At 46.0% G+C, this 137,632-nt stretch overlaps 7 protein-coding genes and 1 pseudogene across 15 annotated transcripts; 5 read left to right on the top strand and 3 right to left on the bottom strand.

Annotated features, from left to right (window-relative positions):
- Positions 1–4,530: 4,530 nt before the first annotated feature.
- Positions 4,531–9,453, bottom strand: CLDN19 (claudin 19). The gene is made up of 5 exons (XM_006068322.4): positions 8,966–9,453; positions 7,538–7,702; positions 7,345–7,429; positions 5,383–5,535; positions 4,531–4,668 (listed from the first exon to the last, which is right to left on the bottom strand). The coding sequence occupies exons 1-5, from the start codon at positions 9,186–9,188 to the stop codon at positions 4,620–4,622; spliced, it is 675 nt and encodes a 224-aa protein (XP_006068384.1). The 5' UTR covers positions 9,189–9,453; the 3' UTR covers positions 4,531–4,619.
- Positions 9,454–16,402: 6,949 nt separating this feature from the next.
- P3H1 (prolyl 3-hydroxylase 1) lies at positions 16,403–36,121 on the bottom strand. The gene is made up of 15 exons (XM_006068321.3): positions 35,602–36,121; positions 31,532–31,684; positions 29,323–29,512; positions 28,991–29,122; positions 27,785–27,924; positions 22,733–22,822; positions 22,411–22,463; positions 22,115–22,236; positions 20,086–20,213; positions 19,829–19,924; positions 19,017–19,167; positions 18,141–18,258; positions 17,672–17,747; positions 17,280–17,420; positions 16,403–16,876 (listed from the first exon to the last, which is right to left on the bottom strand). The coding sequence occupies exons 1-15, from the start codon at positions 36,064–36,066 to the stop codon at positions 16,721–16,723; spliced, it is 2,211 nt and encodes a 736-aa protein (XP_006068383.3). The 5' UTR covers positions 36,067–36,121; the 3' UTR covers positions 16,403–16,720.
- Positions 36,122–36,289: 168 nt separating this feature from the next.
- Positions 36,290–43,985, top strand: C6H1orf50 (chromosome 6 C1orf50 homolog). 3 transcript variants are annotated; one of them, XM_025288951.2, is made up of 5 exons: positions 36,290–36,495; positions 36,595–36,710; positions 42,311–42,397; positions 42,946–43,077; positions 43,461–43,985. In XM_025288951.2, the coding sequence occupies exons 1-5, from the start codon at positions 36,402–36,404 to the stop codon at positions 43,659–43,661; spliced, it is 630 nt and encodes a 209-aa protein (XP_025144736.2). In that variant the 5' UTR covers positions 36,290–36,401; the 3' UTR covers positions 43,662–43,985. The 3 variants fall into 3 exon arrangements, with proteins under 3 accessions (XP_025144736.2, XP_006068381.2, XP_006068382.2); XM_006068319.3 differs by having other exon boundaries at positions 36,291–36,480; XM_006068320.3 differs by having other exon boundaries at positions 36,292–36,471.
- A 2,157-nt stretch (positions 43,986–46,142) lies between these two features.
- Positions 46,143–75,292, top strand: TMEM269 (transmembrane protein 269). 3 transcript variants are annotated; one of them, XM_044945153.2, is made up of 7 exons: positions 46,143–49,274; positions 50,585–50,693; positions 53,781–53,919; positions 58,720–58,817; positions 59,507–59,650; positions 60,293–60,493; positions 74,206–75,292. In XM_044945153.2, the coding sequence occupies exons 1-7, from the start codon at positions 49,260–49,262 to the stop codon at positions 74,340–74,342; spliced, it is 843 nt and encodes a 280-aa protein (XP_044801088.1). In that variant the 5' UTR covers positions 46,143–49,259; the 3' UTR covers positions 74,343–75,292. The 3 variants fall into 3 exon arrangements, with proteins under 3 accessions (XP_044801088.1, XP_025144735.1, XP_044801089.1); XM_025288950.3 differs by lacking the exon at positions 74,206–75,292 and adding an exon at positions 66,720–66,934; XM_044945154.2 differs by lacking the exon at positions 50,585–50,693.
- Positions 71,045–77,841, bottom strand: LOC102394501 (small vasohibin binding protein). 3 transcript variants are annotated; one of them, XM_006068316.3, is made up of 3 exons: positions 77,726–77,841; positions 76,907–77,056; positions 71,045–71,474 (listed from the first exon to the last, which is right to left on the bottom strand). In XM_006068316.3, exons 2-3 carry the CDS (start codon positions 77,018–77,020, stop codon positions 71,388–71,390), a joined length of 201 nt encoding a protein of 66 aa, XP_006068378.1. In that variant the 5' UTR covers positions 77,021–77,056; positions 77,726–77,841; the 3' UTR covers positions 71,045–71,387. The 3 variants fall into 3 exon arrangements, with proteins under 3 accessions (XP_006068378.1, XP_006068380.1, XP_006068379.1); XM_006068318.3 differs by having other exon boundaries at positions 77,716–77,827; XM_006068317.3 differs by lacking the exon at positions 77,726–77,841 and adding an exon at positions 77,360–77,692.
- Positions 77,842–94,358: 16,517 nt separating this feature from the next.
- LOC102393329 lies at positions 94,359–99,024 on the top strand (annotated as a pseudogene).
- Positions 99,025–99,483: 459 nt separating this feature from the next.
- On the top strand, positions 99,484–112,968 carry LOC102393654 (erythroblast membrane associated protein (Scianna blood group)). 2 transcript variants are annotated; one of them, XM_025288948.2, is made up of 9 exons: positions 99,484–100,560; positions 103,140–103,256; positions 103,916–103,948; positions 106,297–106,329; positions 108,414–108,434; positions 109,199–109,219; positions 109,315–109,341; positions 109,467–109,493; positions 111,073–112,968. In XM_025288948.2, the coding sequence occupies exons 1-9, from the start codon at positions 100,476–100,478 to the stop codon at positions 111,795–111,797; spliced, it is 1,089 nt and encodes a 362-aa protein (XP_025144733.1). In that variant the 5' UTR covers positions 99,484–100,475; the 3' UTR covers positions 111,798–112,968. The 2 variants fall into 2 exon arrangements, with proteins under 2 accessions (XP_025144733.1, XP_044801087.1); XM_044945152.1 differs by lacking the exon at positions 99,484–100,560 and adding an exon at positions 101,578–102,265.
- A 2,088-nt stretch (positions 112,969–115,056) lies between these two features.
- On the top strand, positions 115,057–120,513 carry ZNF691 (zinc finger protein 691). 2 transcript variants are annotated; one of them, XM_044945151.1, is made up of 2 exons: positions 115,057–115,181; positions 119,065–120,513. In XM_044945151.1, exon 2 carries the CDS (start codon positions 119,074–119,076, stop codon positions 119,920–119,922), a length of 849 nt encoding a protein of 282 aa, XP_044801086.1. In that variant the 5' UTR covers positions 115,057–115,181; positions 119,065–119,073; the 3' UTR covers positions 119,923–120,513. The 2 variants fall into 2 exon arrangements, with proteins under 2 accessions (XP_044801086.1, XP_025144732.2); XM_025288947.2 differs by having other exon boundaries at positions 115,066–115,181; positions 118,965–120,513.
- The last annotated feature ends 17,119 nt before the right edge of the window (positions 120,514–137,632 follow it).

Genomic DNA, 137,632 nt, shown 5'->3' with positions numbered 1-137,632 from the left:
CCTTGGGGTCATTGCTTCTTGGCCTGTCTAGGGGATGTACAGTCAGCCCTCAGTTCTCACGGGAGATTGGTTCCAGAACCACACCCGTCCACCCCCTCCCCTGCTGACCACAATCATACCAAAATCCCTGAACGCTCAAGTCCTTTATATAAATACTGTAGTACAGTGGGCTCTCCATATTTCCAGTTCCATGTCCGTGGTTACAGAAGGCTCTGTGTACGTATATTACACATATGTATGTATACAACTGTACCTATTTCTACATTTATCTACATATATCAAAAGCTGTATGTTCATCCGCATACCTCCAACTCCGATCCAACACCTCAAGAGTTATTCTAGTCTTCCCCCTTTCCAACTCTGTAAATCCATTCTCTGACAGTGAGAAGACTGGCTCCAATTACCTCCCGTGTATATACTTATTTGGGCTTCCCAGGTGATTCAGTGGTAAAGAATCCTCCTGCAATGCAGGGGATGAAGGTTTTGTCCCTGGGTCAGGAAGATCCCCTGGAGAAGGAAATGGCAACCCACTCCACTATTTTTGCCCTGGAAATCCCAGGGACAGAGGAGCCTGGCGGGCTACAGGCCGTAGGGTCACAAGTCAGAGATGAATGAACGACTGCTGCTGCTGCTGCTGCTGCTAAGCCACTTCAGTCGTGTCCGACTCTGTGCGACCCCATAGACGGCAGCCCACTAGGCTCCTCTGTGCCCGGGATTCTCCAGGCAAGAATACTGGAGTGGGTAAACAATGACAAATTTACTTATTTGTCCAATCCCCTTATATGTAACCAATCTCCAGACCCGCCAACCAAGGAGTCTTCAGCTTTGTGGCAACCACAGGGGCCACCAACACAGAAAGGGAGTGGCAGGGCTTCAGGTTTGACTCTGTGACTCCATAGCATTGTGTCTGTCCTCTGATGCTCTCAAGAATTGTTTACCCTTTCCTTAATAAATTTTTTCTTTTTAAAAAAATTTTACTGAAGTACAGTTGATTTATAGTTGATGTACAGTACCCTGGAGAAGGAACTAATAATACCCACTCCTGTATTCCAGCCTGGAGAATTCCATGGACGGTATAGTCAATGGGGTCTCAAAGAGTCGGACATGACTGAGCAACTTTCACTCACTCTCGGTTGATTTACAACGTAATGTTAATTTCTGCTGTTCCGCAAAGTGATTGTTTCCTCCACGTTTCTAGTTGTTTTTGACAAGAATATATAGTATCCAGAATAAAATTGCCTGCAATATTCTCATAAATTGAACTAAATATTAGTTTTGTGTGCTCTCTGAGGAGAGGTGGTCAGGAAGCACTTCTTGGGTGTTGTCCATTCTTCATGTCCAGTTTGGCCAGGATCAGGTTTAGTTGTGCTCCCCACAATCTTCCCAACTCTGGACAAAACCTTAAATTGAACCACTTTCATTATATCCAGTTATTCAATGGTAGCTCAGTTGAAATTCTCATCCAGAAAAGGAGAAGCCACACACAGCTCTCACTAGCCTACACCTGCCTTTCTGAAATGCTCCAGAATCACCCAGAGAGCTCCTGAAAACGCTGAATCTGTTTCTCCTAGTCTGGAGTGGAGCCTGAAATTCTGCACTTCTAACAAGGTTTTGGGTAATGTGATGCTTGTGGCCGGAAGACTCTGCTTTGAGTGACAAGAGTCTTCATCACCTTTATTCCAATGGAAAGTATATAAAATTACAAACCAGCAAAACTTAGATGTATTTTTAACCTTTTGATTTTTTTTTTCATTTTCAAATGCACAGAGAAGAACAGAGTAAACCCCTAAGTACCACTGGCATTTAACAATCTTATTTTATAAATTTTCCCTGCTCTGACTTTTCTATTCCTAGAGTATTTTTAAAGAAAATCCAACCATTACATTGTTTGAGTGTGCACGTCTGACAGACAAGGCTTTAAAATGATAACCAGTGTCATTATCACATAAAATGAATAATATATAACACAAAGTTAACCATAATTCCTTGGCATCATCTAATACTCAGTTCCTATCTATACTCTCAGATGCAGGCAATAGATGAGGTCTGGTCAGATACTCCAGCACCTGGTTCACACCCCTTAGCTGAACATCTGTTACCATGGTACTCAGGATTTCCTTCGAGGCTGAGGGCACAGATATATCCCTCCCCAAACCATCTTTTATGGCCTGCCAATTTCATTCTTAGCTTCTCTGATGGCTCAGATGGTCAAGAATCTGCCTGCAATGCAGGAGACCTGGGTTTGATCCCTGAGTCAGGAAGATCCCCTGGAAAAGGGAATGGCAACCCACTCCAGTAATTCTTGGCTGGAGAATTCTATGGACGGAAGAGCCTGGAGGGCTTCAGTCCATGGGGTTGCAAAGAGTCAGACACAACTGAGCAACTAACACTTAATTTCATCCTTGAAAGAACTCCGCTAGTAAAATAATAACAGCAACCTACCTGGGTCTCCTCTCAGTCCTATAGCCTTGCAGCTGGGATAGGAAACAGGAGGCCTGGACAGTGGACCCTGTCACAGGTTGGCAGACAAGGTGACTGTGATGTAAACATTTGAAAGAGAAGAGGCCTGGGGGGATCAGGCTTCCCAAACTCTTCTAGCTGCAAACTCTGAACTCTTCCCAGGCATCCACCCATTGCCAGGACCCATTGGGTTGTGAGCGGTCGTCTGACTCTCCACCTGTCCAGTCTTCGGCTATGGGCACAAAAGACTTCCCTTCACAAAGGATCACACTGAATTTTGCTCCTGCCCGGCTGTAGGGCCACCCGCTGGCCTGGTGCTTGTCTCCCTCACAGCCCATCCCTGAAGCAGCCAGCACACTCTATCCCAACATTTTCCTACCAAGTCCCAAGCCTCTGGTGGTCCCTGAACCACAAGAGATAACACATGGCTGTGTGTGACAGAAGTCACACTCAAAACCATTTCAGTGGAAAGGGTTTTATTTATTTACTGGGAGGGTGTGGTGTTCTCACGGAACAGCCTGGTCTCAGCAACGGCAGAGGGAGAGGGGCTTCCTTTCGTCTTTCTCGCCTCTTGTTTTACCTGCCTTTCGAGACTGCCTCAGAGGGGCAAGAAATGTGGCTGTCACAGCCCCGAGCTTCACAGAAACTCTGAGGCCTCACAGAAGTGCCCTCAGTGTGCTGACCTTTGGTGCCCAGGTCCGCCACATGGCCACCTCAAGTCCATTAGGTTGGGATGCCTGGAGGCGGCGGGGAGGGCTGGACATCAGCTCCCCAGGTGACTTGAATGTGCGAGCAGAGCCAAGAACCTCTACGTTACAGTGTCAGGCACCCAGAGAGACTCTGCCATAGCTCTCGTTCACCTCTCACCTCGTTCGAGAGGCAGGGCTCTAGTGAACCCATTTAGGCGCAGCCACCCACCCCTTCTAGCCCCTCAGGCGCACCCCTGTACGCGCAGCTGCTGCCAGGCCAGGCCGCCTGTGGACGATCCCACAGCAGCTCTGCCGTCTGCTTCTCCCCTCCCTTCTGCTGGAGCCGGATGGTCATCTCGTCTGACTTCACCTCTCAGAGGCATGTCAGGGGGAGATGGTTGAGCTGTGTCCTTGGGATCTTGACTGGGTAGCATATGTCACTGGACAGGTGGTGGAGGAAGCCAGAAGAGAACTGGCTAAGGAGGGCAGGAGAAGGCAAGGGACAGTTCTTTCCGAGAACTGTGGTCAGCTCCTTCTGGTTGGGAGAGACAGAGGGCAGAGGCCAGAGAGAGACCCAGGGTCCCCAGAGGACGTCTGGGATGGGCAACACCTGAGCATGAGGGCAAGGGATCATTTTCCCTACATTCCTTTAAGGACGTCTCTTGCTTCTATTGGAAAAGAAAATGGCAACCCACTCCAGTGTTCCTGCCTGAAAAATCCTATGACAGAGGAGCCTGGCGGCCTACAGTCCAAGGGGTACCAAAGAGTGGGACACGACTGAGCGACTAAGCCGCGCACACACTTGCTTCTGTACTAAGGAGGTGATAACTACTTCCAAGACCCAAGGCCCTTCCAGCTCTGCCTACAGCCCTGTGTGAGGCCACAGCTCCAGCCACTGCCTCAAGCAGCCTCAGGCGGCCCCTCCCTACTCTGGTTCCAGGGCAGGAACAGTGGGGTCTCAGCAGACTGGAGAGGAAGAGGGGTGTGGGTGTGGGAGAGGTGGTAGCACTGGGCTGGGAGCAGAGTTTCCGCCGCTCCTGCAAGGCCCTACCGTCCTTCCCTCAGGCACTTCTCCAGGCAGCCAACTCTTGGAGGGCTCTCGGTGGGCTCTCACCCGGCTCTGACCCTCAGCTCCAAGTGAGAGGGCCTCCCTGGGATCACCCCCTTTCCCAGGAGGGCTCCAGGACAGCCAGAGCAGCAGGGCTGCGTCTCTGACCAAGGAGGTGCTGGTGCCAACCTAAGGACGGTCAGGGAGGATCCTGCTCAGCTCGCATGTGCTGTGTAACCCTTACTGGACCTGTCTCCCCGTCCTTGTGTCCAAGGAGCCCAGGGTCCAGCTCTGCCGTACCAGAGACGGATCAAATGACACCACACTCGGAACTGGATGTTCACCTTTCTTTCCAAAAAAAATATCAAGCACATAGTCTAGGTGTGGCAAGGCGGGGCAGAGCCAGGCTGGGGACCTGGACATTACACACCCAGGGGGCCCTTGGTGGAGGCGGACAATTTAACAACTGGTCTGAAAGTCAAAAGAGAGGGGAGCTAGTTAGTGGGGTGAGCAGAGGGCAGCGGGGCTGGGGCAGGGGCTGTGGGGTTCAGGCCCAGACCCAGGGACTGGCAAGTGCAATTCACAGCAGCCCTGCGGCGGGAGCCCATTTCTGGGGCAGGGGTGACATGGCCTGGCTCAGCCATCTGTGTGAGTGTCCACGCAGCTCCAGGCATACTGGAAGACCTGAATTCAGAGGCAGCAGGGCCACGCCTCCTGGTCTCTCTGAACCCACTTCCTTGTGTGTGTAATCGGGGACAAGTGTCATCCTGACGTTACTTCCTTCCTGGGGTTGTGAGAAGCCCCGTGGGCCAGGGGGACAATGGGCTCTGGCCACCCCCAGGGCGTCTTTATTGCTGCGTCCTCCAGGCCCAGCACAGAGTAGTCACTCACTCAACCAGCGGATGAGTAAATAAGTGGCCATGAAAGGAACTGCAGCTGGCTGGGGTGTGGACAGGTCCCTGCTTGTACCTGGCCCTGGCCCTGGCCCCAGCGGCACAGGAGGGCTGAGGCCTGCCTCCTGCCTCTCTCTGAATGTCTGGGTCTAAGTCTCAGAACGCAGACTGGGTGCCTAGGTTGGGGACAAGCTGCTCAGAGCCCTAACCGACCTGGGGGACCCCCTGAGCCCTCCTGGCCCCACCCGGGGTGCTGCACAGGCCGGCGGGTGCTGGGCAGGCTCAGACGTACTCTCGGGCAGCCGTGGAGGGGCCTGGCCGGTAGGGCTGCGGGCTGTTGTTGGCTCGTTCCGGCTCCGGACACGTGCAGCAGAGGAAGGAGCCGCCCAGCAGGGCCAGGCCGGCAGCCGCCCAGCCCACAAACAGGGCTGGGCCGAACTCGTACCTGCGAGGGGTGGAGGACACCATCAGGTGTGACTGTGCCGATCCCCGCCCCACCCCGACCTCCCCCAGGGGCCTCCCAGCCTCTGCCTCGCAGAGCGGAGGGTGGGCAGGGCGTGGGGAGCGGAGGCTGGGCCTCACAAGCCTCCTTGGGCTCTCTGGGGAAACGGGTGAACCCACATCTGGGGAAGTTGGGATGAACGCACATCCTTTCTTCAGCCCCTGTCCCACCACATCAACAACCACCGACCCAGAGCAACCCAGGTTCAGGCTGGTCTGCTCTGTGCAACCTCGGGCCTCCTTCCTCCTCTGGCCAGTGCAAGGGGGTGTGTGGGGGGGAGCCCCGCCAGGCCGTCAGGGAAAGGAGGAACGGGGCAGTCCAGCCACCTCTCTTGGTCATGGTCTGGCCCACGGAACTCACCACTGGGCTCTCACTGCCCTCTGGGGAAGGCCAGACTCCTCCGCCTGCTCCATCTGGCACTCCAGCCTCTCCACCCCTAGGCTAGGCGGGACAGCCCGGCGTCCCCTCTGCAGCGCCCAGGTCTCCCCAGCTTTGGGTCCGAGGCGCCCCCTGCTGGAGTGTCCCGCTATCTGTGTCCCCTCCGCCTCCAGGACCCAGTGCAGATACCACCTCCTCCGGCGGCAGCTTTTCCCTGACCCCTTTGCTCGCCACCTGGCACTGACTCTCACATGGTGGCTGATCGGTTCCTTGCTTATCTGGCTCCCCGGGGAGCACCTTGAGGGCAGACAGCAGCGGCTTCGTCCATGTCCCCAGGGCCCAGCACACAGCCTGCAATTCGGGCAACCTTGAGGAGTGCTGAGGGAACAGGCTGAGTGTCAGCCTGGCGTCTCTGAGCTGTGCTACCTCTTGCTTCGCAGGTTTTCGTGGTTACAGCTGCCAGCCTCGGGGATTGAACCTCGCTCCTGAAGTCTCCTTTTCCTCCCCTCTCCATATTGCTGCCTCCTCCAGGGAGCCTTCCAGGCTGCAACGACCCAGCCATCTCTCCTCATCCTCCACCCCAGGCCTCAAAGTCTGTTGGGATATCTGGGGTTGAGACTGTCCCATTCTCTGCTCCTGGCAGAGCTGAGAGGTAAGGGGAGGGGCCAGTCCCTTCACAGAGCCCCTTATTTGGCCCCCACACCTTGACCTTACAAGTCCTGACCATTTTAGCCTCTAAGTATCTCTGCCCCTCAGCCCTAAGCCCTCTGCTCCAGACCTCTACAACAGGACCTTACTGGCCTTGCCCACTCCCCATCATTCTCACACCACAGCCAGAGGGATTGTCCTGCCTTCCACCCCAAGAGGGGGAAAAGAAAGCTTCCTACGGCTGCAAGGGCCTCTGCCATCTGCCCTTAAGACTTTTCCAACCTCATCTCTTTGGCTCAAAGTCATTGTGCCTCCTACAGAAGTAACAACCCAGGCACTGTGCTAGGTCCTTTACCTGCACCATCTCACAGAACCCTCACAACCACACTGAGCTGTGTCCTTGGTCCTAGCTGCATGTTCCAGGGCAGGAAATCAGACACGGAAAGATTAAGGAACTTGCCAGTCAGACAGACAGCCTGTGTGGAGCTGGGATTTAAATCAAGAGCCAGGGAATTACCCCTTGGGGTGGCTTCCATAGGCCTCCCACCCCGTTGGAGGGCCCAGCCACATGCTGTCTGCTCCCCACACCAAAGAACTTCTCAGCGACAGCTCCTGGGGCCTGTCCCTTGTTTCCCCTCCAGGCGCCCTGCTGGACGAAGGCCAGTGGCCTCAGAGAAGGTGGAGGGAGAGGCCCAGCCATGGCTCAAGCCATGCCCTGGAACTCACCTGGCGTTGACAGGTGTGCTGGGGTTGAAGAACTCCTGGGTCACCAGGGTGGCATACCATGAGACGGCCGTCAAAGTGCAGAGGCCTAAGGACAGGGGAGGGAGGTCTCAGCTCTGCTCCGGCCCCCAGATGGCGACCCAGCATGGGGCTGCTTGCTACAGTCACGATGGTGGGGGAGGAGCTGGGCACTTACCCGCCAGGATGAAGAGGGCACCCCCAGCGATGGCGACACGGTCCTTGGCGATGGGGTTGCTGTCTCCGACCCGGGTGCACTTCATGCCGACGACACTGAGGACCATGGCCACGAAGCCCAGGAGCACAGCCGCCACCATCAGGGCTCGTGCTGACTGGATGTGACCTGGGTGGAGCGGGAGGGACTGAGCCGGGGGTGGGAGAAGTAGGTGGGTGGGAGGAGCCCAAGATGGGGGTGCCTGGAGCTGAAGTTGGAGGTGCTACTTGCGTAGGTGTGAGGGGATGGGGAGGGTGTGAGAGCAGGGTGTGGAGCTGAGCCACACCAGTGAACTCCACCACTCACTCTCGCTTGTGGGGTCCTTTGGATAGTGTGTGGTGACGGGGGGCATGAGTTCTCCCATCTGCTGCTTTCTGACCAGGCGACCCCTTGGGGCCTGGCACAGCTCTCGCAGGCAGTGGGGTTGGGAGGCAGCTTCTCCTGGGGCCTTTCAGATCCGGCAGAAGGAGGAGCTGAGGGATCTGACTCTGGTCACCTTTCCCTCTGCCCCTTGAGTCACCCATGGTAGCTGGATGCCTGCTGCTGGGGTCAGTCCCGGGCCCAGGGGCAGCTCAGGGGATCTGGGTCCCTTATGGAGGCCAGATGACCTGTCTGGTCCGCAGTGGCGGGGGCCATGTGACAGTAGCCTGGCTCAGGCCTGTGGGGCCCTGGGCAGAGGGCGGTGGGTGGGCTCCCAGCCAGGGTAGAGCTATAGTGGTGTCTGTTTATGAGCCAACTTGTCAGACTCAGCCCCACACCTCAGGAGGAGGAGAACTGCCTGCCTACTCAGGTGCCTGTGTGTGGATGTGCATGTACATGCACATGCTTGTGTGTGTGTGTGTGAGTCATGTCTGACTCTGAGACCCCATGGACTGCAGCATGCAGGCTTCCCTGTCCCTCACCATCTCCTGGAGTTTGCTCAAGTTCATGTCCCTTGAATCGGGGTGTGTGTGTGTGTGGGTGCACCCGAGTGCCCGCACACTTGTCTACGTGGCAGGACTGACAAGTAGGTATGTGTGCACAGTGTGTCTGCACAGAGTGTGGGGAGAAACAGAGGGAAGGGTCTTGACCAAGCCCCTCTGAGTGCCGGCGGTATCTCCTCCGACCCTCCCAGAGTCCTGCCAGAGACCTAGTCCTCCCCTTTCCAGATGAGGACATGGAGGGTCAGGGACTCATTCAAGGCTGCAGTGGCAGCCGGCATGTGGACCCACAGTTGCCAGAACCTAGAGCCCCTGTTCCTGGACAGGGGACAGGCTGACCTGGCTCTTCACAAGTGCACAGGGGCAGGGGCTGGCGAGTGCAGCCCAGGGCAGATGGCAGACTGTGGGAAAGTCTGCTCCGGGCCCCCCACCCCCACTTCCCGCCTCCCATCCCAGCGGGCATGAGGCCTACCTTCCAGGGCGAGCAGCGAGTCATAAAGCTTGCACTGCACCTGACCAGTGCTCTGGGAGGCGCAGGACATCCAGAGCCCTTCGTAGAGGCCCACGGCGGTGATGATAGCGTCACCTGCGTAGGAGGACTGCTTCCACTGCGGCAGGGCTGTGCTGGCGATGATGCCCACCCAGCCACCCATAGCCAGGAAGTAGCCCAGGAGCTGAAGGCCGGAGTTGGCCATGGCCAAGGGAGGCGACTGGGGGTTCCAGGGCTCAGGGCTGGGCCAGGATCCCTGGGGGGGCCGAGGTCATGGCCAGGTGACAGGAGCAGTGGGGTGGGAGGGTGGGGTGCAGCAAGTGGTCAGAGGCTGAAGAGGAGAGGCGGCAGCCCTGCAGTGGCAGCAGCAAAGGCAGCCGATCCAGGCTCTAGAATGCAGGGGGAGGCCCAAGCTGCAAAGGCCAGGGGCCCGCCCACAGTAGCCGCCTAAGCCAGGGCAAGGTCCCCAGCAAAGCTCCTCCTGCCCAGCCCCCTGGGGTGGGGGTGGGGTGGGGCGTGGCCAAGGTGGGTTCTCCTCCCCAGGGACAGAGAAAGGAGGGGCTGGGAGGAGTGACCCGGGCTGGCTCTCAGGGCCTTTCCCCTAGGGGAACCCCTTTAGAAGCTGATACAAGTGCCCTAAATTTCTCATTCCTACCCCAAGCATCAGCCCTGAGATGATGGATGTTGCCATCACACAGTTGATCTGACCCTTGGGGTTTTCTGTCCCCTGCCTGTAGGACGGAAAGAGAATGGAATTCCAATTTACAGGAGGTAAGACTAGGGTTAGACATCAAGGAGAACTTTTTGGAGTGGGTTCTGAGGTCAGCTATGGAGAGACTGGGCTGGGGAGGGGATGTTGGGGAGAGAGGTCCTGGGTCCCTGGGACCATGGGTATCAAAACAGGGGAGGGCCAGACTCACTCAAACAGGGGGTCTGTTTGAGATCTGAGGTTGGGGGCAGAAGAGAGACCTCATGAAGGCTGGGACAGAGCTGGCTGCCAGCCAGCCAGGAGCCTGGCAGGGAGGTGGGAGATATCACCAACCTTTGGCATCAGCCTGAAGGAGGGCAGACTGCTCAGGCTGCTAATCCCTTTGCTGGCTGGCTTAACACTCCTGCTGGGGCCTGAGGCACCAGGCCCTGACCCCTAGCTCCAGAACAGCCTGGTGGAGAGCAGTGGCCTCTGCACATTCCTGGGGTTCAGGTTGCCCCCGCCGAGAGGCCCCCCTCCCCTCCTTTCTCCAGTCCCAGCTCAGCCCTCTGGAGCAAGGGAATGTTTAACTCTCGTCGACCTCATTAGCAATCCCCTCACGTTCAGTTCGGCTCGCCAGGCGTGGGTGCCGGGGAATGTCACAATCCTGTTCCTGCTCCCGCCAGCCCCCAACCCCGCACCCGCACCCGCTCCTACCCAAGCGTCCCACCCGCCTCGCCTTTCCCCATGCTGCGCTGAGGGAAGGCAGGGTCCTGCCGCCGACCCTGGGCTCCAGGCACCCTCCACCCAGAACCCCTCCGCAGGGGCAGCCCCGCCCACTCCCTCGCATTTTTCACGTGGCTATGCAAACGAGAGGGTGCCAGGCGCTGCAGACAATACTGCCCTGTGAGCCCGCCGGGGCGTGGGCCCTGTTATGGCCCGCGGCCCCGCGGCTGCCAGCTGGGGGAGGGGCCTGCCCTCAAGGGAGCGGTGGGAGATGCTGGGCCTGTGGTTCCCGATACTGTTCCCCCCACCCCCTCACCTCCCACCGCGGTCCTCGGATCTGGAAAGTCCCGAGCCACGTGGATCTGGCTGTCCTGGGGCCGCCTGTGAGTCCCCCAAAGCTAGCCGGGCCTAGAGCCATGGTACAGTCAGTCCCTAATTCTGATCCCTCCACCACGGACAGCGAGAGAGTCGGATCTAGAGGAGCAGGGGACTTCCGGCGCCCAGAGTGGAGACTCCGGGCAAGGGTTTCTAGGCCTTATCCCTCTAATCGTAGACAACCCCTCACGATGGGCTCCCCTTCATGGATAAGGAACCGAGACTGAGAGAGGTGACCTACCCCAAGCTAGGAAGCCGGGGTCAGGGTGCTTTCCTATCAGATCTGTCTAGTCCACACCCTACCTTTCTTGCAGCACCAGGAGGAACCGGCCTGAGCTGGCTGGCTGTGGAGCCTGTGTCCCACCTCTAAATCATGGAATTAGATTCATGAAATCTAATTAGCTTCATGGAATCACCCAGAGAGCTGCCCAGTGTTTGACAGAGTGAGGACTGCCTGCATGGGGCTGCCACTCAGCAGTTATTCATTCCCGAAGGACTGACTGCCCTCTCCCGGCTGGGCTTGGCTTCTCCCAGCCTTTGTTGTTGTTAAGTTGCTAAGCCATGGCCAGCTCTTTGTGACCCTATGGATTGTAGTCCTCCAAGCTTCTCTGTCCATGGGATTTTCCAGGCAAGAATACTGGAGTGGGTTGACATTTCCTCTCCTGGGGAATCTTCCAGACCCAGGGATGGAACCTGTGTCTACTGTGTCTGCTGCAAGGCAGGTGGATTCTTCATGGCTGAGTCACCAGGGAAGCCCCCTCTCCCAGCCTGATGCAGGGCTTCCTCTGTAAGGAGGATCCAGGAGTCATTCTGATCCCGAGTAGCACCTGAGTCAGGTCTCTGAGCCTTAGGATCCTCAAGGCCACACAGTCCGGGAGACTAGGGACTACAAGGCTCTCCACTGACAAATGAAAAGCTGAGAATCAGAGACAGGAAGCGAGATGCTTAGGGTCACCCAGCTGCACTCGGGAACTGCTCGCTCCTCCTGGCTGGGGCCCCCACCCCGAGCCCTCCCCACACTGGACCAGACCCACTTTATGATCCACAATGATGCTCACATCTCCCTTGGAAACTCTTATGCCTTCTGTTACTTGTGGTCTTGAGTCTGTTCTACCAAAACATTCTCTCCTACCCCAAAGGTCTTCCCTCACCCATGTTCCAAAGCCCTTTGGAATCCAGATCCTGCTTCTGGAGTTGAGTTCCCTAACCAGGTGCAGCTTCTCCACCCAGGGCTTCTGCCACCCCCCATGGCCCCCTGCAGTCCAGCAACTCCCAGGCATGTGGGGAGAGCAACAAGGCTCAGGAACCCACCCCAGCCTCCATTAAGAGCTAACTAGAAACTTCCCTGGGGTATCACACTTCACTGTTTAAAAAGTGCTTTCACTTACATTACAAGAAACTTAGGGGTACTAGCTTTATCTCTGCCACTGAAAAGCTGTGTGATGCTAGGCAAGTCCCTTAGCTTCTCTGGTCCTGGTCCTCAAACTGAAGAATAGAGACAATAGCATTCATCTGTCTGGGTCATGAGGGAGTTTAGAAGGATCAAAATGGGTGAGAAGTGCTTCTGGAAAACATAATACGCCTGAAGAATTGTGGCTAATGAGGGCTCTGCCCCCTCCCGGGCGATCTCCCTCTCGTGCCCTCTCACCCTGGGTGCAGGTCAGCTGCCTTCTCACCCTGCATGGCTGAAGACCCACTGCCCCTTCCTGCCTGGCAGTACCTGGCGGGGCGGGTGCTTAGTAGGTAGATCTGTGCTGACCACTGACTGATGGGTGTGGAGATGACATTTCTGCCTCCCTCCCAGTGGAACACAGGAGCACCTCCTCCGGTCCTTTCCCCCTGCCAGTTAAGAGGGTCTGACTCAGTTGGTTGCCGTCCAGCACATTCTCTGCAGCCACCATCTGAAACGCTGGCGGCTCAGGTGGTGGTGCTGGCCAAACTCCCCCCAGCTTGGAGTCTGACTTTCCCGTGGAATCCCAGGCTCAAAATGGAGAGGACTTGCCCTAGGCAGCACAGCTAGAAAGCAGTGCCCCTAGCAGCGTGGCCACCGCAGTGTCTCACCCACTCCGGCAGGGTCAGGTGCTCTGATCTGGGATCCTTCATGTTCTTTGCATATTTCCTTTCACAGCACTTGGCTCATCGTTCCTTTGCCTCCTTCCCAAGGACTAAGAGATCTGCTGGCCCTACCACCAACCTCATTTCTGTGTCCCACAACTAACTCAGGGCAAATAGATGGGGGAAAAGTGGAAACAGTGACAGAGTTTATTTTCCTGGGCTCCAAAATCACTGTGGACAGTAACTGCAGCCACAAAATTAAAAAGATGCTTTCTCCTTGAGAGAAAAGCTATGACAAACCTAGGCAGTGTATTAAAAAGCAGAGACAACACTTTGCCGAGAAAGGTCCATCTAGTCAAAGCTATAGCTTTTCCAGTAGTCATGTGTGGGTGTGAGAGTTGGACCATGAAGAAGGCTTGAGCACTGAAGAACTGATGCTTTTAAACTGTGGTGCTGGGGAAGACTCCTGAGAGTCCCTTGGACAGCAAGGAGATCAAACCAGTCAATCCTAAAAGAAATCAACCCTGAATATTCATTGGAAGAACTGATACTGAAGCTCCAATCCTTTGGCCACCTGATGGGAAGAATTGACTCACTGAAAAGACCTTGATTCTGGGAAAGACCGAAGGCAGGAGGAGAAGGGGGTGACAGAGGATGAGATGATTGGATGGCATCGCTGACTCAATGAACATGAGTTTGAGCGAGCTCCAGGAAATAGTGAAGGACAGGGGAGCCTGGCGTGCTGCCGTCCATGGGGTTGCAAAGAGTCGGACATGACTTAGTGACTGAACAACAACTAAACCAGGGTGAGGGTGTCTGGCAGTGCCCTCTTCTCCTCCCCAAACAGTCCTGAGCACTGGCTGTCTTTGGCACCCCTGCTGAGAGCTCTGCCAGCTGCCCAGAGTGCCGAGACAGACGTCTTCCATGTCCAGATCTTCCCTGAGTTTGCTGAGTTGCCTCCATCCCCTCTTGTGCTCCCGTGGCTGCTCTCCCTTTACTTCAGGCAGCCTTCCCCAGTGCTGATCCGCTTGTGTGCATGTGTCACACACACAGGCCAAGCAATCTCAGCTTGGACCCTGTCATCACCTCCTGCTGCTGGCAGGACTCACCCACCGTAACCATATGCACTTATCCCAGTTCTGTTGCCGCTAAAAACATCTGGCCTTTCATGAGCTACACTGAGACAGTCTGCTGTCTCTATGGTTTAGCATACTTTGAAATTGTGAAGTTCATCTGCCTCGAGGTGAAAACTCCTGGAAGACCACAATCAGGCTGATTAGTCTTCTGTAATGTTGAGTATCTCCTGTGTGTCAAGCGTTATGCCAGGCTCTCTATGAATATTCCCTCATTGATACTCTCAGCCATCCCAGGAGGTAAGGGCTATAATCTCATGTTATAGGCCTTGAGTGTGTGAGGAAACACACTCAAGAGATCACACAGCCGGAAGTGGTGGGAAGTGAAAGTCTTGTCCAGCTCAGCATGTGGGTGAAGTTGGAGTTCTTTCCATTAACGTGGTCTTTTCCTCATTAGGCAAGTGGGTCATCCAAACAGGACACAGACCACCAATGACTAAAGGAATAGGGACTGTCCCTATAGGATGGTTCCCATGAGCAGACTGTCTCCCAACTTGAAAAACAACTGTTCTTTCATATCTCCCTCCAGCTCCTCCTGCCCCCGAGTAGAGCTAAATTCCTGAGAAGAGTGGTCTGCACCCGCCAGCACCACTCATTCTCTTCCCCTTCTCACTTGAAAGACGACTGAACATCTCTTGCTAAAGTTCTCACTGATCTCCACGCCCATCCCCAAATTAAAAAGCCGGTTTCCGGTTCTTAGCTTGTTCAACCTATCAGCAGCTTTAGACACCGCTGCTCACCCCCCTCCTTCCTGAAATACTCTCCTTGGCTTCCAGGACCAGACGTCTTGGCTCCCTGCTCATGGCTGGTCCTCATGTCCTCTGTTGGACCCCACTGCCCTCCAGCTGCCTGCAGCCCCGCCCAGTCTTCTGACTCCTCTTCTGTCTACACTGACCTCAGTTTCCTGGCTTTGAACACCCACCATGTGCTGATGGCAACCTCCAAAATGTCAACTCCTACCTCCACCTCTCCCTGAACTCCAGATTCAAGAATCTTATGCTTAACAGGCTCTTCAAACTTGAGCAAAACACACAAAACACATTTCAATCCCATAACCCTCTTGTCTGCAGTCTGCCCAAAAGGTGGCCCCACTTCCGCAACTGCTCAGGCTAAATCCTTGTTGCTCCTTCTTATGCCAGCCAGCCCATCAGTGACTCCTGTTGGCTCTACTTTAAAAAATTTTAAGAATATTTATCTACTTGGCTGTGCCAGGTTTTAGCTGTGGCACGTGGGATCTTAGTTCCCTGTTCAGGGATCAAACTCGGGTCCCCTACAAAGTTGGGAATGCGGGGTCTTAGCCACTAGACCACTAGGGAAGTCTCTTTTGGTTCTACTTTGAAGAGATCCAGAACCTGACCTTTTACCCTGCCAACGCCCGATCCACACCGCCTCCATCTCTCCCCAGGGTAAATGCAGCAGCCTTTGCTATGCTCTCCTTGTCTCCATACTTGCTCTTGGAGCCCATTTTCCACGTACATTCTTCACTGAGGCCTTTAAAATTTAAGTCAGATGCCCCCAACCCCTGCTCAAAATCCTCCAAGGGCTCCTGTCCCACTGAGTCAAAACCCAGGTGCTCCCTATGGCCCCCGGGCCCCGACCTCACTGGCTGCTCTCCTTGCCCACTCTGTGCCGCCAGGTTGGCCTCCTTGTTGCTGCTCCCCACTTAGGGCCTAACCTGCTTTCTTATCTACCTCAAAGGATCTCACACACACACACACACACACACACACACACACACATTTATGTGTTTGTTACCTGTCTCCCTTACTAAAGTATAAGCTCTACAAGGGCAGGGACTTGTTTTGTTTGGTTCCATGTTCCCAGCACCAGACACATAGCTGGTGCTCAATAAATAAACATGGGTTAAATGAATAAATGGGCCCTCAGACTGCAGGTTCCCAACTCACGACCCCCCTGCCTCTCAAGCCCAGGATGGGAGATGAGCTTGAGGCCAGAGGAGCTGAAGCTGTAGGTCTGTCACTCTGTCTCCTAGAGGTGTGCGTTGTCCTGCAATGGAGACCCTGAGGTCTGAGGACCCAGAGGCCAGACAGCAGAGCAGGATGCATGTGGCCGATACGGGGGCACCACGCCAGGGCACTGCTGACCGATGCTGGCTGCCAGAGAAGGATTAAAGATAATCCTTGCCATCCACCCAGAGCGTTCCAGTTTACAAAATGCTGTCACATCCGATACCGCCTCTGGGCCACACAACTGCCCGGGAGGTGGGCAGACCAGGGATTATGGTCCCCCTCGTACATATGACAACCCCGAGGTCCCCAAGGTTAAGTGTCTGGCCTGAGGCTGCACAGGAAGTGGCCAAGCCAGGGGTGGCACCAGGCCTCCTCACAGCAGGCCTGCCACTGTGTCCTGCCCAGAACAATTTTCATCAAGTGAGACCTCTGGGGCCAATGGGCATATTTCCACTCTGAACAAACCACCAGGTAAAAAAAACCACGAATCATTTATTCTTTGGTTGTCTACACAGGCACTTAAATACTGTATTACTGTCACGTGGCTGCCTGTGCGGGCCCCCAGAGTGGCTCTGGGCCTGCGTCCTGAGCCCTCAGTCAGGCCCAGAGAGGAGAGGGCCATCTCGCCATGTCCACTCCAAGAGCAGCAGCACCATGCGGATAGCCGTGAGCAGAGCCCCCTCAGCTGGGCGGCAGGCCTGGGTTCCCACTGGTCCTCGCCCGGGGCTGGCCAGTCCAGGCTGCAGGACAGAGTCCCTCGTGTGGGTCTGATCACCATCCACGGGAGCTGTCAGAGCTCATCCTTGGGCCCTGACTCACTGCTGGAGACGGGCTCCTGTAGGGGCTTGGGGGTCCCCTCCTGGGCTTCTTGGGGCTGCTCGTGGGGGAGGTCCATCTCTTCTGGGCTAAAGAGCATCTTTACCAGGTCGTCCGCCTGCACTCGGTCCTGCAAGGACAAACCCCTGGCTGTTCAGGGAGGGCTCTGGACCAGGTACTCACCATCGCCCAGGTGCTACTTCCTGGAGAATAAGAAGGTTCTTCCTCTGCGGCCTCCGAGCTCATCCTCTTCCTAACAGGTCGTGGGCAGAGGTAGCAGAGGTGGTACCCAGTGAGGGACCAAGAACCAGGGTCACTCCCCCATCCTGTCCCCCCGGTCCCCCACCTGGAGCCCTACTGACAAGGAAGGAAGGGCCAGGGACCATGGTGACAGTGCCAGAGCGAAGAGTCTCTCTGGACTCCCAAGCCCAGCGTTTCTTTCCCGTCTAAGCATCGGCAGTGGGACTGGGGAAGGAGGACGCAGAACAGGGGTCCTGCCGGGAACAGGTCACGGCAGCACCAGCTGCTCTCACCCTCTCGCTGTGTCGAGCATCCAAAGTGAACCAGAGGGCGATGGCACAGCGCTGCCCTCTGGTGACGGCCTTTACTCCATGAGGGTTTTCCGTGCCCGAAGAGAAGCCCACGGCCCTTCCGCACTGGGGCTGCACCTCTGCCTAAAGGGGACAGCGAGGCGGGTGCGCAGGTCAGAGACTGAAACCTGCCTGCAGAAGGGACATGGGGTCATTCAGGTCGGGCTGGGGGGATGGCTCCTCTGCCTGGCTGCCCAAAGCCCAGAGCTAAAGAGAAAAGGTGACGGGTCGGAGGCCTCCTGGTTTGGGGAGGGGAGTGCTGGCTACCAGGAAGGCCAGCCGGCCATTCTGCCCACTGCACCTTGAGGGTTTCTGTCTCCCAAGGGTGCACTCACCGTCACGGTCTTGGCATCTAGTTCAGTGAAATAAAAGTTTCCTCCATCGAAGTCTCCGTTCAGATAAAGAATGGCGCTGGGAAAGGCAGAGAGCATCTCGACACCAACTTCCTCCTCCCGACCCGAGAAAACCCGCAGCTCCAGAGCTGTCACCCCCAAGTGCTCCCAGCCAGCAGCTGGAGGGGGGCCTTTCATAGGAAGAAAGCTTTCCAGAACCTTCTCTGAAGCCTCATGAACAGGACTCCTGACCTTCCCCTTCCCGCCTCCCCACCCTCAGCCCTGAGCACGCACCATGCCCTTCTCTGGGCTGTTTCTGCACCACATCCTCCTCTCTCCATTCTGTTCTCCCACTACACTATAACCATTCCCATACTGTCTGATTTCCAACCCAGAGGGTCCTGGACTCTGGGAAAAGCTGGTCCCAAACGAGCAAGGCACGGGGCCTTGGGGACCTGAGGACCACTGGCACCTGAAGTCCCGGAAGGTGTAGGCAGGGGGCTCCTTGATGCACACGAGGGCCTCGGCGTTCAGGATGCAGTTGTCCACGTGGACGGGGTGGCTACCGTCCTTCCTCTCAGCCTGTGCCTCTGCAGCCAAGGGGACACACATTAGCACTGGGGCTCTCAGGGGACGGCCGTGCAGCTTTCCTGCTGGCCTGGGGGGTGCGTTTGGGTCACTGCCGACCAGCTTCCTTTGCTCTGGTTTGATCCACACCTTCGAGTCTTTTGACACAGCAGCAAGGCCAACCTTAAATCCTCAACATTGGTGGAATAAAGACAAGGCCTCATCCAGCCCTCCCCTGCATGACCACTGGCTTCCTGCTGGCCAGGCCCCAGGGCACCCCCACCTGGAGACCATGACACAGTTGCAAGCCTGGCATATTCCTTTGGTGTGCCCAGATTATGGTAGGATTCCAGACATTCTGAGGGACAGTAAAGCCCTAACCTCTGCCACCATCAGCGGAACGTCAGCACCGGGGCCACTGAAGGCTCTGGCAGGACAGACACGGCTGTGGGTCATATGTGAGTCCTGGACACTGGCTGTACCTCACCCCTCCACAGGGACACAAAAGGGAATGTTGACAGAGGGAGAGTGAATGATGAGTGACCTCCAGTCTGCCCTAACTTATTAAATAAGGAGTTCTCTCACAAATTTGGTATTTAAAATTAGTGACAGAGAACTTAAAACACAGCTCATGATTCATCTAGACACCTGTATGCCCAACCCTGATGCCGAGAACCACCGACTTAGAGGATAAAAGGGCCTGTGCCTCCTCTTCTCCTCATCCAGTGCCTGGGGCGGGGTCTGCTGGGCGGGCGGGGTCTGTGGGGTGAGGGAGGCCCACCTTCGATGGCGGTGCGGCACACCAGGTGGGAGTAGGAGAAGTAGAGCGGGGTGTCCAGGCGGAAGTATGACTCCATGACGCGGCGAACCTTCTCCGTCACGTTGTAGTACAGGTGGGCACTCTGCAGAGGAACCTTCCCTTCTTGCCCCAGCTGCCGAGGAGAGCAGGGTCAGCCTGGGTCAGGGGCCCTGGGCGCCCCTCCTTCTGGAGGCCGACAGAGACCAGTGAGGCACCTGGCCCCACTTCTCGGTGCTCGTGAAGGCGCAGCCCCTCTGCTTCCCGCACGCGATGCTCTGCCGTCGCCCGCTCCCCTACCATTCACACTTCTCTTTATAAATAACTCATGCATCCTGCTCAGAAGTAGAGCCATTCTGGGACTTCCCTGGTGGTCCAGTGGCTAAGACTCTGTGCTCCCAATGCAGGGAGCCCAGGTTTGATCTCTGGTCAGGGAACTAGATCCCACATGCTGCAACTAAGGGCTCACGTACCACAGCTACAGATCCCGCGTACTGCAACTAAGGCCCAGTGCCACCAAAGAAATGAAAGTAAATATTTTTTAAAAAGTGTAGCTGTTCTTCAGAAAGCACGCTCAAGCTTGGGGTATTAGTCTTACTTGCTTGCCTCAGTTTTATTACACTAAGAGCCATGGTTCAAAAGTCAGCCTCACCCAGCGTGGTTCATCCTGCCTCCGTGGCAGCTGGAATGCTGACAGGCAGATACTTTTCCCCTTCCCGCCACCATCTCCAACTCCCCCTCAGAGCCTGGGCACCCCCTCCCTCCTCTCCACACCCAGAACAGAGTACTGACCCTACCTTGAGGGCCTTGAAGACGGTGACACCATAGAACTTCTCGCTGGGGGTGTGTGGGGAGGTCTGACCCCGGTAGCCATCTCCTGAAGTTGCTGCTGCCTACGAGGCCCCCAGAACAGGTAGTTAGCCAGGTAGCTGAGAGCCCGGGAAGAGGTGGTCGACTGCCCAGAGTAAGGGGCAGGCAACCGTCCAGACCTAAGAGGCACCTAGTCGGGGGATGCTGGGCCCTTAGGGAGGCAGTGGTCACCAGGCTCCCTCACATTGGTCAGTCTCTGCAGCTCCTGGCACTCCTCGTCGGAGATGACGCCATCCATCACCACCCGCTGGGAGCCATTCAGGACTTTGGAGTTCATGGTGAGTCTGATGCCGTCATACAGCAGGGGGCCACCTGCAAAGCAGTGACAAGACTAGCTAAATCCAGCAGCGGTTCAGACACTCTCCATCAGATACTATCCTCCTGTAAGGAACAGAAATTCCAGTTGATTCCTGTTTACCAGAGAAACCTTCCATTTGGTCACTTCCAAAGGTGGGCTGAACCAGAGGACAGAACTTAGGACAGGAGGTCCAAGCACTGGTCGGCAGCTGCTGGCTCCTGGGCCTTCACACATGGTTGGGGAAACATCACAGACATTCCTATAACGTGAGCTCAAGACCAGAAAGAACTGGGTTTGACTCCTGGATCCTCCACTTACTAGCTGTCTGACCTTGGCAAGTTACTTAACCTCCCTGAGCCTTATCTCATCTGCAAAATAATAACTTAAAGGCCAGTCCTTCTCTCTTCAATTTCTCCTGGTATATCATAAGCTTAATATAAAGAATAATAAGACAACTTAAGAAGTTTAGCACAATACTTGGCTTGGAGTAAATGCTTAAAAGTTTACCCATCACCAGCGCCACACTGTAAAGTGATTATCCTCCAATTAGAAAAAAAAAAAGTTTAGCCACCATCATATCATCATCTATTTAAAAATGAGGATCTTACAATCTGCCCAAACCCACCTCTCAGGCAATTATGAGAATCAAGACAAATAACAGAGTAGAGTGAAAGCTCTCTGAAAATAAACAAATGACGGACAAATTCCTTAATGTGCTAATCTTTTTAAATTAACCACTGTTAATTGAAGCAACCATAAAGGCCAGTCTTTTCTCTCTTCAGTTTCTCCTGGTATCTCTTTGTGCTGGGGACATCCCAGAGACCAAATCAACTCTATTTACTCCAGCCTCAGAATGCGCCAGGCACTGTGCTAGAGGAGGTGAGGGATTAACACCTGAAGACAGAACCTGTTTCAATAATTACACAATAAGCCGCACAAAGCAGGCCTTGTGAAAGCACAGAGTGCCTTGAAAATTCAACAGAAAGAGGGAGGGGAGGGAATTCCCTGGTGGTCCAGTGACTGAGACTCTGTGCTCCTAATGCAGGGGGGCCTGGGTTCGATCCCTGGTCAGGGAACTAGGTCCCACATGTTGCAACTAAAGATCCTGCATGCCGCAACCAAGACCCAGCGCAAACAGATAAATAATAGGCAGGGGCTCCTGCCTGGCCTGGAGTTTAAGAAAGACTCTGTGGGGGTGTATCTGAGACGCCACATGGGCAGGGATGGTAGCAAGTGTGCAGGAGGACAGATAGACCTGAACAAGGACTTGTGGGCAGAGAGAGGCTCAAGGATGAGGAAAAGGTGTAAACAAGGCAAGAGTGGAGCCTATGGTTAAAGGGGAGATAAGGAGGATGGTGTCAGAGTCCTGGTGTTTGGAGACTGCTCTTGCCCCCCAGTGGGAAGGGGCAAGGACAGACTGGAAGAGGAAAGAAGGGTGCAGATGGGGGGGCTGGGAGCCTGTCACTGGCCTGAGGCAGTAGGACATGAAAAGGGGGGAGATAGAAAGAGAGCGGAGTCCCACTCGGTAGGCCTCGCCAGTGGACTGGAGGCGACAGGCGAGGGGGGACCAAAGGACACCTCAAGACTCTGAGGCTTGGTTACAGAACGATTGATGGCAGTTGAGAGGAAATGGTTTGGGGGCAAGGACACGCGTTTTCTCCTCTAAATACTTACCGAAGTGAACTAAACTAGTGTCCCCGTGACACAGGCATCTTATTTCTTAACCAAAGGCCAATTCTCAGTTATCTTTGCAGGCAGAAGTCCCGTGGGTGAGTAAGGAAGAGTGTCCCTGACTGTGACCCGTGCCGGCTCAGCTCCCGAGGCTGCCCTCTCATGGGAGCTGTCCAGCTGACATGGGGACCCTGGCCCTTCTGCCCCCACGATGGCCAAAGTGGCCCCGAACCCATCCTCTCACCTTCCCGGGTCAGCCTGCTCACGTCCAGTGACTCCTTGGTCTTCTCCTCCACAAGGGTCTCGATCTCCTTCATAAGGTTCCCAATCTCCTGGGAGATGCGGGCGGCTGTTTCCCGTTCTGACCTGTGAGCACAGCTGCTCTGAGCGCTGCATACCGGGGCGCACCCAGGCTCCCACCCTGGCTCCCCAGACTGGACCTGCCCACCCCTTGCCAGGAGTTCACATCTGCCTGGGCTCGGGAAGCCTCAAGTGCTTCATCACACCGATCCACTCATGCAGTTTCTTCAAGGGCCTCACTTCTGTTTCTCTTGCAGTCTCTTAGGAATCACCTCCACTGGAGTCCATGAATCCTAAAAGCAGAGCAGGAGGAAATGAACAGTGCCAGAGGGCCTGGTGAATCCTCTAGGTCTTGATGAGCGGACCAGGGCCTACAGGAAGTCCACCTCCTCACCAGACCCCTTCCAGGAGACAAAGGGAGATGTCTTTGGGACCAAGTCACCTATAACTAGCTAGCCAGAATTCCCCCTTGTCTCCTGTCCACCAGTCTTCTCCCCGGAGTCACCTGGTGTACAGCTCACCCCACCCCTTGCCCACCCCTCACCCCTGCACCCTGGCTCACCGGATCAACAAAGGGAATTCCAAAAACGTCATAGGCGAAGAAGAGCAGTTCCTTCTCCAGCAGGCTCCGCTGGCGGTACTCCTGGGCACTCTGAGGGCACACAGCAGGAGGAACGCTCTGGAACTCAGCCCTGCCACTAGCTCTCGGCCCCCCACCCCTCTGCCCTCCACCCCGCATCTACACTTCTGCTCCCAGTGTGACCCGAGGCTTCCTCTCCCAACACCACTCGTGTGTCTGTCCCCCAGTTTGGGACAAAAGCCTCACTTTTGTGCTCGAAGGTTCCTCTTGCCTGGCACAAGCAGCACGTCTGAGGTGGCAGAGCCAGGCTTCCCTTGAAGGGAAAACGCCCCCTTCCTTCCTCTGCCATTACTCTCTGAGACAGAAAACCTGAGGATTCTCAGGAACAATTAGTCTTCAAAGAAGGAAAACTCCTCAACTTTTACAGGAGTTTGGTACTCAGGGAAAAACAAACAAACAACTTAAAAACTAGGTGTTAGGTGACTCCTGTGTTATTCATTCAATCTTTACGGCCACCTTGAGGGTGATCCGACTATCCCCATTTTACAGATGGGGACACTGAGGTACAGAGGGACAATGTTATGTCCTATTGTGGCGTGACACAATAGGAAACAGCAGAGCAGGGACCCATGTCCAAGGCTGGGTCTCTCTAATCCTAAAGTCTGTGTGCTTTATCCCGTGTCACGTGTCTCCCCTCAGACTTGGAGCAGACGGTGTCCCTCCCCGGAGCCAGGCAGCTGCAGAAAGAGCAACGGGGCCCAGCACCCGGCCCTTCCCACTGGTGGGCTTACCCGGGGTAGGGAAACTAAGTACCTTCCGGATCCCATCTTTCCCTAGGTGCCCTGCTAGTCTCCTAGCAGCAGAAGAAGGAAGGAAAAGAAAAAGAAGACGGTGTCAGTTGAAACAAAAGATGAGGGCAATAAGGAAAACTTTAAAGGCGTCAATGAGGCCTACCTATATCACCTGTTATATTTACTCAAGAGGAAGATGGAAATTTTCAAGGGAGTTCATTTTTAAAAATTTTTTAAGGGATAAAATTATTTTTTTAAATATTTATTTATGTGGATCTTAGTGTCGGGTCTTAGTGGTGACATCGGGATCTTCGCTGTGCATGCGAGATCTTTTTATTTTTTTAATGGAAGATTTTTAGTTGCAGCATGTGAACTCTTAGTCATGGCATGTGGGATCTAGTTTCCTGAGCAGGGATGGAACCCGGGCCCCCTGCATTATGTGGAGTCTTAACCACTGAATCACCAGCAAAGTCCTTCCTGAGGAGTTGAAATGATTGGCCCCCCTCACCAAGTGTGGACACAAAGCTAGATATGTGTTAACTCCCTTAAGCCTCTGCAGCAGCCCTATGAGGCTGCAAGCCCCACTTCTACCACTTACTCTTTCAACACTGATTTTCCAAGTGGCAGCTTTGTGTCAGAACTATGCTGGCACTGGGATAAAGCAGGGGAGCAGAGATTCTCGTCACCATAGGCAGTGACAGGCCACCGTGCAGGTTAACTCATTTCTTGGAGCCTAAATGTCCTCATCTCTAAAAAAGAGAGAACAGCACCCACCTCACAGGGCACCTGTGATGACAGAATGAGACGATGGGTGTGAACACCCAGCTCAACGAGATGATGGGTGTAAAGATCCAGCTCAGTTCTTGGCCTGGGATGGGGCTCAACAGATGTGAGTTACCTTCTTACCAGAAGGGTGGTTCTAGTTAGAAATGGTAGGCTGACCACTCATTTTCTCTTTCTGCCCAAGACTCACTAATATGGCCATTAAGGGTAAGGGTGAGGGGGATCTTAACTGAGCAAAGAGGCCAGGAGAAGTGCCATCTCAAAGCCAGGTGGTCACCATCTAGCAGCCAAAGAGAACAATGACAAGGGTAAACAGTCTCCACATGGGAGGGGATGGCAAGAGGAGGACTCCTTCTATTGGAGATGCTCAGGACGCCAGATCTAGGAAGGAAGAACCTTGGTTTTTAACTTCAGGGTAGGTTGGTGATGCCACCTCACTGGGCTATTATGAGAATCAAGTGAAAGAAAAGCTACGAAAGATTTTTGTAAACTATAAAATGCCACACACATTTAAAGGGTGCTTATTTTCAACAGGAAAATGCCACAACAACCAGAATGGGAAGTGTGTTACTACCGCATCATCTCCCTGCTTCTCCCAGGGAACAGAGGAAAAGTTAGCTACCCTGAGCTGGAGTGCAGGCAGGAAGGGAAGCTGTGAGTCCCTTCCACCCTGCCACCTGTACACTCTGGAGCCCTGTGGCCAGCAACACACACAGGTCTCCCAGACTGGGAATTTTGGGTGTGTGCTCTATTGCTCAGTCTGTAAGTCATGTCCTACTCTCTGCAACCCCAAAGATTTTAGCCTGCCAGGCTCCTCTGCCCATGGAATTTTCCAGGCAAGAATACTGGAGTGGGTCCCAGACTGGAACAGGGTACCTAATTAGACATGGAGAGAAGGGAGGAGTGAAAACCACACCCTCAACCCAGGCTGCCAGTTCCACCTCCCTCCTCCACCTGGTTGGCTCCCCTGCCTCGCTCAGGGCTTGGCAGCTCTCTCGGTGCCACATGGCCCCCAGCACGTCCCATTCTGAACCCTGCACCATAATAGCTCATCAGGCTGCTTCAAACCCTTCCAGGACTCACCACTCCCTGCCGCATAGAGTCCAAGGTCCTGGAGAGGCACTCAAGAACCTTCAGAATCTGATCCTCCCAGGCCCCATTGCCTGCAGCTCCCTGGCACCATCCTCCATTTGCATGGGATAGTTGGATAGGTGGTGTACATGCTGCTCTCCACCTAAACGGCCCTTCCCTGTCTCATTCACCTACTGTAGGCTTTCAAAACCAAATGTCACCACCACTGCCTCTTGCAAAGCCCTCCCTGACTCTCCAGGCACTCCCTTCTCTCCCATGCGTCCACTCTAGCTTGCTGGCACCTCTTTTATTATATTCACTGCAGTATCCTACAAATGTCATATTGTATACCTTTCCAAGGTGGTTTCAGATGGCACTCAAAAAGACATGAAGGTAAAACATACACAGCTAAACCCACAGAGAGCTGATAGACATAAATAGAAACGTTCAGGTCTTCCCTCCAACCCCTGACCTACAGGCCCATGCCTGGGGGTTGAGGTTGGGGGAATAATCTCCATGGACAGTTATGTTAAATTTTTTTCTTTACCTAAAATCATTATCGTGGAGACAATATCATATTGGTGCATAGTAATCTACTCATACAATTTACAAGTTATCTTGTATGTCACTGAATGAATGTACCAAGACTGATTCAACGAGTCTCCAAATTGATGGCATTGAGCTTGTTTCTAGTTATTTTGCTTTCAGCAGCAGTGTTCTGATGCACAGCTGTGCACACTACCTTTGCACAAATGTGCAGCACAGCTGCGGGGTGAATCCCGGGCCGCTGAATCATTGGTTAAACAGCCCAGGGGTGGACCTGTTTTCTCATCCCTTTCATTTGTCCAAGAGATGTGATGCGTTAACAACTGAGGGGCTTCTAGAACAATCGTAGCCATTTATCTTTGTTGTTGTTGCTGACAAAGTGAAAAGTTCGTCCAAAGTTATAGCCAATTTTGCAGGCTGGGGTTTGGGTGAGGCCAGCAGAACACAAGTGATCGAGGGCCACAGTGATAAGCCCCCTGGTTTCAGGAGGTAACTGAGGTTAGAGGTGAGAAAACCCTCCAACTGCTACTCATGTACCATCGTCCAGACCCCTGTGATGCTACCTGTCCACACAACATGTTGTACAGTGCCTGTTGGCTTACTCTCTCTCTTTTTTTTGACTGCACCTCGAGGCTTGTGGGATCTTGGTTCCCTGACCAGGGATTGAACCCTGGCCTACAGCAGTGAAAGCACTGAGTCTTAACCACTGGATCATCAGGGAAGTCCCAGCTCACTATCTCATTTGACCTTCATACTCATCCTGTGTTGAAGACAGAGCAAGAACCACAGTCCTATTTTATAGCAGAAGAGACAGACTCAGAAGGGCAAAGCAGCATGACTCAGATCCCACACAATGTGCCAAAAATCACATGGCTAGTAAGTGGAAGAGTCAGGACTTGAGCCTAGATTAGTGACTTCAAATCCACCTCATTGTTCTGGGCTCAAGAAGGAGAGGATCTAGGGCCTGTGCATGGCATATGCACAAATAAGAAGGTTCACAGTGCCAAACTTCATTAAGTTAAAACAGAGAACTTTCCATGTATGTGTGTTGTTTATTTTTTTAGGCTATTTTATTATTTACTTTTTGGTGATGCCCTGAGGCATGTGATCTTAGTTCCCTGACCAGGGATCGAACCTGCATCTGCTTCAGAGGAAGTGTGGAGTCTTAACCACTGGACATCTAGGAAAATCCTCTCTTTTCATGTTTTTAATACAAAAATAATACTCATTCAGTGCAGGGAATTTAGAAAATACAAATGAGCAAAATAAAAAAAAAAATCACCTGTAATTCCTGAAATAGCCACTGTTAAATGAACAGCACAATGTACAGTCCTCCCAACAGTGCAGGGATGGGGGGTGCTTTCACTTCAGTACTTTTCATTTTAGTCTGTGTATCACATAGATTTTCCTTCCAGTTTTGGAAGGATATGGGATTAATGCTGAAACAGGGACAGATCAGACAATGGCAGAAAGAAGAGGGGACAGGAAGGAAAATGGAGGCAGAAAAGTGGTGAGTGAAAAAAAAAAAAAGTTAGCATGAAGTAGAAAATGATTAATCTTGGCCAAACAGTATCAAGTCTTAAAGTAGGGATGCTAAAAAAGGCAAAGAACGTGGCTGTTCTGCAGTTCTGCTTTTCTTTGCCAACTCAGAGAACAGACTTCTGGGCCCAGATTGTGCTAATGAAGGCTCCGGCTTATTCCCTACGCTTCCCATGCATTCACGCCTGCCTGGGAACCCTGCCTCCCCCTGCCCAAGCAGCAGCTGGCTCCCCCTTCTCTATCCCACTCTGCTCTCTGGTCTGGGTTCAGCTGGCAGCTGCCCTAAGTAACGCAAGTCTCTCACCTCACGGGGGCCAATGGATCTGGCTTGCTCTTCTCCAAGCATGGCTGTATAGTAGGCCAGATTCTGGCTCATCACCTCATCATTGGGGAAGAAGAGGAGATAGGTCTTGGCACATTCAATGGCCTGTGTGTAATTCCCAACTGCAAAAGGGAAAAAATGGCTGAAAAGAAAGCATCTCATTTTGGGTACCACGAACCACCTACAGTTCAGTCTCAGCACAGCCCAAGGTGATAATGACACGGCCAGGAGGCACCAGCTACATAACACAACTGCCTGACCAGGGGAGAGAAATGACAGAATCCACATAGAATATGTATTTGATTTTAAGGTGCTCAGTGTCCTCAGGTAATTCAAACATTGGCCTTAATAGTCCCACTCATTAGACCAACATCAGGAATATTCCCACCTTTCTATCTTTTTTCCCCTATGGACTTTCAGAAGAGAAGGGAAGATTATAATAGCCGATTACCTCTTTTATTGATATGTGTTGGTTTCCTCAACTATAAAAGCATATATTCTTGAATATGCTATAAGGCTTACTTTAGCACACAGTAGGAACTCGGTAAAGACCCGCTGACTTGTTTTTCTGGATGCTGATATGCCCCTCTCACTACTCCAGAGCATCAGTGCTGTTATGAAGGAGAAGGGCTGGGAAATGTCCCGTGAGCTGGTTTAAATGGAAATACATCCTTGCCTTTACTATAACTTAAAGTGAAAAAAGTGAAAGCGTTAGTCACTCAGTTACGTTCAACTATTTTCAACCCCATGGACTGTAACCCACCAGGCTCCTTTGTCCATGGAATTCCCCAGGTAAGAATACTGGAGTGGGTAGCCATCCCTTCTCCAGGGAATATTCCCAACCAAGGGATTGAACCTGGGTCTCCTGCATTGCAGGCAGATTCTTTACCATCTGAGCCACCAGGGAAGCCCTTGCTATAACTTGACTCAAGTGCAAAATCAGATTATAAATGTTATAGAGGAGACCAGTGAGGTCCTAGAGTCTCCCTCTCCCAGCTTCTCGGGCTGCTGATACTGGCTTCCCAGGAGGTGGCCTGTAACAAGGCACCCAGGGATCACCTGGCACAGTGCCTCCCAGAGCCACAGAGAGAAGCCAAACAGGCCAAAGAAGCACAGTGGCCACGATCCCTGCCTTCCTTGCTTTAGGCTTAGTTAAAAGCAGCTGAGAAAGAGGGAAGTAGACCTTACTGTTATAGTAGGCAAACTGCAGATAATTATAATGAGATGGCAGGAAGTCTTCAAAGGGCTTCTCTCGACTTGGGTGGGAAGCAAGCTCGGTGACACAGTTCTGCTTACAGCTGAGGACCTGGATGTAATGATCTGAAAGGAATCGAAGAGAGGGAGAACCGTAAGGTCAACTTCAGGATTCCAATTCTGCTTAAGATGAACAAATCAAGAGGAAGCAGTTTTCAGTCGGATTCCCAGCTCTAGGAGATTCAGGAATGAGGCCTAAGATGCCCTGTCACGTTGCCGCCCTGAGAGCCCAGCGGGCCCGATCGGGAGCGGGGTTCCGGCCGTACCTGTGATGGCCTGGAAGAGGTCGGCATTGTACTCCAGGTAGTTGTAGCCGTCGTAGTCATAGGGCCCTTCGCAGAGCGCGCGGCACTCCTCGTCCGCCACGAAGTATTCCCGCAGCGCCGCCTCCAGGTGGGGCACGGCTTCCTGCGGCTGCTCCTCGGAGTAGAGGCGCACTCCCAACCGAAATTTGTGCTACTGGGAGGAAGGGGTACTCAGATGCCGGGCAGGCGGCAGACGGCTCTCCCTTCTATCCTGCGGCCACCTCGGCGGGCGTCCCCCTAGCCCTAGCAGATTACCGACAGAAAGGGTGGCTGCTGTATAATGAAGGCCTCCTAGAAACGGTCTTTCCTTGTTTCTTTTGAAATTTAGAAGCATTTGCTTCCCTGGTGGCTCAGGCGATAAAGCGTCTGCCTGTAATGCGGGAGAGCCAGGTTCGATCCCTGGGTCGGGAAGATCCCCTGGAGAAGGAAATGGCAATCCACTCCAGTATTCCTGCCTGGAGAATTCCGTGGATTGAGGAGCCTGGTAGGCTACAGTCCACAGGGTCGCAAAGAGTTGGACATGACTGAGCAAATTCACTTCACTTCAACTCAATCTAGATGAAAGCTATATGGGAATTCATTGTCATTTTCTTAAAAATTTTTTATTTATTTGGCTGTGCGGGGGCCTTAGTTGCCGCACGTGGGATCTTTAAGTTGCAGCAGGCAAACTCTTAGCTGCAGCGTGTGGGATCTAGTTCCCTGACCAGGGATCACACCTGGGGCCCCTGCATTGGGAGCTCAGAGTCATAGTCACTGGACCACCAGGGAAGTCCCTCATTGTCATCTTCCTGCTCTTTTTCTTGGTAGGGCTGAAAGTTTTCAAAATAAAATTTAATTTAAAAAATTGAACTCTTAGAGGTTAGAATGTGGTTTGAGGTGATGAAAGCAATCTTTCTGGCAGTAAGGACTGCTGATTACAGACTCTGCTTCTGCTCTCTGTGGGACACAGCTCCCTTCTTGTGGACAGTAACCATTTTCATTTGTTACAGAATCACTAAAAACAAACACAAAACCTAAACAGTGTAGAGTTGTATAAAGTACTATATGTACACATTTTACCTTTAAAAGCTATTTTGATATTGTCTCTAATATGCCTATTTCTATTAATAAACTAGAACATAAGCCCTTTATAAAAATACTATGCCATTGGACAGTAGCCTGCAAGGCTCCTTGGTCCATGGAATTCTTCAGGCCAGAATACTGGAGTGGGTAGCCGTTCCCTTCTTTAGGGGATCTTCCCAACCTAGGGATCAAACCCAGGACTGGGTTCTACATTATATGAGGATTCTCTACTGTCTGAGCCACCAGCTGCTAAAGAGGTAAGAACCCTGAGGACTATGGTACCACCCACTGTTGTGAAAAGCAAAAATCTATACAACCAAAAATATTCAATAAGTAAATGAATACAATTGATGAATAAGATGGATTACCATGCAGCTATTAAAAATTGTTTTCAAAGAAAATTTGAAGACATGAGAAAAAGTACATGATAAAATGTTAATTCAAAAGGATGATTAAAAGTACATACACAATATGACACCAAATTAGGTTTAAAAATTAGATTTGTTGCTGTTGTTTAGTCACCAAGTTTTCTCCAACTCTTTTGCTACCCTATGGACTGTAGACCACCAGGCTTCTCTGTCCATGAGATTTCCCAGGCAAGAATACTGGAGTGGGTCGCCATTTCCTTCTCCAGGAATTTTCCTGACCCAGTGATCGAACCCTTTGTCTCCTGCATTGGTAGTTGGATTCTTTACCACTAAGCACATCAGGGAAGCCCATAAAAATTAGGTACTGAAGACTTTAAAAACAGACCAAAATATCAACCACTGGTTTTCTGAATGTAGCACTGTTAGAGATAATTAATTCCTGTTTTTTTATGTATTTGCGTTTTTCTAATGTTGTACAATGAACATACATTACTTTTGTAATCTGCAAACAACCCTAGTGAATGTCACTATAATAAAGAGTGAGATGGGGAGGGAGGTGAGAGGGAGGGTCAGGATGGGGAACACATGTACACCCATGGCTGATTCATGTGAATGTATGGCAAAACCAACACAATATTGTAAAGTAATTAGCCTTCAGTTAAAATAAAAAAAAATAAAATTCAAAAAAAAAAAAAAAGAGTGAGAGAAGAGGATAACGTTTTTTGGTTTTTTTTTTTCACCATATGGGGTTTGGCCTCAAGATCCTTGAAGTCAGCCTCCTTCACCCCAGACATGGTCTGGTAATAGTCCAGGTTCTGTCGCATCTCCATGTGCTCAGGGTTGCCCACGAAGAAGGTATGGGCTGCTGCTACGGCTTTCTCCAACTTGTTTATCTAAGGATGAAGAATAAAAAGATAATTGTCACATGCAAACCCTGAAGTCTGGTGTCCAAATATGCAGTTCACAGTAAACAGGAAATCCCTGCCTTCCTGAGCCTTCCACTCAGTGTGCCCGAGCCCCTCCCGAGCCCAGAAAACACACCTATTGCGAGAAACTACATACCAGAGATTAGAAGCACAGGGCCCTGAACAGATTTCCAGCTATTTCTCAAATCAGGATTAGGGATTCCTCAAATTACAGGAGGTCGTGCTTCAAAAGTATAAACATTCTATTCTAAAACAAAGGTGTTATTGTAGGGGGAATGCTATGGAAGACTGACTGCCTGAGATAATACAGTCTCGAGATTCAGATGTAGGGACTGAGCTGAAAAAGTCCAAGAACTCAAGGATTTAGGGGTAGGGGAGAAAGCGCAGTTAACAATTAGACCATGCCTAAGAATTTGCCTAGAAAAAAAAAAAAAAGCTTTTTTTTTTTGCCTTTGTGCTTTTGACTCATTCAAGGAAAAGGTGGGTGGTGAAAAGTCTTAAGGTCCTATACAAAATCCAGATATGACATCTTCTGACTTCTCAAAGCCCAGGGCTCATGAGGTTAAAATGAGTGACTTTACAGAAATATGAGAGGGGAAGAAATGTGCTACAGACCACAGTAACGCGTAGAGCAATGGACTCCAGCATACCAAAATTATACAGCTTCATATATAGAATCCAGAAGAAATCGCTGATGATATAATGATTAACAACATGGGTTGTGGTATCAGACTGGTAACAATGGTAGGTTTAATTATTCTCTTGCTGGGGCTTTAGACAAGTTAAAGTTTATTCTCTAAACTCATTCCCTGGACTCTGCTAGTGGTCCAGTGGTTAAGAATCTGCCTGGCAATGCAGGGGACAGGGGTTCAATCCCTGGTCTGGGAAGATTCCACATGCTGCAGGTAATTAAACTTGCGCACCACAACTACTGAAGCCTGCGTGCCCTAGAGCCTGTGCTCTGCAACAAAAGTGAGAAGCCCGAGCACCACAACTAGAGAGTAGCCCCCCACTCATTGTAACTAGAGAAAAGCCCCCGAACAGCAATGAAGACCCAGCACAGCCAAAAATGAATAAATATATAAATACATCCCCTAATCTCACAGGATTGCAGGGAAAGTTAAATGAGAGGATATATAGTCAGCTTTTAACACATGGCACTGGGCACATATTAAATGCTTAATAAATGTCAGCTCAATGAATGTAAATTCCTCAGAAACCAGAAGGGAAAGAGACACGTGTACCCCAATGTTCATCGCAGCACTGTTTATAATAGCCAGGACATGGACGCAACCTAGATGTCCATCAGCAGATGAATGGATAAGAAAGCTGTGGTACATATACACAATGGAGTATTACTCAGCCATTAAAAAGAATACATTTGAATCAGTTCTAATGAGGTGGATGAAACTGGAGCCTATTATACAGAGTGAAGTAAGCCAGAAAGAAAAACACCAATACAGTATACTAACACATATATATGGAATTTAGAAAGATGGTAACAATAACCCAGTGTACGAGACAGCAAAAGAGACACTGATGTATAGAACAGTCTTATGGACTCTGTGGGAGAGGGAGAGGGTGGGAAGATTTGGGAGAATGGCATTGAAACATGTAAAATACCATGTATGAAACGAGTTGCCAGTCCAGGTTCGATGCACAATACTGGATGCTTGGGGCTAGTGCACTGGGACAACCCAGAGGGATGGTATGGGGAGGGAGGAGGGACGGGGTTCAGGATGGGGAACACATGCATACCTGTGGCGGATTCATTTTGATATTTGGCAAAACTAATACAATTTTGTAAAGTATAAAAAAAAAAAAAAAGAATGTAAATCCTCAGTTCAGTTCAGTCGCTCAGTCATGTCCAACTCTTTGTGACCCCATGGACTCCAGCACACCAGGCTTCCCTGTCCGTCACCAACTCCTGGAGCTTGCTCATATTTATGTCCATTGAATCGGTGATGCCTTCTAACCATCTCATCCTCTGTTATCCCCTTCTCCTCCTGCCTTCAACCTTTCCCAGCATCACGGTCTTTTCCACTGCGTCAGTTCTTCCCAGCACATGACTAATATGCCAAGAAAAATTTTTTTCTTTTCAGACTTTAGTACTAGTAAATGCACACTAGACAAGGAGTCAGCCCTGGCTGTGACCCCCAAATAGCTAGGTGACCCAAGGTCAACAATCCCCATCTCTGTCCCTCAGTATCCCTAACTGTAAAATCAGAAATTCTCTCAAAGTGAAAGTGAAGTCGCTCAGTCATGTCCAACTCTTTGTGACCTCATGGACTATAGCCTGCACCAGGATTCTCCATCTATGCGATTATCCAGGCAAGAGTACTGGAGTGGGTTGCCATTTCCTTCTCCAGAAATTCTCTCAAGTCTGTCCCTTTTATGGACTGACCGTCTTTTATCTTTCAGCACTACTCTTGCCTTTCTCCATTCTCCTCCATCTCTACACTCTTCACTCCACCTCCAGCTCTTTTTTACCCTCTGAGCGCAAAGCACTTGATTTCTCCCTCTCGTGTGGACAACTGCAGTCATCTCCTAATGGTTCACTCTGCCACCACTTTCTCCTTCTCCCAGGGCTTATCCCACATGGTTTCCAGAATCAGCATCCTACAACCCAGTTCTGATGATGGGTCCATGAAGTCTGCAGAATTCTCTTCCCACTCTGGCCCTACTCTGTCAGAAATGGCTATCCTTCCTCTCCTCCGGCAATAGTTGGGATCAGCTTCAAATGTCACCTCTTCTTTTAAGTCCAACTTCTCTGACACACAGTTAGATTCTTCCTCTGTTGTGTTTCCACAGCAGGATATAGATACTCTTTAAGTAGCCCTTACTACTAAAATGACTCTTAAACTGCAAAGCGAGATAAAACAAAAACATACAAAGTCAAGCACATTACCTGTGCAAAAACTGGAATGTAATAAGTGTTTAGTAAATGTTTGTCAAAGAATTTTTTAAAGTGTTGTTAAGTGACATAACCAAAGACACAGCCCAATTATTTTGGGGTCAAATCCGATACTCCTCTGGGAAACTAGGAGGAATGGAGCAGAACTGTGTAAGCAGAATGCTTGTGCAGAGGTGGAAATCTGAGGTCCCCAAGGCTTTGTAAGTCTCTAAGTCGAACTGAAGGTCTGTTAAACTATGGATATAATAGACAAGGCCACACAGCTCCTCCTTCCATTTTCCCCCAATAAAATGGGGCTAGTAATAGCATCTACTTTACAGGATATTGCCAGGATCTGGGTAAATGAACTAACAAACACAGTATTTAATAATGCCTGGAAGTCTGTTTTGGCTATCATTATCATAAATCAGCAACGCTCCAAATCTGGGTGTACACTTGGACTTAAGGCACTCTGGAATTCCTAAAAATACTCATTTTCTTTGGAAATCTGACACACTAACCAGAGGGTCCCTCACAGGGAGGGGCCAGACAGCCCCTACTGGCGACGTGGCAACCTCACGTCCTGAAAAAAGGCTGCTGCACTCAGGCGGCAGGAAGAGCATCACTGAAAAGCAAACCGGAAGGAAGATATTGTAGAAAGGTCTTAGCTTCCAACTGGGTAACTTACAATGAAATCAGGATTTACAGCTGGCGCTGTAGTTCTCTATAAGCGGCTTCCTGAGTAACACAAGACCAAGTTTTGCTTGGCATGTGCCTTAACCCCAGGCTGGACTTTTGGGGTCACCATCTGCCTATGCGAACCCGGAGAGGCTGGTCTCCTGGCAGGGTCCCTGCTCTCCCTGGATCCAGGAAAAGTTTCTCGTCCAAGAGGCCACTTTCCCTCTCCGCGGACACGTCCCTCGCCCCTCTTCCCCGAACCAACCACGCCCAGAAGGACCCCCAGCCGCCCGGGGCTCGGGCAGGTCTGCACCTTGAAGTAGGCGACCTGCAGGTAGTTGTAGGGGCTCCGCTTGCGGAACTCCAACTCCAGCTCCTCGCTGAGCGAGTGGGCGGTCGACGGCCCGAGGCAGCGGCGCAGGCAAGCGGCGCGGCGCAGCAAGCCTCCGAAGAACCGCAGGTCGTGCAGGGCGGAGGCACCTGAAGCCTGCGCCAAGCTTGGGGGCGAGTCTGGGTCCACTTCCCATGGGAGGTCGGCGGCACACCGAGTGCGGCAGCGCAGGCGGAGGGCGCGCAGGGCGGCCCGCGAGCGCAGCGCCCGCTCCATGCTCAGAACCACACCGGCCCAGTCCCCGCGAGCATAGGCCGCCGTCCCCTCCGCGAACAGCAGATCAGGCGCCGTCAGGTCCCATCCCGCCTCGGACTCGGCCTCAGCCTGGGAGGCAGTGGCGGCGACGGCCAGCAATGTGGTCAGCAGCCTTAAAGCGAGTGCCGCCATGGCCGCTCAGACCTAACGGGACCCTTGGTCACCGGCCAGGGAGATTGGAGTCCCACCTCCGCGAAGCCCCGCCCCGGAGGGAAGCCCCGCCCTAGACGAAGCCCCGCCTCCCAAGCCCTGCGGCGTCTCCCAGGAGGCACCATCTCTTCTGCCTTCCCCCAGCCTTGACTCCGCCCCTCAGCGGAACCCTGAGCGTCAGCAGGAGCCCCGCCTTCGGACTCCCGGCAGTTCCGACGCCTAGTGGTCAGAAGACGCGGAAGCTCGGCCCACGGGCTTTTTTGCGCATGTTCTGCAGTCTCGTGCCGCCTGGGTAGTGAGGAGAACAAAGTCCTGTCATGGAAGATACAGCAACGCCCGGGGGGACCCAGGGAGTCACAGAAAACCAAGGAGTTCTGTCGGCAGCAGGTCGGGGAGGTAGGCGGGAGTCAGGTGGGGAAAAGAAGCCCTTCCGGAGCAGCTAGTCTGCCGGGCTCCACGGGAGGCCGAGGGCGGGCGCTCACGGCCTCTGTTCCTGGGTGTGTGTCGCAGGAGCCCTGGTGGAGCTCACCCCGAATCCCGGCGGCTTGGCCCTGGTGAGCCCCTACCACACCCACCGGGCCGGGGACCCTTTAGACCTCGTGGCGCTCGCAGAGCAGGTGCAGAAGGTGAGGAGGCGGGGCTGGGATAGTGAATGACTATCTTCTTGCATATTTGGTCCTCCCAGCCACTTAGTGTGGAGTAGTGTTTTTTCTTGACTCCATTTTACACTCGGGGAATACATGTTCATGGCCAGTTGGTGGCCTGACTCCAGCTGATCTTCTGAGACCAAACACCCCTTCAGCTGCAGCTTGAGTGCCCATAATCTCTGAGAAATGGAATATTTCATGCTGTATGAGTAAATAAGGATGTCACAGTCAGTCAGTTCAGTCGCTCAGTCGTGTCCGACTCTGCGTCCCCATGAATCGCAGCACGCCAGGCCTCCCTGTCCATCACCAACTCCCGGAGTTCACTCAGACTCACGTCCATCAAGTCAGTGATGCCATCCAGCCATCTCATCCTGTCGTCCCCTTCTCCTCCTGCCCCCAACCCCCCCAGCATCAGAGTCTTTTCCAATGAATCAACTCTTCGCATGAGGTGGCCAAAGTACTGGAGTATCAGCTTTAGCATCAGTCCTTCCAAAGAAGTCCCAGGGCTGATCTTCAGAATGGACTGGTTGGATCTCCTTGCAGTCCAAGGGACTTGCAAGAGTCTTCTCCAACACCACAGTTCAAAAGCATCAATTCCTCAGCGCTCAGCTTTCTTCACAGTCCAAGTCTCACATCCATACATGACCACAGGAAAAACCATAGCCTTGACTAGACAGTCCTTAGCAATTACTGCCTTCACAGGTAGTGAGCCCTGAGGGAACTCAGGAAGGAGAGAATATCTCCCATCTAGCAGTCATCTGTCAGACTGTAGCCACTGCTTATAGTGAGCACTGAGGAAGCTTAGGATGAAAACAGGATGCTGCCTCAGATAGCTGAGGTGCATATCAAAGGAATGATTTCAGTGAGTCCAGACTCTTGTATCTTCACATATATAGAAAAGTGCTTAATTCTTTAGTTTGAATTACCTGGTTTTCTTTAATTAGTAATAGTCTTTTGATGTTCAGACTACCTGCCCTTTGTTGCAAAACTTATGTATAACCTGGCTCCTCCCCTTACTTCCTAGAAACAGTTCTCCCAGGGTCACTGGGAATTTGAACACATGAATTTTTAATCCCAGTTTTGATATTAACTTGCACTGTGACTTGAGGTAAATTACTTTTCTCTGGACCTCAGCTTCTTTATCTGTAAAATGCAGGATGTGAACTAGGAGAACTGTTAAGTCTGAAATTCTTGAAAATCCAGGTTTCCTCTAATCTTTCTTCCCAAGACTTCCAGTTGTAGAACCCTCTTTGAGATGTACAGATACAGGGCATTGCTACTTTAAAATTTATGATATCCCCTCATCCTGGTGTATATGATCACATTTGGCCTTGGTTATATTCAAAGGCCTTTATTTTGCTCAAAAAAATTTAATAATGTGCTCAAATTCCATTACATGTATATCTTGGTACCTCAGTTTTGTTTTCAAATGCTTAGGAAATCTCCTTTGATATATTGTGTGCTTTTTTTTTTCCTAGATAGGTGAAAAGTAAAATCTGACTTTTATGGATTATGAAAACATTATGTGGGCTTCCCTGATAGCTCAGTTGGTAAAGAATCTGCCTGCAATGCAGGAGACTCTGGTTCGCTTCCTGGGTCGGGAAGATCCCCTGGAGAAGGGAAAGGCTACCCACTGCAGTATTCCAGCCTTGAGAATTCCATGGACTGTATAGTCCATGGGGTCGCAAAGAGTTGGACAGGACTGAGTGACTTTCACCTTCACTTTATGTGTCTGTTGAATCAAATCACTTATTGGCAGGGAGGCTCCCAGAGTCACATCTTAGGCAAATATTTTTGGTGGGTTACTGAGTGACATGTTTATTACAATGATGTGGAAAAGAAAGAAGGAAGACGGTTTTTGTCCTTCAGTCGGTAATCTAGTGAAATACAGAGTATGCATTATTGTGCTGCCTCCATTTTTCCATTTTCTTTGAGAAACTGAAGAAAAAGCACTCTGAAGATAAACGGAATCAAGAGTATTTCAGTTTGTGAACTGAAATGTACTTTGTAGCAGGACTGACGTCTTACATGCAATTTAGGTATTCATGTGTGTTGGAAAGTGCAAGAAGCCTAGTATTAAGGCACGAAATTGAGAATCAGACTGATCTGTGTTGCGATTTTTGGATGTGTGTGTGGGTGTTCAGTTGTTTTTGTGACCCTTTGGATTGTAGCCTGCCAGGCTCCTCTCCCTGAGATTATCCTGGCAAGAATAGTGTCGTATTTGGCCATTTCCTTCTCCAGGACATCTTCCCAACCTAGGGAGCCTCTCCTCCATCTCCTGCATTGGCAGGCGGATTCTATACCGCTGAGCCATCAGGGAAGCCTTGAAACCTTGGACAGGCTACTTCACCTGTCTGAGTCTAATCCTAAAATGAGAAAGTGAACGTATCATCTCCAACTTCATAAGGTATTATGAGAATTAAATGAGATAATATGCAAAGGGCCTCAGAGTGATTAGGGCCAGAGTTTGTGCTTAGTCGTTAGAGGTAGTCTTTCTCTTATTTCTGTTTTAATTAGGTTCTTTTGTGTACAAAGAACAGATTTGTTGCCACCTTAAGAAAAAAGATTTATTTCAAGGCCACTCCTAACAAGAACTATCCTAGCTCAGGAACCACCTACTCTCTGCTTGGCCACGAGGTGCCTCACTGTCCCTGGAACAAAGTGCAAGTTCTTGTATCAGGGGTCATAAAGCCTTATGTGATCTGATGCCTGCACCCTTTTTTACATCTCCCCTCACTAACTACTCAAACTGCACTGGCCTCAGAAATGCCTGGAAGCTGCTTCTCTGATTTTTTTGCATGGCTAGCCCTTTCCTTCAGACCCAAGTCAAATGTCACAACCTCAGTGAGACTTTCTTATCTATTAGTGTAGTTGATAAACTATTTTAAATTTTAATGTGATCTCAAAAAAAAAAGTTTTAATGTGATCTTAATTAATTTAAATTTTAAAACCTGGTAATTGAATTAATGACTGGAAACAAGTATATTTGGAACAATTTGAGTATGTGAATTGACTCTTCCAACTATAAATTTTATGAAGTCTCAATACAGATCAAGTTTTTCCAATGAAAACATAGCATCCAAATTGATAGGTGCTGTGAATATAAAATATACACTTAATATGAAATATAAAATATCTCTTAACAGTTTTTATTTGATTACATGTTGAAATGATAAATTTTCTGATCAGTCACTCAGTCATGTCAGACTCTTTGCGACCGATGGACTGCAGCATGCCAGGCTTCCCTGTCCATCACCAACTCCCGGAGCTTGTTCAAACTCATGTCCATCGAGTTGGTGATGCCATCCAACCATCTCATCCTCTGTCATCCCCTTCTCTTCCTGCCTTCAGTCTTTCCCAGCATCAGAGTCTTTGTTCCAGTGAGTCAGTTCTTTGCATCAAGTGGCCAAAGTATTGGAGTTTCAGCTTTAGCATCAGTCCTTTCAATGAATATTCAGGACTGATTTCCTTTAGGATTGACTGGTTTGATCTTCTTGCAGTCCAAGGGACTCTCAAGAGTCTTCTCCAACACCACAGTTCAAAAGCATCAATTCTTCAGTGCTCAATTTTTTGATATATTGGGTTAAATAAACTATATTAGTAGTTTTTTGGTTGTTTTTGGCTGTGCCATGTGGCTTATGGAATCTTAGTTCCCCAACCAGGGATTGAACCCAGGCCACCACAATGAAAGTGCCAAGTCCTAACCACTGGACTGCCAGGTAATTCACTATATTATTACAATTAATTTTACTTATTTATTTTTACTTTTAACACAGCTACTAGAAAATTTACAATTTCATATGTGACTTGTTTCTATCCTCAAGGATAGTTGCATTAGACTGTAGTCTTAACGAAGGCCGTGGCCTCTTTCTCTTTTTGCCAGTGTGTCCAGCGCAGTGCCTAGTGTGGTGTCTGACCCATGGTAGTTGCTCAGTGTGTGTCTGTGAAACAGATAAAGGCTTGACTCAGCCTACTCAGTTGTTTTCTCTTCACTCAGAACACGACTTAAACCTGACCTTGATCATAAGCTTCCTCAACTAACCAGCAAATTCTCTTAATATTTCTTAGTTCAAGTTTAACCTCTTACTTTCTTTTCCTTAACAGTTGTATATCACTAAAAGTTAATCAGTGTTTTGTTTTTTTGTTTTTTTTTTGAAACTCTTCTGGTGGTCCAGTGGTTAGGACTTGGTGCTTTCATTGCTGGGGCCTTGATTCAGTCTCTGGTTGGACAGAGCCAAAAAAAAAAAAAAGTTAATCAGCTTTTTGTGAAAAGAAATCTGGAAGTTTTTTGACAAATTTCTGATGTGTGGATGATAATCCTTTCCAGTACTTGAATTGGTTACATATGTGTCTCCTAGCTTTGAAAGTAATTTTTTTTAAAGCAATTTCCAGTGCCTTCAGTTGAATTTCCTAGGACATGACAATCTTCTGTGCATATGATAATTGTTCCAGGTCTACATCATAGTGGTGGTGGTTTAGTCGCTAAGTCATGTCCGACCCTTGCGACCCCATGGACTGTAGCCCACCAGGCTCCTGTGTCCATGGGATTCTCCAGGCGAGAATACTGGAGTGGGTTGCCATTTCCTTCTCCAGGGGATCTTTCTGACCCAGGAATCGAATCCGGGTCTCTTGCCTTTCAGGCAGATTCTTTACCCACTGAGCTTACAGTCTTTTAAAAATGCATTTTAAGTGACAGGAATGCAAATATAAGTTAAATATAATTAAGTATGATGTAAATAACTCAACTGAATAACGGTCAGTTTAACAGATACCTTCTAATAGCATTGAAACATGTATATTATCATATGTGAAACAGATCGCCAGTTCAGGTTCATTGCATGAGACAGGGTGCTCAGGGCTGGTGCGCTGGGATGATCGTGAGGGATGGGATGAGGAGGGAGGTGGGAGGGGGGTTCAGGATGGGGAACACATGTACACCCATGGCTGATTCATGTCAATGTATGGCAAAAACCACTACAATATTGTAAAATATTTAGCCTCCAATTAAAATAAATTAAAAAAAAAAGATACCTTCTGTATATAGTCAGGTTTCTATATCGCAGGCCATAAGAGACATAGCACAAGTGTCTTCGGGTTTTCATTGTAAGATCCATCCCTGATTTCAGAAATGTTTAAATGTGAGAAAACAGATGGAGATCTGAGGAATAAGTGGGGTTAGTCAGGCAAAAGAGCAAGAGGGGAAATGTATTGGATGGAGGAGAGGCCATATGCAAAATTACTTGGAAGCAAAAGAGATTGGGGCATGTTGGAAGACTGAAAATTTTGAGTGTGACCAGAATCTAGAGTGAACAAAAGATAGATAGTTTGGGAGATAGAAAAAGAGCACTTATTTCCATGTTATGGGGTCATGGGGTCATGGCAGCGTTGACTTCTCCTGGGCAGTGCCTTCTGAGCTAGGCCTTGGGGTGAGTGGGTGTTCACGGGGGAATGGTGAAAATGGGAAGGGTATGAAAGGCATAAGCCAACATATTGACATAATTTCACATTGGGCTCTAAATAGGAGCATTGTAAAGTCTTACCGTTTTCTGACCCACAGTTCAGTTTTTTCTCACCCTTAGGCTAATGAATTCATCAGAGCAAATGCCACCAACAAACTGACAGTCATAGCTGAGCAAATCGAACATTTGCAAGAACAAGCCAGGAAGGTAAGTAGTAGCTTTTTGGTAAGCTTTCATTTTCTTCATTTAGTTCACAGGAGCCACTGGCTGGCTTAGCAACTTGCTAAGGGCTTGCTATGAACTTGCTCATAATCAGTGTAACTTAACTTGTTTCAGTACCTCCTAGAAATATAGAAGTGTTGAGCAAAATAGGATAAGCCCAAGAGGTTAAGTATAAGGTTTTTCACTGGGCGAAAGCTCAGTGAGGTAAAGCATCTAAAGGGGAAATTTTGTTTTCAGTTATAAAAGAAATGTACTTACCACTGAAAAATTGGGAAGAAATTTAAAAACCACCCAAAGCCAGTAGTACTTGACATTTTGAAATATAAGTTTTCCAAAGGCGTTTTTATAGCATAGTCGCATAATGTAGTCTAATTTTTCTCTTCAGTGTCATCTGGATCTCAGTCATGATTCACTGATGTGAGGGAGCAAGACCCTCAGCATGGAACAGGTTCCAGCTTTCGGGTGGGATGCTCATTGAGTATGAGTGGGCATTTCCTCTCATACCCGATTGGCTCCGTCTCTGTGGATTTCAGGTTTTGGAAGATGCTCGCAGGGATGCTGACTTGCACCATGTGGCTTGTAATATGGTGAAAAAGCCGGGCAGCATCTACTACCTTTATAAACGGGAGAGTGGCCAGCAGTATTTCTCCATTATTTCTCCAGAGGTAAGAACATTTAATTGTTGCTACAGAAACCTACTCCTGTCTTTAAGAAATTCTTGGTGTAGTGTGTGTGTGTGTGTGTGTGTGTGCGCGTGTATGTGTTATGTGTGAGAAAATGTAGGCATAGGGGTTGGTAAGTGATTTTCTAGAAAACTAGAGGTGGCATGAGCCCATAGGTGACTGAAAAATATATGCACTTAAATTATTTCACAATCATTATCTCTGTTCAGGGGAGGTACCTGATGTGTAATGCAGTGCTTGTCAAGGATGATTCTGACTGGTCTGAAGTGAAAAGCCAAAAAAAGAAAATTGTGGTATAATTAGGAAATGGACTCAACTTCTTTACCTCCCGCCCTGATCAGAACGACCTCCTTTGCCTTCTCTAGGAATGGGGGACGAGTCGTCCACATGACTTCCTTGGTGCCTACAAGCTGCAGCACGACCTGTCCTGGACTCCGTATGAGGACATTGAGAAGCAGGATGCTAAAATGGGTGTCATGAGCAAGTTGCTAAGCCAGCCAGTGGCTCTGCCTCCAAGCACTGAATCCAACTTCCAGGGGTTCAGGTCCACTGAGTGTGGACTCTGACAAAGGCTGTCAGGACATGGACCTCTCACCTCCTTGTTGCCCCAACCTCTGCCCTGGTGGGAGGTAGCAAGAGAGACGAAAGCATGTGGGTGAATCATGAACTTCTTTGAAGGCAATCCTGTGTGAATGGAAACACTGTTGTTATTACTTTTATGTGGGATGATAGAATCATATCAGTCTATCCTGGGATCCTCTCTGGGTCACATGTACCCAACCAGTCAGTTTCAGAGGACCAGCCAGTGTACTTTGCTTCTCCTTTATCTCCATCTATTCTCTCATGAGTTAGAGCATTAAAGAAGGAAAGTTTCTTCTTCCTGCAAAAAAGGCTGGCGAGTCATTTTCCAGAAACACTGTTAACAGTCTTTTGTAACTAGAAGTGTTTAAGTTTGGGCTTGAGGCTATTTAATAGTTTGTGTAACTCTAGCTTCAAATTCATCTGGGAAGCAGAGTATTAGGTACTGGAGGATGATAAACAGCCTGGCTTGGCTAGCAATAGTGTGTAATTCCGGTGTGTGTGTATGTATGTGCACTAAGTTGCAACAGTCGTGTCTGACTCTGCCGCCCTATGGACTGTTGCTGCTGCTGCTGCTAAGTCGCTTCAGTCGTGTCCGACTCTGTGCGACCCCGTAGACGGAAGCCTACCAGGCTCCCCCGTCCCTGGGATTCTCCAGGCAAGAACACTGGAGTCGGTTGCCATTTCCTTCTCCAATGCTTGAAAGTGAAAAGTAAAAGTGAAGCAATTGATAAGATCTGGCTTACTTCACTCTACTCCCTACATTGACCACTAGGTGGTGCCATTGTGATTTCCTGGTTAAGCTGGTTACCAAGTTCAGAGAAAGGAGCATTGTGAAGTTATTTTGGAGGTAGCATCTCCTAGAGGGACTAATACCCAGTGATTATATACAGTAACCATTTTTCATTTACCCATCCATCCACCCATCCATACGTAAATAATACTTAGTTACTAAGTATTAAGTGCCTTCTAGCTTCAAGATTCTGGAGAATGACACAGCTGAGTAAGACAGGCCCCTGTTTCCAGGAAGCTCACAGTCTAGTTGGGGAGAAAGTAACTCAGCCATCACAACATAGTATAAAAAGGGCTATGATGGAAGTACACATGGAATGTCAGGGAGCACCAAGGAGAGCTACCTAACTCAGCTTAGAGAACTTAAGAAGACTTGGAGGAGCTGACACCTGCTTGGGAACTGAGAAACAAGAGTTAGAGCTTATCTGGAGGGTACCAACTGTCCTCTCTATGGAAAGGCTGTCTTTCGGGGTAGGGGGAGGGTTCATTTTTGGATAGAATTTATTTGTGAATGAACAAAGGAATATCCACTTAACAAGCCACATCAACCAAAATAATCCTGCCAATCACGGGTGGACTGAGACATCTCCTGACCAGAACAGTCTTACTTCTAACAGCTAGGAGATAGGAAGATGAATAGGATGATAAACAATTCTAGATAAAAAAAATTGCACGTGAGGGACGTTGACAAGAAGTAATATAACATTTGGGGAATTGGAGCTAGTTTAAAGTGAAGAGTATTGGCCGAGGGGTATGAGAAAACAGCTAATTGAAGGATTGGGGATAGGGAGTTGATAAAATTGACCTTTTTAGAAATCTCATTTTGATAACAGAGGATGAGTGGAGGCAAAACCTCTATGAGCCTTCATCCCAGTCCAGGCAAGAGATGTTGGAGGTCTGATTTAAGATGGTGATGGAATGAAAAGTGCTGTATTTTATCGATCGTAAGATGTACTTTTCTTCCTCCACATTTAATCTCTTGAGACCTGGATGCTTCTAGAAGTCAGTGGTAGGTCATTGTTTAAGTAGCAGCATTTTTTTTCTTTCTTACAGCTACATGAAATAATCGTGTGTCTTAACAATGGATGCCATCTTAGGCTTGATGAAGTGTGGCATTTAAAAAGTACAGTAGATCACCGTCTTGTTAACTGGTACCATGTGGCAAAAAGAATGGAAGGAAAGAATCTTAGATAATGCTTGCATTTCTAGCTTGAGTGTGTGGATGGTAGGAATCCACTCCCTGATAATTTTCCAAAATAATTAGCAATCTATATTTGCCTCAATAATCCACCCAGCTGGCCCTGCTTAGGTTCACCAAGTATGAGTAACAACTGACTGTGCCTCCCATTCTCCTGTAAGGGCTCTAGAAGGAGGGAAAGGAGGCCTGATTGTGTCCTTGGCTTCTAAGTTATCAGTCCACAAGCACTGAGATCACTGGTGGTATAGATTCAGAGATGATAAATACTGTTTAGTGAGCTCTTTTTCTGCCAGGCATAGCCATTGTCTGATTTAATCTTTATATAATCACCATCTATAAGGTATTATATGACTTCCCTGGTGGCTCAGAGGTTAAAGCGTCTGTCTGCAATGCGGGAAACCCTGGGTTCAATCCCTGGGTCGGGAAGATCCCCTGGAGAAGGAAATGGCAACCCACTCCAGTATTCCTGCCTGGAGAATCCAATGGACGGAGGAGCCTGGTGGGCTACAGTCCATGGGGTCGCAGAGTCGGACACGACTGAGCGACTTCACTCACTCATAAGGTATTATATAGTATTCCTATTTTACAGAGCTAGAGTGTCTCAGAGATTAAGCACCTGACCTGTGATTATACAGGTACAAAGTGCTAGAGGTCAGGTTCTAACATTGCTGTTTAGTTCATATCCATAAGCTGTTCTGGCTGATTAAGACAGTCCTAGAAGATCTCTTCATAGAAGTGTGAAGAAATAAATACAGAAGTGACAGTAACGTGTGTAGGGGATACTATGGAAGTAGTTCACTTGAGTAGTGATGAACATGCAGAGGGTGTATATCAAAGTCTGAGGAAATTAAGTAACTTAGCTAAGGTCACACAACTTAAGAATAATTGAGCCCACACTTCTAGTATGAAAGCCCATATGCAGAACCCCCACACACAAGATGAGGTGCATCTTCCCTAAAGAACCTGGAGCTTGGGAGGAAGGAGACTGAGTGCTTGGAATAACTGGTCTTCTATAGTCCAAGCAGCATTCGATTCGTGGACTACTCCCTTTTTAAAAGCTTTGTTCTTCATTTTGATTTGGAACATCTTCCACTTTACCGCCTGCATCTTTCTTGTCTCATGACACTAATAGTTTGGACTGCTCTGAGGCTGAGTCCTTGGTCCTCTTTTCTTTCTCTGCTAGGTGATCTAATCATTTCCCTTGGCTTTAAACGCCACCCACATGCTGCTGACTCACATGTGTGTCTCCTATCCTGATCTCTCCCTGAGTTTCATGCAGACTTAATTTATCCAGCAGTCTCACTTGATGTCATTACAAACCTAACGTGTCCAAAATGGAAGTCTTGAGTTACACCCCAAGGCTGTTTTGTCACCGGTCCTTCTGTTTCCATCAGCACCTGTGTCACACTGCTGTTGAGACCCAAAACCCAAGTCATCCTGTTCTTCCCACACCAATCAGCAAGTCTCAGCTCTGTCTTCAAAATATATCCCACTCTGACTGCTGCTCAGCGCCTCCACCCCTACCCTCTTGGTGCAAGCCGCCAGCATCTCTGGCCTGGATGGATGCAGTAACCTCCTCAAGTGCCTTCTGCCTCTGTTCTCACCCTCCTTCAGTCCATTTCCACAGAGGCTGTTGTCATCATCCTTTAAAAGCATATCAGGTTATAATACTTCTATAAAAAACGACCTCCAAGTTTCTCTTTACACTTAGAATAAAGTCCAGACTCTTGCCGCCTCAGTTTGGACTAGCCAGAAGCACATGTTCCCCTATTCCTGTTCTCTACTTCTGTGAGATCCAGAATGAGAGGAAGGGAGAAACTTCTGCCAGTTCGAGAGGAGGGTTTTTATTAGATCTCCCTACTTCCTCTCCCCCTTCTGAAGGAAGCCTTGGGGATGTCCGGGGTAACAGATGCATGATCATGTCCTTAGAATAATGATGATGATGGTTGAGCTTCTGTCCTGTGCTGAGCATTATTTAATATATTTATTATTTGTATTTTTATTTAATATAAATTATAAGCTTATTGTCACAGCAATCCCATTTTACAGATTAGGAAATAGGTTCAGGAAACCAAAGTAACTTGTTCAGATGTACACCTCTGTTAATGCTAGAGCTGGGATGTAAATCTGGTTAAAAGTCAAGGCCAGTATTATGATCATTATGTGACAGTTTTTATTTTGCCACTTTAATGGTTCATGTTGCCTGGGAAAATGAAGAGAAATACAATTTCGAGTATTTCATACTAGAAATACAAATGACAGAAATACAAATGACAGAAAGCTGACCTGACACTTGGGCTTAGACTTGTAGCACAGCTTTACTTGCCTCCATCCTGGATCTCCAGTTTAGTTTCTCAAATACCTTAGGTGTGACTTTAGTGTCAAACTGTTCAGTTCTTAGAACCACTAACTAGTAATGGTAAAATTGACTAATGCCCATTTCCTCTTCTGGAGAATGGGAATGCTAATACTAACATTAGAGGCATTTGAAAAAACCCAGTAAGATGACTATAATGTCTGTAAAGCATTGAGCACAGTGCCCAGTGGCTAGCAGCCACTCAGGACAGGCTAGATCCTATTCTTTTCTTCCCTCTCCAGGCTGCCAGGTGAGGCAAGGGGTCACCTGACCTGACTCCACCCCTTCTCTCGCATATTCTGTGCGGCCCTGGAAGCTCTTGCTGCAGTGACTTAGCAACAGGGTAGGTCAGAGAATGTGGGGCAGTATTAGAAGTGGTGCTTGGGATCCTCCGGAATACTAACAGGTGTCTGTGGCACATACTCGTCCAGTTACGGAACCTGGATACCTCAGAGGGGCTCTTTCCTCCTCCCTCTCACTCTTCTGCTGTCTTGGCATTCCCTCTCACAGGGGCTCCTGGTCAGGCTACTTCTTGGTCCTGTCTGCTGCTGTCTAACAAGATGTCTTTGCTCCAGCACCACAGCCCCAGCTCACGCGGTGTTTAAGAGAGCCTTCCTCCACAATGGCTGCCAGGATAATCTTTCTAAATCAACTTGACCTTGTCATTTCCCTACTTAAAATGTACAGTTTTTCAGGACTGAGTGTAGATTACTCAGCTTGTCATTGATCCAACAAATACTGAGGCTGGGGACGGGAGGGTACTGTATGAGCATTCATACAGGCTCAAAGATACAGCAGGGATCCAAGCAGAGCTGAAGCCCTGCCCACGAGGAGGGGCTTTATATTCCAGGGGCCCTTCACAGGCTGGACCCCCAGCGTCTCTTTACAGCTTTACCTCCCCCCAGCTCCCCGCCTACCTCCCATGCACCGTGCACACGCTGGTCTCTTCACCTGCTGAGCCTTTGCACATTCGTCGTGTTACACTAGTCCACTCCTCCCAGATCCCTCCATTCCACCACCCCCCTACCCGTGCTGCCGCTTCAAGACCTGGGGCTCCCCTGCAAAATGAGGCCCCTCTTCCTGCCAACTAAAGCCCTGTTGCCCCTCCCCTGCCTCTTGGGGATTGTGAGCTAAGAGCCAGGGGTGAGAGGCTTAGGTCGGCAGCTCCCGCTTGGCTTGGCTGGCCCCTCCACCGCACAGGAAGCGGGGGACGAGTGTGGGCCCCCACCCCACGTAAGAATGTCTGGTCCCCCGGTAAGCATCCGCAGCAGCACGTGCCTCCTCCACGTGCTGTCAGTGATCAAGGCAGCGGTGGGGCCGGGGGCGGGGGCGGGGTCAGGGGCGGCGGGAGTGGGGAAAGAGCTGTCCCGAGGTGCTGGCGCCCAGCCCCGGCTTGGTCTCTTCCGTGTTTTCACCTGGGCATCTTCGCCGTTGCTGCCATCCTGCAGGGCGCGAGGAATAGCGGAGAGGGAGGGACGAGGAGGAGCACGCTGATGTCTTCAGCTTGGACGGACCAGCGTCAGGAGGAGGCCGGTTCTCTGTTGGGCTGTTGGCCTCTAGGGTAGCAGGTGGAGTGGGGTGGTCGCGGGGAGGCAGGTTGTGTCTCACACAAGTGGCTGTGCCCGTGGCTCACTGCCTGCCCGCGGGGAAGTGTCACCCGGAGCGTTCTCTCACCAATGCTGCCGGATTCCTGGGCACGGAACCCACACCGCCGTCCTTGCCTTTCCCTAGAAAGCCCCGAGTCATACGCAAACCTCCCTACTCCTTTCAGGAGCAGCCCCAGCGTCTGCCGTTCCGGCTCGCTCACCTCGTTCTCCTCACCAGTTTCATGGCTGATTTCCTTTTCTTCAGCCTCTCCCCTTGAGACCACCCTCCACTCGCAACCCACATCTGAGCAAGACACCCTCCTACACCCTCTTACTAAATAAACATTACTGCCTAGTCACAGCGGCAATGCAAGATCACACCAGCTATCACAATGGTGTCCTCCCTGCCGGCTCTGCCTCCAGGCGCCCCTCTCCGTGGGATCCAGCCTCCTCGTTGTGCTTTCCTTCTTGCAATTTCCTTTGCCAAGAAGCTGCCCTCGCCACCGCCCCGCCCTCCCCGCTACCACCCACCCTTTTTGTTTATGCTTATAGAGTCGTAAATATCCTGTTGGTGGAGCCTTCCCCTGTCCCCCTCACAGACTTAGTCTTCCCTGAACACACTCAGCAACCGGACAAACCTTTGTCCAACAACACTCGTCACACCGCCATCACTGTCCCTGCACACATCTGCCTCCCCCACCGGATTCCCAGCCTCCTGAGGGTGCTCTGTGTGCCCAGAACATGCAGGCTGGGCTCAGGGCAAGCATCAGCAAACACATTTTTTAAAGTGAATAATGGAAGATCATAAGCATCAGGTAGATGCTTGGGTGTGTTGAAGAGGCTGGATTGTTCGTTTGAGAAGGCTTCTCATGGGACAGACTAGACAGGCTTTGAGGGACTGAGTGCAAGGAGAGGATCTCAGGCAAGCACCAGAGTGCTCTATTAATTTAACAATCACCGAACAACTTCTATTGTCAGGCCTCATGCTGGGCACCGGGGATCTCAGTCGGCACTCAAGTTTCTTACCCCGTACTAGAGAAGGAAGACGACATAGGCGGTGCCAATACAGAGTGCCAACTGTCACACGGTGAGCAAGGAGATGTGGCAGTGCAGAGGAGGAGCACCTCAAGACTTGAGGGCGCCCCAGGCTTCCCGAAGAGGACTACCACCCAACCCGAGACCAGAAGGGGGCAGAGAAGGGCTCAAGGGGCGATGCAGAAAGGACTTGCATACCAGATGAAGGAGTTGAGCTCCATCCTGAGGGTGCTGGGAGCCACTGATGACCTCCAAGCAGCTGGGGAGTGACACAAGCTAGTCCTGCCAGCCACTGCTGGGCAAGGCCTCGGCTCTGATCCCTCCTCTGAGCCCCCTGACAGGCAGGACCCCTCCTCTATGCTCCCTTAGCAGCCTTGTGACCGCTTCCTTTCTGTGCAGGGTTGAAGCCTCTGCCAGACCAGGTTTTTGAGAGACAAGACCAGGTTTTAATCTTTTTTGTCCCAAGACAAAATGTTTGCTGAATGAATGGACTGTTCTTTTTTTCTCTAAGTTTCACCAGCCCTTACTCTCAGGTCCATATCCTTTCATACCTGGAGCCTATGCATTATGCTGCAGATGGCTTTTAATTGGGAAAAAGGAGGCCCAATTCCAATCCTGGCTCCGCCATTTACTGGGACAAATTGTTTAACTGTCCTGAAACCTCAGTTTCTCCACCTGTAAGATGAGTTATCACCATGAACAGTCTGTAAGTCTCCACATGCATGCATGAGTCTTCTTTTCTTGAATAGACTGTAAGTTCTATGGTCCAGGCAGGTACCAAGGACTTTCCTTAGCACCTTGCTTGATCTGAGCTTACAACAAATACAAAATGATCAGTCCTGTTGGTTGGTAGACAGCAGAGTACACAGGAAAGAACCCTTAAGGTGAAGTTGGAAATCTTGTTCTGCCAGTTCTAGTGTGACCTTGAACGAGGTTCTTCCCCTCTTTGAGTCTTTGCTTTACCTGGCAGACCTCACAGGGCCATTGGAAACCGCAGAGATGAACATGCTTTGTGAATGAACAAGATAATCTGGTAGACAATTAATTGAACATTAATTAAACGGTGAAGCAGTATAGATGAGGTATGTCTCGTAACTGTTGGACATACCCCAGGTATCTCTGCAGAGAGGCAGAGATGCTAGGATGCTGCTTTTCCAGGCAACAGTAGGCTAGACTGGAATAGAGGTGTTTGGTCTTGCCAGCTGAGCCCTGAGACTCAGGACAGACGAGGAGGGAAGGGTTGACAGGGAGGGAACATAACTCTAGTCATTTGCTCCCCTTCCCATCCCAGATTTGCCTGGCTAGCATTGCTTCCTGTCTTACGTTTTGAGGGAATCTGACATGACAAGGTCTCAGGAGTCCCAGTGGCTTTGGGATTATTATAGCTACTGATACCCCTTGGTGAATAAAGCTGGCCTATGGGAGCAGTTAGCTCTGCTGTGCTGCCTGATAAACTTTTAGCTCTAAACTCCAAATCTGGCCCCCTCTCACCCTATGCATCTTGGCAGTGGTATTTATGGGAAAGGACCATGACTTGTCTTAGCTCTTGCCAAGACCAGGAACGCCTGGGGCTGTACAGAGGGGCTATATGGAAGCAGAGTCTCAGCTTCCTCACCTCGAAAATGAGTGGGGATTAAATGAGAAAACAGATGTGGAAACAGCTTGGAACTTGTATATTTTACTCAAGTGCAGGATTCTGTATGTGGGCAGTGTGTTTACAACCGGTGGGGCCTCCCTGTTTCAGAGAGCACTGGGGTTCTTTCTCTAAAAGCAAGGTTCACAATGCAGTTTATGTGTAAGGAGTGCACGTATTTGGTCTCAGAGTGAACACAGACACAGCAGGACTGTGAAAATGGCCAGGGCCAGCTGACCCCTGCTGCCAAAGGAGGCTGGGGGAGAGAGGAGGACAGGCAGGGGCTACTTCTGCGTGGAAAGGCTATAGCTGCCCCGCTGGGAGGAGCTCCCTCATCACCCCCTGCCCCAAAGACCTCCTCCTGCTGAGATCACACCCCTAGTAAGAAGCACCAGATTTAGAATCAAATAGGTGGGATTGATTCTACTCACCTAATATGTGACTGTGAGCAAGTATGTCCATTTCTCAGGACCTCAGTTTCCTCAGCCGTGAAATGGGGAAAATTATAGTAGCATCTCCCCAGGTTGTCAGGATCAGGAGAGAGAATGCGGTAAGTGTCCTGTGAACTATCCAGCGCTGTCTGTCTTCATTTTGTGTTTCTCATCTCTTCCGCTGTTGGTACCCGGCCTGCTGCTGGGGGCTGTCTGAACTAGGACCCTGAGGCACCTCAGCCACACCCTCTCCTTCTGAGGGAGGGAGTGTGGCTGGAGGGGCAAAGGAGCCTGGATCTGCAGCAGGCCCTTTGTGCTTCCCTCCCATCAGGCAGTCTCTTGCCTCCTGTGCCACTCCTGGAGGTGAGGGGGTTACTTCTTGCCAGTGTTTTGATTCCTGTGGGCTCACTCTAGAGTATTAAAAGTAGCTTTGTCTTCCCTTGTAGCTCAGTTGGTAAAGAATCTGCCTGCAGTGCAGGAGACCCAGGTTTGATCCCTGGGTTGGGAAGATCCCCTGGAGAAGGAAATGGCAACTCACTCCAGTATCCTTGCCTGGAAAATGGGCTGCGGTCTATGGGGTTGCAAAGAGTCGGGCACAACTGAGCGACTAACACTTAACACTTAACTTACTTTGTAATGTAAAAATAAAGGAGGCTCATTTATGATAAAGGTCTTTATGACAAGGGGCTCATCTCTCAGATTGGGGAATGGCCCATACCCCTTGGACCCTGGGCCATGGGGATGCCAGAAGGGTTACTGTATGGGCTGGAGAGAGGTCTGTGCTGTAGGGCAAGAGGTGTCAGAGACGGGTGGAGGCTGTGGTCATGATTCATAGCTATGGTTCATTCATTTTGCTATTGAACGTTCACAGGCATTCATCTTCAGCACCTTTGTCTCACCTTCTGGGTCTCCTCCATTAACCTGTAGTCTCCTTCATTCCAGCCAGTGAAATGATGTTGGGAGGGTGCAGTTCTGGGGTGAGGTCTAGGGGAGCAGGAGGTATCTGGTCACTGGGAAGCTTCTTTTGGGACTCTTTGACCTTGGCAACCCCATGACCCTCTCTCCTGGGCCCCAGGTGAGTGCAGCAGTTTCTTCCTGACCAAAGAGCAGAGCCATCCCCAGATGAATGAATTTACCTGGAAGGATGTTGTCAATGCCTTGTCCCTGGCCAACATGTCCCTGGGGCTCTTCTCCATCTTCTGCAGCTTCTGCAAGTATGTTTGGGAGCCCAGCAAGCTCTTTGACAAAAGCTGGAGTCAATGGCATGAGGGAGGGAGGGATTTATCTAGAGAACAAAGCACTGAGACATACAGATTGACTCGGGGCAGGAGAAAGTGCAGTGGGTTAGGAATCAAGGGGCAAAGATCCTAGCCTCAGTTCTAACCACCAGCCTGATATGTGACCTTGGCTAGGTCATATCTTGAACCTCAGTTTCTCCCATCTTTTTTTTTTTTTTTTTTTTGCAGTATGCAGGGTCTTAGTTCTCCAACCAAGGAGGAAGCCCACGTCCCTTGCATTGGGAGCACATAGTCTTAACCACTGGACTGCCATGGAAGTCCCTCTCCATCTGTAAAACAAGGAACTATGATCTCTATAGATCTTTCCAGATATGGCAATCTAGAATGGTTTCTATAAGAAAATCAAGAGATTCCATTCCTGTAGCCTTTGCACAATCCTTGGGTAGGCAGGTACCATTAATATTTTTTTGATTCTTAAATTACAGCATATGACCTGGCAGAATAGTTAAAGCTAACCCTGTTCTGGAAAGTCTGAGACATGAGTATGGGTCCCCTCAAAAATTGTAAGCAAATTATATTTCTATGAATTGAATTGTATTTCAATGCCTTTGTGAAATCAGTGCTTTAAAGATAATCTCTTCATGGAGACTTCCCTGGTGGTCCAGTGGCTAAGACTCCGAGTTCCCAATGCAGGGGGTCTGGGTTCGATCCCTGATCAGGGAACTAGATCCTGCATGCTGCAACTGAAGATCCCACATAAATATCCCACATGCCATAACTAAGACCCAGCACAGTCAAATAAATAAATATTTTAAAAAAGATAAGTTCTTTATCGGCTTCCCAGGTGGCTCAGTGGTAAAGAATCCACCTAACAATGCAGGAGATGCAGGAAATGTGGGTTCAATCCTTGAGTCAGGAAAATTCCTTCCTGGAGAAGGAAATGGCAACCCACTCAAGTATTCTTGCCTGGAAAATCCTATGGACAAAGGATCCTGGTGGGCTATAGTCAATGGGGGTTGCAGAGAGTCAGACACAACTGAACAACTGAGTGCACACACACATACACAAACAAGTCCTTTATAATATAAGCAACATCCTCTTAATCTGTTTGATTCTTTATAACCATTAGCAAGTAACTTCTCTGGATCTGTTTCTCATCCATAAAATAAGATGGTTTTATCTAAGGATGTTTAAGTTCCCTTCCAGTTTGAAAATTCTCTAAATCTAGGTTTGGGGGTCTCATAGATTGGGACATACCTGCAGCAGAAAATCTCTGTCTTCTTAGTTGAACCTAATCTTCTGGGAATGTAGTATTTAAGGCCCTGATGGTGGGCCCAATTCCCTTTAGACACATAGTGAAGTGAAAGTCGCTCAGTCGTATCTGACTCTTTGTGACCCCATGGACTGTTTACCCCATGGAATTCTCCAGGCCTGAATACTGGAGTGGGTAGCCTTTTCCTTCTTTAGGGGATCTTCCCAACCCCAGAATCGAACCCAGGTCTCCCACATTACAGGGGGATTCTTTACCTGCTCAGCCACCAGGGAAGCCCCTCTAGACACATAAATATGGGTCTAAAGAAAGGAAATCCTAAGGTTGTTTAGGGACAGCTGAGGTCTAGGGTCAGGCTCTCTGTTTGCTTTTGCTGGGCCACCCAAGCATTGCAGTCAGTGCTTCAACTTGGGTGTGGCCTCCTAGGGCAAGTTGGCCTGAGATTGTTATAGCTGCTTTCATAGGGGGTCTGGGAGCATGTGCTGGAGAGAAACTCAGAATCCCTGAAGGTGGGATTTCCCTGGTGGTCCAGTGGTTAAGAATCCACCTTCCAATGCAAGGGATGTGGGTTTGATCCCTGGTCTGGGAACTAAGATCCCCCATGCCGTGGGGCAACTAGGCTCATGTGCTGCGACTAGAGAAGTCAGCTCCCCACAGCTACTGAGCCTGCGTGTCACTGTGTGCCACGACTAGAGAAAGCCCGCACTGCAGCGGACATCCAGCACAGCCAAAGAGAAGGAATCCCTGGAGGTAGGGTGTGAAAGATATCTTGGAAATCATTTGGAGTGTCAAAAATACATGAGATGAAAACTGATAGAACTACCAGCAGAATTTTATGGATCTGTTACCATAACTGGGTATTTAGCAGGCAGAAAATCAGAAGGATAGAGTTGACTAGTACCCTTGACCCACTGGATCTAATTGATATTTTATATAATATTTGATCCAACAATAGCAGAACATATGTTATTATCAAGCTCACCCAGATAGACCACATTCTGGTCTGTAAGACATACTTTAACAAATTTGAAAGAATATAAATCATACGAAGTATGCTCTTAGACCATATGGAGTTAAACTATAAATAAGAGAAAGATAACTAGAAAATTCCAAAATACATGGAGGTTAAACAACTCATTTCTAAATGATACATAGACGAAAAAAGTCTCAAGAGAAATTAAAAAATATTTTGAACTAAGTGAAAGTGAAAATACAACGTATCAAAATGTGTGAGATGCAGTGAATGCAGTACTTAGAGGGAAATTTATACATTGTATGCATATATTAGAAAAGAAATCTGCTCTGCCAAAGTCTATGTCAAGAGAACTAGAAAACAAGCCACAAACTGGGAGAAAATATTTACAGAGGATACATCTGATAAAGAATTATAGTCCAAAATATACAAAGCTTAAAATTCATCAATAAGAAAATAATTCAATTTGAAAAGGGCCCAAGAATTTAACAGACACCTCACCAAAGAAGATATACGGATGGCATTTAAGCACATGAAAAGATACTCATCAAATGTCATCATGGAAATGCAAATTAAATAATAATGAGATATCACTACACACATATTAAAATGACTAGAATCCAGAACACTGACAATAACAAATGCTTCTGAAGATGTGGAGCAACAGGAGCACTTACTCATTGCTGATGGGAACGCAAAATGGTACAGCCCCTCTGGAAGACAGTTTGGTGGCTTCTTACAAAACTAAGCATACTCCTAGCATGAGTCAGTGTGTCAGTGTTAGCTGCTCAGTCATGTCCAACTTGTTGCAACCCCATGGACTGTAGCCCGCCAGGCTCCTCTGTCCACGGAATTCTCCAGGCAAGAATACTGGAGTGGGTAGCCGTTCCCTTTTTCAGGAGATTTCCTGACCCAGGGATTGAATCCAGGTCTCCTGCATTCCAGGCAGATTCTTTACCCTCTGAGCCACCAGGGAAGCCCAACTCCTACCGTACAATCAAGCAAATGAATTGACAACTATGTTCAAAACCTGTACGTAGATGATTATGATATTTTATTCATAATTGCCAAAACTTGAAAGTAACAAAGATATCCTTTAGTAGATGAATGAAGAAATAAATTGTGGTACATCCAGACAGTGGAATATCACTCTCCGTGTTAAAAACAAATGAGCTATTAAGCCCTAAGAAGACATGGAGGAACATTAAATGCATATAATCAACTGAAAGAGGCCAATCTAAAAAGGCTACATATTATATGACCTCTACTACATGACATTCTGGAAAAGGAAATATGGAGGAAATATGTCTCCAAAAATATGGAGACAATAAAAAGATCATAGTTGTCAGGAGGGTTGGGGAGGACATAAATAGGTAGAGCACAAAGGACTTTTAGGACAGTGAAAATATTCTGCATGATGTTATAATGATGGATATATGCCATTATACTTTTGCCCAAAACTGTAGAATGTAACACCAAGAAAGAACCCTAAGGTAAATTATGGACTTTGAGTAATTGCAATGTGTCAGTGTAGGGTCACTTTTGGTATATACCAAGGCCAGAATGTATCATTATGTTGAATGATACTGATAATAGGAGAGGCTATGCATATGTGAGAACAAGGGTAATGGATCTCTGCATTACTCTCAATTTTGTTGTAAACCTAAAATTTCCCAAAAAAAGTCTTTGAAAAAACTGAAAAGAAGGAGGATCTAAAATCAATTACGTAGGCTTCCATCTTAGGAAACTAGGGGAAAAAAAGAGCAAATTAAATCCATAGTAAGCAGAGGGAAAGAAATAATAAAAATTAGAATAGAAATCAATGAAATTGAAAACAAGAAGTCAATAAAGAAAATCAATGAAACCTTAAAATCTAGTTCTTTGAAAAGATCAATATAATTGATAAACCTCTAGCCAGGCTATCCAAGAAAAAGAGAAGATACAAATTATGAATATCAGAAATGAAAAATGAGGAATCATTACATGGACATTAAAAGTATAATAAAGGAATATTGTGAACAACTCTATGTCCACAGACTTGATAGCCTAAGATGAAACAGATCAACTCCTTCAAAGATACAAAACTCACATTGGAGAAATAGATAATCTAAATAGGCTTGTATCTGTTAAAGAAATAATTTGATACAAACCTTTCATTTTACAGATGGAGGAACAGAGGCCACAGTGAGATGGTTGTGTAGGCTGGGCTAGGACCTAGGATCTCCCTTGCCATAGAATATGCCTGGAATTTAGAATTGGAAGGGACCTTATTTCTTAATGATTACCTATAGAGGGCAGCCCTTTAAGAACGTGGGTTGAGAATACGAGTATGAAAGGGATGTAAGTCTGTGTGTGTGTGGTGTGTAAGACAGCACAGATCAGAAAGGATGTGAGTTAGGGAGCATGTAGGAGTGTGTATATGTGTGCTGGCTAGCATAGGAAGCATATTGGTTTAGCTGGGGGTGGGTAGGGGTGGAGTCTCTTTGATACTGCGGGAGAGCTGACCTGTTTGGCCTGCGGGCCTGCACTTTAGGAAATGCTCCTGTGCCTCCTGGATGGTTTTGGTCAGCTTTTTATTAGACATGGCTATCGGGTCAGTGACCAGACATCTGAACATCTGCTCCAGATCCGGTGAGTCCAGGCCTCAGATTCAACATTCCTGACCCCAGGAGCACCCATTCCAGTCAGCTCCCCTGTCCTGTGATATCCAGCAGGCTTCCAGCAGTCACCACCCCTGTTCAGTCCCTCTGAGTGTAACAGAAGCAGCCCTAGAACAGGAGTCTGTGAGCCCTGCAGCCTAGATCTAGCTACTCTGCTGGTTCACTTGTGGGTCTCTGGCTGTCCTTCTCCTGGCCTTCACTTGGCTTATCTGCCCTGTTTCCCTCTCAGGGCAGATCTGGGAGTGGGAGCTGTGGTTGTGGTAATGGAGGTGTGGAGAAATGAAAAATACCCCAAGCAGAGAAACTCACTTAAAATATAATAAAATATTCCCAAGTAAGATTTTGCTTGAAAAAAAAAAAGGGTTCCATATCATTAATTTGTTTCCAATTGTGGTCCAACCCTTGCATGTTGAAGGACAGGAAAACTAAGACCTAGACAGAGAAAGACTTGCCTAAGGCCACATGGTCAGTTTGGGGCAGAGCCAGAAGGAGACCCCATTCTTTGATCAGCAGACCACCGCAGGAAGCAGCATTGCCTTCCGGCCCCTCAGGGACCTGACAGCAGGATCCTGCTTGTCACCACTCCAGCTCCCCCAGCAGAGGGGACTAAGATACAGACATGTGAGCGGAAGTTCTTCTAACTTTGGCCTTCTGGAGCAGGAACTGAACTGAATGACTTCGCGGTCTTCACCACCTTTGGCCTGGCCTCAGCCCTGCTTCTAGGCGTGGATGGACCTCTGAATGGGTTACTGGCCATCATGTATGTGTTAGCTGTTTCATTCCGCCTCTGTTTTTATTCGACAGGTGAGTGGAAACCAGACTTATGGCTGAGGGTAGGAAACTGGAGGGGAGAAGCTGTTGGATGTCAGAAACCCAGGAGCAGTAATTGACTCCTCTCCTTCCCTCTATGGAGACCCTCTTCCTTCCTTCTCTCCTGCTGCAGGCCCACTGGAGGTTTCAGGTTGCCTTGCCTGAGCCCTGGTCTAGGGGGCGGGGACCCTTGGTTCTTGAACCAGCTGTGCTTTTTTCTTGTTGTGTGACCTTTGGATGGAGCACATGGCTTCACAGACCCTAAAACTAGAGGTCATACTCCAGTTTCCCAAAACAGATGGGTAAACTGAACTCCAGGGAGGGTAATTGTCTTGCCTAAGGTAACAATGCAAGGGATTGCAGAGGCAGACAGAAAGATCTCAAAGGCCTCTTCTACAGAGGCCTCCTAGGGGCCAGGGCACAGGCCTGGTCCTAGCTGCCTGCTTTACCTTGGGGATCCAGTGCAAAACCCACACGTCATCTCTGAATAACTAAGTTCTTTACAGCTGGCCGCTGCCCTGAGAGTGAAGGAATTTGGAATACAGGGTAGGGAAGACCCAAAGAGAGAAGGGCTTCCTCCTGTGGACGCTTTGGAGCAGTGGGAAGCAGCTAACCCCATCCTTTCTTTCCCTGCAGGCATTCCTTTCACATACAAGGGTCTACCCTGCCCCTATGCTTCCTGTATTTTGGCTTCCACCTCCCTCCTGACCAAAGGCAACACGTTCATTCTCTCTTGCATGGCCTCACTCATGATTCTGTTCATGATGGACCAGAGCTACTACCCACATGACGAAATCCTGGAGTCTGAGAGCTGGAAAAAAATGGTCTATCTGGGAGGTAAGTGAAATATATTGCTCTTAATGTCACTAGTGATCATTTATTATCATTGCTGCTCATTGCCACCCTGTTTCTCACCCCACATTCCCTCTCTCTCTCTCACCCTGCTCTATTTTTCTCCATAGAACTTGTAATACCATCCCCTGAAGTGTATTTACGTGTTTGTTGTCTATATACACCAAACCTGCCCCCCTCCACTCATAGAGGCCTTTTTTTATTTGTGCCGTAATCCCTAGTACTTAGGATTGTGCCAGTCACATAGTAGATACTCAAGTAAATATTTGTTGGATGTTCTTAAGTTCAATAGGAATTTAGGAACACCTACCATAAACCAGATACTAAGAATCAAATTGGTAAACCATACAGATACTTCCTTCCGATGGGGGAGTCAGACACCAAATGAATCATGGCAGAAATAACTAAAAGTATATAGTTTTGATGTGTTGTGACACTATACCATGTTCTCAGAGGGCATCAGAGGATGACCTAATTTAGATGGGAATGCCTAGAGGGAACGAAACCTGGGTAAAATTGGTCAAAAGGTAAAAACTCCAGTTACAGGATAAATAAGTTCCATGCATGTAATGTACATCGTGGTACTACAATACTGTACTGTCTATTTGAAAGTTGCTAAGATCAGATCAGATCAGTCGCTCAGTCGTGTCCGACTCTTTGCGACCCCATGAATCGCAGCACGCCAGGCCTCCCTGTCCATCACCAACTCCCGGAGTTCACTCAGACTCACGTCCATCGAGTCAGTGATGCCATCCAGCCATCTCATCCTCTGTCGTCCCCTTCTCCTCCTGCCCCCAACCCCTCCCAGCATCAGAGTCTTTTCCAATGAGTCAACTCTTCGCATGAGGTGGCCAAAGTACTGGAGTTTCAGCTTTAGCATCATTCCTTCCAAAGAAATCCCAGGGCTGATCTCCTTCACAATGGACTGGTTGGATCTCCTTGCAGTCCAAGGGACTCTCAAGAGTCTTCTCCAACACCACAGTTCAAAAGCATCAATTCTTCGGCGCTCAGCCTTCTTCACAGTCCAACTCTCACATCCATACACGACCACAGGAAAAACCATAGCCTTGACTAGACGATCCTTTGTTGGCAAAGTAATGTCTCTGCTTTTGAATATGCTATCTAGGTTGGTCATAACTTTCCTTCCAAGGAGTAAGTGTCTTTTAATTTCATGGCTGCAGTCACCATCTGCAGTGATTTTGGAGCCCAGAAAAATAAAGTCTGACACTGTTTCCACTGTTTCCCCATCTATTTCCCATGAAGTGGTGGGACCGGATGCCATGATCTTCGTTTTCTGAATGTTGAGCTTTAAGCCAACTTTTTCACTCTCCACTTTCACTTTCATCAAGAGGCTTTTTAGTTCCTCTTCACTTTCTGCCATAAGGGTGGTGTCATCTGCATATCTGAGGTTATTACTATTTCTCCCGGCAATCTTGATTCCAACTTGTGTTTCTTCCAGTCCACTGTTTCTCATGATGTACTCTGCATATAAGTTAAATAAGCAGGGTGACAATATACAGCCTTGATGTACTCCTTTTCCTATTTGGAACCAGTCTGTTGTTCCATGTCCACTTCTAACTGTTGCTTCCTGACCTGCATACAGATTTCTCAAGAGGCAGGTCAGGTGGTCTGGGATTCCCATCTCTCTCAGAATTTTCCACAGTTTCTTGTGATCCACACAGTCAAAGGCTTTGGCATAGTCAATAAAGCAGAAATAGATGTTTTTCTGGAACTCTCTTGCTTTTTCCATGATCCAGCGGATGTTGGCAATTTGATCTCTGGTTCCTCTGCCTTTTCTAAAACCAGCTTGAACATCAGGAAGTTCAAGGTTCACATATTGCTGAAGCCTGGCTTGGAGAATTTTGAGCATTACTTTACTAGCGTGTGAGATGAGTGCGATTGTGTGGTAGTTTGAGTGTTCTTTGGCATTGCCTTTCTTTGGGATTGGAATGAAAACTGACCTTTTCCAGTCCTGTGGCCACTGCTGAGTTTTCCAAATTTGCTGGCATTATTGAGTGCAGCACTTTCACAGCATCATCTTTCAGGATTTGGAATAGCTCAACTGGAATTCCATCACCTCCACTAGTGGATCTTGGAAACGAACAGAGATCATTCTGTCATTTTTGAGATTGCATCCAAGTACTACATTAGTAGATCTTAAAAGTTCTCATCACAAGAAAAAAAATTTGTAACTTTGTGAGGTGTTGGATACTAACTAAATTTATTATGGTTATCATGTTGCAATGTACACAACTATCAAAGTTGTTGATATACCTTGGACTAATACCAAGTTATATGTTAGTGATATCTCTATAAAACTGGAAAAAATTAAAAACACATGAAAACTACAAGATGATTTGCCAAGCAGTGGGAGGGGTGGTTCAGAAAATGAAACAGAGCTTTGTGAGTGCTCTGAGGCAAGGAGCAGCCAGATGCATTAGAGCAGCCAGATGCCTTTGAGCAGCAGTGTGGCTGGACTTGCTGAGAGAGGGCTGGCAACAGACGAAGGCCAGTGAAGCGAGCAGGCTAGTGGGATTGGGGATTGGATTCTGGAGGCAAATGAGAAGTCTCTGAAGGGATTTCTGAGCAGCAGTTTTACACGTTTACTTTGACTGTAATGTGGAGAATAGATTGTAGGAGACTCAGAATGGAAGTAGGAAAACCAGCTTTTTGTCACATGAAAGGTGATGGTGGGGATAAAGATGAAGAGATGTGACATGAGTGTTGGAAATATTGTACAGCTGATATCGAGGAAGCAGGTTCTGGGCTATAGCAATTGAGTAAAGGGTGCCAGGCCCTGAGGCCCTGGTCACACTGGGGCCCTGGAATATGTCTCCCTAAGATTTCCCTGATTTATGGTCTTCAAGAAACATCGATTTTTCTTCTTTTAAAATGCACTCATGTGAACAGGATGACATCTATGCTTAGTTTCTATGTGGGTCCACTTGGTTTGAAGCGGTGGCTCAGATGATAAAGAATTTGCCTGCAATACAGGAGACCCAGGTTCAATCCTTGAGTCTGGAGGAGGGCATGGCAATCATTCCAGTATTCTTGCCTGGAGAATCCCATGGATAGAAGAACCTGGCAGGCTGCAGTCCATGGGGACGCAAAGAGTCAGACATGACTGGGTGACTAACACTTTCACTTTCACTTGATTTGAAGGGTCCTGGGTTCCATCCTGACTCTCCCCTTTAAGTTCACACCCTTTCTTCTGTAGCATTAGCACCCACAGCCCTGTCCAAGTTCTAAGTGCTGGCTCCTCCTGTGTCCCAGTTGGCAGAGGCACAATGAGGGGAGAAGATACCTGGTTTGGAGCTAAACAGACCTGAGTTCAAGTTCTAACTTCAGCACATATTAGTTGCCTGAATTTGAGCCTGCTTTCATCTATAAGATGGAGCTGATAATCCCTAACTTGCAAGATTCTTGAGATTAAATGAGGTAATGCATATAAATCCTCCGGCACAGATGTGTCCTGTAATGGAAATTTCTTAGCCCCCTTCTTCCCTCCACTCACCCTTCTCTTATCTCATTGCAGCAGTGTTTCCCACAGTGTTCTTTGTAGACACCATTGATCCCCTCCTCAAAATTGATGGCACATTGACAGCCTTCCATGGATTGTCTGTGCTGTGTGGGTAAAGGCGGAGACTGCACCTCAAAACCTGACACCGATTGATACTGAAGCCCTGCTGGATAGATTTCAAAATGCCTGCTGTGGATATTGGAACACAGCCAGTCATCTTTTTAGACCAAGTTCCCTTCTCCCCCCAAGAGCTCTGTACATCTGAGGAGCTGCTCTATGGCTACTGAGACCTTTTTCCAGGACAACTTTGGTTTAAAATGTTATCTCATTAACTCAACAATCAATGACTGTTCTCTGGATGTAGTATTCCAATGTTCTAATACCTTTCTGTAACTGCTTCTTATCCTTAGACGTGGTCTTTTTCAGGTCCCATGTTCTGATTTCTCTTGAGGAATATATGCTGGTTCCTCCTGTGGAAATGCCATAGACTATACACTCCCTCCCTCCATCTGAGCTTTCTGAAGCAGTCTGTGTCTAGTTTTTAACATCCAGGCAGACGAGGGATTGAATCAGGACCTTGTCCGAATTATATCCCCTTTGTTTCCTTATCTGAAAAACAGACTTAATCCTAAATCACAGGGTAATTCTGAAATGCGCATAAAGTTCTTTTTGTAACCTACCTAGCAGACTGTCTAGTGCAAAGTGTGTGTGCTTGTGCTCTATTATGTACAATTCTTTGTGACACTATGGACTGTAGCCCACTGGGCTCCTCTGTCCATGGGATTTCCAAGGCAAGAATACTGGAGTGGGTTGCCTTTTCCTCCTTCAGGAGATCTTCCTGACCCAGGGATCGAACATGTGTTTCCTGCTTTGGCAGACAGATTCTTTATCACTGAGCCACCTGGGGAAGCCTCTAGTGCAAAGTAGATCTCCACAAATGTTGGTGCCCTTTGGTGGTAAATCTGAGATTGAAATTGTGTTGCGGGAGTGGAGTGGGGGAGCTCCCTCAAGACCACCCCTGGGTCAGTGCTTCTCCAGGAGGACTCACAGGGTTCTGCAGAGAGCCACACATATAGCTCAGATTTGTTATAGCAAAAGGAGAAAGCAAAATCAGTCAAGGGAAACTTGAAAGGAACCAAGTCTGGAGGGAACCAGGTGCAGGCTTCCAGGCATCCTCTGCCTGTGGAGTCACGCAGGACACGGTTCTCCAGCACTGAACTGTGACGGTGCTTGTGAAGGTCTGTCTTCTAGGAGGCTCTTTAGAGACTCAGTGCTGAAGGCATTTACAGGGGCTGGACACATAGGTCCCCTCTGCCTGGCAGTGCTTTAGTTGCTCAGTTGTATGCATCTCTTGTGACCCCATAGACTGTAGCTCTCCAGGCTCCTCTGTCCATGGGATTTCCTAGGTAAGAATACTGGAGTGGGTTGCCATTCCTTCTCCAGGGGATCTTGCCAACCCAGGGATTGAACTTGAGTCTCCTGCATTGGCAGGCAGATTCTTTACCACTGAGCCACTAGGGAAGCCCCTCCCCTCTGCCTGGCATGTACCCAAATTCCAGACTTCCACAGAAGGAAATCAATGTTCTGCATTAACTACCTCGCTTGTATAACCAGTTGCTCTCATCGGTTTTTATCAGTGTAGGAAACTTTATTATTCAAGATTCTAGGCTCTTGGCCCACCTTGCAAGCAGGATTTTCTAAGGATAGCAGTCTTAGGCCTGCTATGTTAACTCTTTTCCACATGTGTATAATACTGTATTGACCCCTATCACATGTTAAACTTAAAACAATATGAATATACTTTTTTTTCCTTTTCTTTTTCTAACAAGAGATCCAGGCAACTCAAATGTATTCTTGGCTAAGACTGATTTCTGACCTGAGTTTGACAACACAGAATCTGAGATGGCATTGTTGTTGTTCAGTTGCTCAGTCATGTCTGACTCTGTGACCCCATGGACTGCAGCATGCCAGGTTTCCCTGTCCTAGGTTTCCCTGTCCTTCGCTATCTCCTGGAGTTTGCTCAAACTCGCCCATTGAGTTGGTGATTCTATCCAACCATCTTATCCACTGTCGCCCCCTTCTCCTCCTGCCCTCAATCTTTCCCAGCATCACAGTCTATTCCAATGAGTTGCTCTTCACATTAGGTGGCCAAAGTATGGGAACTTCAGCTTCAGCATCAGTCCTTCCAATGAATGTTCAATAGTCAGAGCTTCCTCGGTGGCTCAGATAGTAAAGAATCTGCCTGCAATGCAGGGGACCTGGGTTTGATCCCTGGGTTGGGAAGATCTCCTGGAGAAGGGAATAGTTACCCACTCCACTATTCTTGCCTGGAGAATTCCATGGACAGAGGAGCCTGGCGGGCTACAGTCCATGGGGTTGTAACAAGTCAGACACAATTGAGCAATTAACACTTTCAGAATTTTTGAGCAATTAACACTTTCACTTTTAGAATTCCAGAGAATAGCAAGGAGAGATAAGAAAGGCTTAAGTGACCAATGCAAAGAAACAGAGATTGCATTAGATTGTAATTATCTAGTTACACAAACTTCATAAAGGTAAGGCTCATGTGCCAATGGTTTTAGTGTGAGTAAAAATTGAAGGCTGGAAAGATGGGGATTGGACTTAGAGGGTGGAAAATACACATAAGACAGCTTCATAAAAATTGAGTGTTTGCCTTTTTCCTTCTTCCAGGTGTCATCATGCTGTTTTTGTGTCCATTCTCGATAGCTGCTTTTTACTGCCTGACGTGGTCACTCTCCTACATCTTCTTTCCAGATGCTCTGTGGGGCAAGGCAGCATGTCTTAGGCCATGGTACTGAAGATATTAAACAGCCCTACCCACTCCCACTGGCCTCTGTGGGGTTTCTGCCAGCATGGTGGGCCAGAGCTTGCCTTACCCTCATAAATCTGTCCTTGTGTCTGTGTTGTGCACTGCTAGATACATGTGGCCTTGAACCAGAGCAACCCACAGTAGGGCCAGTGGCCTGTACTTCTTCCTCTTTATTCAGGATTCTGAATCCCTTGGTGACAATAGTTGTTTGTGTCATACAGAACAGATTTTTCTCCAAGCTCAACTTGGGCTGGGTTTGAGTTCTAGTTCTGTTACCAGCTGTGTGACCTGGTGCACTAAGGTTTGTCCCCTGGAAATGAATGAAACCCTTCAGAATTGGTGTAGCCTCCACCTTGTCCTGCCTGAATGTAATGCCTCCAGTGCTAAGGTGGGGCTTACTAACGGGTTTCTTACATTTATAGACTCTGGCTCTGTAGAGCACAGCTGATAGCAGGGCAATCCTGTTGCCCCATTTATGTGTAGGATTTTGTAACTTAATATTCTCTATTTTCACAATTAAAACTTATGCCCTTTGCTTTGTTTAGATTAGACACATTGGCATCTTGAGGGCATCATCTGGCCTCCAGGATCTCATTATGTGTGTTTTTTTTCCCTAAGCTCTAAAAAATACTAAACTCAAGATATTCAAAGGACATTTCATATTCTAAAATCCAAACTGAATAGAAATAAAGAGAACTGTACGGAACCCTAAAGTGGCATGTCATAGAGAACTCAGGCCCACTAAAAGTCACGCTCGCAGCACTGCCTCTGGACTTCCCACCTCCAGGTGGTGTACTAGAGGATTATTGGCTCATTCTGCCCCTTCCTCGGCCAGCGCACCAGACCACCTTTACCTCAGGTCTAACTTCTTGAAGTTTGCAGAACAATATATATTCCAAGTATGCACTAACTCTAAAGTTATATGAAAAAAGTCCAGTGAAGTCCACATTGCTCTGATTTGGCTCTAAAGGAAAAGACAGCACCCTCTTTTCTGTTCATATCTGTTATAGCACTTACATTTTTTTTTTCATGGATAGATGAATAGCTCTGTTTCTTAGATTTTTAAGTTCCTTCAGTTTACATATTCGTGTTTCTGCTGCCTGCCACAGCAGTGCCCCACACTCAGAAACATATACTTTGTAGATGAATTGATTTGGTTGTGCATTCTAGTGAGTTATGGACAAGGTTAGAATAATATAGTAGGAATCTTACAAACATACATGGGCTCAGACATTTCAGTGTGATGCCCTTTAATGCTGAACCCTCATTTCACTGTTGCTATCCTTCACCAAAATATTTTAGGAATTCTAAGATGATAACTGTCTTCACATATGCTCTTAGAGGTCAGCACTTAGCACAGTGCCTAGATATAATAGGTGCTCAAAAAATACTTATTTTGCTCGAGCCAACCAAATTTAGTTCAAAAACCTAACAATATTTAATATTAGCCAATGATATCCTCTTTTTAAACCAAAACCAAATTAGCTATTGATTTTGGCCTCAAATGACTTCTGGCTATTTCCAGAACTTGAACTATGTTCAAAGGAAGAAGATGCAATTCTGAAAGAGGATTTCCATATCCATTCTGAGCCATAGCAGCGGAGCTGAAATAAATATGTAGACTTCCAGAGGAATACTTTGAAAGGGAAAATACACTTTGTACTTTGTTTATAACAATAATAATCATACTGCTGCTGCTGCTGCTAAGTCGCTTCAGTTGTGTCCGACTCTGTGGGACCCCATAGATGGCAGCCCACTAGGCTCCTCTGTCCCTGGGATTCTCCAGGCAAGAATACTGGAGTGGGTTGCCATTTCCTTCTCCAATGCATGAAAGTGAAAAGTGAAAGTGAAGTCGCTCAGTCGGGCCCGACTCTTAGCGACCCCATGGACTGGAGCCCACCAGGCTCCTCTGTCCATGGGAATTTCCAGGCAAGAGTACTGGATGGGGTGCCATTGCCTTCTCCGAATAATCATACTACATCACCTCAAACAAAACTTTAGGTTAGCGATATGAGGATAGTTATAGATCAGTTGAGAGCTGACAAACTGTTAGACTCACTAAGAAAAAAAGGAGGTACCAATAAACTCAACAATGAAAGAGGAGAAATAACAATGGATATGACAGAAATATAAAAGATTAGATCAGCTATAAATCAACAAATTGGACAACCTAGAAGGAAGGTCTTCCAAGAGTGAATCATGAAGAAATAGAAAATCCTAATAGATCGATCACTAGTAGAGACTGAAACAGTAATCAAAAACTTCCCCCAAACAAAAGTCCAGGCCCTGGTGGGGTTACAGGTGAATTATACCACACATTCCAAGAAGACTTAATATCCTTCTCAAACTACTCCAGATAACTGAAGAGGAAGGAATACTTCCTATTTTATAAGGCCCACATCACCCTATACCAAAAGCAAATGGAGAAAACACACAAAAAAGGGAAATTACAGACATGTGTCACTACTGAATATAGACACAAAAATCCTCAACAAATATTGGCAAACCAAATACACAATATATTAAAAGGATTAAGTGGATTGTTAAGATTAAGGGATTCTAGGATGCACAAACCAATGTGCTACACCACATTAAAGAAAATTATGTATAAAAATCACATAATATCTCACTTGATGCAGAAAGTGTTTGATAAGATTCAACACCTATTATAAAGTGGGTATAGAAGGAATGTACCTCTACATATTCAAGTCCACATATGCAAACACACAGCTAACATTATACTCAATGGTAAAAAACTGAAAGCTGAAACAAAAGCTTCATGAAACAATATCCTCACCACATTGATATTTTAAAATCTGTTCTGTTCTTTCTTTAAAAGCTTTTAAAAAAAAAAATTTATTTGGCTGCACTGGGTCTTAGTTTTGGCATGCCGATGTTTAGTTGCAGCATGTGGGATCTACCGGCATCCCCTGCATTGCAAGGTGGATTCTTAACCACTGAACCACCAGGTAGGCCCCTATTGTTTAATTAAAAAGATAAGCTAGTCATAATTTATTAAACTGATTTGACAACCACCTACAGTTTGCAATACTAGAACATTTCTCTAGGATAAACTATATCCAGGGCTGTGACATGTTAATACAATCAGTTCCCAACTAAGGATCAGAATCTTTCCAACCAACACTCATATATTAATTGGTTATTTGAAATTTGAAATATATCCCATGAAGTAAGGTAGCTGGGAAGTAATATTTACTGAGTAGTTATTACATAATCTTATTTCTTGATGAATGATCTTGAGAGGAAGAAAATATTACTCCATTACACAGATGGGAGAAGAGTGAGGCTTAAAGAGGTTAATAACTTATCCAAAGTAGTAAGAACTATACTTGACCCCAAAACTGTTCTTTCTAGTATACTACATCATTTCCTGTTTATGATGACAGCTTACTCCAAACCCCCATTCCTCCAAAACATAAAACTGAAAAATTTGCATTCAATCCAAATTCAATAGGACACTATAGAACCTAATTACTACTTATGGGGATAATCTGTGTAAAGGTTATCCTTAACTAAGACTTAGGCTCTCAGAACACATTCTCCATAGGGACAGCAAGTTCCTTAACATCACGGTTTATTGCCAAAGTAAGCATAGGAATGGGAACAGAATTCTCAGTGACTTCAGAGCAGTGGGGAGACAAAGAGGAGGTGGGAATTGCTAGAGATGTTCCCAGAACCACTAGGGAAAATACAGGTATTTCTAGCACAGAGAGTAACAGAGGAGGCAATGTTGGCTGTTGTACCCTCTGAGTAATCAGCCTCATTTCCATGCATATTCTGCTTCTACGCCCAATAATATACAAAATGAAAAACCAAAAGCACTTCGCTCCCCTCCTCCCCTTGTTGGTACAAGCCTCCTGTAAGCTCTCCACATTCATAGGGTGACAGGAATCTTAGCTTCAAGGCTCTGAGTAGTGGCTCATCTGGGAGTAAAAGTCATATATTTACACCTGTATAGCTAAAGACTTAGGATCTACAGGGTCTGCAGAGCCCTAGCCTCAGGAAGAATGAATCTGGAAACAGTCATATGCTTTCTGTCCTCTCACATCTGCTCCATTCCTGAAGGAAAAAGGCTCCCCTCTGCTCATGTCAACTTTTCCTACCTATTACATTCATTTTGACTCCACTTTCTTATGACTAGGCACCCCTAAAGTATGAGCAAACAAACATTTTATTACTATTTTATTTGTATTTTTGGAGAAGGTTTACAGTTTCAGAAGAAACACTGATTTTTTTTTCAAACAATAGAAAAAGTTAAAAAACAAAAGAATGTACTGTCTTGGAAGAATAGAAGAAGTCTCTTCAGCAAGTAATGGGCCATTCAGATTGGAGGAACTAGTGAAGCAAGTTACATACAGGAAGTTCTGATTTATCCAGTTTCAGGAATAACACAAATCTCTTCTTGTCTAGCTGTGTAAGGCTCCAAATGGGCCATCTCAGCTTAAAACTGGTAACACGCTCATAAACAAAGCTTCCAGGGTCCCATCTAGTGTGAACACAGGGGTGGTTCACTCTCCAGGAGGCTGCATCTGTTTACAGAATTCATCAAACTGCTGCTGCTCCAGTTCTGTCATGACTCTGTTGAGGGCATAGATCTGAACGAAAGAAAAAGATATGTTAACAATGGAGGCAGCTGCTCAACCTGTCTTCAGACACCACAGGCTGTGTCATCTGAAAATGCCAGAACTGCATCAGTAATCAGGGGCAGTGATAAAGCAACCGGAGAGGCAAACATTAGCTCCACCGGGGAATCAGGAAAGAAGCAGTGAGGCTTGACCTGGCCTTGAAAGGACGGTAGGGGATTTCCCTGGTGGTCCTGTGGTTAAGAATCCACCTTCCAATGCAGGGGATGTGGTTCAATCCCTGGTTAGGAAGTTAAGATCCCACATGCGGGGCAACTAAGCCCATACACCGCAACTACTGAGCCTGTTCACTCCAGAGCCCATGCTCCACAACAAGAGAAGTCACACAGCACTAGAGAAAAGCCTGCGTACCTCAACGAAGAGCCTGCAAAGCCAAAAAAAAAGGGTTGGTGGGATTTCCCTATAGCTCAGATGGTAAAGAATCTGCCTGCCATGCAGGAGACCTGGGTTCGATCCCTGGGTCAGGAAGATCCCTTGGAGAAGGAAAAGGCAACCCACTCCAGTATTGCCTGGAGAATCCCCACGAACAAAGGAGCCTGGCAGGCTACAACCCATGGGGTTGCAAAGAGTCAAGACACGACTAAGAGACTAACACACATAGGATTTAAACAGGTAGAGACTGGGGAAAGAACCCAAGTGACAGAACAATGGATTTTATGATTAAATGTAAAAGCACAGCATTAGTTCTAGAAACTTCAAGGATGCTAAATACGAAAGGTTGGGGAGCTAGAGAAAGAAAGAAAGGTATGTTAGGCTCTTAAATGCCATACCAAGTAATCTGGACTTTATCTGACCAACTCTGGAGAGATAAGTGTGCAGGGAAGAAACTTGATTATATCTGTGCTTTGAGAAAGAAAACTGAAGACCATGTGAAGGATGCAGTCAGGGAGGAGAGATCACAGGCACTTAGGAGACATCTGTTACAACAGTCCAGGTAGGAGGGAGTAGGAATGTGACCCAGGGCAAGCAGTGAAGGGAGAAGAAAACTGCAAGAGCCATTCCAAGGTGAAAGGCAGGGTATCTACCTTATTGCTTCACCCTGCAGTAATTCATCAGTCCACCAAAGAACCAGAAACAACATAAAACTTCCAAATTTGTATAGAGGAAAAGGGTCATGTTTGTGTGTAGGGGATAAAATTTGAATAATCAAAAAGAAGAGAAGGGAAAAAACCCTGAGAAGTGAGACAAATAAAAAATATAAAATAAGAGCAGAAATTAATGAAAAGGCAACCAAATGTACAACAGAGAGGATCACTGAAACTGCAAGATGGTTCTTTGAAAATTCTAAAGAAAACTGCAGACCTCTGAGACTTGTTGACATAAAAGGGAGGCTGCACGAATATTATCAGAATTAAAATGAAGTCATAATTACTGATACATGTGTGTTAGTTGCTCAGTCGTATCCAGTTCTTTGCAACCCCATGAACTGTAGCCTGCCAGGTTCCTTTGACCGTGGAACTCTTCAGACAAGAATACTGGAGTGAGTAGCTATTGCCTTCTCCAGGGGATCCTCCTGACTCAGGGATCAAAGCTGGGTCTCCTGCATTGCAGGAACATTCTTCACCCCCAGGGAAGCCAGAGTAGAAATTAAAATTTACAAACTTTGTGTCAATAAGTTTGAAAACTTAAATGATACAAATTCCGAGGAAGAGTAAAATGATCAAAACTGACTAAACAGAAAGCTTGAATAATCCTACAATCTTTTTTCCCCCAATTTTTAAAAATTGTGGTAAGATTCTGTAACCTTCAAGGAAAATAGAACTCCACACAGTGATAAAAACATTTTCAAACAACTGCAATGATTCTCAAAATGTATGGTTAAAATGGTCATGATTTATGTATGTTTAACAAACACAAATAAATTTGAATGGTTAAAAAAACATGCTCAGTGAACAGGGCCAGTCATGGAATATGGTAGCATACATAAAGTTTAGAAACATGCAAAACTAGATGATACACTGTTATGTTATACAGTATTATTTAGGAGTACACATAGAAACAGTAAATTAATACAGAACAGCAAGGGGGTGATTAGCATAAAATTAAGGACTGAGGGTACGGGTACTGCTCGTGGGAAGGTTGGAGACATGGCCAGAGAGGCCTGCCAATGTACGGTCATGTTCTATTTCTGTAGTTGGGTGGTAGGGTGTTTTATTCATCTTCTTCAAGAGTACAAATACATTTTATATATATTATTTATATGTATTATATATATTATTATGTATTAAGTGTATATTTATACTAAGCAGAGAAAGAAGACTTAAAATGGGTCAAGGGTCCAAGCCAAGGAATGAAAGACTTTCAAGAAAGAAAGGGTCATCAAAAGTTCCAAATGTTGCTTCAACTGCCAAATGGGCCTCCGTGTCCATTCTCCCCTCTCGTCTCACTTCCTGGAATGTGGCATCTATGCAAAACTGAATGGAAACTGTGTTTCTGCCTCCCTACATGGGCTCCTGTCACATTCTTATCTTAGGAGGTTGCATTCCAGGCCACACAGATGAACTAGCAGCTGTGGGGCAAAGCTGGAAGCAGGGAAGAATGTCAAGAGACCTGTTTAGATGGCAGCCCTGCCCCTCAGGCCATCACCACCTAGGGATTCTGGTCACCATACCTCACTTTAAATGATGATAATGCCTCCTGCCTCACAAGGTCACATATGTTATATCTCCCATCTTTATTCCAGGATGGATTTACAAAGGTCAAAGTGGGAGCAACAGTAATACACAGCAGTATGAAGATTACATGTGGTCAGGCACGTGCCGGGCACATCTGAGGAGCTCAACAAGTGCCAGCTGCTACAACAGCGCAAGTCCAATATGACCGCGTAGCAAGTCAGCGCAACTCGACTTAGACTCAGCGCAGTGAAAGCGCAGACCCGTGGCACCCAGCACTGCCATTTTCCAGTGCCTTCTCTGGGGCAGGCACTGTACTACGTGCTTCAGATACACCATTTCTGCTTATAACAAACTCATGTGACTGATGTCATCAATCCTCATTTTACCAAGGAGGAAATGAAGAACCGAGGTTCAGAGAGGTTAAGTATCTTGCCCAAGTTGACCTGGGAAGAACTGGAACTTATGGAGGAGCTGGGATTTGAGGTCAGACAAGTAAGTATAACCCGTGAAAGCTCACCAACAGGGTGTCAGTGTGTGCATGAACAATGTCCTCAATAACATCTACCACTGCAGTGTGCACAAAGCACAGTTTCCTAGCGCTGTTTCTTATAGCGGTTCTCCAACTTTCACCAAAGTGCAATGCAGTACAATCATCTGGGGGCCTGCGTCCAGGGGGGATGCAGAGGTGAAGGAAAGTGGGAACAATCTGTTGGAAGCCAGGTCCACACTCTCAGACAGTCTGACTTAATCCAAAGGTAAATTTCAGTTTATAGATTAACTTCAAACACACTATTAAATTTACTCATCATGATGGCCTTCCTCACTGAATGCAAGCTCCACAAAGGCAGGGACTCCTCCATGCCCTCAACAGTGCCTAGCATGTAGTCGCAGTTCAGTATCATTAGTGACTGGATCAGATTAACAAAAATTTAAGGTCTGACACTATTAAGCACTGAAAAAGAAGTGAGGGATGAGAACCCTCTTATTCTGCTAATATGGGTACAAATTTGTATAATCTCTTTGAAAACAATTTGGCAACATCACTGCAGATGGTGACTGCAGCCATGAAATTAAAAGACGCTTACTCCTTGGAAGGAAAGTTATGACCAACCTAGATACCATATTCAAAAGCAGAGACATTACTTTGCCAACTAAGGTCCGTCTAGTCAAGGCTTTGGTTTTTCCTGTGGTCATGTATGGATGTGAGAGTTGGACTGTGAAGAAGGCTGAGCACCGAAGAATTGATGCTTTTGAGCTGGTGTTGGAGAAGACTCTTGAGAGTCCCTTGGACTGCAGGGAGATCCAACCAGTCCATTCTGAAGGAGATCAGCCCTGGGATTTCTTTGGAAGGAATGATGCTAAAGCTGAAACTCCAATACTTTGGCCACCTGATGCAAAGAGTTGACTCATTGGAAAAGACTTTGATGCTGGGAGGGATTAGGGGCAGGAGGAGAAGGGGACGACAGAGGATGAGATGGCTGGATGGCATCACTGACTCAATGGACGTCAATCTGAGTGAACTCCGGGAGTTGGTGATGGACAGGGAGGCCTGGCGTGCTGCGAATCATGGGGTCGCAAAGAGTTGGACACGAATGAGTGACTGAACTGAACTGAACTGAATAACTGAATAAATTTGAAAAGTAGAAAAGTAATTCTACTTCTAGTTATATTCGCCCTATAGGAATTCCAGTACAGGAGTCAAAGGAAACATCTAAAGGGTTTTCACTACAGCACTGTTTGTAACAGCAAAAAAAACCCCCTTATAAATCATTTAAACATTCATCACTGGATGACAGGGTAAATATACAAAGGCTTCACAAAGTAGACTACTATAAACAGTGATGAGGTATAAACTAGATTCTTATATTAACATGAATAATTCTAAAAAACATAATGCAAAATAAAATATATGCAGTTAGTTTAATGTAAGATTTTAAAACAAAAACTTTTATATTGTTCAAGAATATCTACTAATATAGTTGAGTGTAAAAGTGTTAAAAAAATCATGGTTGTCCATAAAGAGGGGAAAAATGGCATAAGACAGGAAATGGAGAGAGGGGATTCCAAATTTACAGGTAATTTTTATTTATCTTAAAAAAGACTACATGCAAATATGACAAAATGTTAAACACTGCCAATCTTGGGTGCTGAGAATCCAGGTGTTTGTTATAATATTCTGTTTTTCTGTATTTTGAAATTTCAAAAAAAAAAAAGAAAAAAAAGAAACAAAAGAAATAGAGGGGAAAGACCAGAGTGAGCTTTTTCCTGGTATTAAATACTAAAGTAAAACATTCATGTAAACAGTCAAACAGACCTTTAAGGGCAGACTGAACAGAGGAACACAGTGCTGAGTGTAGAGCTCGGGCCTCCACTTCTGAATTAGGAGCAGCTACTCTCCAGGCCAAATCCAGGCCATCCGTGCTAGGGTGTCTGACACTTGTTCTTGGACTCCCTTACAGGACCCTGCCTCACACGGCCCTTCTCCTTCTCCTCTCTTCCTTCCCTCAGGACCCTACCACAAAAGCTCGGCACCGGGGTCATGAGGAGACCACCTGGGACTGGTCGGGGTGGGGGTGGGGTTCCTGACACTTGGCATGTGACTCTGGTCTGCCACCTCACCTTCTGGTCCTCAGTGCTCTCCTCTGGACACCTAGGAGAACCCTGTTTTTGGCTGGAGGCAGGCGGAGCTCTCCTATACCATTCTCCGCTCTCCCTATTCCAGCATCACCTCCAGCAAACTACAGGTACAAGGGCCCTCCTCACTCTCACCTCTGCTCTCTGTCTCTGCTTCAGCTCCTGCTGGGCTGATTTCTGCTTGGCCTTCTCGATTCTGCTGACAGGTTCTTTAACTTTGGGCTTTTCTTTACGTGCAGGTGGATCCATGACTTGATTTCCGTACACTTCTTAGTAAGCTCTAACCTGGATGGTACAGAGGAAGGCTGATCTAAAAACAAAGAACGAAAGAACGAACGAACTCCCAGAAACTTAGGCCCTACCTCAGCTCCTTCCTGAGGCAGAGGGGCCCGGAGGAAAGGGCGCTGCATTGGAGGAATAAGACCCCTACTGCCACCACCTCACTGAGTGTCTCTAGGCGAATCTCACCCCCACTCCGAGCCTTAGTTTTCCCCATCTTCACAAGAGAACAACGGTCCATTCCCTGGCCCCTCCCACCAGCTGCGTTATGAGCACCAAACGCAAAGAGCACAGTGAACAGTTTCCTACACTGTCGCGGGCTGCATCCAGCGTGGCACTGCAGGACACCGCGGCCCAGAGGGACCGGCCAGCCGAAGTCTCGAAGCTGGGCGGCGGGGAGCCGGAGCATCACGCGGCCGCCAACCTCAGGACCCCACCTCTGTCCTCCCAGACGGTAACAGCCTGCCGGGCCCGCCCTCCGCCACCGCCCCGCCCGGGGCCCAAGCCCGGCCCCAGGGGAGCTCCCCTCCCGCCGCCACCGCCCTCTCCGGGTACAAAATGGCGGCGGGAGGCGGGCGGCGCTCGGGACTCAGCGCTTTTCCTCCCCGGCCTCAGGATTCCGGCCCCGCCGCGGCGCGGACAAGGCCCCACGCGTGGACCCTCACCTTCCCCTACCTCCTGGCCTAGCTTCTGAGCCTGCCGCGCCTCGGATTGGGCGTGGCCTGGGGGCGGGGCAAGGAAACGAAGGGCGGGCCGGCGGGCCTAGGCCCCGCCCACAGGCCAGCTTGCGCGGGCGCAGAAAGCTCAGGAGTTGGAGCCGGGGCCGGGGCCGGGGCCGGGGCCGGGGCCGGGGCCGGGGCCGGGGCCGGGGCCGGGGCCGGGGCCGGGGCCGGGTTGGGTGCGTGGGTACCTGTAGCTGAAACTTGTCCATGGGGATTTTTCCTGGGACAGCTACTAGGCTTTGAAGGGAGAGATCTGAAACCTGGGGCTAGAATTGTAACTCGCTGAGGGATGGTGATTGCTGTCTTCTGGATTCGTAAACTTGTTAGGAAGATCAAATGAGACCCCATTTACTAGAATGCTTTGAAGAAAGGAAATCCTGACAGAGTGTAAGTAGCCAATATAAACGAAGAGAAACGCTCAAGTTCACTGACAATCGATAATTTTAGTTACTTTTTAAAAAATTACATTTTTATAACTATATACAGTCATTTTGGGCTTCGATAATATATACAGTGATTTTCGGCTTCGATGGTGGCTCAGCAGTAAAGAATCGGCCTGCAATGCGCGAGTTGCAGGTTCCGTCTCTGGGTCAGGGAGATCCCCTGGAGAAGGAAATGGCAATCCACTCCAGTACTCTTGCCTGGGAAATCCCAGGCATGTCCACTCCTGTTGTTCCCTCAAAGACTAGGCAACAACGGAAACAAAAAGGGGATTCTAAGCAGCAGTGATGTATAGCCTGATGGACACTCACACACTTTCAGTTCAGTTCAGTTAAGTTCAGTCGCTCAGTCGTGTCCGACTCTTTGCGACCCCATGAATCGCAGCACGCCAGGCCTCCCTGTCCATCACCAACTCCCAGAGTTCACTCAAACTCACGTCCATCGAGTCGGTGATGCCATCCAGCCATCACATCCTCTGTCGTCCCCTTCTCCTCCTGCCCCCAATCCCTCCCAGCATCAGAGTCTTTTCCAATGAGTCAACTCTTCTCATGAGATGGCCAAAGTACTGGAGTTTCAGCTTTAGCATCGTTCCTTCCAAAGAACACCCAGGGCTGATCTCCTTTAGAATGGACTGGTTGGATCTCCTTGCAGTCAAGGGATTCTCAAGAGTCTTCTCCAACACCACAGTTCAAAAGCATCAATTCTTCGGGGCTCAGCCTTCTTCACAGTCCAACTCTCACATCCATACACGACCACTGGAAAAACCATAGCCTTGACTAAACGGAGCTTTGTTGGCAAAGTAATGTCTCTGCTCTTCAATATGCTACCTAGGTTGGTCATAACTTTTCTTCCAAGGAGTAAGCGTCTTTTAATATCATGGCTGCAATCACCATCTGCAGTGATTTTGGAGCCCAAAAAAATAAAGTCTGACACTGTTTCCACTGTTTTCCCATCTGTTTCCCATGAAGTGATGGGACCTGATGCCATGATCTTCGTTTTCTGAATGTTGAGCTTTAAGCCAACTTTTTCACTCTCTACTTTCACTTTCATCAAGAGGCTTTTTAGTTCTTCTTCACTTTCTGCCATAAGGGTGGTGTCATCTGCATATCTGAGGTTATTGATATTTCTCCCGGCAATCTTGATTCCAGCTTGTGCTTCTTCCAGCCTAGCATTTCTCATGATGTACTCTGCATATAAGTTAAATAAGCAGGGTGACAATATACAGCCTTGATGAACTCCTTTTCCTTTTTGGAACCAGTCTGTTGTTCCATGTCCAGTTCTAACTGTTGCTTCCTGACCTGCATATAGGTTTCTCAAGAGGCAGGTCAGGTGGTCTGGCATTCCCATCTCTTGAAGAATTTTCCACAGTTTATTGTGATCCACACAGTCAAAGGCTTTGGCATAGTCAATAAAGCAGAAATAGATGTTTTTCTGTCAAAATGTAAATTATCACAACCTTTTGAGAAGCCAGTTTATCACTGCACAGCAAAAGCTTTGATAATGAGCATAACCCCTCAAAAGGACAAATAATGCTTGATTCTGTTTTTGTGAGATATCTAAAGTAGTCAAATTCTTAAAAAAGTAGAATGGTGATTGCCACAGACTGGTGTGGGGGGAAGGGAAGCTGTTCAATGGATATTGAATTTCAACTTTGCAAGATGAAAAAGTCCTAGAAGATCAGCTGCACTGCTGCTAAGTCACTTCAGTCGCATCCGACTCTGTGCGACCCCATAGACAGCAGCCCACCAGGCTCCCCCATCCCTGGGATTCTCCAGGCAAGAACACTGGAGTGGGTTGCCATTTCCTTCTCCAATGCATGAAAGTGAAAAGTGAAAGTGAAGTCGCTCAGTCATGTCTGATTCCTAGCGACCCCATGGACTGCAGCCCACCAGGCTCCTCTGTCCATGGGATTTTCCAGGCAAGAGTACTGGAGTGGGTTGCCACTGCCTTCTCTACAACAGTGTGTAAATAGTTAATATCACAGCACTGCACACTTAAAAAATAGTTAAGATGATAAACCCACCTAAGGAGGTAAATACCTGTCCTTGGAAAATTATAGAACACTGATGAAAGAAATTGAAGACACAAACAAATGGAAAGATGAACCATGTTCATGGACTGGAAGAATTACTGTTATTAAAATGACCATACTTTCAAAGGCAATCTAGATTTAGTGCAATCCCTATCACAATACCAAGAGCATTTTTCACAGAACTAGAACAAGTAATTTTAAAATTTGCATGGATACAAAAAAGAGCCTGAATAGTGAAAACAATATTGAGAAAGGAGAACAGACCTGGAGAAATCATGCTCTCTGACTTTAGACTACACTACAAAGCTGCAGTAATCAAAACAGTATGGTACTGCAACAAAAACAGACATAGAGATCAATGCAACAGAATAGAAAGCCCAGAAATAAACCCATGCACTCATGATCAACTTATCTACAACAAAGGAGGTAAGAATATACAATGGAGAAAAGACAGTGTCTTCAACAATTTATGCTGGGAATACTGGACAGCTACATGTAAAACAATGAAGTTATAACACTCCCTAACACTATACACAAAAATAAACTCAAAATGGATTAAATGCCTAAATATAAGACCAAAATCCTTAAAACTCCTAGAAGAAAACATGAGCATAACAAGTTTGACATAAATTGTAACAATTTTTTTGATCTGTCTCCTAAAGCAAAGGAAATAAAAGTAACACACAAGTGGGAAATTATTAAAATCTTTTGCATAGCAAAGGAAACCATCAACAAAATGACAAGACATAGGAGAAAATATTTGCAAATGACATTGTTCAATAAAGGGTTAATATACAAAACATTTCATGTACTCAATATAAAAAACAAACAAACAATCTAGTTGAAAAATGGGCAGAATATCTGAATAGACATTTTTCCAAAGAAGGTACACAGATGACCAACAAGCACATGAACAGATGCTCAACATTGTTAATCATCAGTTCCGTTCAATTCAGTTGCTCAGTCATTTCCGACTCTTTGAGACCCCACGGACTGTAGCACTCCAGGCTTCCCTGTCCATCACCAACTCCCAGAGTTTGCTCAAACTCATATCCATTGAATCGGTAATGTCATCCAACCATCTCATCTTCTGTTGTCCCCTTCTCCTCCTGCCTTCAATCTTTCCCAGCATCAGGGTCTTTTCAAATGAGTCAGTTCTTTGCATCAGGTGGCCAAAGTATTGGAGCTTCAGCTTCAGCATCAGTCCTTCCAATGAATATTGAGGACTGATTTCCTTTAGGATGGACTGGTTGGATCTCCTTGCAGTCCAAGGGACTCTCAAGAGTCTTCAACACCACAGTTCAAAAGCATCAATCTTTCGGCGCTCAGCTTTCTTTATAGTCCAACTCTCCCATCCATACATGACTACTGGAAAAACCATAGTTTTGACTAGACGGACCTTTGCTGGCAAAGTAATGTCTCTGCTTTTTAATTTGCTGTCTAGGTGGGTCATAGCTTTTCTTCCAAGGAGTAAGGGTCTTTTAATTTTATGGCTGCAGTCACCATCTGCAGTGATTTTGGAGCCCCCCCAAATAAAGTCTGTAACTGTTTCTATTGTTTCCCCACCTATTTGCCATGAAGTGATGGGACCAGATGCCATGATCTTAGTTTTCTGAATGTTGAGTTTTAAGCCAGCTTTTTCACTCTCTTTCATTTTCATCAAGTGCAAATTAAAACGGCAATGAGATAGCATCTCATATCTGTCAGAATGCCTATCATCAAAGAGACACAAATGTTATTGAGGATGTAGACCAAAAGGAACTCTTGTACACTGTTTGTGGAAATGTAACTTGGTGCAACCACTGTGGAAAACAATATGGAAATTTCTCAAAAAACTAAAAATAAAACTACCACCTGACCCAGCAATTCCACTCCTGGATATACATATTCAAAGAAAATGAAAACACTAATTAAAAAGATACATGCACCGCAATGTTCATAGTGTCATTGTCTACAATTGCCAATTTGGATTTGGACACAACCTAAGTGTTCATCAACAGATGAACAGATGTAGAATGGATATGGAAGGTGTGGTATGTATATACAGTGGAATACTGCTCAATCCAAAAAAAAAAAAAAGAATGAAATTTTGCCATTTGCAACAACATGGATGGACTTGGAGGGTATTATGCTAAAAGTGAGGTAAGTCAGACAGAGAAAGACAAATACTGTATGATATCACTTATATGTGGAATCTAAAAAATAAAAGTGTAGTGACCATAACTAAAAAGGATCAGACTCACAAGTATTGAAAACAAACTAGTGGTAATCAGTGGGAAGATGGGGAGGGGGCAAGAAGAGGTTAGGGATTAAGAGGTACAAATTATAAATAAGCTACATGGATATATTGTACAACACAGGGAATACAGCTAGTATGTTGTATAAATTATAAATGGAATATAACCTTTACACATTGTGAATCACTATATTTTTCACCTGTAACATGTAATATTCTATATCAACTATACTTCAATTTAAAAGTTTATAAAAGATTTAAGATGGTAAGTTTTATGTTATGTGGGTTTTTTAAATCACAACAAAAAAATAAGCTCAACCTTTGACTCAACAACTGCACTTTTAAGTTTTCCTAACTAAATAATCAGAGTGAGTGCTATTCCTAAGAGTAAAAAACCAAAACAACCAAAATATTTACAAATAGAGATTGATTAAGTAAATCACAGGATAACTAAAATGGGATTCTGTGCACCCATTATAGTGACATAGAAAAATATTTTAAAAATATTTTTAGTATATTAAATATGACCAGTATATTAAATATAAATTTAGTATATTAAATGTACAACATAGTCACAATATTTGTTTTATCATTTCATTTCATGAAAAAGAGGCTGGAAAGAAACACATCAAATTGCATATTCAAATTACTTTGAGTGGAGATTATTTTATCTTCTCTGTGCTTTTCTGTATTTTCCAAATTTTTTTCAATGAACATTTAAACTTCAGCAAGATTTATATTTTTTTACACTTTTATCACATTGTACAGTTTATAAAATTCGTATAAACTCTGGATTAGATTATAGCTGGGGACAGGGCAGGGACCTTTGGAAGGCTTTATAAAGCCAGTGGAAACAGATTAGATATATAGAGTATTAAGTAGTGGAAAAGCTAAACTGGAAGGTTGGAGAAACAGTGGACCACTGATAAAAAGTGAAGGTATGATGAGTTGGCTTGGGAAGGGATGAGGAAGAGGATAAATCAGAGGGGTGTGTGTGGGTGAGAGAGAGAGAGAGAGAGAGGGTGGGGGGAGAGAGAGTAATACAGAGAGAGAGAGAGCTAGTTTATACTTACAGATGGCAATAGGCACAGGGCTCCAGAGAGTCATAGGTGTGGAGGTACTGGTTTGGGATTTTTCATCAGGAAGGTGAAGGCTGGAGCCAGGAGGGAGTGAAAGTCCCCTCTCTGTTCTTCATCCATGAGTTTATAATTTCTCTCTCCCTCTCTGTCTCTGGACCATCAACCGAGTCTTGGCTAGTCTATCAATTCCCTGGTTGCTTGAGTTAGTGTTTACATGAATATAACTGTAGAATATTTTTACAGTGTATATTGTACGAATATTTCATTCACTTTATTAAGCAACTTTTTTTTTTTTTACCCTGGAGTCAAAAATTGTGTGTTTTTCCTTTGTGTAATTATCTATGCATCTACTGATAATCATTCCATAAACTCTCCATCAGGACTGTAAAATGTCTTTTAATCTGGTCACAAAAATCCAATATATTTCAACTGTTTTTTTCCCTTGGAGAAAAAAACATTCCTTAGGCTTATCCTCTTCGCACTCCAAGCTGTACTCTTAGCTTTGTTGTCCCACTGTAGTTCTGAGACTTCCCCTAACCACATCTGGGGACTTCCATCTCCTCTTCTTGCCAAAGCCCCTGTCTCCTGGATCTTCCTATTTGTGGTTTATTCTCTCACTTTGGAGGAGTTCATTCCCCAGTAATTTCCCCAGGACGGTTTCACGGGAGGTAAATTTTTGAAATCTTGCTTGTCTAAAAATGGCTTTATTTTGCTCTCACACTTGATTAGCATGGTACAGATTGGAAATCATTTTCTCTCAGAATTTTAAAGGCATTGATCCATTGTTGTCTAGCTTTTCATGTGGCTAGACTCTGAGAAGGCTTCCCACGTGGCACTAGTAGTAAGGAACGCACTTGCCAATGCAGAAGATGTAAGAGATGCTGGTTTGGTCCCTGTCAGGAAGATCCCCTGGAGGAAGGCATGGCAACCCACTCCAGTATTCTTGCCTGGAGAATCCCATGGACAGAGGGGCCTGGTGGGCTAGAGTCCATAGGGTTGCAAAGAGTCAGACATGACTGAAGCACCTTTGCACGCATGCAGACTCTTGAGAAGTCTGATTTATTCTGATTTCTGTTACTTCCTATGTAATTTTTGTTTGTTGTTTCTGGAAGCTTTTAGGACATGTATTTTCCCTTCTTGATCTTTTGAACCTTTATCATGATAAGTAATAATAAAGTAAGTCTTTTTCATGCATTACAGTAGGTATTCAGTGGCCCCTTTCAATCAGGAAACATATAGTCTTCAATTCTGGGAAATTTTCATTGTGTTAGATTTCCTTGTTTTTTCCCATCATTTTTTCTCTTATTTTCTATCTCCTGGCTTTGCTTATTCTAACTCTATGAGAGATTTTTCTGAACTTTACCCTCTAGTTTTTCTGTTGAATTTGCTCATTTTTTGCTATAAAATTTTAATTTCCGGTGTTCTTCCTGGTTCCTTGGCTTTCTTTTTGGTAGCCTCTTGCTTTTGTGTTGTTGATTCAGGATCTTATTTCATGCTTCTGGGGATATCAGTTGTTGTTTTCTCCCATTTTCTCCCACTTTTTAGACTGCCTCTGTTTATTATTGTCATTCACTTTCCTGGTAGCTCAGACGGTAAAGTGTCTGCCTACAATGCGGGAGACTTGGGTTCGATCCCTGGGTCGGGAAGATCCCCTGGTGAAAGAAATGGCAACCCACTCCAGTATTCTTGCCTGGAAAATCCCTTGGACAGAGGAGCCTTTTGCTGGCTACCATTGATGGTGTAGAAAAGAGTCCGACACAGCTGAGCGTCTGACACTTTCATTGGGTGTAAAGCACAGTTCTAAGTATTTTACATGTTTTAAAAATTTAATCTTTACACCCAATTAAGGAGTTCCCATTCTTATCCTCAGTTTACCAATAAGATACAAACTACTGTGGATAGTTCACCAGGCTCCTCAGTCCTTGGGCAAGTCCAGGCAAGAATACTGGACTGGGTTGCCATTTCCTTCTCCAGGGGATCCTCCTGGCCCAAGGATCCAACTCGTATCTCTTTCTTCTCTTGAATCTCCTGCGTTGACAGGCATGTTCTTTACCATTAGTGCCACCTTGGAAGTCCTATAAAATAAATAAGCTACAGTATATATTGTACAGCACAAGAAATATAGCCAATATTTTATAATAACTATAAATAGAGTATAACTTTTAAAAAAAGAGTGATTGGTTTATTTACTATTCTGGTATATGAGGCTGTGGTAAAATTTTAAAAAGTTGATTTTCCTGAAAAAATTACAAAGAAATGTAAAAATTTTTACTGGTAAGGAGAATTCCCTGGCAGTCCAGTGGTTGGAGCCCTGAGCCTTTGCTGCTGGGGGCGTGGGTGCCATCCCTGGCTGGGAAACTAAGATCCCACATACTGTGTGGTGAGGCCAGAACAAGAAGTTTACTAGTAGGGAAATAGTAGGTTACAACTCTCACCCAGGTCACACAGCTCAGAAGTGAACCTGAATGTAATCAAACTTGCAGCTTTCCAGTTTAGGAAATCTGAGAAATAGAGAAATACATTAAATGTTACCACAGGAATATAATTGGCCAAATCCACAATGTGTCCCTTTGTATAAGACAATTTACCAACAATCAAGTGTGTAAGGAAAGCTTTTGAAAGAAGGGCAGAGGAATCATTATGGAATAAAGATACTTAAGAAATTTAATCACAAAATACAATGTGTGTTCCTTGTTTGGATCCAAGTTTGAACAAGCCATTATAAAAAGACATGTTTGACATCATTGAAAGCATATGAACAGAGACTGGACACCAGATAATATTAAGGGATTGCTTGTGCTTCTTCCAGCCCAGCGTTTCTCATGATGTACTCTGCATATAAGTTAAATAAGCAGGGTGACAATATACAGCCTTGATGTACTCCTTTTCCTATTTGGAACCAGTCTGTTGTCCCATGTCCAGGTCTAACTGTTGCTTCCTGACCTGCATATAGGTTTCTCAAGAGGCAGGTCAGGTGGTCTGGTATTCCCATCTCTTTCAGAATTTTCCACAGTTTACTGTGATCCACACAGTCAAAGGCTTTGGCATAGTCAATAAAGCAGATGTTTTTCTGGAACTCTCTTGCTTTTTCCATGATCCAGCGGATGTTGGCAATTTGATCTCTGGTTCCTCTGCCTTTTCCAAAACCAGCTTATATGCAGAGTACATCATTAGAAATGCTGGGCTGGAAGAAGTACAAGCTGGAATCAAGATTGCCGGGAGAAATATCAATAACCTCAGATATGCAGATGACACCACCCTTATGGCAGAAAGTGAAGAGGAACTAAAAAGCCTCTTGATGAAAGTGAAAGAGGAGAGTGAAAAAGTTGGCTTAAAGCTCAACATTCAGAAAATGAAGATCATGGCATCTGGTCCCATCACTTCATGGGAAATAGATGGGGAAACAGTGGAAACAGTGTCAGACTTTATTTTTCTGGGCTCCAAAATCACTGCAGATGGTGACTGCAGCCGTGAAATTAAAAGATGCTTACTCCTTGGAAGGAAAGTTATGACTAACCTAGATAACATATTCAAAAGCAGAGACATTGCTTTGCCAACAAAGGTCCATCTAGTCAAGGCTATGGTTTTTCCAGTAGTCATGTATGGATGGGAGAGTTGGACTATAAAGAAAGCTGAGCGCTGAGGGATTGATGGTTTTGAACTGTGGTGTTGAAGACTCTTGAGAGTCCCTTGGACTGCAAGGAGATCCAAGCAGTCCATTCTAAAGGAGATTGGTCCTGGGTGTTCTTTGGAAGGAATGATGCTAAAGCTGAAACTCCAATACTTTGGCCACCTCATGCGAAGAGTTGACTCATTGGAAAAGACTCTGATGCTGGGAGGGATTGGGGGCAGGAGGAGAAGGGGACGACAGAGGATGAGCTGGCTGGATGGTATCACCGACTCGATGGACGTGAGTTTGAGTGAACTCTGGGAGTTGGTGATGGACAGGGAGGCCTGGTGTGCTGCAATTCATGGGGTCTCAAAGAGTCGGACACGACTGAGCCTCTGAACTGAACTCATTGTCAATTTTGATAGGTATAGTGATGGCATGAAGGGTGTAGTTGTGTGTGTGTGTGTGTGTTAAAAATTACTGAGAACTCCCAAGAGCTTCAGTTTCTGTGGGTTATGTTTTTGAAACTTACCATATTAGAAATTAAAACAGAGATACTTAAATTACAATTATTGCTTCATTTGAAAACAAAAATAATAAACACATTACATGTTGACATGCACAACATGTTTTATGAAAAACAATTATTTTCTGAAACAAAAAAGTTAGTGAGAAAGATGGACTTGTTTTCTGTTTCTGTAAATCTTTTTATGTGTCTGGCTTAATAGAAGTCAGCTGTATCCTCATGCAAGCTACTGCATTCAATCAGGAAGTTCATGTGCAGTTAACCCTTGAACAACGATGGTTTGAATTGCCCAGGTCCACTTATATGTGGATATTTTTCTTTTTCTTTAAAAAAATTTTTTTAAAATTGAAGTAGTTGATTTCCAGAGTTGTATTTGTTTCTAGTATATAGCAGAATGATTCAGTTATATATATATATATATATATATATATATATATTTATTTATTTATATTTATTATTTTTTAATACTTTTTCTACTATGATTTATTACAGCATATTGACTCTGGGCCCCTGTGCTATACAGTAGGTCCTTGTTGTTTATCTATTTTATATATAGTATTTTGTATCTGCTAATTCCAAACTCCTTATTTATTCCTTACTTACCCCCTTTTCCCTTTGTTAACCATAACTTTGTTCTCTATGTCTGTGATCCTGTTTCTGTTTTGTAAATAAGTTCATTTGTGTCATATTTTAGATTCCACATATAATATCATATGGCGTTTGTCTTTCTCTTTCTGACTCACTTCATCTAGTATGATAATCTATAGGTCCATCCATGTTGCTGCAAATAGCATTATGTCATTCATTTTAATGGGTGAGAGGAGCCTAGTGGGCTGCTGTCTATGGGGTCGCACAGAGTCGGGCACGACTGAAGCGACTTAGCAGCAGCAGCAGTATTCCATTGTGTGTGTTCATCTACTTTATCCATTCATCTGTTGATGGGCATTTAGGTTGCTTCTATGTCTTGGCTATTGTAAATAGTGCTGCTTTGAACACTGAGGTGCATATATCTTTTTGAATTACAGTTTTCTCTGGATATGTGCCCAGGAGTGGGATTGCTGGATCATATGGCAACTTTATTTTTCACCTTTTTAAGGAAACTCCAGGCTGTTTTTCATAGTGGCTACATCAATTTACATTCCCACCAACAGTATAGGAGGGTTCTCTGGAAGAGGAGCATTTCAATCACCTCAGATAATTGTGGATTTTTCTTCTTTGATGCTAGAAGAAACTTGACAAATTACCACTTGTCTTAAAAGTTATTGCCGCTTAGAATCTAAAACTATACCAGTGAACTTTTCCTATCTTTCCTCGCCTATTTATTGAGATATAATTGTGTAAGTTTATAATAGTGTATAAGTTTGAGGTGTACAATAGGTTGATTTGACACACTTACAGATTGCAATCTGATTACCATCATAAAGGCAGCTACCACCACCAGCACATCACATGATTACCATTTCTTTTTTGTGGTGAGAGCATTTAAGATCTACTCTTTTGTTGTTCAGTCACTAAGTCCTGTCTGACCCTTTGAGACCCCAAGGACTGTAGCATTCCAGGCCTCCCTGACCTTCACTATCTCCCTGAATTTGCTCAGACTCATGTTCACTGAATCGGTGATGCCATCCAACCATCTCATTCTCTATCACCCCCTTCTCCTCCTACCCTCAACCTTTCCCAGCATCAGAGTCTTTTCCAATGAGTTGGCTCTTCGCATCAAGTGGCCAAAGTATTGGAGCTGCAGCTTCAGCATCAGTTCTTCCAGTGAATATTCAGGGTTCATTTCCTTTAGGGTTATCTGGTTTGATCTACTCTTTTAGCAACTTTCAAATATATTATATACCAATGAACTTTTCATACTGTTACAGTAAAATACACTAGATTATCTTGAATTTTGGTGGATCTTTTACTCATGCATGGTTGTCAACACATGTATTAGTCAATTTGAGTTTACTGGTTCACTGAATTGTGCAGATCTTTCAAATGTTGACACATTTCATATTCATTAATGTCACTACCAATCTCATCAGGAAAATCTTTTAGTGGGAAACCATTAGGCTCACAGTAGCAGATAAAAGTTTTCCAAACTTATAATTTCCAACCAAAATATCAAATCTCTTTGGCAACAAATACTGTCAGTTGTTTTCCTTGAAGTGACAGGTGCCCTTTGTTCCTTTTAGAGAAAACAACTGCCGAGTCCCCAAGTCTGGATAATCATAGTTTGTCTGTTGGTTATACTTTTTGGTAGGAATGAAGTTCATGAGTAAAGAGCTAGTTCAGCTCACAAGTTATCATTTCTGTCCTTTTCCTGGAGAAAGTCATTGTATCTTGATACGCAGCAGAACTGCTTACGTCTACTTCCATTTTGACACACTGAATATTTAAAAGATACGTGCTCAGTGGTTGGGCTTCAATAAAATCAAAAACTTCTACTGCAGTTTGGTGCCACTTCCTTGATTGTACTAAGATGCCGTCAGTTTTACCCATCATTGCTTTTGCAGGTTCAGGGAAAACGTCAACACCTTGAAAAAGACAAATGATGGCTCAGTGAACATGATCGCACAGGGGTCCCCTGAAAGGATCTCAGGGACTCTCAGAATTCATGGATCCACATTGAGAACTGCTGTCCCAGAGAAATTATTGCAAATATAAACTGGGTAACTTAGGTCAAGAATGTTCATAGCAGCACTGTTTGTAAAAGCAAAAGCCCAGAAATAACCCTCACTCTTATCAATGAGGAAATGGGCAGACTGTTGGTATACTCATATTAAATACAATGATCTACCACACAGTGGGGCTTCCCAGGTGACGCAGTGGCTAAGGAATCCTCCTGCCATGCAGGAGACATAAGAGACTTGGGGTCAATCCCTGGGTTGGGAAGATCCCCTGGAGAAAGAAATGGCAACCTAGTCCAGTATTCTTGCCTGGAAAATTCCACGAACAGAAGAGCCTGGCAGGTTACAGTCCATGGGATTGCAAAGAATCAGACACGACTGACCACACACACACACCCCCAACACACACCACAGTGTTGGATGAATATATTAAAGCTCTATCAATCAGTAGGGATCGAGTTCACTCTCTTAATTTGTACTCCACAGAATCAGAATGCAAGATAAATTCTTCAGTGCAAGAGTGTATTTAGGTGATGATCCCAGGAATCAGAAATGGTGAGTGAGAAGAAAAGGAAGACAAACCAATAAAATGTGCATTACTGAGTTACTGATGATGGTGGGGATTGTCCTTATTCCTTCTGGGAACTCCCTGAGGAATCGTGTAGAATATAGCTTAGAATTGTTCCTCTGGAGATGTGGGGCTGGACCATTTTCCACTGACTTCCATCCCTGACAGTCCAAGCCCCTTTGACCCCCTGGGGCATTAACTTTCCTGAACTCCTAAGCTACGCACAGGCTGAACAGCCTTCTCAACTTTGTAAAGACTCCCAGTTCGGTAGGAAAAGAACTGCTATGGGCTGTGAGGTGGAATGCTGGCAGCTTGCCTGCAAGTCTCACTCAGCTACCCTGAAACTGAGTGGGCTGAGGGGACATGGTGTGAGCAACCATAGGAGTGAAAAACGGAAATCACAGGAACTCATGTACAATGAGCTTCATCTTTGTAAAGTTCAAAAATACATAACAGTATATAATGCATGGGTAAGAATACCATTATGTATATTATGAACATAAAATTATGGATATTCTGGGAGCAAGATAGGCAGGAAAGGGTTTATCACATATTGAGGGACAGTCAGCAGGTTTGTCAGAAAGCACATGTCAGAGTGCTGTTGGAGATAAAAGTAGCGAGTTAAAGAAGGTGGCTAATTGGTGGGTGTCTGAAACCAGCCTTCAATTTGACTCTGATTTGGAAAGTAAAGAGGAGCAAGCTTTTCAGCATGGGTGTGATAGGAGCAAAACATGTCAAAGCAATCAGCATGCCATTAGCTTGAATGGGAGAAGGAGCTGAGGGGCAGAGGTCCTGTTCCTTACCTGGCGGTGCTGGGGAGGCTTCCCTGCTTTTAGGAACCTTCTCTTTGCTCTCTTCCTTTATCAGGGGCAGACAGGCAGGGCGTGGCTTGTTGGTGCTTAGGAACAGCTGGAAGAGAGACTGTGTGGCAGAGGGAGCTCTGGCTGAGAGCTTCAGGCCTTAGAATAAAAGAAAAACTTCCCAGGCCCACCTCTGGAGTCCTTCCTGCTGCTCCTGCCTGATGCCTGGTCTCCCTGAACGGGCGGAGGATGTTCCCAGCTTAGAGACTCCAGTGCTGCCAGTGAGGGACAAAGGGCCCCCAATGCCAAAGGTGGTGAGTCCTCCTCCCTCTCCCCTCTCTGCATTCTTTTCAGTTCTGTGACTTTCTCGGGATCCTCAGGTTCGTTGGAGAAACTATCTCCTTTCTCCATATTCACAAGAACATTTTAGAGGATGAAATGAGCAACAAAAAAGCGGGCAAGTGACAAGGGGACCCAATGGGCTTTGTCAAAAGACTCTCCTTTAGTTATTACTGTCATCGTTGTCAAGTATGACAGCTAACACTTAGCCCTTACTTTTAGCCAGGTCCTGGCTGTGTGCTTTCAGACTGAACATCTGTATATATGCAGGGTCTTCTTAAGCTGCTTGGACTTATCAGGGGAGCTTTGGTTGCATATTTTTTTCTGATTTAGAAGTTTTTGAAATTAAACTGTTTTAAACTTAAGGGTGAATGATTTCCTGTGGGGGAAAATATTTCCAACATGTGTAATAGAAAAAAAAAATTGTTATTCTATGAAGAATTATATTGTTTAAAGAAACCATTTAAGAGACAAATGTCCAAATAGAAAAATGGACAAAGTATAAAGACAGGTAACTGACAAAGTTCAAATGACAAAGGAATAATCAAAGAAGTACAAATTAAAATGACACATCATTATTTTTAATAAGACACCATTTTCTTACTCATTAAAATGACAAAGAATAAAAAAAAATAAAACCCAGTGATGGCAAGATTGTGGAAAAACAATTTCATACACTTTGGTAAATTGATATGACCTCTCTGGAGGGCAATTTGGCAGTGCAAATTAAAAGTCTCATCATTTTAAAGATGGGAAACTCAAGGCCTAAGAGTTTGTGATTTCCTTAAAGTTACAAAATCACATAGTTAGAGGCCAAACTAAGACTAGGACTAAGCTTTACAACCCGACCTTTAATCCACAGTCAGTTGTAGCAAAGCTTATAATAGCAATACACTGGGGAAAACCTGAATATTCTATAATATTATTTTTAAAATTATTATATTATTTTTAAAATTCTTGCAGGTACATGATGGAATACTGAAATTATTAAAAGAATATTTGATGGCAGGGAAAACTACATAATGTAGTTCTTGGTAAAAATGCTGGGTATGAAAACAGCATATACAGTATGTGCTGTGCTGAGTCGCTCAGTCGTGTCTGACTGTTTACAATCCCATGGACTACAGCCCACCAGGCTCCTCTGTCCATGGAATTCTCCAGGCAGCAATACTGGAATGGGTTGCCATTTCCTCCTCCAGAGGATATAGTCCTACTTTAAAAGTTATACACTTACACAGAAAAAATATTTAAAGAACTATATTATCTTTAGGTAAAGGAATTACAGATCATTTCACACGTTTTGGTCATTTTTTTCCCTTGTAATTTCCCGATTTTCTAAAATAACTAGGATAGAGAAAGTAATAAATTTTATTTGATAAAAAATGTAAAAGAGCTAAAATATCATGGGACTATGCTAGAGGTGAGCTGGAGCTGGCTGACCATGGGTGCCTGTCAGGGCAGGGACCACCTATTTCTAGAAGGCCGTGTGAAGGGTTCCCAGAGCCTGAGTGAATTTGAGGCCAAAGGCAAGGGAACTATAGATGGTCAAAAAGCACATGAAAAGATGTTCAACATCAGTAATTGTTAGAGAAATGCAAATCAAAACTACAGTGAGGCTTCACCTCACACTGGTCAGAATGGCCACTGTCCAAAATTTTTTCTACGAACAATACATGCTGGAAAAGATGTGGAGGGAAAGGAACCCTCTTACACTGCTGGTGGGTAAATTGATAAAGCCTCCTGGAGAACTGTAAGGAGGTTCCTTAAAAAACCAAAAATAGAACTACCATATGACCCAGCAATCCCAATCCTGGGCATATACATGAAGGAAACCATAATTCAAAAGGATACATACACCCCAGTGTTCACTGCAGGAGTATTTACAGTAGCCAGGATATGGAAGCAACTTAAATATCCATCAACAAAGAAATGGATACAGATGTACATATACACACTGGACTATTACTCAGTCATTAAAAAGAATGAAATAATGCCATTTGCAGCAACATGGATGGACCTGGAGATTGTCATGCTGAGTGAAGTAAGTCAGACAGAGAAAGACAAATATCATATGATATTGCTTACATGTAGAATCTTTAAAAAATGGGGAGGGTACAAATAAATTTATTTACAAAATAGAAATAGAGTCACAGATGTAGAAAACAAACTTACAGTTACCAGAGAGTAAGGATGGGGGAGAGGTACATTGGAATTGATATATACACACTGTGCCTGTATGCTCATTCACTTCAGTCATGGCCGACTCTTTGTGACCTCATGGACTGTAGCCCACCAGCCTCCTCTGTCCATGGGATTCTCTAGGCAAGGACACTGGTGTAGGTTACCATTTCCTTCTCCAGGAGATCTTCCCAACCCAGGGATCAAACCTGGGTCTCCTGCATTGCAGGTAGGTTCTTGACCGTCTAAGCCATCATGAAGCCCATATACATACTACAGTATATAAAATAGACAACTAATAAGGACCTATAGTATAACATGGGGAACTCTACTCGATATTCTATAATGGCCTATAGGGGAAAAGAATCTTAAAAAGAGTGGATGTATGTATATGTGTACCTGATTCACTTAGCTGTATACCTGAAAATAACACAACATTATAAATCAACTGTACTCTAATAAAATTTTTTTTAAAGACTAGGGGAGATAGTAAAAAGAGAGGACTTTAAGTTCCTTAAAGTAGGATGGATACAAGAAAAAATTAAAATCACATGAATAGCAATGGAAAAATACTCTTTTACATATAGCAATTTTTGGACCTGGTGTCCTACAGGTGACTTACAGCAAAGGTAAATCTAGACAGCTGATGATGGCAAACTCTTCCTCACCATCTGTTTACCCTTTTATTTTTTCAGTCTTTTTCTTCTACCTTGTCTCCCCTCTACCATCTTCTAGTTTCCAGTTCCCATCTGGCTTGGAAACTTCCATTGAATAACATGGTTTTCCTTTACCATTGCTCTGCCCACTGAAGGCTCTCTCAAAAAGAGAATTTGAATAATGCCCCTCTTAACTCAGTAATTTTGTTATCTGAAGTATCAACTTTCCAAATTAGGATATTTCTAATGGAGAACTGGGGTCGCAGGGAGTCGGACATGACTGAGCAACTGAACTGAACTGAATGGAGAACTGAAAGTTAGACATCCTTGATATGTTGTTTTTCCTTTTAGGAAGCAAGATTATAGCATAATGGAGCTGGGGAAAGGGATTTAAAGCTTCATCTAGTCAAAATTCTTTAATTAAATACATTTCCTTTGTGCTAAATTTAGTTTCATGTTACACATTTGTTCATCAATATATTATACTTTATTAATAAGTTGGGAAATAGAGATGAGAAAAAATTGCCCATATTTCCAACACCTTAATGATTAATGACTACTCATATTTTATAGGCCTTTCTTTTTTTGCTTTTGACACATCATTATCTTACATTTGAAGCGTAGGCTTGATGAACTGTAATTAACTTAGTCATTTCCTTATTGATGTACTTATAGATGGTCCCGTTTTTCACTATTATACAAATACTACTGACATCACGTAAACTTCTGTATTTCAGATTCTTTCCTTAGGGTAGATTTCCAGAATATTTCTTACTGGATCAAAAGCCAAATACATTTCCTTATCTCTTGTTACTTCCCAATTGACAGTGTACTCAGCAAATGTAAGTGAATCTCCCAATTTAAGACGAAAAATCAGGGCCTAAGAGTTTAAGTGACTTGCTCCAAAGTCACACAGATAGAGAGCCCAAGCCAAGACTGAAAGCAAGCATCTGGCTCTAGTCCTCAATTCACTAGGGACATAAGCCTTTCTTTTATCTCTTGGTTTTATTTAACCTTAGATGTTTGGGAATGTTGTCAAGTAGCTTACTCTCTGCTCTCCTCATATGAGATTATGAGGAATAAAATCACACCTTCAATAAAAATGCTCAAGTCTCATGTCACGTGAGTCACATTCTACCCAATGACAGCAAAATACACATGAAACATTTACCAAAATAGACCATATGCTAGCCCATAAAATAAGTAAACACATTTCAAAGGGTTGAAGCCACACAAAGTATGTTTTCCGGCCCCAACAGGATTAAACTAGAAATCAATAAGAGAGGTGTGTCTTCCTGACTGGTCTCCATGGTTCCCGCCTGAGAACTGCTGATAGCAATATGTCTTCAGGAAATGCCGAAACTGGGCACCGTGCCCCTCAGTTCAAAGCAATAGTTGTTGTGCCAGATGGTCAGTTCAAAGATATCAGCCTATCTGACTATAGAGAAAAATATGCTGTGTTCTTCTTTTACCCTCTTGACTTCACCTTTGTGTACCCCATGGAGATCATTGCTTTCAGTGATACGGCAGAAGAACTGAAGAAACTCAATTGCCGGTCTTTCTTGGTGGTGCAGTGGTTAAGAGTCTGCCTGCCAAAGAAGGGGACGCGGGTTCGATCCCTGGTCTGGGAAGATTCCATGTGCTGCAGGGAAACAAAGTCCATATGCTACAACTACTGGGCTCACATGCCACAGCTATCGAAGCCTGTGCACCCCAGAGCCTGCGCTCCTCAACAAGAGAAGCGTCTGTAACGAGAAGCCTGGGGACCACAACAGAAAACAGGCCCTTCTCGCTGCAACTAGCAAAAGCCCTCGAGAAGCAATGAAGACCCAGTGCAGCCTAAAATAAATTAAAAAAGAAAGAAACTCAGCTGCCAAGTGATGGATGTCTCTGTGGATTTTCTCTTCTTGTCATCCGGTGTGGATTAACGCACCCAGGAAACAAGGAGGACTGGGGCCCGTGAACATTCCCTTGATATCAGACCCCAAGGGCACCATTGCTCAGGACTATGGGGTCTTAAAGGCTGATGAAGGCATCTCATTCAGACTCTTTACTACTGACGATAAAGGTATCCTTTGAAAGATCACCACCAGCGACCTTCCTGTTGGCCACTCTGTGGATGAGACATTGAGACTAGGTCAGGCCTTTCAGTTTATTGACACATGTGGAAAAGTGTTCCCAGCTGGCTGGAAGCCTGGCAGTAATACCGTCAAGTCTGATGTCCAGAAGAGCAAAGAATATTTCTCCAGGTAGAACTGAGCCCTGGGCCATTTTAGGGCCAGGCTGCAGTAGAGGGCCTTGAGAACAAAACCTCCTTTGTCCTATTGCCATGCTTCAAACCAAGACCTTACACTCATTCTAGATGTGGTATGGGACAGGACAGGCCTTTCCTGCAGGAGCTGGGGAGGCAAGCCTCTCTTCCTCTGGACGGAATGACCTGACCTGTGTTATGGGGCAGGCCAACTGATGTGTTCAGTAGTAGGGTATATAGTAGTAGGGTATCACTTCTAATCTTTTGTAGTTTCTATGAAACATGAGCTAAAGGGAAAAAAGAAACTAATAGAAAGTCATCTCAAAAAATTTCAAATATTTGGAAACTAGATAACACATTTAATTCAAAGAAGAAATTAAAAGGAAATTAGAACATTTTTCCTTTTTTACTTCTTGAAATGAGCACTGTCTTTATTCACAATTTCACAAAGACAGAGACTGAGGCTTAGAAGTTCTGCTTAAACAATGGGTTGGTAAGTGGTGACTCAGGCTCAGAGCCCTAGTGCCTCACTGTCACCCTAACATGCCTCTGTCCACCTAGTTCTTCCATGTATACTGGGTCCACGGATGCCTGAATTTAACCAGAGGTATAGAATGTATTCTGACTGTAACAAAAATGAAAACCACTGCATATCAAGATTTGTTGGATGTCGCTAAAGCAATTCCTAAGGAGAAATTTGTGACTAAATGACTAATGACTATATTAGAAAAGATGAGTACTATAGTCATCTGTATTGTACCAAGTGACAATATTAGGAAAGAAGATCACAGATCATTGACCTAAGCAACAAGGAATGAAGAACAAATTAAATCCGGAGTAAGCGGAAGAAAGGAATTAATAAAGATCTGAGCAAAAACTAATACAATAAGAAACAGAAAAACATTAGAGAAAATAGATGAAACCAAAAGATGATTCGTTGAGATCAATAAAATTGATGAACCTCTGGTCAGACTGATCAAGAAAAAAGAGACACAAATCACCAATAGCAAGAATGAGAGAGGTGCCTCCTGGACTGTGTGTTCCTTTGCCCAAAGTGAACTCTATTTCTCCTCCTTTTTCTCCTTTTCTTCCTGGTCATCCTCCTACTGCTTCTTTTAATAGATTTATTTCCTGATAATCACAGTTATACACATTCAAGGTAGATAATTTAGAAAATACACAGAGAAAACCGTAAAGATCATCTTTGGTCTCCTCTCCCACTCTTAGAAATAACCACTGCTTAATGTCTACATTCTTGCCTTTTCTCTAAGCATCTTCTCCCTAAATTGTATCAGACGATGCATAATTTTTGTAAAAATATTTATTTATTGGGCTGCATCGGGTTTTAGTTGTGGTCCACGGACTCTCTAGTTGTGGCGTGTAGACTCAGTTGCTCAGCTGCGGTTGGATTCTTAATTCCCTGGCCAGGATAGAACCGGTGTCCCCGGCATTGCAAGGTGGACTCTTAACCACTGGACTACCAGGGAAGTCCCTATGCATAGTTGTTATATGCATGCATCACAATTTTAAAGCAAAAACTAACAATAGAACCCTAAACCAGTATGCTGTTTGCCATGAGATAAACCGAACTGGAAATGTGTTCAAATCTTGAGTCCATCTTCAGTTTCACAACCTTGCTTTGACCGTCCTACCCACTCCAAGCTCCATTTTGCCATTTTCCAAGACCTGCAGGGACCCAGCCTTGTGACTTTTTGGAAAAGATTTGAAATCTTGAAGAGAATGTAAGAGATAGATTCTCTCTTCTTTGAGGGTTTGCATTTGAACTTCAACCCCAGGGGTGGCATGAAAGATTTGTTTCCTGACCAAGGAATTTCTTGATGGCAGACATGAAACTGAGAGACACTTGCTCCTTGGAAGGAAAGCTATGACAAACCTAGACAGTGTATTAAAAAGCAGAGACTTCACTTTGCCGACAAAGGTCCATGTAGTCAAAGCTATGGTTTTTTCAGTAGTTATGTACAGATGTGAGAGTTGGACCATAAAGAAGGCTGAGCACTGAAGAGCTGATGCTTTCAAACTGAGGTGCTGGAGAAGACTCTTGAGACTCCCTTGGACAGCAAAGAGATCAAACCAGTCCATCCTAAAGGAAATCAACCCTGAATATTCACTGGAAGGGCTGATGCTGAAGCTAAAGCTCCAATATTTTGGCCACCTGATGCAAAGAGCGAACTCATTGGAAAAGACCCTGATGTTGAGAAAGACTGGGGGCAGGAGGAGAAGGGGGAGACAGAGGATGAGATGGTTGAATGGTATCACCGACTCAATGGACGTGAGTTTGAGCAAACTCTGGGAGATAGTGAAGGACAGGGGAGCCTGGAGTGCTGTAGTCCATGGGGTTGCAAAGAGTTGGACATGACTTAGCGACTGAAAAACAACAACAAGGAATTTCAGACAATAGCAAGTGCAGATGGTGACCCACACCTCCCAGGGATGTTGGTCTCTTTCAGTTTAGTAATAATAACAACGGGTATTTGTGACAGGTGCTCTACGTGCATCATTTCCTTGAACCCTCACATTGGCAAGTGAAGAAGGTCCCCCTTTGTATGTTAAAAACTTCCCTGGCAGTCCAGAGGTTAAGACTCTGGGCTTACACTGCAGGGGGCATGGGTTTGATTCCTGGTTAGGGAACAAAGAAATTCCCCATGGCAGCACAGCACTATCAAAAAAAAAAAAAGACAACTTTCCCAGGGACACAGAACTGGTGCATGGGTGGAGCTATGCCTTGAGCCCAGGTCTTTCTAACTCCAGATGCTGAAATTGTAGAATTAGTGCCTTCATGATGAAATGAAGGGACCTCACTGCCTTGGTTTCTTGTTTTCCAACAGTCAGACTTGAAAAGCTGTCAGGGAAGTGCTTCAGGCTACATCATGGGCCCATGATTGGCTTGCAACAGGCACTTTCCAAGCCTGACCTGGGACACTAAATGCAAAAAACACTCAGTCCTTACCATGTTTATCTGGCTAGTTCTGGGTACAAGTTCTCATTCTTCCAGACTCCTCCCTGTGCTCTCTAACTCATACTTGGTGTCTCACCCTCCTGTCCCCACTAAAGGCATTCATAGACTTAACCATGGTGCCAGCCTCTGTGTTGCCAGCCTCCTTCAGTCTTCATAATAATCTTGCCAGGAGGCACAGTAAGTACACCCATTTCAAAGATGGAGAAACTGAGTCCCAGAGACTCAGCTTACACGGAGCTAAGCAGCAGAGCTGGGATTAGACACCTGGTTTCTGTGACACCAGAGCATACTCTATGCAACCTCCGTCTCCACCTCATCTGCTGGGTGGTACCCTTTCTCACATCAAGCTCACTGACTCCTTTTGATGTCTCCCTGTGTCTGTCCTCCTAGTTTGGATGAAGATGCCAAGTTGCTCAGGCTCCTGGCTCTCCAGATGCTTCATCACACTGGTCTTCCTCCAGCTGCCTTTGCACATGTCAGGTAAGAGTTTCTGAACCTCTTTCCCTGCCTGGGACATTGGGCAAAGGTGTCCAACAGAGTCAGGGACAGCACTCTGGGGAATGTGTACTGCACCATCTCAGCATGGCCCTCGGCCAAGAGAAGACCGTAGCCATGGTCATAGGAGATAAATGCAGGGTAGGAAAAAAGCCTGAAGTCCCTGGTGGTTCCAGAGAAAACTCCTATGCTAGTTGAAACTTAAGAAAGCAATTTTGGGGTTTTTAAAATTCTGTCAATAACAAATGTTTATTGTGGACAATTTGAAAAAATACAGAACATTTTAAAGAAAACCCTAAATGACCTGCTGCTGCTGCTGCTAAGTCGCTTCAGTTGTGTCCGACTCTGTGCGACCCCATAGACGGCAGCCCACTAGGCTCCTCTGTCTGTGGGATTCTCCAGGCAAGAACACTGGAGTGGGTTGCCATTTCCTTCTCCAATGCATGAAAGTGAAAAGTGAAAGTGAAGTTGCTCAGTCATGTCTGACTCTTAGTGACCCCATAGACTGCAGCCTACCAGGCTCCTCCGCCCATGGGATTATCCAGGCAAGAGTACTGGAGTGGGTTGCCATTGCCTTCTCCGCTAAATGACCTAGAACCTCATAAGTTGGAAAGAACAACTGCAACATTTGGGGGCATTTCTTTTTTTTTAACCATTAAAAAAACTGAAATATAGTTAATTTACAATGTTGTGTTAGTTTTAGATGTATAGCAAAGTGATTCAGTTTTATATAGATCTATATATATAAGACATATATATGTCTATACACTATATATATATATACACTATATATGTCTATACATATATATATAGTGGAGGGATTTCTTTGAAGACTTTCTTGTATGTCTGTATCTCTGTGTGTTTATGTGTTTACGTGTATGTATTCTTCTGCTCAGGTTTATTTTTCCCTCCATTTACAATGCCATGAACATTGTTCACCCATGTCCTTAAGTCATTCTTTGCAGCATGGTTTTTAAGGGCTGCATAGTATTTCATTGTGTGGTTATAGCATAACACAATTATTCAGATCTCCATTTCTAGACATCTGAAGGTTTCCATTTTTTCCTTATGTTATAATAAATGGTGCAATGCACATCTTAGCACATATTTTGGGAAGTGATTCTGATTGTTTTCTTAGAATGTGTTTCTGGAAGTAGAATTAATGGGTCAAAGGGGTATGACTCTTTTAAAGACTCTTGAAACATGGAGCCCTGTGGCAGAGCAGAGTGGTTTTAGAGCCAAGTAAGACTGTGGTCTTGGGTCCCAGATGGGGAGGAGTCATGGACCTCTGCCAATCTCTTTTGTCTTTTCTCTCTCTCCCCCGCTTCTCTTACTACTGTCACTGTCTCTCACTAAGAGCTAAGTGCCTGATCTCATTAAATCTCCCAAGAACCCAATGCAATAGAGTTGGCAGGCCAGGCTTGGTGAGCCTCAGTCTCTGGCCTGGGGTCACTCAGTGCTGAGCGAAAGACTCGCATCCAGCTTATGCTCTTCGCCGCTTGTCAAAGAGCCTCTTCTGCTGTTATTTCCTTCTCCACTTTGTCTCTCCTTTCTCCTTTCTCTCCTGCCTAGACATTCGGCTTGCTGCCGTAGCTCTATAGAAATTGGTTTGCCCTGGCCAATAGGGCTCAGGGCAAAGGGTTTACTGACTGCTATTCTATCCTGGAGTGAGGATTTGAAGAGGAAGCAGGTGGGTGCTCACAAGATGATAAGGGGATTCCTGAGGGCGCACCTCCAGTTCTCCAAAGTCTCTGGGTAGTTTTTCCATATAGGGTAGGGTGAGATTGTGGTTTAGGTGCTGAGTTTTGTTTTTTTTTTTTTTTTTTGTCTTGTCTAACACCTTTTATTCTTTTTAAATTAAATTTATTTGACCATGCTGCACAACATGTGGGATCTTAGCTCCCAAATAAGGAATTGAACCCATGCCCCCTCATTGGAAACAAAGAGTCTTATCCACTGGACCACCAGGGAAGTCCCTAGATGCTGAGTTTTTTTTTTTAATTTACTTTATTATTGGCTGTGCTGGGTCTTCCTTGCTGCCCATCAGCTTTCTGTAGTTGTGGTGAGCAGAGGCTGCTCTCTAGTTTTAGTGCTCGGGCTTTTCATTGTGGCAGCTTCTGTTGTTGCAAAGCACAGGCTGTAGAGTGCCCAGGCTTCAGTAGTTCCTGAGTATTGGCTCAGTAGTTGTGATGCACGGGCTTAGTTGTCCTATGGCCTGTGGAATCTTCCTGGAACAGGGATCGAACCTGTGTCCTCTGCATTGGCAGGAGGATTCTTAACCACTGGACCACCAGGGAAGTCCAAATTGCTGAGTTTGACTCATTGTCTTCAGGCAGGGTCATTGAAACCAATCCTGAGAGATAAACATCTCACTTTAAAGTCATCCCTTGATCATCTGGGCTTTGAGTTGCTGAGAGAAGCAGAGCCCCTCACCATCTTGGCTTAAGGCATCTCTTGAGGTGACAAAGGCTGTTGGGATGTGCCTGAGACACCTGCCATTCAAAGTGGGGCCCTTGGCATGGAAGAAGCGCTGAGTGGGTGGTCACAGGTGGTTTCTGTTTCAGCCGAATCTCCAGGGAGCTTCTCGCCATCAGCTGTGGCTCTTACTGTGATCCTACCTGTTCTGGGGATTTTCATCATGGTGGGCATTTACATCATCTGGAAGCAAAGAAAGTCAAAAGGTAACTGAGTGGTAAGGGAGCCCAGACTGGCAGGAAATAGTACTGCAGACTCTCTAGGGAAAGGCTGGGAGGATGCCGACACAGATTCAACAGTTATCCGTAGGTTGTCTGGGAGAAAACTGGTAAAGCCGTGCTCTCGGAGTCCACATTGCAGAGCGGATCAATAGGAAGCTCCTGGGCAGGGCTGTGAATTCTCATCTTTAGAGAAATTAGCACATAACACATCATGCCAATCTTCTAATTAATTAAGAACTCCAGTTGTATCCATTGGATGAAACCCTTAATAGGGTTGCATTTCATGGCTCTCAGGGTTGCAAAGGACTTTGAAAAATCACATAATCCAACACTCCTTTCTGCATCTGATGGTTTGAAGACCCTCTGATCCTTTCTAATGGTCAGGCGCTCATAGTGACAGGGAGCAAAATTCTGCTCAGGCCACCTGTGGAAAGCTCTGCTCGTTAGAAAAGCTGCTGCCGCTGCTGCTAAGTCACATCAGTCGTGTCCGACTCTGTGTGACCCCATAGATGGCAGCCCACCAGGCTCCTCTGTCCCTGGGATTCTCCAGGCAAGAACACTGGAGTGGGTGTTAGAAAAGGGCCTTCCTTAAAAAAAAGGAAAAGACCCTTCCTTAAACTGACATCTCTCTCTCTCCCTTCCAGAGAGGCTTCTCTATGAACATGCGATGGAGGTAGGTAAGTGTCCTGGGCTGGGTGGAGATGTTTCTCCGTTTGTTCATTTTTGTGTCCCCAGGACCCACTAATCTAAATTCTGGACCTGCAGATCCCAGCATCTGCTGTCCTTGGTGGTGACAGCGGCGGGGTGGGGGATCAGCACCTATCATTTCCACTTTCTGATGACTCTTTCTTGTAATCTCTTGCCTTCCAATGTGTTTGGTGATTTTGTCTGTGAACTCATGGCTTGATCTGATTCTGGGAAAGTCGTGTAGGTCTAAGACAAGGGGACATGTTTATTCATTCAACAAATAATTGATAATTCTCTACTAAGTGGTTCAGACTATACCAGATGCTTGTGACACGACGGTGAGTGAAAGTGGACACAGTCTTTGCCTTCTTGGAAGCTTTGATCCAGTCGGGGAGGTACACATGAATTTAATAGTGAGCCAGTGCCGGGGTCCAGCCCCGGCTGATCCAGGGTATTCGAAGCGGGGACGGCGTCGGCGACCTATTTATTTATAAATATTTATCAAAGATTTAAAGAGTAATAGAATGAAGATAGCTCAGTGAGGAAATTCAGTGGAGAAAAGCGGCTGAAATAAGGATAGCTCAGTAGGAAAATTCAGTGGAGAAAAGAAGCTGAGTGGCTTGGTTTACGTGGAAAATCAATATAACCCGTGACACCAGGTTAGCTCTGACCACGGAGGCCGCAGGCGCCCTCTCGAATAGCGGAAGGTGCCCCACCTTAGACACCTTCTCGAGTGGGTCTTAGAAGCCCAGGCAAATAAATGGTCGCAGAGGATATCCACGCTCCAGATGGACACTCAGCTGGAAGTTAAAAGGAAGAATGACATGGGGAGACCAAGTGTTGGTGAGCAAGGCCCGCACTTTATTTTCCAAAGTAGTTTTTATACCTTAAGGTATGCATAGAGGATAATGGGGGAAGGGGTGGAGTCATGCAAGGACAGCAGTTCCTGGTTCTAATCTAAGCCAGGCTTTCAAACTTATCATATGCAAAAGTTCAGGTGATTGACATCATCTTCTGGCCCGGAGGCCTGTTAACATTTTAAGAAACTTATTTTTCTCTAAAGGTGATTATTCCAAAGTCAGGCACCAGCCTTCCAAAAAGCATTAGACAAAGCTACATTTTACATTTCTATACACCCATTATATCAATCAATACACTGCCAAGGACACAGTAGGTAAGGAGTATGGAGACTTAGCAGCAAACATTGGCCCAACAAGTGAAAAACCCTTCACCAATACAATTTCTAATCAATCTTTTAACTACTCAAAGGAATCTGTGTTTAGGCAGTTTAGAACATCTCCTGCCTCTCACAGTTGGGAGGCTCTGAACAATCACATGTGGCCGGAAAAACCCATTCAGGCAGGCTAGAAGATTTCCAAAGGAGTTTGTAGGTTGAAACACTGTCACATCCAAGAATTATTAACTGGAGCTGTAAGCTAACTCTTTTTTCAGAGAGAGGTAGTGGGAGACAGCCCCCCGTAAAGTCAGAGGTGTAGGTGAAAGCACAAAGCAGAAAGTAGGCAGACTCTGGTTTTGGGGTAGATGCTCGAGAATTTCCAGGGGGACTCCTGAGGCTCGATCCCGCCTTTGCGTATGCCGAGCCTCCTTCCTCATGACCTTTGTCATGGGCGGAGTGCCTCACGCTGGCTCCCGGCAGTGATAGAATTCCAGTTGAGCTATTCCAGATCCTGAAAGATGATGCTGTGGAAAGTGCTGCACTCAATATGCAATATGCACTCAATATGCAATATGCTGGCTCCCGGCAAGCCAGATGCCACAGATGGAAGTTCTGAAGGCTGGAGAGACGGTGACTGGGTGAAACTAACCAGACTTCAGGGATAGAAGAGGACTTTCCAAAGGAAATGATGTTTGGCCTGGAGGATGGACTGACATGGGGGAAGGGAGCACAGAAAGCCACCCACAGCAGAAGAGCTTGAGAAAGAGACATGGTGCCTGAGTGAGGGGAAGGTGGCAGCAGATGATGCTGCAGAGTGAGCCAGGGACCAGCATGTGAGGCCCTGGGGATCCCATGAAGGTCTTCATCTTTCTCCTTGGAGCAGTGGTGAAGCTGTGAGTGGGATATCCCGACCAGAACTATGCTTCCAGAACGCTCTCTCTGGCTGCTGTGTTGAGAGGAGACCAGAGGGAGGAGACAGAATGTGAGGGCAATTTGGGCCATGCTTTCTGGCATCCTGATGGGAGGTGATGAGGGCCTGGATCAGGGAGGAGGAGGTGGAGGTAGAGGAGGATATGTTCAAGAGCCCTAAACTCAGTTAGAAGCAGGGATCCTCAAGAAAATGGCATAGAATCTCATTTTCTTTTACTTTCCTTCCTCTAGAAAATCTTCTCTCAGACCATGCAAAAGAAAAAGGTAATTATATGTATAGCATAAGGGGCAGGGAACAGATAGCATATTTTTTCTTCTTCTACATAAATGCTGACAGTCGCTTGTTAAACGTACAATATACATGTGTGTATGTGCATACACACGCACACACTCCCCACACATATCTCCTCTGTTCGTATTATTGGACTTTGCTTTCCAGTATCAAGGGTTGGTAGCTATGGGTGAGGGGACGCCTGTGGTCAGAGTTCATTGGTCCATTCATTGGCTTTTCCACCAATCACCTAAAAAGAAGATCTATATACTATGTAAAAATATATTAAAATGGTATTATGGGGGACTTCCCTCGTGGTCCAGTGGTTAAGAATCTGCACTTCCAATGCAGGAGGCACAGATTTGATCCTTGATTGGGGAACTAAGACCCTGAAGGCTGTGTGGTACAGGTCCCAATTTTTTTTTTTTTTTTAAAACAAGGTATTACAGTGTGTATAAGAATCTCAAGGATCCATACAAACTTTGCATCGACAGAGGTGGTGCGATACAGTGGGAGGATCATAGGTGCTGGAGTCAGCAGCAGCTGGTTCAGATCTGCCACTTACAGGCCTGGGTTAAGTCACTTTACTACTCTGAGGTTTGGTTTCCTCATCTGTAAAATTGTGATAATAAATCCTCTCACCTGATTGTTTTCAGTATTATCAAAGACAACTTAAAAAAAAAAAAAACCCTCCTGTTACAATTCCTGAAACCTTTCTCTTATTACCATTTTGTCTTCATTAATTAAATGCTTGCTCTGGGCCACTGAGGGTAAAAGATAGAACCCTGGATTCAAAAAGCAGGTGGGACTCTGCCCTTTCAAAGTCTGTCTGGGAGGACAAATCATTGTCTTCTAGCTCAGAAATGGCTCCACATGCAATGATTTCGGCATCTCCTCCCTTCCCCCCTCTCATCTCCTCCGGGCTGGTTAAAGTGTGGGATGCAGCCTCAAGGATGCAATGACCATGCAATGACCATCCTGTCCTAGAAGGGAAGGGACAGTGTGGGGTAGTATGAAAGCCTCCAGCTAGGAGTCAGACAGACTTGCGTGTGAATCCTGCCTCCTTGGCCACTTACTAGCTGGATAATCTGGACAAATTTCCATGTCCCTCTGAGCCCCAGGCCACCACTCTGTAAAATGGGAATAATCATTATATGCACCTCACATTGTTGAGAGGATTCAGGACCTATGTCATAAGAACAGGACACAGTGAATGGAGGCTGTTGGTAGTGAGAATGATAAAATACTCTCTTGTTGGGAGGCTGTATCATATTCAGCTTCACTGCCCCAATGCCCAGCACCTAATGCATGCCTAGCCCTTAGCACAGGGCTGACAGTAAACTCAGATGGATAACTTCAGCTCTGTGGTGGGGCCAGTGCTGAGTGGAAACGTGGATGGGCGACCCTTCCAGAGAAGCTGAAGGTACTCCCCCAAAGCACAGAAGCATATGCACATGTTCCAGACCTCCTGGGGTCACAGTTATTCAGGGAGGGCTACTGTAGAGAATAAAAGAACATGTCAGTAAGTGGACAGTGGGTCTTCAGCTGGTTTTACACCATAGATATTACGGCATGTTCAGTCATGTCTGACTCTGTAACTGCAGGGACTCTGGCCCACCAGGCTCATCTGTCCAAGGAATTCTCCAGGAAAGAATTCTGGAGTGGGTAGCCATTCCCTTCTCCGGGGGATCTTCCTGATCCACGGATCAAACCCAGGTCTCCTGCATTCCAGGCAGATTCTTTACCATCTGAGCCACCAGGGAAACCCAACAGTTATAAAAGAGCAGCAAGGCATACACTCATGGACACTAGTTAAAAACATATGGAAAAATTCATACAGACAGCGGAAAGGAAACCAGACAGACAAAGGGAAGGGAAGAGGAACCAGAGTCAGGGTAGTCCAGGTCATCTGGAAAGTGGAACGGGCACTAGTGAATTTCCACATCTGCCCTTAGGGAGATGTGACTGGACTGGGGGCTGATGGGATCATCATCATTTTTTCCACCGGGGGTGGGGGAAGGCGGGGGTGGCATGATGAGCCCTCCTGCTCACTTGTGCTTCTTTCTCTGTTTTCTAGGACGACTCCATAAAGCCCTCAGTAAGTTCTGCTTCTCATCTGTGCTCCAAACCTTCTGCAGACATCTTTGTTTTAGGATGAGAGTCCCAGATTCACCTCCTGGGGCAGAAGAGAGGGGGCAAGGGTACTTAAAGCATATGGGTTGGGAACTTTTTGGCTTCATAAAGGCCTCTTTTTTTTTTTTTTCCTCAAATATTCCCTGCTCCTGTTTCCTGCACAATTGTTATCTGGTCTCTAAAAAGGACATGTTTTAGCAAGAAAAGAGGTACCTCCTCCAGGTGAAGTCGTCAGGAAGACACTGCTATCACTCAGGCATGACATTCGGTTAGGTGGAATCCAAGGTAGATGGATCCTCATTCAGCTGAATATATGGAGCAGTGCTTCTCTACCCTTTCATATATGAGAACCTCGTTATAACAACAACTACCCCAAATCCTCAAACACGTGACGTATCTATATGATTTCACACTGAGAAAATATGCATTAGAAAATCTAATGGAAATTCAATACCAGTTTTAAATGAATCTATATTTTATTTTTCTCCCACAACATTGCATACATTTACGTGAGATGTGTTGTACGTTCAGTCTGCAGGTCATTTTGGCTCCCATAGGAACTTGCTGACCCTCTGCATTATCGCTGGGGCCCCGGGCTGGGAGTCATTGCTGTTGAAACACTGTCATGGGGGAAGGATCTGCTCTAGGAGTGTGGTTGGGATGGGACTGGAGCATCACAGGCATGTAGAAGCCCTCATTCTGATTTGTCAAATTGTTTTTATTCTCTAGAGAAACTCCGGAGAGACCTGAGTAAGTACCCCTGCTCTTATAACTTCCATAACATCTTCTTTCCTGTTGATTCTGCTTCCAATGAAAACTCATTCTCTGTGTTTCTTCTTTTGTAGAGTTAAAAAGAGCTGCAGCAAACTCAGGTGAGATGCACTTTCCCCATCCAGCCCCCACTCATCCTTCCACCATTCCCCACCCCCACCCTGTATCAGAAAGTCTCCATTTATTTCTCCGTCACTCTAACAATGCCTTTTTTTCTGTCTTTCAGGCTGGAGAAGGGCCCGGCTGCACTTTGGTAAGGTACACCAGTCAGATGGACCCACAGTTGAGAGCCCATGACTCTGTTCCTTTAGGAGGCAGACTGTAATTTTAACAAATTTTAAGTCTAATCTGTTTATCTGTAATTCAAATTTTGACAATCTTTTATTTTGGGAGGATCAAATTTAGATTTAGAAAGTCTCCTTTCTTTTAAAAACACTGATAACTATTTGGTTTACTCTTCTTAAGGGTATTCTATGATTTTTGAGATTTTTCTTAAGTTCATTGGTTATTTGTATTTTATCTCTGTGACTTGTCTGCTCCTGTCCTATTCTGGCTACTTTTCAATTTGTGGGGACTTCTTGCCGTATTAACCCTTTGTCGTATTTTTCACACAGTATGTTTCTGAGTTTTTCTTTCGCATGTTAATGTCCTCGATGTATTTCTTTTGAAGCATGAGTGTTTTATTTTTCTGTGGTCAAGTCTATTCATCTTTTCCTGTGTAGTCTCTCCTGTGCTTTCAGGTTGAGCAGTCCTCCCTTTCCCACTATTGGACAGCTAGTCAGTGCTCCTGTCTCTTTCTGCGCATCTGCCACATCCTTCTTTCTCTGAAGATCCGTTTCCTTGGTGAGTGGTGATTCTCAGAGAAGAGAGTGAGTTGGGTAGAAGCCCAGCAATGTAGACTACAAAAGTTTTATTTGAAAAGATTTGCACATCTCTTCAATTTTTTTCCTAGATTCACATTTTTTCATTGCTGTTTGAATGAGACCTGTTATTTTCACTGCTCTTCTGCCCTTCCTGTGTTTTTCAAGATGCTCATCCCCCTTCCATTCAGAAGGTTTTCATTTAGGCAGGAACAATAGAATCCATGAGTCGGCCCATTGAGAAAACACCGGGTCACCTCTATTGACATTCTGGGAACTCACAAACCCTTTTCACCCTCCCAGTCTGATTCATTCCCACTGCTTGACTGAGTGTGCATTTTGTGGATTTAACTCTCCAAATTGAGCCTGTTTTTTGACTTGGGGAAGGAAGGAGATTCATTGTCACCCTCATAATCCATAATTTTAAGGAAGTTATCTCTCTACATTAACATTTTAAGATGATGACTATAAGCAATAATTTTAGTTAAGAAAATGAGCATCACACACTCATTATCTAGTGCATTGCTCATCAAATCTGCACAATAGCTCTCCAACATTGGTGCTGCTATTATTCCCACTTTACAGATGAAGGTTTAGAGATGAATAACAAGCCCAGAATCACATAACTAGTGTAAGACATAGCTGGGGCTCCAATATGCTATCACGCTACTGGGTCTAACATCAAAACTTGTTTATTTTCATATGTGAGAGTCCTTAGGACCAGCAAAGACAAAGGCAATATTTCTTAAGGATTAAGACAGCTTCACAGACAGATGAAAAACTTTTCCCTCTTTTACTTAATCCACTAGTAGATCTAGAAGACTGGACAACGTATTTTTTTTTAGTTCCAGGACATGTGGGGATGAGGGCACCATGGTTGCAGACCTAGAGATAATTATTCCCTCCACAGCTACTCAGAGGTCGCTGGAGACTTAGCTTCCTAAAACCTCACCTGTCTGTGACTCTCCGCAGTGACTGTGACCCTGGACCCAGACACAGCGCATCCCAAACTCATCCTGTCTGAGGACCGCAAGTGTGTGAAGCTTGGAGACACAAGGCAGCCCGTGCCCGACAATCCCGAGCGATTTGACTTCGTTGTCAGCGTCCTGGGCTCCGAGTACTTCATAGCTGGCTGTCACTACTGGGAAGTGTCTGTGGCAGACAAGACCAAATGGGCCCTGGGGGTGTGCAGTGAGTCAGTGAGCAGGAAGGGGAAGGTCACCGCCTCGCCCGCCAACGGACACTGGCTCCTGCGACAGAATCAAGGGAATGAGTACGAGGCCCTCACATCCCCACAGACCTCCTTCCGCCTGAAAGAGCCCCCGAGGTGCGTGGGGATTTTCCTGGACTATGAAGCAGGAGTCATCTCCTTCTACAACGTGACCAACCAGTCCCACATCTTTACTTTCACCCACAGTTTCTCCGGCCCCCTCCGCCCTTTCTTTGAACCTTGCCTTCATGATGGAGGGAAAAACACGGCACCTCTAATTATCTGTTCTGAACTCCAGAAACCAGGGGAATCAACTGTCCCCAACACAGAAGAAAAAGGCCAGGCTAATGGAGATGTGGCCCTGCAGGTGGACCCTTTCTTGCTCCCTGCTCAGGCATCAGAGCTCATCCCACTCAGAGATATGATCCTGTCCTGGTCCTCTGACCTTGGCCCAGCCCTTCAGGGGCTCAAGGTTCCTTCTTTTTAGGGATGGGCCTCATCACCTGATTCTCAGACTCTCTAGCCCAGTGCCCTGGACTTCAGTCTCCTGGTCCAGTGATTCTGGACCATCTCCTCTCCTTTCACCCAACCCAAACCCCTTTATGGTTTCTCTTGCACCACCTTTCTCCCAGGGCTCAGTATTAGAATTTCTGGGAACTTGAAGTTTCCATTGCCCTGGAAGAATTCTTGAAAACCAAATGAACAATCAGATTAGGTTTAGGTGATGGTGTGGAATGTGTGTCACTGAGATACAGGGACTCTGTACTCAAGGGGCTTCTTAAAAGCCTTCATCCTGCCTCACCCTGCACTCAGGCTTGCAGTTATGGAGTTAGGATGCCCAGTCCTGACTTATCACATCAAGAATTGCTTTTCTCCTTTTCTCAGTTCAGGCCTCTAACCAAACTTTTTTTGGATCACATACTCTTCCTTCTTTCTTCTGGAATATAGAGCAGAGGGCCAGAGGGATTTAAAAAAAGAAAGTCACTGTTTTCTATTTCCTTGATGCTATCTACAACATACTTTGGTGACATGCAGAACTGTGGGTGTGTTAAGTAACTCAGTTGTGTCCGACTCTTTGCGACCCTATAGACTGCAGACTCCTCCGTCCATGGGGATTCTCCAGGCAAGAATACTGGAGTGGGTTGCCATGACCTCCTCCAGGAAATCTTCCCAATCCAGAGATGGAACCTAGGTCACCCACATTGCAGGCAGATTCTTTACCATTTGAGCCACCAGAGAATGTTTTCCAAGCTAACTTGGTGATAGCCAGGTATGGGGACTTTAAACGTGGTAGCCGTAATCTTAATTTTGAAAAACCTAAGGATCACCATCACGAAGATAGGAAGCAAGGCTTCATACAGAGTAGCCCAGCTGTGTGTGGCCTTGAAAAAGCAGCTGTGAGGGAGGCCCTGTGTTACATTGATCCTTTTGAATCCCCTCTGAGATTCAGAGAGGAATTTTTTGTTTGCTTTTGTACAGTCCTTAAATAAAAGCTTGGTATTTGGCATGCTCTTATTTTCATTGGGAATGAGAAGTTGTGGGGAAAGGCTTTGGGCTGATAAGCAAAAGGCACATTACAAGACTGCTTTTGAAGAGCCTTGATTCCACCCATGAGAGTTTAACCACAGTTAAAAATAAAGCCACAGTTTTATATCTGAGTCTGCCTTCTCAGTATTTCATTTATATCCATTTATAAAGTTGTAGTGTATGTGGGCAATTTATATTTCACTCATCCATATTTAGTTTCAACCATAATTTGTGACTATCCCAGTCTTAAAACTGATTCACATTGTTCACACTGGTTGCACCCAAGAAAACTTACCAACAGGAAAGAGAACTGACATTTGTGGTGGCAGAAGTATTACATATGTTAACTCATTTAATTCTTACAGTAATTCAGCCAGGGATTTTATAGGGGAAGGAAATAATGCAAGGTGGTAGAACTGGGTTTACTAGTGTATCTGTCTCTGAAGACAATACTCTTTTTTCTCTTTGCACTGAAATACCTTGAAGATGTGAGAGGATTGTAGAATTTTAGCCTACATATTTGATTCAGTTCAGTTCAGTTCAGTCGCTCAGTCGTGTCCGACTCTTTGCGACCTCATGAATCGCAGCACGCCAGGCCTCCCTGGCCATCACCAACTCCCGGAGTTCACTCAACCTCACATCCATTGAGTCAGTGATGCCATCCAGCCATCTCATCCTCTGTCGTCCCCTTCTCCTCCTGCCCCCAATCCCTCCCAGCATCAGAGTCTTTTCCAATGAGTCAGCTCTTCGCATGAGGTGGCCAAAGTACTGGAGTTTCAGCTTTAGCATCATTCCTTCCAAAGAACACCCAGGGCTGATCTCCTTGAGAATGGACTGGTTGGATCTCCTTGCAGTCCAAGGGACTCTCAAGAGTCTTCTCCAACACCACAGCTTAAAAGCATCAATTCTTTGGCACTCAGCTTTCTTCAGAGTCCAACTCACATCCATACATGACCACTGGAAAAAACCATGGCCTTGACTAGATGGACCTTTGTTGGCAAAGTAATGTCTCTGCTTTTGAATATGCTATCTAGGTTGGTCATAACTCTCCTTCCAAGGAGTAAGCGTCTTTTAATTTCATGGCTGCAGTCACCATCTGCAGTGATTAGATTTTTAAAAAATTAAACCTGAAAGAAAAAAGTCTTAATCCTGGATAGTGGTCTTGTTGTGTTTGAATTGATGAACAAAAGTCAAGTTTAACTAAGTAGCACTCAGAAAAATCCCTGTGCAGGGACTTTGGGAAACTGGAGGTGGTTCCTTGGCCAGGGAATGTTTAGCTTCTTCGACAAATGTATTGGAATTAGTAGGTATTGGATTAGTTAATCTTTCAACTCCCTTTCAGGGGGAGGCATAAATTAGGAGTACGGAATTAACAGATATAAACTAGTATCCATAAAATAGATAAGCAACATGTATTTACTGTAACGCACAGGCAATTACACACAATATCTTGAAATAACCTATCATGGAATATAATCTGTAAACAACAACTACCCCTTATCACTATGCTATACACCGGAAACTAACACATTATTGTAAATCAACTATACTTCATAATAAATAAATAGACTTCTTTCCAGTTCCCAAATCCTTTGACTTTAAAAACCTCCAGTGGGGCGCGGGATTCTGGATTTGGGGGATGTCTACAGGACCACCAAGGGTGTCAAATTTAGAGTGAAGAAGAAATTCTGAATTCGTGACCCCTAGGAGATCATGTCGGAGAAGGCAATGGCACCCCACTCCAGTACTCTTGCCTGGAAAATCCCATGGACAGAGGAGCCTGGTGGGCTGCAGTCCGTGGGGTCGCTAAGAGTCGGACACGACTGAGTGACTTCACTTTCACTTTTCACTTCTATGCATTGGAGAAGGAAATGGCAACCCACTCCAGTGTTTTTGCTTGGAGAATCCCAGGGAGGAGGGAGCCTGGTGGGCTGCCGTCTATGGGGTCGCACAGAGTCGGACACGACTGAAGCGACTTAGCAGCAGCAGATCATGTAGGTTAGCGCTACATAGCCTACTACTTCCCACACTGGTGGCCCACACTTTGGGCTTTTAACGCCGGAGCGCAGCAGGAAGCCCTCGACTTTAGAGGGAATCCAGTCTCCACCACTAAATTCTAAACTTCTCAAATTTCTTCTCCGAGCCTATTATCTTCCACAGGACTACAACTCCCAGCAGGTCACTCCCAGGATTCTAGCGTTGTGGCAGCCAGTAGAAAGGAAAGGGAATCCTCAGGAACCAATCCTGAAGAGGTAGGGCGGATCCTTTCCGGGTTCCGGTTCCGGCTCCGCCCCCCCGGCTCAGTGAGGCGGTACTGTTCCTGACCGCGAGACGCTGGAGCTAGGTGGGTTGGGGTTGGGCCCGAGGTTGCCGTGGGGAGGTGCTAGTGGCTTCGCGGGGAACTCTCAGCTTAGTCCCTTTCATCTCACCGGGCAGCTGGGGCTGTGGCTTTGTTCCTCGGACCCACTGGGGAACAAACGGGGCCCTGTGGTCCCTCGTCCCAACTCCTGGAGCCCCTTCCCCCGGCCTGCATGGCCAGCGTCTGGCTCCAAGCCCCTGCCTCCCCGCCCTTCTGTTGGCCTTTGAGTACCCAGTTCCGCTGCCACTGACCATATCTTTGGGGTCAGCTTCTCCTTCTCTCCCACCCCTCCGGCTCCACTCCCGGCCGGCAGCTCTGAACTTGGCTCCTGTAGACCGCTCCAACCTCAGACTCCGCCCGGCTGCACACAACCCAGCTTCTTGAGTCGGGTTCCCAACCCTGACCAGTCTCCTCGGACCCTCTGACTGTTTTGGTCCTCTTCTCTCTCTGACTCCTTATCCACCACCCCCACCTCCCCGTTCGCAGTTCTTTCACACATTTCCTCTGATATTTCCAAGCTCCCCTCTTTCCTTCCTCCCTGCAAGTCTTGACATGACCCTAAAGGCTCCTCAGACCACTTTCCAGCTTTGTCCCTTCCATCTAACCCAGGCCCTTGGCCTTCAGCATCTCTAATCACAAGGCCCATCTTCTTGGCTCTAACTTGTTAGATCTGGTTCCTTTTCCACACCGTCTCAGTCCCTTCCACCTGTGGTCCTCCCTGTACCTCTGAACCTCCTGCGAAGACAAACCCCATGAGTCCCCTTTTCCCCAAATCTCTGAAATGTGATATGGAAATGCGTCTTTACCTGGCACTGTCTTCTTAGTAGATGGTGGGTTCCCCATCTCTGTCAGTTCCAGTCTTGCTCATCCATCCTGCAAGTCCTGACTCAAAAGACTACCTTTTCCATGAAGCTGCTTATCCCGGAACTCTTCAGGGAGATATGCCTGTGTCATTAGAACTCCCATGGGACTGTATTTATTACTGGTGTAGCGCTTAAAACCACTGGCTTTGGAGCGATGGGCATGGCTCCCAGTTCTGCCACTCATTTGGTGTGTGCCGTTGGGCGAATTACAAGTTTCCTGCTTTGCTTCGCCTGGAACTTAACCTTCTACACTTGTATGACAGTTTCTGGAGTTGGGGGCCCATGACGCTGCACTGTACCGTAAAGCCTTTTAGGGTGGTGACTCTAGTCTTAAATCTTCTTATTCAACTCCGCATTCAGCTCTGGGAAGAGTCAGGGCTTCGTATATTGTGGATTCTCAGTATAGTGGGATTGGTTATGAGTGGAGGCCGTGTAGCTCATTGCATAGAGAGAGAGATTGGAGCCCTAGGTGGGATGGGCAGGAGTAGGCGGTAAATTAAGATCATATCCATTCACTCATACTTAAAAAATTTTGAGCACCAGGCCTTGTGCAGGAGACATTACTAAAATGACCAGTCCCTGCCCACAAATTGCTAATAAACTAATACTGGGAACAGACATGTAAACAGATAATTGCAAAACACCATAAAAGCCAGTACAAGATTCTGTGAGTGCATAAAGGAGGAAATGGGCAGGAATTAAGAGATTGCTAAGGAATCGTGGGTGAGAATAGACACAGGTAAGCATGAAATGGGTTGTGGAGACAGGCCTGGTCTTCACTCAGTTTATTCAGTAAATATTTATTAAGGATCTACTGTGTATGACTGCCACTCCTCTAGGAGTTTGGTTTACATTAATGAATAAAGCAAAGAACCTGGCCCTAATGGGACTTAAGTTTTGCAAGGGGAGGCTTATACTAAATAATAGACATAAAGAACAGATCATTAGAAGGTGAGAAATGCTATGGGGCAAGGGGGAACTGAGTGTGGGGGAAGGGGTTATAATTTTTATTTTTAACTTTTTGTTTTGGAGGGGTTGTAATTTTTTAAAGGGATGGTCAGAAGATAGTGACTAAGTATCAAGGAATAGTTTCTGGGTTTGTTTTTTTTTTGCAGTTTTGAAAGTGAAGCAGCCTTTTTTTTTTTTTTTTTAAACATTACTTACCTAGATTCTTGAAAAAAGAAACACTCTTAACAGAGATTGGTAGATTATAGTTTGCTTTCTTTTGTTTGAAATAAAGTTTTGTTAGGATACAGCCACACCCAATCATTTACGGATTTTCTACGCCTGCTTTTATGATACAACGACAGAGTTGAGTAGTTGCAACAGAGATCCTATGACCCCAAATATTTACTAAATATATACTCCCTGGTCCTTTACAGAAAAAGTTTACTGACCATCCCCCCACCCCACTCCTTAAAGGTTTAATGTACTGTCCATATTTCACATTTTAGATTATATATACGGTACCATTTTTTTAATTGAATTTTTAACAAGATCATATAAGGAATCTTTTTCATTCTTGCCTTCTTTACAGGGCTAGCATATAGTGTCTTCAGCAGTTAATCACAGCTGTCTTGTACTGAGTGACCAGTACATGCCACACTTCACACTGAGCATATGCTAGGCATTTCCTCTAACAGTCCTGCTGTGTCCGTTGGTATCACAGTTTCAGTGATACAGGAGTTGAGGCTCAGAGTGGTTGAGTAATTTGCAGAGTTGTAAAGACAGTATATGTCACCACTGAGACCCAGCCCTAAATGTAGTTGGTGTCCCTTTCATTATCGTTTGTTGTTGTTTTCCACAAAGGATGCAGAATTACCAGTCTTTCATTCCCTGTCGTCAGTGTCCCGTCATAGCCCGGGCTTGCCTCCCGCATCCCCTTGTTCATGTCAGTCTGCGGTATTTCCACCAGTCCACTCTGCCTTTTGAAATGCCATTATTTCCTCAAGGTTCCGAGGAAATACCACTCTCCTCTTGTCAGTATTTCTCTCCCTCACTTGCCGTCCGTGTCTGTAGGAACTCTAAAGGAGTCTGTGCGGCTTAGCGAGCATCTACTGACATATGCACAAATAGGGGGGCAGTGGGGCAGAGGGGGCAGTGTGTGCCTGTGAGACTGTGTGGTGTGAGCGTATAGCTGCGTGTGTGTATGGTGTGTGGTGGTGTGGCCATGTATATGGTTCTTTGTATGGGAGGGCTGTGTATGGTGTGTGTGATTGGCACGTGTGTGGCTGTGTAGGTGTGATTGCATGATATGCACGTGTGTTGTAAGAGTGACTGTGTGTGTATGGTGAGTATGACTGTGTGTGTGGTGTGAGACTGTGTGTGTAGGCACTGCTCTGTGGGGTGTGTGAGTGGAAGTGGGCACTGCCCAGGCAGAACAGACACAGTCCAGGCTCTACAGTGGATCTTGGAGGACCCAGATGTTACCCTTTATTTGTTAGACTATGGTGAGATGTGGCGAAGGGAAGGGTGGCAGAACACTTCAGAGGATTCAGAGCTTGGCCTTGTAAGTGAGTAGGAGAGCCTCCGGAATTAGAGGTTCTGTTATTTTCAGTTTGAAAGCAGGCAGATAGAGGGATACTTGTAAGGAAGATTTTTCCAGATAAGATTAAACAATGGGAATTTCAGTTAACTTAGGCAGAAAAATCAAACTCACCCCCTAATGGAAGGTCCTGTACTTGCAGGTGAATTAGAGTCTAGACTCATGGTTTAGTGTGGTAGTAAGATAAGTGGCATTATGCAAATTTCACAGATAACATCTTTTGGGGGTGGACAAAGCTGGGGGCCTTCCTTTTGCTGTGGTGAGTAACTTTACGTATCTGTGGAGGTTTGTCACTTGGAAGTTAGTAAAGGCATTCTTCCAAGTATTCCAGTTAATGGAATGAAATGGTTCTTTCTATAGGGATCATGTACTGGGACAGAATCAACCCAGGATAGAAGATTCGCTGGGGGCTGGCCTGACCCATGGAATAAAGGTGTTGGCCATTTGTGTTCATCCTCAGGGTTCAGAGATGGGCAGTGAGAAGGAGCAGAGCCCAGAACAGCACCTGCCCGAGGAAGGGGAACGGGGTAATAAGCCCTGGAGAGTGGATGACTCCAAGGGACCGGATGGGGAAAAAGAGCCTGGGCAAGCAAGTCCGTCGGAGGGGCCAGAAGGGCCCCGTCCAGAAGAGCCCACGCAGGAAGTCGTTGTCTCTGCTGCAAAGCCGGAGGACCTCTCTGCTCATCGGAGGCCCGAGGTGGATGAGAAGCCCTTTGTATGTGTCCAGTGTGGCAAAACCTTCAACAACACCTCCAACCTGAGGACGCACCAGCGCATCCACACGGGCGAGAAGCCTTACCAGTGTTCCGAGTGCGGTAAGAGCTTCTCCAGAAGCTCCAACCGGATCCGGCACGAGCGCATCCACCTGGAGGAGAAGCACTACAAGTGCCCCAACTGCGAGCAGAGCTTCCGGCGGCACGCGGACCTCACCACGCACCAGCAGGACCACCTGGGCCGGCGGCCCTTCCGCTGCGACCTCTGTGGCAAGAGCTTCGGCCAGAGCTCGGCGCTGGCGGTGCACTACCGGACCCACCTGGAGCCCGCGCCCTACATCTGCTGCGAGTGCGGGAAGAGCTTCAGCAACAGCTCCAGCTTCGGCGTACATCACCGCACCCACACGGGCGAGCGGCCCTACGAGTGCACCGAGTGCGGGCGGACCTTCAGCGACATCTCCAACTTCGGGGCGCACCAGCGGACCCACAGGGGCGAGAAGCCCTACCGGTGCACCGCGTGCGGGAAGCATTTCTCCCGCAGCTCCAATCTCATCCGCCACCAGAAAACACACCGGGGAGAGCAGGCCGGGAGAGAGTCCAGCTGAAGAGGCCGAGAGAGCGCGGACAGAGCTAGGGACCCCAGCATAGCGTAGAAAGACCTTTAGGATCCGCTGCTGCCCCCTTGACCTCAAGCCCTTCTCCCACTTTGGAGATGGGTTTTCTGTTGCCTCTGAAGCCAGAATCTCCAGGAAGTCAGAGAAGGGACTCGGAGTAAAAATCTTTACATTTTTCCAGGCCAATTTCTTGTGGTAGATAGTCAGAGGACTCCATCTTAGTTTCATCTCCTTGGGGTGAAAGAGAAATAGGGTAGGTTTAGTTCTTGCTTATATCATTAGGGTGACCTTCTCCTGGCCTTTAAGGAAGTACCTGTGAGATAAGCATCGCTGTCTGGAGGGCCTCTGTATTGTGTATGGACTGCTTGAGCTTAGGGCGCACTGCAGGGGTCCACTAATTCCACCCACTGTGCCTCAGCTGGACAGGGAGGAAGGGGCTTCCCAGGCCTGGAGAAGAGGTCTCAGGTCCTACTTTAGGAATGAAAGGGAAACCCTTTCATTCCCTCATGTTTGTGACTTGTCACCCCCAGCCCAGCGTGCATCTGTTTCTCCAGGATTAGCAGTAAAACCCTTTAATGAAAAGGACCTGTGTACTTATTTGGGGGCATCAAAGAGGTGGAGAGATGGTCACATGGCCACCACTCGGGAAGGAAGCTGAATTTCAAGAAAGAACGGGTGACTGCTCTGAAAAGCAAAAGGAAGCAGCCGACTGAGGTCTGTGAGGAGGAAGGGGAGAGAGAGGGAAGTAATACTAATTGAGCATCTACTGTGTGCCCTCGATGCTACAGGTCACATTCCCATTCTTTATTTAGTTTTGCAGCAGCCTGCAAGGGAGTATGTGGAGGAGACAAGTGAGAAATCACTTGCTGTGAAGTCACATCATGGGTATGTTGGTAGAGCCAGCGTTCAGACCTGGGTCTCCCTTGTTTCTGAGCTGAGGCTCTTTGACTACATTCACCTTGTTGGCTTCTGAAGGAGAAGCCACTTAGCGAGCTGGCCTGGGACCAGGTGATTTCCTGGAAGTGGGAGCTGGTTCGTGGCCTCTTGAGACAGTCCTGGACCCTTTGCTCTGTGGGACGTCAGTGCCAAGCATGAGAACCTTTTCAACTTTAGATTGATAATTGATTGACACTATTCTGTGCCTAAGAAATATGACAGGAACTTGGAATAGGGGCTGAGGGGTGGGACAAGATGAACCTAGAGAGAGTCATTGCCCTTAGCAGCAGTTTAGTTCCTAAGGTTGGGACAGCTTGGTAGAGGTCAGGTCCGGCTTCCTGCCCTTCTGAAGGCCTGTCTCCATGTGGCAAGTTTTCAGTGTTTTCTGCATTAAAGTTTATAGAGTTCACCCAGATTTCCTCCTACAAATAGAAAAGACCACCACCCCTCCAACCCTGCCTCTGGCCACTCTGGGGTTCTGTTCTTCCAGGGTGAGGGGCCCTCATCTGTCACCAGCTGGCAGAATGACTGGCACAGCTGATGACCTGACCTACTGCAAAGGGATCCTGCCACCCACCCAGGAAGGGATGTGCCTTTACTTTTTCTAACCATAAAACATGACTTCCAAACAATTCCCTGATATTTGTAGGGTCCTTTTCAGTTTACAAAGGACTTCTATTTCATATACATTTTCCTGCTCCTTGAAAATCTTCATACAAAGTATTTTAAACATATAGTCACCCAACTTGTATGTATAACTTGCTCCCTAATAATAGAAGTTGCCAGGGACTTCCTGGCTGTACAGTGGCTTAAGACTGCTTCCACTGCAGGGGCTGTGGGTTCGATCCTGGCAGGGGCTGTGGGTTCGATCCTGGCTGGGGAGCCAAAATCTCACATGCCACGTGGCCAGAAATAAAACTTAAGAAGTTGCCATCTAACACCTACTGAGTGCCAGTTATTTCTGATTTGCATGACTAATCTGCAAAGTAGCAATATCCCCATTTTGAAGATAAGGAAATTCTGAGGGGTTAAATGACCTGACTTAATGGCTGAGCTGGGATTCCAGTTAGGCCAGCTCATTTTTGCTCATTACCAAGCTAGGTCTGCTGGTGGTCTCTCAGTCTGGGGAGCTTGGTAACCCAGAGCCTTAGAGACAACTGCTATGACTTGGAGTCTTGCCAGTAAGACCTAGGACCTGCTTTGAGCTTGCTGGCCCATTTCATTTACCCTTTTCTGACCAATTGCATAGGCTATGTTTTTGGTCTTGGTCCAGGCTATTGAGTTCTGATTAGTCCATTTATTCACTCTGATTTCTTTTTTTGCTAACTTCCTTTTCTTCATTCCTTTTTCCTCCTCCCTTTCCCTTCCCCTTCTTTCCTCCCTTCCCACTCTGTTCCTCTCTCTTCCTCCTAGTTACTAGGAATACTGACAGTGAAGATATGGCTTCTGTATTCTCTAGTGTGGGGTGGCTGCTAGGTTTCAACAGCAGGCAAACCTGGAAGGGTGGGGCTCCCATCAACTCCTGGCACTTGATCCTGGTGTGGTGACCACCCACGGCCTCCCTGCCCCTGGACTGAGTTCACATGAAGCCCCTTCCCTTCCCATCAGCCTGCATGCAATTCAGTTCTATCCACCAACATTTATGAAGCAGCTATTACGCGTCAGGAGGCAGGGAATTCTCCCTGCCTCACCTAAGGGAGTCCTAACTGGATGCCTGAGAGGGTCCGCAGCAGGGAAGGGATGTTGTGGGTAGGTGTGGAGAAGGGAAAAGCTGAGCACGCATAGCCTATGTACAGGCCCTCTCCCCTCAGCACTGGAGAAGCTTGACCCCTGAACTCTCCTGTATGATAGGAAAGATCTAAGGGACATCAACACAGCCATAGACAGAGCTCCTGGGTCCTGACTTCTGTTGGGATAGGCAGTCACCCCTGGGCTCCTTATGCTCTGAAAGTTCTGGGTTCCTTCTGCTATGAGATCCCAGATGAAAGCAGAGGCCCACATGTAACTTGCCACCTACCATCCAGTACTCCTTGGAATCCAGGCATTTTCCCAGTCTCTAGTCCACAGAGAGACGTCACCCCGTTATGATTTGGGTAACAATACTTTCCCATTCAGTCTCTCAACACCATAGTGCAGGCAAATTACAGGATTGCTTTTGATGGAGCCCAGAAGAGAGGCCTGGAACCAGCCCTTCACAGGTTTGGGTACTGGGAAACGGTGATTGTAACAGCATTTACTACTGACCCTAATTTTAAGTCTTCATAGTTCTGCGAGGTAATTACTGTTTCCATTTTGCTGACGACGAAATCCAGGTTCAGTTAGATTAAGTAATTTGCCCATTTAAGGTCATGGCGCCCCTAGGTGGCTCACCTGGGATTTTAACCAACCCAGACCCGATAGTAAGGCCTTCTTAATAACATGGTAATTGAGCCTTGCTCCCTGGACCCCCACTCCCTGTCAGGTCCCACTACTCCTTAGAGTGGTCCTATCCCACCCAGAAGGATGTTCTTTCACATCTCTATCATGGTTATTTGGCTTGGCCTAGGAATTGATGTTCCTAGAGAAGATGGGGTGTACTGAGCCAAAGCCAGGCTGCTGAGGGTAAGGTCTGAACAAGAACAGGGATCAGCTGGAGCCCTGTGAGGCTCCTCCTTGTTCTCCCTCCCCCATAGGGTGTCTTCTGGGCGGTACAACATCTTGCTGTAGTCCCCATGGTGATTTGGGACCCTGGGACAACCAGGGCTTGCTCTTCCTCTTCATTGGACACTGAGAAGCTGACTTTCTCTTTCCCCTGCTCTGGGACACTGCCCCGGGCCTCAGCTTACTGCCCTGAGGCTCCCACCCTGGGTTTAATTTTCACCAACCTTAATGTGAGACAGCAGACCAGGGTACAGCCTGCAGAACTCCTTCACCTGCAGAAGCAGGCCAGTGATGGGAGAGGGAGGAGCCTCCAGGAAGAGGTGAAAAATAACGACCACTTTACCCTTCAGAGTTTTTGCCTGAGACTCATGTCACAAAAGACAGATGAACAGGAGAAAAACAAGTTTATTCATGTGTATATCTCACAAACCTGAGAGACACCCAGGGAAAATGAGTGAACTCACCTAGCTGGTCTAATGTGTTCAGTTGTGCCCAACTCTGCCACCCCATGTAGCCCACCAGGCTCCTATGTCTGGGATTTCCCAGACAAGAATACTGGAGTGGGTTGTCATTTCCTTCTCCAGGGTATCTTCCCAACCCAGGGATCGAATTCACATCTCCTGTGTTCTTTACCACTGAGCCACCTGGGAAGCCCTACGTGGCCTAAACCAGCAGTTTAAATACCATCTTTAGCCAAAGACGAAATAAAGGTGAGGGTGAGGAAGCCAGCCAGTTACGGGAGATTGCCAGGAAGAGCAGGGTAAACAGTAAGGCTTGTTATGCAGATTAAGTCTCTGCCTTCCCCATCAGTAAGATTCTCTTACTATCTAGTTGTTTTCTCCTAGTGCAGCGAGGGAGACACCCTCACAAATAGAGATTTCCTTTATAAGTGTAAATTTCCCTTTCAAAAAAAGTAATTCCTACTCTGTTTTTCTGAGTCATCCCTTCTGACTGTGGGCGACTGGCACTTATACCCAGAGTTCCGAGGCAGGATGATAGGTGTCATTCACAGTCGTGCCCAGGGGTCTGTGGGAGCAGCCCCGGGGAGGGCCCTAACCTGGCCTGTACTGGACATTGGCCCCCAGGAGTGACTAGGACAGCCCTTCCTGCCAGGAACTCAGAGGAAGGGAAACTCCCTTCTGAACAAGGCGCTGGGGGAACACAGGCAGGATGCCTAAACTCTTCACAGGAGGGGAGAAGGCTGAGAGGATTGAATCTGGTCTTGGAGAATGAGTAAGTGTTTACTAGTTAAAGAAGAGGAAGGCTATTTCCGATGGAAGGGAAGCTTTAGTGTTTTAGGGAACAGTGAAACATTTGGGGCAGTGAAGGTTGTCCTGGGTGAGATGATGAGGTTGGTAAGGTAGTTGGGGACTGGGTCCTGAAGGGTGTTGGATGCCAGGAAAAGGAATTTCAGGTTGTGGACAGTAGAGAATTTTAAAGCCAAGAGATAGCATGATCACATTCATGCCTGAGGTTCCTGTGGTCTGTGTAATCCTCTGTGTCAACAAAAAATTAATCAGGTGATCCAAGAAAGAAATAGAAAATTTTATTTGAGCCATACTGAGGATTATGACTCAGGAACAACCTCTCAGAAAGCTCCGAGAACTGTTCCACCCATTAGAGGTCAAAGCAAAGTTATATAAATGAGACAGAGGGTTGTACGTTAAGTGTTATTGACAGTTTACATAAGCCAGATCTGTGTGTACAAAGCAAGCAGTGGGCCATGGGTCATCACGGCCCCTTCCAAGATGAAGAAGGAAGGTTATCTCCCAGGAAGTTGTAACCTTGATGAGGTTAAGAGGAAACGTTATCTGTGAATGAGGTCTGCTCAGTGCAGGTGCATAACACACAGTAAAGGGGAGGGAGGAGGAGAAAATAAAAATTTTAATAAAATTTTCTTGTCTTACCATAAAATATAAATTTTATTTCATCACTTGTTCCCATTTGCTTAATCACAGAACTCAGCACCTTCATGAGTTCCCTGGGACGTTCTGTCATATCAGGCATTTGTACAGCTAGAATCCCTTCGAGAGATTGGGAATCTTGGGGAGGGGTCTCATCAGGGAGTGGGACTAACTTGCTCTTCTTTCCTCCCATCACTGTCCTTACTCCTTTCTCAGATTGCTGTGGAAACTCCAGGTCTATTATAAAAAAGCTGTCCAGTTCTCCTTGCTGCTGCTGCTGCTAAGTCGCTTCAGTCGTGTCTGACTCTGTGCGACCCCATAGACAGCAGTCCACCAGGCTCTGCCGTCCCTGGGATTCTCCAGGCAAGAACACTGGAGTGGGTTGCAATTTCCTTCTCCATTGCGTGAAAGTGAAAAGTGAAAGGGAAGTCGCTCAGTCGCGTCCGACTCTTCGCGACCCCATGGACTGCAGCCTACCAGGATCCTCCATCCATGGGATTTTCTAGGCAAGAGTACTGGAGTGGGGTGCCATTGCCTTCTCCGGTCCAGCTCTCCTTAGCTTCCGATAATAATTTGTATACGCAAACACATCAAGGGGCTCAGCAGAACAAAGGCCTCACCGCTTAATAGTGGTACAGTTCAGCTCAGTTGTGTCCAAGTCTTGGCGACAGTGGGATACCCATCCCCAAAAAGCAGTTGTAAAAAAAATCCAAACGACAAATATCCTGGAAGATTTGCAAAGCATGTGAACATATTAAAGGTTCAAGACACTCATGTGAGCACAAGTGGTTTCCACTTCTTTCTGAGACCCCCATTAAAAGGACAGAGTAGGCATATAAATACCTAACAGCAAAGAGGATGGCAGGGAGATGGGGTGGCAGGTGAAGCGATGTCAACACCTTTCTAGAAGTGGATGACAACACATTTGTGGTTCAGCAGTGTGGAGGAAGCCATGGCCTAGAAGGTAGGTGATGGACGTGACAGCCAGTCTTCCTGGCAAGACCCCACAGAGGCTCTGAGTTCATAACCAGCAAATACCGGGGACAGACATGAAAAGTGGACCTAAGAATGAGGGAGCTGGTAGGAGGTCTTTCTGTGCAGAAGCTTGTACCAGTCACCCTCCTACCCCTCCACCTTCAAAGAGGAGAGTGATTGGCACTTACCTCCAGACGAGCAACACCACACACACACAGCCAAACCAAGAAGAATCATTCTATGGGAATCCAGTAAGTCCCTAGGGGAAATCTAGGGTGTTTAATGCGGTGTTGACATCTCAGAATAAAACTTTTGTTATTCTGACATTTATAAGCCCCCCACCCTTCCCCGCCAGGAATCACCCAAACACTCACCCTGTAGTAATTCCTGACAGAAAACCCTACTGCCGGAAGTCCTTCATGGTCCCGCTCAGGGAAGCAGACACGGCAGCGGAGGAAACACACAGCAACAGAGAAACCAACACAATTACTGAGACCGTTGGTCCGTTACTCCATAAACACACAACCAGCAGCACCAGAATTATAAAGACAGTTAAAAGCGTGAGAGACAACATAAGCCGAGTAGGTGACTCCAGACAACAGAAAGCTATAATGGCACAGTAGAATCATTTTTAAAAAATTGATTATAGTTAATTGATAATACTATATTGGTTTCAGGTATACAACATAGTGATTTGGAATTTTTATAGCTAATACTGCATTTAAAATTATTACATTGGTTATATTCTCCATGCTGTACAATATATCCTTGTACTTCATTTTATACATAGTAGTTAGTAACTTAGTCCCCAACCCTATCTTGTCCCTCTCTCCCCCCGACTGGTGACCACTAGTCTGCTATTTCTGTGAATCTGCTTCTGTTTGGTTATATTCATTCATTTTACTTCTTAAATTTCATATATAAGGGATAACAAAGTATTTGATTTATTTCACTAAGCATAATGCCTCCAGGTCCATCCATGTTATTGCAAATAGCAAAAGTGCATTCTTTTCATGGCTGAGTAATATTCCATTGTATGTATGTGTGTGTGTGTGTGTATATATATGTATGTACACCACATCTTCTTTATTCATTCATCTGTTGAGGGACACTTGGCTTGTTTCCATATCTTGGCCATTGTAAATAATGCTGCTATGAGCATTGAGATGCATTTATCTTTTTGAATTAGTATTTTTGTCTTTTTATGGCTATATATCCAGGATGGAATTGCTGGATCATATGGTAGTTCTATTTTTAGTTTTTTGAGAAACCTTATTGTTTGCCATCGTGGCAACACTAATTACATTCCCAGCAACAGTGTACAGGTTTCCTTATTCTCCACATTCTCACCAATGTTTGTTATCTGTGGTCTTGTTGATGATCGCCATTCTGACAGGTATGAAGTGATACCTTGTGGTTTTAATCCCTTTGATGGGCAGTGGTGTTGAACATCTTTTCATATGTCTGTTGGCCATCTGCATACCTTCTTTGGAAAAATGCGTAAGTCTTCGGAACATTTTGAAATTGGGTTGTTTATTGTTTTGATGTGGAGTTGTATGAGCTGTTTATATATTTTGGATATTAACCCATTTTTGGATGTTTTCTCCCTTTCATTAGGTTGACTTCTCATTTTGTTGAGGTTTCCTTTGCTGTACAAAAGCTTTTAAGTTTAATTAGGTCCCATTTATTTTTTCTTTCATTTCCTTTGCCTTAGGAAATCCCCCAAAATACTGCTGTAACTTCTGCTTATGCTTTCTTCTAGGAGTTTTTGGTTTCTGGTTATACATTTAGGTCTTTAATTTATTTTGAGTTTACTTTTCCATATGATATAAAAAAATGTGCTAATTTCATTCTTTTACATGTTACTGTCCAGTTTTCCCAGCACCACTTATTGAAGAGAGTGCCTTTCCTGTATTGTATGTCTTCACTTCCTTTGTTAGAACTTAATTGACCGTAAAGGTGTGGGCTTATTTCTGGGCTCTCTGACACAATAGAATCTTTAAAAACTCTAGAGATATCCTCAGGGAGATCTGGCAAGATACTACCTCTATAGAATAAGAATGTTGCTAGTGGAAAGAGACCAACTGGAAAATCGGAAACAGCTTTTGGATATTAAAATTGTGTGCTAAGTCGCTTCAGTCCTGTCTGACTGTTTGCACCCCATGGACTGTAGCCTGCCAGGCTTCTGTGTCCAAGGGATTCTCCAGGCAGATACTGGAGTGGATTTCCATTTTCTCCTCCAGGGGATCTTCCCAACTTGAGATCAAACCCGCGTCTCGTATGTCTCCTGCATTGGCAGGAGTTCTTTACCACTAGCGCCACCTGGGAAGCCCTTATGGATATTAAGCATATGATAGATAAAATAAGATATTCAAGAAACCACTTGGAAGATAACATTGAGAAAAGCCCCTAAAATGTAAGGCAAAAATACAGAGATAGGGAAAGAGGAAATAAGTGACACAGAAGATCAACTTCGTATGATGAAGACTGCTGATTGTTCTCCAAAATCTGTTCACCTATTTTATTTGGAGCACTTAACTAGTATTTCCCAGTCTCCTTTGCCATTATGTGTAATCCTTTCAATTAAGTTCTTGCCGATGGAAAATGAGCAGAAATGATACATGACGTTCCTCAGCCAAGGCACTCAGGAAAGCAGGCATGCCTTCACATCATTTTCTTTCCCCTTTTCACCAGCTGTAACCTGCAGGAACCCAACTTTGATGATTGCAGTCTGTACAATGTCCTAGTGTGGATTTGCCAGATAAAACACAGGACACCAAGTTAAATTTTAATTTCAGATAAACAATGAATCATTTTTAGTTGGATGCACATTTCACAGCTGTTAATGAGACAGAAACACATTTTTTTTTTTTTTGTACTTCAAGCCACTGTGTTGTTTGGTCTCTTTATTACAGCGCCCTAATCTTTCATCCTGATATTTACAGGTGAGTTTCTGCTATAATAAGACTGTGGCTCATCATACTATGTACGATGTCTTACTCTTGCCATTGGTCATTTCTCCTCCACATTTTAGCATCTCTAAAGTTAAAATACATCCAATAATTGATGCTGTTTTAGATAAAATAAAATACCATATTATAAGAAAGAGAGGAGGCCATGATCTCAGCAAGATAGTGGAATAGGAAGTCCCAGGCATCAGTCTTAAACTGAGACGCCAACTTAACAACAATGTATGGACCAAAATACCTTTTTTGAGAACTCCAGAAACCTACAAGCAAGCACAGCTCAACTTGGGTGGTTTTTCTGGGGTTGGGATGAGAGTGGGAAGAAGAGTGGAATATGCGTGCAATGTTCTGGCTTTTCAGAGGGTTGCCCAAGGGACTAGTTTCTGTTTCCCTTGATTTGCGATACTGATGGGGAGCCAAAATACTTGGGATACCACTGAGCACAACATACTTTGTGATCCTGCTAGGTGAGGTGGCTTCAGTTCAGTTCAGTCGCTCAGTCATGTCTGACTCTGCGACCCCATGGACTGCAGCACACCGGGCCTCCCTGTCCATCACCAACTCCCAGAGCTTACTCAAACTCATGTTCATTGAGTTGGTGATGCCATCCAAACCATCTCATCCTCTGTCGTCCCCTTCTCTTCCCACCTGCAATCTTTCCCAGCATCAGGGTCTTTTCCAATGAGTCAGTTCTTCACATCAGGTGGCCAAAGTATTGGAGTTTCAGCTTCAGCATTAGTCTTTCCAATGAACACCCAGGACTGATCTCCTTTAGAATGGACTGGTTGTATCTCCTTGCAGTCCAAGGGACTCTCAAGAGTCTTCTCCAACACCACAGTTCAAAAGCATCAATTCTTTGGCTCTCAGCTTTCTTTATAGTCCAACTCTCACATCCATACATGACTACTGGAAAAAACATAGCTTTGACTAGATGGATCTTTGTTGGCAAAGTAATGTCTCTACTTTTTAATATGCTGTCTAGGTTGGTCATCATTTTTCATCCAAGGAGCCAAGCGTCTTTTAATTTCATGGCTGCAGTCACCATCTGCCGTTCATAGTAGAACCAGAGAACTTTCAGTACCAAAGACAGACACCAGAGGGAGCAAGAGATTACAAAAAAGAAAACTGGAAAAGAAACCAGCATGTGCCTGCGTGCTAAGTTGCTTTAGTTGTGTCCGACTCTTTGCAACCCTATGGACTGTAGCCTGCCTGGCTCTTCTGTATATGGGATTCTCCAGGCAAGAATACTGGCTTGGCTTGCCATGGCCTTCTCCAGGGGATCTTCCTGACTCAGGGATCAACAGACTTTGTGATCCTGCTTGGTGAGGTGGCTTGATGTTGTAGCACCAGTGAACTTTCAGTGGCCACAGACAGACACCAGAGGGAGCAAGAGATTATGAAAAAGAAACAAGGAGCCCTCTCTAATTGGAAAATTTGCTACACAAGCTCGGAGAAGTTGTATCCACCAAAAATGTTTTCAGAGATCCCCAGAATCTCTAGTGAGGCTAACTATTAAAGGACTTCCCCTGAATGAAGCCAGTCCATTAAAACAATCAGGAATATGATGCATGAACAAAAGGAGGATACCAACAAAGAGAAACTATAAAAAAAAAAGAACCAAATTCTGGAGCTACAGAATGCAATTAAGTGAACTAAAATCTTTTTAGAGGGGTTCAACAGCACACTTGATCAAACAGAAGAAAGAATCAGCAAACTCAAAGAAAGTCATTTGAAATTATTTAGAGTCAGAGGAACAACAACAAAAAAGAAAAGTGAAGAAAAGCTAAGGGACTTATGGGATAACACAGAGTAAACCAGTATATGCATTATGGGAGTTCCAGAAAGAGAAAAGAGAGAGAAAAGGACAGAGAGCATGTTTGAAGAAATAATGGTCAAAAATCTCCCCAAACTGAGAAAGATTGGTGTTAATTCTTCTTTAAATACTTGGTAGAATTTTCCTATGAAGCCATCTGGTCTTGGACTTTTTGTTGTTGGGAGCATTTTGATTACAGATTTAATCTCTTTAGTAGTTATTGGTCTGTTCAGATTTTCTGTTTCTTTGTGATTCATCTTTGATACATTGTATGTTTCCAAGAATTTATCTGTTTCTTTTAGGTTATCCAATTTGCTGGCACATAATTTTTCACAGAAGTCTCTTATGAATCTTCTTATTTCTGTGGCATAAGAAAGGTAGATATATAGATAAGATATAAAAGGCATCCACTGGAATGGAAGAAGTAAATTTTTCTCTATCTACAAATGAACTGATCTTACATGTAGAAAACCCTGAAGACTTCATTAAAAAACTGTTAGAACTAATAAATTCAGTACAGTTGTAGAATAAAAAATCAGCATACAAAAATCAGTTGCATTTCTAACAACACTCCTATATATTAATAATGAAATTAGCTGAAAAGAAAATTAAGAAAACAATCCCATTTACAATAGCATCGAAAAGAATGAAATATGTAGGAATAAACTTGACCAAGAAGGCAAGAGACATACACTGAAAACAACAAAATGTCGCTGAAAGAAACTGGGTGCAAATAAATGGAAAGACATCCCATGTTCATCTTGGAGAAGATAGTGTTTTAAAGATGTCTATACTACCCAAAGTATAAGTTTGGGTCCCTTAGCCTTTCTTCACTTTTCAATGCTATACCCATCAATATCCTGACATTATTAACAGAAATAGAAAAAAATCCTAAAATTCACATGGAACCACAAAAGACCTCCCCCAAGGTTTCTTAAAGCAACCTTAAGAAAGAAGAACAAAGCTGGAGGCATTACACTTTCTGATTCAAAATATATTAATATTATGAAGCTACAGTAATCAAATAGTAAGGTATCGGTATAAAGACAGACACATGGAACAATGGAACAGAATAAAGAGCCTAGAAGGAAACTGACACAGAGTCACCTGATCTTTCACAAGATAGCCAATAATACCCACAGCAAACATCATTCTCAACAGTGAAAAGCTGATAACATTCCCTCTAAGATCAGGAACAAGACAAGGATGCCCACACTCACCACTTTTATTCTCAGAGTTTTGGAAGTCTTAGTCACAGCAATCAGAGGTGAAAATAAAAGGAATCCAAATTTAAAAGGAAGATGTAAAATTGTTACTCTTTGCAGATGACATGATACTGTATATAGAAAATCCTAAATGCAACTAGAGATTATCATACTAAGTGAAGTCAGTCAGAAAAGGAAAGACAAATACCATATGACATCACTCATATGGGGAACCTCAAATGTGGCGCAAATGAACCTACCTACAAAACAGAAACAGACTCATAGACATAGAGAACAGACTTGTGGTGGCCAAGGCGGGTGGGGGAGGGAGAGGGACGGACGGGGATTTGGGGGTTGGTAGCTGCCGTCTATGGGGTCGCACAGAGTTGGGCACGACTGAAGCAACTTAGCAGCAGCAGCAGCAGCAGCAGAGGCAAACTATTACATTTAGAATGGATAAATCATAAGGTCCTAATGTACAGCACAAGGAACTATATTCAGTAACCTGTGATAAACCATATGGAAGAGAATATAAAAAAGGATGTATGTACAACTGAGTCCCTTTGCTGTACAGCAGAGATTGGCACAACACTGTAAATCAACTGTACTTCTATTAAAAAAAATCCTAAAGACATCATCAGAAAACTACTAAAACTCATCAGTGAACTCAGTAAAGTTGTCAAATACAAAATTAATATACAAAAATCTGTTGCATTTCTATACACTAACAATATCAGAAAGAGAAACTAAGGAAACAATTCCATTTACAATTGTATCAAAAAGAATAAAATGCCAAGGAATAAACCTACCTAAGTGGGCAAAAGACTACTCCCAAAACTATAAGGTACTGATGGAAGAAACTGAAGGCAACAGAAGTAGATTGGAGGATATATACTGTGTTCTTGGTCTGGAATAATCAATATTATTAAAATGCAATCACATGCAGTCACACCCAAGGCAATCTACAGATTCAATGCAATCCTATCAAATAACTGGGTTGGCCAAAAAGTTCATTTGGGTTTTCCATAACATCTAGTTATGTGAAAAATGCCATTGGTATTGGGTTAGCCAAAAAGTTCATTCAGGTTTTTCCAAACTAATACCAATGACATTTTTCACATAACTAAAACAAATAATTTAAAATCTATACAGAAATACAAAAGATCCCAGATAGCCAAAATAATCTTGAGAAAAAAGAATAGAGCTGGAGGAATCACTCTCCATGACTTGCACTCATGTAACAATGTATGGCAAAGATGTGAACTAACAATGTAAATGGACATGCAAACGTTTGTCCTCTTTGAAGACATTTGCCTCTTTGAAAGTTTGCAACTTGAAGGTTTGTATGTAGGAGACTTACCCTGATGGAAATAAAAGCAAAAATAAATGGGACATAATTAAACAATACATTTTGCACAGCAAAGAAAACCTAAACAAAAGGATACCTACGCAGCAGGAGACAATATTTGCAAATGATGTATCAGACAAAGGATTAACTTCCAAAATATATAGACAGCTTATACAGCTCAATATCAAAAAAACAAACAATTCAATAAAAAAAATGGGCAGAAGACCTAAATAGGAATGTTTCATTTTTCCAAAGAAAACATAAAGATGGCCAATGGGCAATGAAAAGATGCTCAACATTGCTAATTATTAGAGAAATGCAAATCAAAGCTACATCATTGTAGCTCTATCACCTCAGTTCAGTTCAGTTCAATCGCTCAGTCGTGTCCGACTCTTTGCGACCCCATGAATCGCAGCACACCAGGCCTCCCTGTCCATCACCAACTCCCGGAGTTCACTTAGACTCACGTCCATCGAGCCAGTGATGCCATCCAGCCAGCTCATCCTCTGTTGTCCCCTTCTCCTCCTGCCCCCAATCCCTCCCAGCATCATAGTCTTTTCCAATGAGTCAACTCTTTGCATGAGGTGGCCAAAATACTGGAGTTACAGCTTTAGCATCATTCCTTCCAAAGAAATCCCAGGGCTGATCTCCTTCACAATGGACTGGTTGGATCTCCTTGCAGTCCAAGGGACTCTAAAGAGTCTTTTCCAACACCACAGTTCAAAAGCATCAATTCTTCGGCGCTCAGCCTTCTTCACAGTCCAACTCTCACATCCATACATGACCACAGGAAAAACCATAGCCTTGACTAGATGAACCTTTGTTGGCAAAGTAGTGTCTCTGCTTTTGAATATGCTATCTAGGGTGGTCATAACTTTCCTTCCAAGGAGTAAGCGTCTTTTAATTTCATGGCTGCAGTCACCATCTTCAGTGATTTTGGAGCCCCCCAAAATAAAGTCTGACACTGTTTCCACTGTTTCCCCATCTATTTCCTATGAAGTGATGGGACCAGATGCCATGATCTTCATTTTCTGAATGTTGAGCTTTAAGCCAACTTTTTCACTCTCCACTTTCACTTTCATCAAGAGGCTTTTGAGTTCCTCTTCACTTTCTGCCATAAGGGTGGTGTCATCTGCACATCTGAGGTTATTGATATTTCTCCCGGCAATCTTGATTCCAGCTTGTGTTTCTTCCAGCCCAGCGTTTCTCATGATGTACTCTGCATAGAAGTTAAATAAGCAGGGTGACAATATACAGCCTTGACGTACTCCTTTTCCTATTTGGAACCAGTCTGTTGTTCCATGTCCAGTTCTAACTGTTGCTTCCTGACCTGCATACAGGTTTCTCAAGAGGCAGGTGAGGTGGTCTGGTATTCCCATCTCTTTCAGAATTTTCCACAGTTTATTGTGATCTACACAGTCAAAGGCTTTGGCATAGTCAATAAAGCAGAAATAGATGTTTTTCTGGAACTCTCTTGCTTTTTCCATGATCCAGTGGATGTTGGCAATTTGATCTCTGGTTCCTCTGCCTTTTCTAAAACCAGTTTGAACATCAGGAAGTTCACGGTTCACGTATTGCTGAAGCCTGGCTTGGAGAATTTTGAGCATTACTTTACTAGCGTGTGAGATGAGTGCAATTGTGTGGTTGTTTGAGCATTCTTTGGCATTGCCTTTCTTTGGGATCAGAATGAAAACTGACCTTTTCCAGTCCTGTGGCCACTGCTGAGTTTTCCAAATGTGCTGGCATATTGAGTGCAGCACTTTCACAGCATCATCTTTCAGGATTTGGAATAGCTCAACTGGAATTCCATCACCTCCACTAGCTTTGTTCATAGTGATGCTTTCTAAGGCCCACTTGACTTCACATTCCAGGATGTCTGGCTCTAGCTGAGTGATTACACCATCGTGATTATCTGGGTCATGAAGATCTTTTTGTACAGTTCTTCTGTGTATTCTTGCCACCTCTTCTTAATATCTTCTGCTTCTGTTAGGTCCATACCATTTCTGTCCTTTATTGTGCCCGTCTTTGCATGAAATGTTCCCTTGGTATCTCTAATTTTCTTGAAGAGATCTCTAGTCTTTCCCATTCTGTTGTTTCCTCTATTTCTTTGCATTGATCACTGAGGAAGGCTTTCTTATGTCTCCTTGCTATTCTTTGGAACTCTGCATTCAGATGCTTATATCTTTCCTTTTCTCCTTTGCTTTTTGCTTCTCTTCTTTTCACAGCTATTTGTAAGGCTTCCCCAGACAGCCATTTTGCTTTTTTGCATTTCTTTTCCATGGGGATGGTCTTGATCCCTGTCTCCTGTACAATGTCACAAACCTCATTCCATAGTTCATCAGGCACTCTATCTATCAGATCTAGGCCCTTAAATCTATTTCTCACTTCCACTGTATAATCATAAGGGATTTGATTTAGGTCATACCTGAATGGTCTAGTGGTTTTCCCTACTTTCTTCAAAATAAGTCTGAATTTGGTAATAAGGAGTTCATGATCTGAGCCACAGTCAGCTCCTGGTCTTGTTTTTGTTGACTGTATAGAGCTTCTCCATCTTTGGCTGCAAAGAATATAATCAATCTGATTTCAGTGTTGACTATCTGGTGGTGTCCATGTGTAGGGTCTTCTCTTGTGTTGTTGGAAGAGAGTGTTTGCTATGACCAGTGCATTTTCTTGGCAAAACTCTATTAGTCTTTGCCCTGCTTCATTCCATATTCCAAGGCCAAATTTGCCTGTTACTCCAGGTGTTTCTTGACTTCCTACTTTTGCATTCCAGTCCCCTATAATGAAAAGGACATCTTTTCTGGGTGTTAGTTCTAAAAGGTCTTGTAGGTCTTCATAGAACCGTTCAACTTCAGCTTCTTCAGCGTTACTGGTTGGGGCATAGACTTGGATTACTGTGATATTGAATGGTTTGCCTTGGAAACAAACTGATATCATTTTGTCTTTTTTGAGATTGCATCCAAGTACTGCATTTCAGACTCTTTTGTTGACCGTGATGGCTACTCCATTTCTTCTGAGGGATTCCTGCCCACAGTAGTAGATATAATGGTCATCTGAGTTAAATTCACCCATTCCAGTCCATTTTAGTTGGCTGATTCCTAGAATGTCAATGTTCACTCTTGCCATCTCTTGTTTGACCACTTCCAATTTGCCTTGATTCATGGACCTGACATTCCAGGTTCCTATGCAATATTGCTCTTTATGGCATCGGACCTTGCTTCTATCACCAGTCACATCCACAGCTGGGTTTTTTTCTTCTTTGGCTCTATCCCTTCGTTCTTTCTGGAGTTATTTCTCCACTGATCTCTAGTAGCATATTAGGCACCTACTAACCTGGGGAGTTCCTCTTTCAGTATCCTATCATTTTGCCTTTTCATACTGTTCATGGGGTTTCCAAGGCTAGAATACTGAAGTGGTTTGCCATTCCCTTCTCCAGTGGACCACATTCTGTCAGATCTCTCCACCATGACCCGCCCGTCTTGGGTTGCCCCACAGGCATGACTTAGTTTCATTGAGTTAGACAAGGCTGTGGTCCTAGTGTGATTAGATTGACTAGTTTTCTGTGAGTATGGTTTCAGTGTGTCTGCCCTCTGATGCCCTCTTGCAACACCTACCGTCTTACTTGGGTTTCTCTTACCTTGGGCGTGGGGTATCTCTTCACAGCTGCTCCAGCAAAGTGCAACCACTGCTCCTTACCTTGGATGAGGGGTATCTCCTCACCGCCACCCTTCCTGACCTTCAACGTGGGATAGCTCCTCTAGGCCCTCCTGCACTCGCACAGCCACTGCTCCTTAGACATGGGGTACCCAAGTCCGATGTCAGGGGTGGCGGCTGGGAGGAGCTACCCCGCGTCCAAGGTCAGGGGCGGCGGCCAGGAGGAGCAACCCCATGCCCAAGGCCAGGGGCAGTGGCTG

Source organism: Bubalus bubalis, chromosome 6 (assembly GCF_019923935.1).
Source record: "Bubalus bubalis isolate 160015118507 breed Murrah chromosome 6, NDDB_SH_1, whole genome shotgun sequence".
NCBI lineage: Eukaryota > Metazoa > Chordata > Mammalia > Artiodactyla > Bovidae > Bubalus > Bubalus bubalis.
This window is presented reverse-complemented; position numbering and strand designations above follow the sequence as displayed.

Bases quoted from the DNA above. Each gene is read 5' to 3' on its own strand.
- TMEM269 (XM_044945153.2), top strand. The intron at 58,818-59,506 runs GTGAGTCCAGGC...CTTCTGGAGCAG, and splicing joins GAACATCTGCTCCAGATCCG to GAACTGAACTGAATGACTTC. The intron at 60,494-74,205 runs GTAAGTGAAATA...TCTTTATTCCAG, and splicing joins AAAAATGGTCTATCTGGGAG to GATGGATTTACAAAGGTCAA.
- C6H1orf50 (XM_025288951.2), top strand. From the start codon at position 36,402: ATGGAAGATACAGCAACGCCCGGGGGGACCCAGGGAGTCACAGAAAAC. The intron at 36,496-36,594 runs GTGGGGAAAAGA...TGTGTGTCGCAG, and splicing joins GGGAGGTAGGCGGGAGTCAG to GAGCCCTGGTGGAGCTCACC. The intron at 36,711-42,310 runs GTGAGGAGGCGG...TCTCACCCTTAG, and splicing joins TCGCAGAGCAGGTGCAGAAG to GCTAATGAATTCATCAGAGC.
- LOC102394501 (XM_006068316.3), bottom strand. From the start codon at position 77,020: ATGGATCCACCTGCACGTAAAGAAAAGCCCAAAGTTAAAGAACCTGTC. The intron at 71,475-76,906 runs GTGAGAGTGAGG...TCTTTCGTTCAG, and splicing joins AGCAGAGACAGAGAGCAGAG to ATCTATGCCCTCAACAGAGT.
- LOC102393654 (XM_025288948.2), top strand. From the start codon at position 100,476: ATGAAGATGCCAAGTTGCTCAGGCTCCTGGCTCTCCAGATGCTTCATC. The intron at 103,949-106,296 runs GTAAGTGTCCTG...TCCTTCCTCTAG, and splicing joins TGAACATGCGATGGAGGTAG to AAAATCTTCTCTCAGACCAT. The intron at 106,330-108,413 runs GTAATTATATGT...TCTGTTTTCTAG, and splicing joins AGACCATGCAAAAGAAAAAG to GACGACTCCATAAAGCCCTC.
- P3H1 (XM_006068321.3), bottom strand. From the start codon at position 36,066: ATGGCGGCACTCGCTTTAAGGCTGCTGACCACATTGCTGGCCGTCGCC. The intron at 27,925-28,990 runs GTAAGGTCTACT...TCCCTTTTGCAG, and splicing joins GCAGTTTGCCTACTATAACA to TTGGGAATTACACACAGGCC. The intron at 17,748-18,140 runs GTGCCAGTGGTC...TGCCTTTCCCAG, and splicing joins TACACCTTCCGGGACTTCAG to CGCCATTCTTTATCTGAACG.
- CLDN19 (XM_006068322.4), bottom strand. From the start codon at position 9,188: ATGGCCAACTCCGGCCTTCAGCTCCTGGGCTACTTCCTGGCTATGGGT. The intron at 5,536-7,344 runs GTGAGTTCCAGG...CACCCCTCGCAG, and splicing joins AGCACACCTGTCAACGCCAG to GTACGAGTTCGGCCCAGCCC. The intron at 4,669-5,382 runs GTACGTCTGAGC...TTTGACTTTCAG, and splicing joins CCCTCCACGGCTGCCCGAGA to ACCAGTTGTTAAATTGTCCG.
- ZNF691 (XM_044945151.1), top strand. From the start codon at position 119,074: ATGGGCAGTGAGAAGGAGCAGAGCCCAGAACAGCACCTGCCCGAGGAA.